The sequence below is a fragment of the Lissotriton vulgaris genome, chromosome 7, assembly GCF_964263255.1.
Source record: "Lissotriton vulgaris chromosome 7, aLisVul1.2, whole genome shotgun sequence".
Classification (NCBI taxonomy): Eukaryota; Metazoa; Chordata; class Amphibia; order Caudata; family Salamandridae; genus Lissotriton; species Lissotriton vulgaris.
In genome coordinates, this window is record NC_141695.1 from 1728525473 (window position 1) to 1728669651 (window position 144179).

Below are 144179 nucleotides of genomic sequence, written 5' to 3' on the forward strand. Positions count from 1 at the left end.
TAGCCACCATTACATTCTGCTGTTCTGCTCTCTAATTACATCTCGGTCACGGTAATGCTTACCGGCCGTCTTGTCTCCTGGGTAAGGAGATCCCAAATGATGACAACAAGGGCGGTACAGTGTGGCTTCTGATGGGAACAATATATTTTTCTCCTGGTACTCTTGAGTCTCGACTTGACCAGTTACTAACTATCATCTCTCACTGACACTGCTCTGTGTGCATTGGGTGTAGTGGCTCTTACTGTCAAACTCTCCTCCTCCTTCTTTAGACCCCCAGGTATTATTTGTTGTGATATATTGAGTAAAGGGGCTTATACCTGGTTGGTCTATAAACTTGCCCTTAGACCCTCCCCACTTATTGTTGAACGTGCGACCCCACACTGAACACCATGTGTAACAGACTCACCTTGGGCCTCATTTATGAGGCCGCGCGTGCCTTTTACGCCGCCGGTGCGTCACTTTTTGTGACGCACCAGCAGCATAAAAAATGCGCCGTGTTGCACCATGTTTACAAAGTGACGCATCTAGGTAGATGCGTCACTTTGTAAAACCCTGCGCTACATAATACCTACGCCAGGTATAATGTATGCAGAAGGGGCATTCTGACGCAAGAAAGGGTCATGGAAGTGACGCAGAAGATTTCACTGCGTCACTTCTAGGACACAAATGCGTCAATTTCTTATGCCTGCCTCACAGCAGGCATAAGACTGAAGCAGGCCCTTTCCACATTGCTGGAGTTGCGTCACTTTTGTGACACACTCCAGCAATGCGTCACTTTTGCGCCATACAGATACGTCAGAAATACTGACGTATCTGTAAGTCCCTGCGCCATGATGCGTCATACTGTAAATATGACGCATCATTGGTGTCCCAAGGAGAGCGCATAAATGAGGCCCACCTTGTTTCTACATTGAAAAAGCCGAACATGAAATTGCGTTTTAGGCCAAATCGGTCCCATTGCATTCCATATTAGATATGCAGAAACACCGGTGCAGGGAGCACCCATGTTTGCATTTGTGCACTCACTCTGGTGCAAAGGGTGTGCAGCCTCAGCTCCCGGGTACCTCGAGCCCCCATTCCGCGCGGAGTCTGGAGGGAAACAAACCCTGCGCCAGGTCAGGAGAAGGGTCAGTGGAACCACAGTGCCACGCGGCCACTCTAGCACCCTGGTGGAGAATGCGCAGAGGAGTGAGACTTTCAGGGGTCAGAGGTCGTCGGGCCTGTGAGAGGCCTTCGGTGACGCAGAACGCATAGGGAAGTCACCGCCAGAGTGAAGGGGAGGGAGAAGGCAGCGAGCTCACCCGGACAGTGAGGAAGAGAGGCGATGGGATGAGGAAGGCAGACAGGAGGGAAGCAAGAGGCCAGGAGGGAAGGGCAGACAGGGAGACGGAGAGCAAGAGAAAACCCAGCGAAGGGAAAGAAAGAGATGGGAGAAAGGGAAATATAGAAAGAAATAAGAGGGGGAAAGTAATAACTCTGGGAGAGGAAGAGATTTAAAGAATCACAGAGTAGGGAAGGTAAGGAAAGAGACATTAAAAGAGAAGGACAGCAAGGAAGAGAAGAAAAAAAGAGAACCAAAGAGAAACAGCGAGTGAAAGAGTCACAAAGAAGGTAAGATCTAGAGAGAGAATCGCACATAGAGGGGAGGAAGGTACATGTAGAGAAGGAAAGGGGGCAGCGACGGCGAGAGGAGGTGAGCCGCCAGACTTGGAGAGAGGAGGACAGAGAGAAGTTAAGGAAAAGAAGGGTGGGGTGCAGAAATTGTGCGCACACTTAAAGAAGAGCAGGGAGAAAGCGGGGGGAGGGAGGCCGCGGGGTGAGAGGAGGACAACACGTATTTGGGAAGCTGCGTCCGAGGAGGGGGCCTGAAAGTGAGCCAAGGCGGACCCCGAGCACCGGCAGGACAGTGGCCTTTCGCTGCGTCTGGAGGCGCCCCCTACGGGCGGGTGGAGGTGAGTCGGACTCCTGTCCCCTTTCTTCTCAAACGTGGCTGGCGGTGCTGGCTGGTGTTTCACCCCATCAACAGGGTCGGATTGGGATCACAATTCGGCCCGGGCACTGACGAAAAAAGTGGCCCACATTCAAGAGGCGTGGCCCATATTTAAGGGGCGTGGCCCACATTCAAGGGGCGTTCCCTTTCATGAAACACCATTTGCACAGACAAGGAATGAAATTGGGAGGATACTGTTCTTGCACATGACACAGGGCCAAGGTGACAATGGCCTACATGCTGAGCAATTTAAAAAAATAGCAAGGCCCCTTTTTGTCACAAAATTATTCCAGCCCTCCAGCACTGGAGCACCTGAAAAGCAGCAAAGCCCCTGCTATTACTAACCTACTCAGCCCTCCCCAAACCTTCAGCTCAGGAGCACATGAACAGAGGTAAGGCCCCTGCAATTAGTAAATTAATCAACCCTCCAGGCCTTGGGAAAATGTCCTGGCAGGGGAGCACAAAACACAGCTTTCTGGGTCATCCAAGGTAGCCAGGGAGCCAGGGGGGAGGCTGAGGTGAAGCTGGTGCATGGGAAGTGCCTTCCCAGTGTGTTCTGGCAGTTTGAGTATTTACCATTTATTGCAGTATTATCCTTGTACCTGTGTATGGTACCCTTTTGTAACTTGCACAAGTCACTTTTCTCTTGTAACACACTGTTTGCTACCTCTCACTTTTGTTTGCTTTAGATACTTGCACAAGTGCCACCATTGCCTACGTAACGTTTGTTCTTGTGCTGGAGTGTCTGCCATTAATTGCAGTATTATACCTCTACTTGTATTTTGTACGTTTTTGTAACCTGCACACATATCTCTTTTTCCTCCTGTAATGTATCGTTTGCTCCTCTTGTATTTTGGTTGCTCACTATTGTCACTTTTGATTCATGTAACTTAACGTTTGCTTTTGTAATTTGTCCACTTATAATTTTCTCCTCATGTATTATTGCTGTTCCTAGTGTGAAGAGCTCTGACACCTTCGGGTAAAGTCCGCGCTATATAAAATCGCATAAATAAATAAATAAAACAAAAAAATTCCAAACATCACCAGGCCCCCACAGCAAGACCCATTCTTCCTCGCCCACTATGCCCTGAATGTGAAGGGCTGTGGGCGAGGTGTTAAGACTAACACCGTTTCTGGGCTGCATGGGCGCCAGGGGGCCGAGGTGCAAATGGCTCAAAGGCCGGAGAAACACCTGTCCCCAGGGAGGCCGATTATTGCAAACATCCCCTGCCCAGCCTCAGCTTGATTGCTTGGCAGGGTAGGGGTGAAGGAGAGCCCACAGCTGACAATCGCTGTCTGGCCGCACAGCGAGGCTGCTTTCATTTTCTCAGTCTCTGTCTCCATGCACTCTGTGGGCCGTTTTTTTTCTCCCCTTTCCTAGTCCACTCTCTGTGGACTGGGACAGGGGAAAAAAAAACGGCCCACAGAGGGCACTGAGGCACCGGCCCTTCGGCCCATTCCCGAATGCCCGCCTTGCCAATCCGCCCCTGCTCATCAGGGTGAGGCGGACTCCATTGCACAAGGAGAGGATTTCTAGTAGCCCCCCAGGGAGTTTGGTGGTCACCTCTGGTGTGGTTTGGTGTTTCGTCCTGGTAAGGGTCATGGTTCTCTCGCAGTGGTGTGCGGTGCTCTTTCCTGATGGTGTTTAATGCTCTCCTCTCTCAGAGTGATGCAAAGTCCACTAAAACAGAAGTAGATTTAAGGTTTTGGTGGTCACTTCTGGTGAAGTTTGCTGTTCTGTCCTGCTGAAGGTCATTGGCCTCTTTGGGTGATGTGTGGTGCTCTCTCTTGTTCGTGTTTGATGCAGCGCAATAACGTAAAATGATGGCCCACTTTCCAGAAATGCAGAGAATCTGATGATTCTCCCATATCTGACAAATATTCATTGGAATAGGGCTGAATAGGGGCCCACTTAAAGGATGAGGGGCCACTGAAGTGTATGGGGCTGCCATCTGGTGTGATGCTCCCCTCTCAAAGTGATGCTGAGTCGATGGCATGCGGAGAGGGTTTCTAGTCACCCTCTGGCGGCAAGGCTGGACTGGCAGTCCTGGGCATCGGGCATTTCCCTCGGAGGCTGGAAAGGTGGGGCCGGTTCTGGTACTGGGTCGTTTTTGGAGAGGTGCAGCAGTTTTGAAAGTAGCCGCTGCTGAGTTCCTTGTATATAGCCAGCAGCTTTCAGGCAACAATAAAAGTGTCAATATAACTCCGGTGACGAATGTACCTGCTGGAGAGAGAGATCACAGTTTTGACTCATCTAGGGTAGATCGGAGGGTTACTATGCCTGCTGCAAAGGACGTGTACCATGCAGATCACAGAACAGTATTTTATGTGCATAGCTTAGTGGGTTACTGCTTTTGTCACAGCGACACTTTTGTTACTGTGCAGTTCATAAATTACAATCACAATCCAGCAAAGTGAGCTGTGAAGTATTTATTTATTTATTATTTATGCGTTTTTATATAGCGCGGGCTTTACCCGAAGGCGTCAGAGCGCTTCACAATAGGAACAGAAAATTACAAGTGAACAAATTACAAAAGCAGACGTTAAGTTACATGAGGTAAAAGTGACAATTGTGAGCAAACAAAATACAAGCGGGAGCAAACAGTGCATTACAGGAGGAAAAAGTGACATGTGTGCAGGTTACAAAGAGCTGCATGACTGGCATGAGGTCCCCGTGTCAATAGAGTTCGACTGGGCGGTAGATCATTCAGTTTTGCCGCATCCCATCTCTGGAATTCTGTGCCAATTGAGCTTAGACAAATGAACATTCTATCACGCTTTAGGAAGGAATTGAAAACTAGACTCTTTCCCAGAGACTAATCCCTAGATGTTTTTCAACTAGTTACACACAGTGTTTTTTGGTAATCCCAGCTCCAGGATACCCGTTGGGTGGCAACCGAGCTATAAAAGTGTCCCTTACATTACATTACGCCCAGGTCAGCTAAGTCATTCCCCTCCGATGCACTACTCTCTGTCAGGCTTCTCTTCTCGGTTCCTTGCATGCTGAATGGTAGGCACAGGTGTCCCCATCGCATCCTCGGCTTGCCCATCTAAGAGACCATAGTGTTTTGCGGCCACATTCCTTCATAATTCTTTTGCGTTGACACGCACTGCTGTGCCCTGGTGAGCACCATTGGCCAGCAAGGAGGGGGAGAAGCTGTCATGAATGAAACGTAGTTTAAGTTGGGTTTGGTGTAGCCCGAAAGGCCCCTGATACCCACCGGCCTATGTGAAACAATTTTGTTTGCCATGTCAGATGAATGACGCTGGTTCAATAAATACTTATTGGAAAACGTCCTCATCGTTTATTCTGTGTATCTCTCAGACACAAAGTGAGCCCGAATGGCTGAGCAACTAGCAGCACTGTTTCCACGATTCTGGGGGATCTGGGTTGTCATGTTCAATAGTTGCCAATAACAATTTTTTGCTTGGTAAGAGGGGCTTCTAGTAAATATTTGGAAAAAGGGGACCCCTATATAATATAGTAGCACTTGCTATACATAGGGAAGAAACAGAGTTAGGAAAGGTCTATAGCAAAGTGACAAACATTGATTAAATAGTACAATTTTGCGTTTTTTTGTAAATAAAAACCTAGACTGAAACAGTATATTAAAGTCCACTTGTGTACAGAAACCAATAAGCAAAATAATTTCTGATAGAGCTTTATTGTTTATTGTTGTTGACTATTTTTCTTTTGTTTTCTACTATTTTTTGTATATATAGTTTTTATAAGTGATTATGTGTTTAAATTTTATATAGTCTTGAATTAAAAAATACAGAAGAGAAAATACAAAATCAATAGACATGAAACATATATACAGTGATGAAGGCAAAGCGGTAGACACCACTACGCGCGTTTCGGCTCTTGAGCCTTCTTCAGGTGACCGTCTGTTGTTAGAGTTTCAAAGAGTCCAGGACTCACAGTTAGGCGTGGCGTGGATATAAAAGGTCAGTCGGTAAAAGCAGCTTCTTAAGATCTTGAGATGTGAAACAATGTAGTCCTTTAACTTGTCATATGATGTTATGACATCAGAGAAAAGGAGGTGGTATAACAGTATAGTGGAGGTAGCTTAGATTCAGATCGTTATTTGTGTTGACATTTGTAGAACCTCCACGAGGATAACTTCCAGTGAATAGATGGTAAAATGATGAGAGCAAAAGTGAAGGAAGCGAGTATTTTATCTCCACAAGATGATAAAATATCCGGAGGCGAGCAATAATGATTTATAATTGTTAGCGCGAATATTTTGTATCCACCTAAAGATAAAGTAGAAAGGATGTCCCAGGAGCGGAAGATACTATGGAGGATGATCTGGTCATAGCATTGCCCGTGAGGTTTGATGAAGATAGTGTCGCTCCTGGTAGAAAAAGACTTGTAGTAGTACTAGATCGCCAAAAGACCGCGGCGATCTAGTACTACTACAAGTCTTTTTCTACCAGGAGCGACACTATCTTCATCAAACCTCACGGGCAATGCTATGACCAGATCATCCTCCATAGTATCTTCCGCTCCTGGGACATCCTTTCTACTTTATCTTTAGGTGGATACAAAATATTTGCGCTAACAATTATAAATCATTATTGCTCGCCTCCGGATATTTTATCATCTTGTGGAGATAAAATACTCGCTTCCTTCACTTTTGCTCTCATCATTTTACCATCTATTCACTGGAAGTTATCCTCGTGGAGGTTCTACAAATGTCAACACAAATAACGATCTGAATCTAAGCTACCTCCACTATACTGTTATACCACCTCCTTTTCTCTGATGTCATAACATCATATGACAAGTTAAAGAACTACATTGTTTCACATCTCAAGATCTTAAGAAGCTGCTTTTACCGACTGACCTTTTATATCCACGCCACGCCTAACTGTGAGTCCTGGACTCTTTGAAACTCTAACAACAGACGGTCACCTGAAGAAGGCTCAAGAGCCGAAACGCGCGTAGTGGTGTCTACCGCTTTGCCTTCATCACTGTATATATGTTTCATGTCTATTGATTTTGTATTTTCTCTTCTGTATTTTTTAATTCAAGACTATATAAAATTTAAACACATAATCACTTATAAAAACTATATATACAAAAAATAGTAGAAAACAAAAGAAAAATAGTCAAGAGGGGCTTCTAGTGGCACTGTGAGCTAGCTGGTAATCAGGCTGACATACTCAGTGGGGGTTTCCGGAATCAGTTTGGACACTAAGCCCGCAGTGTATGTTGTCTAAACGCGCAGATCCCATTTAGCACTATAGGGACTACACAACAGGTCAATATACATAGCGTGCTCTGTTGTACCTATGTTTAACTTCAGTTGACACATTTAATCTACGTAGTTTCCTGCAAGGCCTTAACTTCACGATCCAATGAATTATTCCATTTTGTGCACATGTTCTTCTCAGACTGACGTTCTCCTGGCTTCCTTCTGGAAATATTTCTTCTAATGTGTCTGCTTGATTTATCGTTTGTACACTTTGCAAATCAGCAGTACCGAACCTGGTACTAATTAAGCCCTTGAAAAGCAACTATACAAAATGATTGTTCATTGGTGTTAAAACTGAAGATAGGAGGTTTGCAATCAGACTATGTCAGTGGAAAACATGGATTCAGTTACCTGTTTGGTGTACCGAGCAAATTGTGTAATCTTATGCAAATATTCTTTCACTGCATTTTTTTCCTTAAGAGCCAAATCAGAGGGCACCAGTCCAGTGCTTTAGTCCTAAAAATAATAAATGTAGTTGCCCTAAGTTTTTCTTCGAGGTCCACCTGATTGATTGGCTGCTGCTTCCGAATCTGGAGGTGGTCGAATTCCCAGGCTGCCTAGTAAGCATGGGCGGAAAATCCGTTCCGCTCGCGGATTTTGCGGATTTTCGGGAAATTCGCAATCCGCGAGATTCGCGAATCTCCCGCAAAATCCGCAAATCCGCGAGCAGCGGATTTTGCTCGCACTGCTCGCACTGTTCGCGTGAGTTCGCGCCCCGCGAATAAGTGCAAAATTGCAGAAATACGCTCTTAGCAAAACTGAAAGTAACTACTTACCAGGTTCAAAAGTTCAGGCTCATCATTAGTAGCCATTTCCTGTAGTGCTTCCTGAGGGGCCCCTCCAGAGTTCAGTTGCCAGTTGAAACTATTATGTGACCCTGCTCTGAACCTCAGAATAGTTACACATATGCCACAAAGGTCCTGAATTACAGCTAAGGGAGACAAGCAGGAGCCAGGCTGGAAGTTAAAATCCATTAATCAGCCCCTAATTCATTATTGTCAGTTGGGGCAGGGCAGGTGTTGTAACTAATTTTGCAACAATGAAAGCACTTAGCAAGTGCAAAAGATCACTAATCAGGGCGCACTAAGGAAGCAGGTGCCAGCTAAAAAAATATTCTGTGACACATTAATCAGCCCCAAATTAATTCAGGTCACTTGAGGCAGGGAAGGTGTGCTTTGCTTTGCCGAAAATAATGTACACTGGACAACCAGAGGGTGTGGTGATGAAACAGAGGGTGGCATGGGTGGGCCAGAGGGTGGCATGAGTAGTCAGAGAGTGGCAGTGGTGACAGAGAGTGGCAGTGATGAAGAAGAGTGTCCCAAACAGGCTGGACACGTAGAAACAACAAGTTCGCAAAACTTGCGACCCGACAGGTAAGTTCGCAAATTGCGAAATTGTAAAAACCCTCGCGAACTGGCAGAAACACGGGCGAACACAAAAAAAAAAAATCAGCAAATTCGCGGGAATTCGCGGATTTTGCGGATTGCGAATCCGCAAATCCGCAAAATTCGCGAACGCGAGATCCGCAAAATTCGCCCATGCTTACTGCCTAGTCTTGATTCCATCTTGTGCCTCTTTTTCCACCACACGCGTCCTGTTTTGTTACCTCACTCCTTCAGGTTCTATTCCACCACTGCCTTCTCCCTCTGTCACTGTTTTATTTCCTTCTCTGCTTCCTTTTCTCTCTTTTCTGCCATTCTCCCTTGTTCTAAATCGAGATTTGATGATGAAACATATGTCCGCCTTTGTCCGCCCCCCCTTCCCCAAAAGTACTGGCGCCCACCACCTTTACTTCTGGGCGCACTGGGGAGCAACTTGAGATGCATCAGTACTTAAATGCACTGTGCAGAGCACCTCACTCTCATATTGTTTCATAGCCTATAACCAGGGCCACGGAAATGAAGGGCTCCAGATGTGGAAAAATGAGATTTGCCTCATGTCCCGCATAATCCATCTCAGAACGATTTGTAGATTCTTATAGAATAATTAGTAAAAACACTGCGGGCAGATTTGCAATGAAAGTGCATTCTGCAAGCCATTTGGCTGCGCCGCACTGAGTCACTTTCAAAGCATAGGAATGCGGCATATTTACAACAATACGTTGCATCTCTGTGCTTCCCCCTGTGCTGGCGCACAAACTGCTGCCATGCACCAGCGCAGGCACCCTTGTACCACGGTGCAAGGATGCCTGCGTCGTGGGGAGATTGTTTTTGCGTAGGAAGGGGCACCTTCCTGCACAAAAACAATCACTACAGGTATTTTCCTCTTTCAATGCGCGCTGTAGAATGCAGCACGCATTGAAAGAGGAACAAATGAGGAGAAATGAAAAAATGTCTCCTCCTTGCTCCTCCCTACCCCTCCCCTGGGGAGGCGCAGCATTCACACGCATTTCCAGATTTACGATTCCTCGTAAATTTGGAAATGTGTTTCGTTCCATAGGTGTTGTGTGGGAACATTCACAGCAACATCCATGGAAGGCCCCTTTCATGCAAAGTGCTGCGTGTAAAGGGGCCTTATTTACAAGGACAGGAAAAGCCACGCAGGGAGGCTTTTCCTGTCCTTGTAAATAGGGACCAGTAAGATACGCCACCAGTACGTCACAAAAAGTGACCTACTGGTGGCGCAGGGGGCTTGTAAATCTGCCCCTGCATTTCCAGTGCAACCAGCTCGAGACACGCTGGAAGTGTACAGGTTAACTTCCAGCTGTTGATGACTGCTGTATTCAAATATTTGCCCAGATGCTGCTAAGATCCCACATTGATGGGCATTGGAAAGGCCTTTGTCTACAGCAGCAACAAAAAAACACATTTAAATATAATTCAAACAGGGACAAGGTATGCTTCCTTCCTTTTCATGAAAATGTTTTGCTTCGCTATTTATGGAAATCCATGCTTAAGCTCAGACACTGTTCTCAGGTTCAAGAGGGCACTTAGAGGTTTGAAGAATTACAAACACTCGTTTCAAGGTCTGAATCCTAAAGGGCCTTGTAGTGAGTCATATAGGATACTATGTGATGTGCAACACTCTTGTTGAAGGCTGTTTCTAAATCAAGGAAGTATTTATAGGCGCCCTTATAGAAGGACCACATCATCACCTCACATCAGAAGACAAGGTTGAAACATAACCGAGATTTGAACTTTTTCGGGCTACAAGTGAGTGAATTTTTTTGATAAAACAAAGGAAATGGTAGAAATTTTTAAAGCTATATTTACCTTAAGAGGACATCCCAAAACCATATCATAAAGCCACAAAATGCTTTAAACAAGTTCACTAGTGAACAAAAACGACTTTGTCCTAGAAGTCTATCCGAGAACAATTTAATTCAACTCAAACACCTGTTGCCTTACAATACAGAACCTCTGCAAGCCACTGCTAAATATACATTGAAGTCACCAGAAGACTAATACATTCCATGGTACTTTAAATATGCTAATTTCTAGCATCTCTCTTTTTCATTGGCTGTATCTCCACCAATGCATCTGCGTGTGACGGCTTGGTTAAACCCTCACTCAAACAGTCAGTGGTCTCCCATCTAAACCAAGGAGCATTTGCTCCTCTTTTTGTGGACAGTAAGGTATGGACAAGGTGGTCTTTAGCCACTTCAAGTCATCTTGATTCTCAAAACCCCCTGGATGCAAGCAGGTTTTCGACGGTGGTCTGGAGTGTAGACGACTCTCCTGGATGTAATATTTAATCGCTTCAGACAATGATGGAGGCACTGGGATGGTGGTCCTTCTGGATCTCTCGCCATGTTCCTTAGGGTGGACCATTCTTTACAGATCCCCTAATAGAGCACAGCGGCAGGAGCCTTTGACACTTCCCTTCACTGGATTGTGTTGTTTCTTCAACAACTTAATCAGGATGTCCACTGAGGACAAATTCACTAGAGCAATTCTGAGGCTTCATATGGGGCTCCTTGGGGTCATTCTCTCTGTGGGTGTTTAATTTTTACTTTAAACCCATAGTGGGCTGCTGCAGATGTCATAAGCTATGCTTTGACGCGTGCTTAGGGCCACATATTGGAGGCACTCCCACCTTGCCAAACATGTAGTTGTCCCACCTCATTTAGAGGCTTGGAACTGCCAGGGTTTGATGGTGGAGCGTCAAAAGGCTGCACCGTCAGAAGCTTTCAGCTGGCAGCCCACCTGCAGCAAATCCACACCAAAAGGCCCACCATATTTAGGGACTTCTGATAGTAACATTTCCTACTTATGGCCCATGCCTTAAAGGAAATGGTGGATATTACAAAGGTGTGCAGGAAGAAAACTCAGAGACATCTGCTGTTTGATTCTCAGAAGCAAACCCCTGCTTTAGACTTTCTGCACCACCAACTGGAATGCACATGCTGCTCCTATGCTCGTAAAAAGAGGACTGTGTCTGTGGTGAACTCCAAGCGTCAGTTGGCTGACATCCTGTTACTAATGAAGACAACAGTGGTCCCATGCATAAAGGAATTTAGATCGCAGAATAAATATAGACACATTGGAAGCTATATTAAGTACTGACTTGTCCAGCCGGACAGAGGTCCAATTTTTACTTTAGACAACAAATGTTTTGAAAAGATACCTTCAACAATTCTATAGAGAAGGGCACAAGCCTGTACCCAAACAAGTACAAATTGTCATAGTGAGCAAAGTAGACAGAAAATAGAGCAGAGTTTTTAGGCAAAAGCTGTTGTTTTCTGTAGATATTACAGTAACAGAAATTCCATTAACACCATTACTAGCCATGGGGAACAGCCTGAGGCATCGGCCAGGGAAGCTACTGCAGCCAACTGAAAAGGCTCCTTCCCGACGCAACCAAGCATACTGCTGGCGCGATCTTGGTATTTTCTGCCGAACACGGGGAGATTGATCCCCGTCCAAATCGGAACTTGTTTCCCCATAACAAATTGGAACGTAACACCCGCTGTTCCGAACGTGATCCTAAACTCGCCGTTCTGTACCTGGCCGGCATCAAATGTGCTCAGGCTGTTCCCCATGGCTATCATGGCTTGCAATATTTAGGCATTATTCAGTCCTGATGATGATCCCTGTGATTCTTTAAATGGGATCAAAACGCCTTCGACATTTAAAACACCATATACTGTGAAATGTACAAATTATTATGTTAGGCTAATAATGGTGTTAATGGAATTTCTGTTACTGTAATATCTACAGAAAACAACAGCTTTTGCCTAAAAACTCTGCTCTATTTTCTGTCTACTTTGCTCACTATGACAATTTGTACTTGTTTGGGTACAGGCTTGTGCCCTTCTCTATAGAATTGTTGAAGGTATCTTTTCAAAACATTTGTTGTCTAAAGTAAAAATTGGACCTCTGTCCGGCTGGACAAGTCAGTACTTAATATAGCTTCCAATGTGTCTATATTTATTCTGCGCTCTAAATTCCTTTATGCATGGGACCACTGTCGTCTCCATTAATATGTTCCCCGAGGTCCTGTGCTGACTCGATTGGGTGCCCTTGTTGTTATGTATAATGACATCCTTTTATAGCTCATGAGCCTAAGAGCTGAAGAGGCTCACCGTGCCGAGTCAGTACCACAATCACTGTATTGCCACTGACCGATGATGTGCTCCTTGGGAGACCCAGTCAGTTGAACCCAGGAAAGTCATCAACATGCCTTCACAAAGGGAACTGCTGGAGTTGTTGTGACCAGAAACCAGTAGTCTAGTGGCAACTGGACTTTTGCTGGACCCATCAGGAACTTTGAGGGACATCGACCCCTGTGGCCAAACTTGCGTCACCAATACTATGAACCAAGAAGTACCACCAGGAAGCCCCCGTCAACCGCAACACATCCTCTGCATTCAAAAGCATCTTCAGGATCTTGTATCCTTTGCATCATGACCACTCTATTGATGTCTATGGCGGGTTGGCCATATAGCCTGGAAGTGGACCTGAGACTGCTTTGGTGACAACAAGGCAACTGCTGTACAAATCCTCATTGGACCTTTACTTGCTCCCTGACAGAGTTGGTTGCCTAAAGTGGGCCGGAGTACCCAAACACAATTTTATAAACATTTTACAAAGTTACCAAAGTTCCTTCTAACCGCAGTAGTTACCAATGCTTGTTTACAGTTTGAATGCACTTATATGAAACTATGTTAATTTTTATAGCTAGCACTGGTTAGGCCTCTTTACTACAATTCCTTTTTTCGTATTAACCCACTTACATATCAATTCGCAGAGCCATTGGCCTGGCAGTCAAGATTGACAGCATATAGAATCACTCAAAAAAACAATCTGATTTCCCATTTCATTCACATATAAAATTAAACACAGACAGGAAAACAGAAGGTGTTCTGTCTGTATTTATCTGTGAAAATCAGTAAAACGGAAACAGGGCACCTTATTCATAATAACCAACCTCTCGTGCTTTATTTAGTAAAATGACCCAAGTGGATGGAACTTGGGCTGTCTCCAAGGTGATGGCTTTTTGGTGGTGATGGACACAATCCAACCAAGCTCCATGAATGCACAGATCACTGTTGTATTGTGCTTAGCTTCTTCTGTGTTAGCCTTCTAGATCGTTCATGTGTTCTACCTATGATGCCTTTCTCTGTTCCATGATCTGGCAGTTTGTGCTTTGGCCAGATATGTTGCAGACCTGTTTTCTTCTGTGCTGCAATAAATATACTTATTGCTTACCTCTAACGTGTGAGATTGCTGTCTTCACTTACATCATTTGGCGACTTGGCTGTGGATGCTTCTGGCCATTCTTCAAGTCTTCGAACTTGCAGCGGAAATTGAATTTCACGGAAGTACAGCACTCTGTTTCCTGATAAACCCGGCGTGTCAAGCACTAAAAGAATGTGACGTCTCTTCAGTCCTCTCATCGAGCGGTACGGCGAAAATTTGAAGAAAATTATATTTTTCCATATTTCTTGTAGGAAATGCCGTTGCCCAGATCTCCCGACGTCATTTCTGTGTTGCCGTAGCAACTACTCGCGGTGAGTCAATTGCTTCTTTGTCTCTTAGCAACTGAGTGTCTCCCGCACCCGGCACACAGCATTCTTTGGTATCCTGGCAACCGGTTGGTGTCTCGCGTCTTCAGCGCAAGGGCAAACGTGTGACGTTTGACGCTGACGTGACATCTGACCTTGGCGGCCATCTTTCGGAAAGCGCATCGGCTTTCGATGGTCTGAGAGAGCACTGCGTCTGGATTTCACTTTAAAAGTTGATTTTACTCGGCCATTCATCCGATTAATCTCTCATCGCTCATCCTATTAACAGTAAGCCTGCACTTCTTTAATGTCTCCCACAGGAAAAAAGGGGTGCTGATTCTGGCGAAGTACTTTTAGATGCAGACCAGCTGCAAAATATAATCAAATCAATCGGAGCATTTCATTACTTGTTAGATTCTCCTCAACTGTGACATTTTCATTTATTTTAAATTATTTTACAGAGTACTGTGCTTACATTTGATTGAAAATTTTTGTTGGCATATTTTTTTTTATTGTACCAAATATGGCACAGCCAGTCAATGTTGCTCTTCCTCCTCAATTCCTTAGTGAACCCGGAAACCCATCTACTGCATGGGAAGATTGGATTGCTATGTTCAATAACTATATAGAGGCATTAGATGGGGAGGATTTTTCCCCCAAAAGAAAAAAAGGTCTTCTCATGACAACATTAGGAAAGGAGGGACAGCGCATTTTTAAATATTTGCCACAAGTGTTATCTTCTGATTCATCCTCATCACTAGATTAGTTTAAAGAAGCAGTCACAAGGTTGGAGACAAGATTTGGAAAAGAGGAGAACTTAGTTTTACAGAGATATAAATTCTATAAGAACAAACAACGTGAGGATAAGAGCATCGATGATTTTGTTGCGCGTTTGCGCGAATTATCTGTTAAATGTAACTTTGGGCATATGGCAGATGAACTCATTAGAGATCAGCTTATTGTGCAGGCGAATAATCGCAAAATACAGGAACGTTTATGGGCTGCCAAAAACCCAACTTTGAAAGTGGCGATTGAATTAGCTAAAATAGTCGAGGAAAGTGAAAAGTGCATGAAGGAACTACAGAAAAGTGGGTTAGAGACAAAGGTTGCTGAAATTTCACATAAATTGGCCAATAGTGATGACAGTGACAATGAAGCAGCTGCCATTGCTATTGTAAGAAACAAAGGTTATGTGCTACAAAAGAAAAATGTTCCACACCAACCCTCTAATAAGTCCCACTCCAGAATGTGTTTAAGATGTGGTAGTTATTCACATTCTTCTGAAGCAAAATTTTGCTTTGCGAATAACAAGGAGTGCTTGCGTTGTGGTAAGCTTGGACATTTTGCCAAGATGTGCAAAAACAAGTCTAATTCAAGAGTAACTGTTGTGGATGAGTTTAGTGAGCTAAAGCGTGATGTGAACAAAATTCTTGTTTTGTGTGATTCAGTTTGTTCTTGTCTAGAAAAAAGAGAACGAGTTATAAAGTCTGATTTCATTATTGACGATAAGTCAGTCAGCCTAATGGTAGACACTGGTTCAAAGTGGACCATCATTCCTGTGTCTTTATTAAAGAGTGTGTGGGGTGACAGGCGTCTCCAAGAGTGTGACATCTTTCCCTCTGGGTATCAGGGAGAGAAAATAAATCTCCTTGGTTACTTTGAAGGGAAGATTGTTTTCAAAGACAGATCCTCTTGGGGTAAGGTTTACATTTCTGTCGATGGTCCTGCCATTCTTGGTCGTGCTCATCAGTATGACCTACACATAGTAGTAAATCCAAGGGCTGAAGAACCTGTCATGATTGTAGACAATCTCACTGTTGATGATATTCTTTCCACTTATGTCAATGTTTTCAGAGAACAATTGGGTGAGCTGCAGGGGTACTCGCATCGTATTGTGTTGAAAGAAGGCAGTATTCCTGTTCAACATAAAGCCAGGCGTGTGCCTTTCGCTTTACGTAAGGAAGTAAAATCTGTATTGGAAGAAATGTTACAAGGGGGCATTATAGAACCTGTAGAAGCCTCGCCTTGGATTTCCCCTGTTGTGATTTCTCAGAAACCTGACAAGATTAGGTTCTGTGTGGATTTGCGCTCGTTGAACAAATGTGTAGTGGCTGATGTGTTCCCGTTGCCTAATATTGGGGAATTGATTTCCACTCTCAAAGGTGCCAGATTTTTCAGTAAGTTAGATCTGAAGCATGCTTATCACCAGATTCGTTTAGAGGATGCTTCAAACATCTGACAGCGTTTGTCACTGGAGAGGGGACTTTTCAATTCACTCGTTTACCATTTGGGCTAATTTCAGCTGCAAGTGTTTTCCAGCGTATGGTTACCGAGGTGTTTAAAGGTCTAGACAAGGTAATATACTTTCAGGACGATATCCTGATTTTTGGAGATTCCCTTGAGGAACACAACAATGTCTTACGAAGTGTTTTGTGCAGAGTGGCTGAGGCTGGACTCACTCTGCGTAAAGAGAAATGTGCGTTCTTGGTCAATGAAGTTGAATACTTAGGTTTTTGCTTGTCTGCTGAGGGTATTAAACCAAAGAGAAACTTGTTGGAAGCCATCGAGTTAGCTCCTCCTCCTGCTGACAAGGAGCAGCTAAGATCCTTCATGGGACTGATCGAATTTTATGCTAAGTTTGTTAAGGATTTCTCCACCAAGACGGCTCCTATGAGATGTTTGTTAAAGAAGGGGGCTAGGTTTTTCTGGTCTAGAGAACAATATTCTTGTTTCAAGGCGATCAAACTTGAACTTAAGTCCGCAAATGTTCTTACTACGTTTGATACCTATCGCTCTTCTATATTGATGGTTGATGGAAGTGGAATTGGCCTAGGTGCAGTTCTTCTCCAAAAACACGGTGGGGCGGAGAGAACTATAGCCTTTGCATCCCGGCCTTTGACTGCGTCTGAATTAAATTATTCAGTTATTGAACGCGAAGCCCTTGCGGCAGCTTGGGGTGTAAGCTATTTTAGAACGTATTTGTGGGGTTCTCGATTTGTCCTTCGCACAGATCACAAACCTCTACTCAATGTCTTGGCTCCTGGAGGTACTGGTAAGGGCTCACCTAGGTTGGCCAGATTAGCCTCTCGTCTTCAAGACTATCAATTTGAAGTAGAATTTGTTCATGGCTGGAAGAACGTCCAGGCAGACTGTTTGTCCCGCCTTCCTGTACAGCCTATGGGATCACCAGGTTTCTTAGAAGATGATGCTGCTGTTGCTTGCTTGCAGGACGTTTTATTCTTGGGAGAGGGTTCATTTTCTGCAGAAGAATGGTCTAAGGGCATGGAGGAGGATTCTGTCTTGAAAGCTGTAGTTGATCTTGTTGTCAAAGGGTCAAGAAGAGAGAGTACCGTTGAGCCTTCTGTTAGGCCTTTTCTCAGAATTTTGGATGAGTTATCATTGTCTGGCAAGAATGTTCTAATGAGGGGTGATCGGTTTATTCCTCCTCATTCTTTGAGGAATAAGATTCTTAACTTAGCTCACGAAGGTCATTTAGGGCAGACCCTCACTCAAAGACGTGTGAAGGAAAATTTTTGGTGGCCTCTGATTGACTCTGATGCTGTAGATTGTGTGATTAAGTGTAGTTTTTGTAAAGAAGGGGAGAAACGCCTCAAAATTGTAGGCTCTCGTTCTATTGCGAACATTTCCTTTAAAAATCTACCTTGGCACAGTATTTGCCTTGATTTCATTGGTCCAATGAGTGAATTGCCCACCAATCAGCGTTTTGCTGTTGTGGTAATTGATTGCTTTTCTAAGTGGTTGGCTGTGCATTTCATGAAGGAAATCACTACTGACTCCACTATTGCATTTCTAAAGAGTGTCTTTGTCAATGAAGGCTTTCCCTCAGTGTTGATTACCGACAACGGCACTCAATTGACTTCTGCAAAAATGGCTTCTTTTGTTCGGGAGTGTGGTATAGAACATCATCGTACGTGTCTGTACAATCCCGAAAGTAATGGTTTGTGTGAGAGGGTTAATCGTCTGGTTAAGGGCGTGATTCAAATGTGTGTTGCATCTGGATGTTTCTCGAATGAGCGTGTCCAGGAACTTGTGTGGGCCTATCGCTCTACCCCTCACAAGCATGGAGAAAAATCTCCTTTTGAGCTGATGCGTGGTCGTCCTCCAGTGTCGAGGTTGACTCCCTCTTGGTTGAGACATCCTGACAAATTGTCTTCTTCACCTAACTTGACTTCTTCACCAATTTCAGCTGGTGATCTTGTCAAAGTCAAGCCTGGTCGTTGTTCCAAAGGTCTTACCAAGTTTAGAGGTCCTTTCTCAGTCAAGAAGGCTTTTCCCCATTTTGTGCTACTTGACAACGGTGAGAAATGGAACTACAGGAGGGTGGCTCTTTACCAAAAAGGTGGGAATGTTTCCAGGGGTGGGACTGTTTCTAAAGGGATTTTTGCAAATTTGTGTGATAAGAGCTGCAATGGTTACTTATTATCTTCTCACAATTCTGATGTTTCTTCTCCGTCTCATGTACGGGGGGAGGTGGGTAGTGGTGATGCTTCAACTTCTTTGTGTGGTAATACTTCAACTTCTTCTCCTGACGATGCTCTTGTTGCTGGTTCCTCTGTTCCTGTTCCTGTTCACTTAGCTCCTCTAAGTGTCAATCTGAGGAGTTCTCGCTCCCGTCACCCTCCAGTTTACTTGAATGATTACATTCACTGATGGTTCTTTTGCTCTTTTGTTTCTTCCGTTTCTGTTCTTTTCATTTATTGTCCAAGGGGGGAAGATATGTTGTATTGTGCTTAGCTTCTTCTGTGTTAGCCTTCTAGATCGTTCATGTGGTCTACCTATGATGCCTTTCTCTGTTCCATGATCTGGCAGTTTGTGCTTTGGCCAGATAGGTTGCAGACCTGTATTCTTCTGTGCTGCAATAAATATACTTATTGCTTACCTCTAACGTGGGAGATTGCTGTCTTCACGTACATCAATCACCTTAGTGCAGCACGGTTCTATTGTCAGTATTTTGTTTCTCCAGTTTTAGTCGTACTTGCCTCAAGGGCATTGGAGTGCACTCACATAAGCATCAGATTACATTAGTTCAGATTTTTGTTTTGTTTCAGGCACGTGGAGATTAGGTACTTTGCTCTGAATCAAAGGATGTTGAGGCAGCGCCAGAACTTAAACCTGTTCCTAAGTCTTAAGCCCTGGGCATTACTTCTGCACACAGTTAAAGCGCAGAGAATGCTCTCCGCTTTCAGAAACGCCCATGCATTCGGTGGGTCCACTTAGTTCTCACAGGTATCACTTGATCTTCTGGACTAGAAGGCACGAGCAGCCGTGGAAGAAGTTATTGATGGGCTAGGACAAAAACAGATCGGGTCTGGCCCTTATGTCAGTGTCTGGCGTCATCTAGTGGCGCAAGTCATATTAGCAGCCATGAATAGAAAGCAAAGGATTGATTGAAATTCTGTCAATGGATTTTTCGGCATCACTGAGAAAGCATTTTGCCGCCTGGGAAATGAGGCCCATTTCCTGCCCAACCCCACCCCTCCGCCGATGGCCCTAGGCATGAACCTCACTTAGGAGGTAAGTGAGCACTGCTAATAAGTGGTGCAACTCTGGTAGACAGGTCGAGTCCAACAGGACATACCTATTTCCCTGTCACTCCAACACACGGAAGAAAAACTTTCATTTTAGGTGAATTTGAATTTTGTCACCCCCCCTTTTTTCTCAGTCCCCACTTGACGGATCACACAGACACTTTTCATGCACAATATAGGCAAAAAGGAACTTTTTTGGGGGGAAAGTTTGAGGAGATTCGCCTACGGTGTCAAAGATATTAGCAACAGAAAAAATGAATGTACTATAAAAACGTGGACCTAACTATAATCATCCTGTGGTGACTTATACATTTATATATAATTTCTATAACATCACTTTACCCGTTGGTTCTTTCAGTGAACGTCTTTGTATCTACAGAGCTTTAAGTGGGCCTGTCCGGTACTGAGTACCAGCACTTTTTTATTTTGAGAGGGAGAGTACCTGCACTTCTCAAGAGTGACATAATACTTTTAAATGGAGAGTACCGATACTTTTCAGAAACAAGCAGGTACTCTGGTACAGAGCACCTGCACTTCTATTTTTCCATTTCAAGATCTATCTATCTATCTGTCTGTCTGTCTGTCTGTCTATCTATCTATCTATCTATCTATCTATCTATCTATCTATCTATCATTAATTTATATGTAACATATATAATATATGGTATGCATTATATATATATATAGTTAATATAAAAGTAGCTATATATATATTATATATATTTATATATATATATATATATATTATATATATATATATTTATTTTTTTTTCTCCAAACAATGTGATCCTCAGATCCTGCCCGCTCCACAACTGGTGCTCTGCGTGGGGGCCAAACCATGGCCCAATACCATCAATTTTGAAACCAGGGACGCAGCACTCGAGATTTGGGATTTTAGCTTAATTTAATAAGACTTCTTGCACTCAAACCAGTTTCAGTGCAAGAAGTCTTATTAAATTAAGCTAAAATCCCAAGTCTTGAGTGCCGCGTCCTTGGTTAAAAAAAAAAATATATATATATATATATATATATATACATATATATCCCAACAAAAGAAGTGTCTCCACTCGAAAGAGCCACCACACAAGTGAATTTGGTTTCAGGAGATATATTTTCTGTAGGCTGCTGCGATGACAAGTAAAAACACCTTCCAGCTTAAATTAAAACTAACAAGCCTGACGCGTTTCGTGCAACAGCACTTTGTCAAAGGCAATGTTCCAAAGTTCAGCGCTGCCACAGGTGCAACTCTTTTCTTTAAACGAAATCCCGCCCCAGTGGGCATGGCCGACCGCACGGCCTCCTGGATTCTGTAGTTGCTCTAAGTTTTGCTGCAGTGAGCTGGCGCGCTGTCTCTGCAATAAATCCACAATTCACCCCAAGTGGGTTGCTGCACAGTGTCTCTCTCCTCACCCAGCTCGTAACTGCCATCAGACTCCATCACTTGCCCCTAGTTGTGCATGCAGAGTGGCATACACAGGGACTGCTGCGCAGCAGAGCTCTTTCACGGCCGGAGCAGCCGTAATAATCCCAACAAATATATCTCCTGAAACCAAACTCACTTGTGTGGTGGCTCTTTCGAGTGGAGACACTTCTTTTGTTGGGATATATATATATATATATATCCCATATAAAAACAAAACCCTTTCAGGCATAGAGTGATTCATACTTTATTCAAAAAAGAAGCAGAGAACTCTGGGTACTTCCCAAGTTTAGGTGGAGAGCAGATCCTGTACAGAGCAATCTCAATCAACATCAAAGACACTCGAAATTTGCTCACCTCAAATGTCTGTTTTTCAATCCAAATCTTTAAGTTTAGGATTAGCACAGTGTCATCCATGCCAAGATAGAAAGGTACAACATATTTTGCCGGTCTACAGCAAAGTTTTTAAGCATAGGATTAGCACTGTGTTATCAATGCCGAGCTGTAAAATGATAAAAGCCTTTAATCACTCCAGGCACGGTATTACAGCTTTGAAAAAATACCAACCAAGCCAACTGAAATGAATAAAAGAAACCTCTGACATGTGTTTCGCTATCATTAGAGCGCTTCAGAGAGGTTTAGCTTTGTCCAGACACAAGGGAGCCCCCAGTATAGGTCAAAGCAATACCCTTTCAAGCATAGAGTGACGAATAAATTATGCAAAAAAAGAAGCAGACAACTCTGGGTAGTTCCCAAGTTTAGGTGGAGAGCAGATCCTGTATAGAGCATGCTCAACGCCAGCAACACTCTAGATCTGCTCACCTCAAATGCCTGCTTTTCTAACAAAGTCTTAAGCATAGAATTAGCACAGTGCCATCCTTGGCGAGCTGTAAAATGATGAAAGCCTTTTACTCCACCAAAGCACAGTACTACCGCTTTGAATTGGTAAAATACCAACCAAGCCACATGTGTATATATATATATATATATATATATATATATATATATATATATATATTCACTAAAAAAAACATAGGTTTCAGGCACAATATAGTTAGGAATTAGCATTTAAAAAACCTTAGAAATTCACAGAAAAGACCATAGGTTTCAGGGGCGTTATAGTTAGTTGGACATTTCACTCGTACAAAACCATAGAAATTCCTCCGTTATAGTTAGTTCAGCTAACTATAACTTGCGCGCCCGCAATACACTGCTGATGACGTCACATATTACATCAATCATGACATGGTCAGTGACATCGCCCATGACATCACTGATGACATCTCAAATTACATCACTGATGACATCATCCAGTGAATGTGTGTTTTTCTGAAAATTAAATATGTTTTATATATGTATATCCCAAGGTCGATGGAACAATAAATGGGTATATGTGTTTAAATGGATAATTTGTTTTTGTAAAATTGATTGTATAACGGACTTATTAAGAGTATCTTAGTGAATACATGGGTTAGTGAGTAATGTTTAAATATGTAAATATCTGTATCAGTCTCTCACTTTGTGTATAAGTGACTGCATGGGTTGGTGAGTAGCTACATGAGTGTCTATATAGGTTATTACTTGATTTTTCAAGTATCAGTATGAGTGTCTGAGTGTCTGTATGGTTCAGTGGGGGTTATTAGTTAGTGCATAGATGCATAAATGAGTGTGTCACTGTGTCTATGTGTCGAAGACAGTATGTGTGCAGGACTGTATGGGTGGATGAGTGTGTGTATGGGTGTATTAGTGAGTGAATGACTGTCTCAATAGTGTCTTTATAAGTAACTACATACATTTTAAACTAGTATATGTGAGTATATATATGTGGAGAAGTGTGGCTCAGTGAAGAAGTGTGGCTCACTGGTTAGAAGCGGCAAACCCTGAAGCAGAGGTCGGCCCGGGACCAGGGTTCAATTTTCGACGCGGCAGGGTCTTGGGTCAATGTCCGCGGACTCGATAATTCTTGCCTAGGTGCCTACGCTAACCATGGGTCCCGCTCTGCAACTCTGGGCAATAGCTTGCTTAATCTCCACAATGGCCCTAGCAGCGCCGGGATGCCTGGCTTCACCTTGGGGGTGCCCTCTCTCAGGGAAAGCCAGGACGGGTTCCCCAGCGGTATACAGCACCAGGACGCCACGTAACGAGGTAACAGTGCGCTTTACAAGTATACATACATTACATTACATTACATATTGGTGTATATAAGTGAGTATATGTGAGAGTGAGAGATAGGAAGAGTTCCTGTATGAATAAGTATGTGTTTCTATAAGTGATTGTTTAAAAGACTAAGGGCCCGATGTAGTTTGCCATTTACCGTCCGGATTCGGCCGTTACCAACCGGTAAATGGGTTTTCTTGATGTAGGGGGCCTATTTTACCGATTCAGTAAATTTACCGAATCGGTAAATTTACCGAATCGGTAAAATAGGCCCCCTACATCAAGAAAACCCATTTACCGGTTGGTAACGGCCGATTCGGCCGTTACCAACCGGTAAATGGGTTTTCTTGATGTAGGGGGCCTATTTTACCGAATCTGTAAATTTACCGAATCGGTAAAATACCGAATCGGTATTTTTACCGATTTGGTAATTCTATATATAGGTGGGACTCTTCTGAGTCCCAAAGGCCTGTCAGATTCGGTATTTTACAACCCAATCCAATTGGGTGGTAAAATACAGAATCTAGGTGTGCATGCACATGTGTGCATGCACACCTATGCCATGTGACAGACAGACAAGCCCTTAGGGCATGTCTGTGTGCCACATGGCACACATGCCTGTATTTGGGGTGCTAGAGGGTGTCAAAGTGACACCCCCTACACCCTTGCTGCAATCAGTATTTACCGAATCGGTAAATACCGATTCGGTAATGCCCATTGATTCCTATGGGCTGCAAAGCCCATAGGAATCAATGGGCATTACTGATTCGGTATTTACAGAATCGTTAAATACCGAATCTCAACGATTTGGTATTTACCGAATCTGAAATACCTACATCCCCCCCCCCCTCCATTTTACCACTTCTTAAATACCGAAACGGTATGATTCAGTATTTAAGAAGTGGTAAAATGATTTTACCTACATCAAGCCCTTAGTATGTGTAAGTTTCTGTAGAAGTAAGTGTGGTGGTGTGCGTACATCTGTATATGCAAGTAAATGGATGTTTGATTCTTTATTAGCATGAGTGACTAGGTGTGTGAGTAACTCTATGGATGAGTGACGGTGTGTAACAAGATGTATAGGTGTATGAGTTCATCTGATGAGTGAGTACATGTATGAGTGACTGTATAGGACTGTTGGTGAATGAGTGGATGTGTATGTAGATCTTGGAATTATTGAATAGATTGTTGTAACTGGTATTGGTATGTCCATTGTTTTAAAAATTGTAGTTTCTATTTTTGAATGTGTATATCAAAGGTTATATTAGGGTGAGAGGAGGTCTGCCACTGTATCACAAGGATGATGTCATCAGTGATGTAATTTGAGATGTCATCAGTGATATCATGAGTGATGTCACTGAGGATGTCATGAGTGATGTAATATGTGATGTCATCAGCAGTGCATTGCGGGCGCGCAAGTTATAGTTAGCTGAACTAACTATAACGGGGGAATTTCTATAGTTTTGTACGAGTTAAATGTCCAGCTAACCATAACGCCCCTGAAACTTATGTTTTTTTCAGTGAATTTCTAAGGTTTTTTAAATGCTAATTCCTAACTATATTGTTTCTTAAACCTATGGCTCGTGATCGGGAGGGTGCGCACAGGGTGTGCGGATCCACCCCGGCCATAGATATATATGTGATTTTACTTTTGATTTTCTCAGCAACTACTGAACGGATTTACACCATTTAACAAAAAGGCACAAGTCTGAACCAAGGTCTACCTCTTTGCCAAATTTGGTGTAATTCCGTTCAGCAGTTCGGGCTGTAGCTGCGGCAAAAGGTTCCTATGGGAAATTGCATGGGGAAAACACGTGGCCCGCTTGATGAATCACCCCCAAACATTCAGGATAGGAGCGGACTGGATCGCCCCACAAGTTTTGAACATTTCTCCAAAATTCGTCAACCAGCGCCAAAGTTATTGCAAATAGAATGTGGAAGATTTCCTATTGAAAAAAGGTCCTAACTATAACTACCTACTGGGGTACTCGATGGCTCCATCCTATGCAAATATCTTCATGGGCAAACTAGAGAACAGTATACTTGCTACTTCTAGCATCAAATCACTGGTATGGCTACGATACATTGATGACATATTTATAATATGGAATGCAGGACGTAGAACATTGGAACAATTTACAGCTAATATCAACAATATCCATCCTACCATCAAATTTACCAGCAGCAAAACCAAACAGAAGCATCATCTCCTTTTTCTGGATGTGCTAGTCACCATTCATGAACACAAAATTACAACTGATCTGTACCACAAGCCTACGGATGCTCATTTGTATCTAAACTGGACTTCATGTCACCCACATCACACTAAACTGAGCATCATCTACAGCCAAGCACTCAGAATAAGACGCATCTGCAGCAATGAGGAAACCTGTAAAGACCATCTACAGGAGCTTAGAAGGCGAGGCTATCCTCTGCATATCATACAGCAACAAATTGACAAGTCTTTGCAGTTACCCAGAGAAGCACTTATTTGGAATACCAACACCAGAAACAAAAGTGACAGAACTCCATTTGTAGTTAACTATCATCCATCAGCTCCCAACTACAGAAATAGAATGCAAAAAACATTTCCCTTACTGTCCACTTGTGAAAAATTGCAAAAGGTTTTTCCAAAACCGGCAGTCATTGCTTACCGCCGAGCTCCAAATTTACGATCTCTTATTGGGAGAGCTGAACTCAAGCAAGCTGTAACAAATGCAGGGGTTCATTGCTGTGACTCTAAAAGGTGCATCACGTGTGAATACCCTTTACTAACATCATCAGTTACTAGTTATGTTACCAGAAGGACCTATGCAATAAGGCAGCATCTTACATGTCGCTCAACATGCATTATTTATGTGATTCAGTGCCAACGGCAAAGCTGTAAAAAACAATATGTAGGCCAAACAGTGAATGACCTCCGCACACAATTCAGGAACCACAAATCAGCAATAATTAATAAGAAAATTGACCAGCCTGTAGCCAATCATTTTAACCTTGTGGATCATTCACTATCAGATTTGAAGATTTTCCTCGTGGAACATGTCTCAAAGGAAGAACTGCTGGACTCCAGGGAAAACTTCTGGATGTACTGTTTAAAATCATTGCATCCAGATGGATTGAACATTACTGACAATACAACCTGATCACTGTATATGTCAAGAACTCTCAGGACTGCATTGATTCCACATTCCAAATGGAATCTTCACTCATGGTGCGTTTTGCAAATTCAGCTGTGTCATCTGTGCAGCCACTGAGCTTACCATCTTGAAACTACCTGAGGAAGGCGGAAGATGAAACGTTGTAGTGGAAATATATTTTTGTTCTTTGGTGAATCTATCTGTTTGTGTCACTTCTTTCTTGGATATTTTATTACTTTGTGACTCATTGTATCCTTTTGGATCCAGATTTTTGCCCTGGCTGGCTGTTGTTTTCTTGTGATCCTTCACCTTCAAGTATATATATATATATATATATATATATATATATATATATATATATATATATATATATATATATATATATATATATATACACACACACACACACACACACACACATATATGGCAAATGGTACGGTATAGTTAAGTAGGGTGATAGGGTGATAGTATTTTAGCTTAGACATTATTAGAAATTCTCCCCCAAAAAAACAAAGGTTGAAGTGACTTATAGTGACTTTATAGTTAGGATTTGAAATAGTACAAAAACAAAAGTTTAAAAACCCCATAAAACACTGAAAAATGTCAGTTATCGTTTTCTGAGCTACCTATAATGTGCACCCCTGCCATGCATTGGTGATGACCTCACATATTAGATAATTCATGACATGTCACGTAGCATCATTGATGACACTGATGACATTTCAAAATGACATCACTCATGACATCACTTGTGAGTCATGCCCCTCCTACAGTCAACAATAGTAATAAATACCATACTAACCTTGTGGTAGTGAAAGTGTTGCACCTTCTCTTAGTAGTATTTGTCATTGTCAACATTGTCAAATAGACAAGACCTTGTCATCCATGAAGTGTTATTAACTAGTACTCTTTGAAGTGCCTGGTGATTCTCCTAGTCGTAATTGCAATCTTAGAATAGGTGGCTACTGGTGGTTCCATGAAGCATCATTTACTAGTCTAGTGTATCCTCATAGTGCAGTGTGTTTTTCCTTCTAATACTGCTTGCCATTTTAGTATAGGTGACAGATGGGATATCCATGAAGTGTTATTTCCTAGTGTAATGGTCTTCAAACTTTTTCATGCCGCACCCCCCAGTGGAAAAAAACATCATTGGTTCCCCTTCAGACTTTTTCACCATTGTTCTATTAAATTGGCAGTGTTTAACCCCTTCGCTGCTCATGACGCGCTCAGCTTGTCATGAGGCACGGTTGAGCTGTGCTCATGACGAGCTGAGCTCGTCATGAACAATGGGGAAACTCAAAGCTCAGCATAGGAGGGGAAAACTCAAAGCAGCCAGGGTGTTAAATAGTTCTAGACTTATTTAAACATTGCAGTGGCATCCTCATACCATTTTAAAAATGCAATCAAATACACGATTGCCAAACATACAATTCTGGTCAGGCGGGCCTACTAACATGTAAAAGTATCAACAGTGTGATTATTAGAAATGGGGTGGAGATTTTGAAGAATACTTGGAGTGCCTTCCCTTTTGATACATATTCCCAGCTGGATATAAATGACAAGAGATGCTAGTGATGGCACATTACAAAGCAGCTTACTGTCGCTTGCTTCAAACCAAGCACTGCTATCAGAATGAGGCTTCTTTTAGCCAGAGACTGGCGCCCTTCCCCGCCACACCCCCAGGATCATTTAAGCCCGCCCTAGATGGGCATGCCCCACTGTTTGAAGACGTCTGTCGTAGTAAGGCACGGTGGTTCTTCTTCTGCTAGTTGCAATTGCCATCTTGCAATAGGTGAGACCTGGGCATCTTTTAAGTGTTTTTAGTAGGGTCTCCTTGTAGTGCCTGGTGTTTCTCCTTCTGCTAATAATAATTAGAAATTTTAAATGGCTTCTATGAATTGTCATTAACTAATATTCTTCAGTAGTGCATGGCTGTTCTCCTTCTCCTAGCTGTAAATCACATCATAGAGTAGGTGGGGCTTGAGGTGTTAGGCTTGAGCTTCCATGAAGTGTTATTACATTTTATCTCCTGGTAGTGCATGCTTTATCTCCTAGTAGCGTATGGTAGTGCATGCTGGTCTGTTTCTGAGTGATGGAAGTGTTTTAAAATAAATGAATTCTGTCTCAGAGTGGTGATAATTTTCCTAGAGATTCTTGCAGTTCCTTCTGGTGGTCTCTACCTATGCGTGGTACTACTGAATATTGACGCCAACAAAGGTGAGGTAGAAGAATATGGAGGACAAAACATTGAGGGACAAGATAAGTGCATTCAGGAAAGTGTATGCACTTACCTTTCGATATTTTGTCTCTAGTTATGCTTTGTACTGTTGAATATCGACACCATCAATGTTGAGATATAATAGAAAATTTGAGGACAAAATATTGAGGGACAAAATATCAAAAGGTAAGTGCATATAGGCAAGTACGGATTTTATATTCCTAGCTCCACATCTTCGTACCTTGAAGATATATGAAACGTGTTGGTACATGTATGTGGATGTAGGTATAGGAAATCCAAACTTACTTATCTGTTGATTCTTTTTAAATGATTTTGTCCTCTATGTTCTGTCCCACTGATATTGTGGGATCCATATGCAGGGGCCACACCTTACTTGAGTGGTGTTTGGAGTTCCTTTGTCTCAGGGCAATTCTGGGTTTCATATAACAGAGCGATTTACGATATTTGTGGTGGTTACCATTCCTCGCAGGTCAAGTTCTAGGGTTTGATCCTCTGAATGTTGTAGGGCACAGGGTCAAGACTGATTTGCATATGGCTGGGTCTGAACTGAGGTGGTGGAGTGAGCTAAAGAGCAATGATGGATTCAACCCAGATCTGTGACTAGGGGTGAGTGTTTGAAAAGTTTCAGCGCTCCGCCCATCATATCCTTGTGTTTACAGACACACAAGCACCATATCAATATTTGCACCCAAAGATACAGGCCCGTAAACCCTAGTCATGTATTCACAATACACAGACAGATGTACACACAAAATATTACACATCAACACGTACACACAAAGGTGTTGACACACAACAAGCATTTAATACACAGAAAATACATGCACAGATGTGGTAAATCAAGATATAATGCTATAGATCGCACACAAGTATATATGAAGGAGTTTTATACAGTGGCACTTATGCCTTTTGGTCACTTTGGATCTCCTTTTATGGTTCATGGTACCTCAGACTTTCATCCCTTCTTCGTCCAGTGCTCTCCCTCTGTGGGTCATTCACTTAAACGTTTATTGGTCAATTAGTTGGCAGATGTTTAACATAGGTCTCTGATTTGGACACAATGAGATGTCACTGAGTGCACAAGCCCTTAAGATTAATTCTGTATATCTACTAGAAACCAATGTCGTGCCTTATGGGCAGGTTTGATATGGTATCGTTTACCAAGGTCAAGGCTGCCTGGTTCTGAGGTCCTTGGATTGTGGAAGTGATATTGTTGGCGGAGACCAGAGCAGATGATGTTACTGTGGTCACGGTGTGCCAGGATGAGAACTATGGTCAACTTAATCCTGAGACTGGTGCAGTGAATTGGTTGAATTTGTCTGAGAAAAGAGAGCTGCATGATGACCCCCACCCCTTGGTACGGTGATGGCTTGTGGGGCAAAATTAGGTTAAATATTAAAATATTCCACAGTGGCCTTACCTTTTATAAAATGGAAGGTGGCCCTCAAGGCCAGAGTTTGGTCAATGGGCAGCAATTCAGGTGCAGAGTCTCTGACCTCTTATCCATTACTGAAAGCTGAGAAGGTCCGTTGAGTCTCCTTCTTTTCAGCCAGAGATAAGGGTGTCCCAAACCCAGCAGTGCCGGCCAGCTCAGAACAGCGTACATGAAATGTGTAAAGTGTATCCTTAAGAGGGTTCCAGTCAGGAGGAAAAAACACAAAGGGTAAAAACCCTCCTTGGCGATCGTGTAGCTCTCAAATATCCCTCTGGATCAAGTTTGCGCTATATAAAACTTTGTAAATTAAATCGGAGATGAAGATTAATACTGAAGTGACTAGCCATATATCAAACTCCCCCTTCCCATCAGGGAAAAGGAAAGGGACAGGCATAACACCTAGAACTAGAATCCAAAAGAAATTTGAACTGTTGGAAATAAAAATCAGGGACAAAAATAGTAGCAAATGGAGCAAAGAACAGAGTGAAAAATCAGGGAATAGAAGTGTGGTAGGACATCCAGGATTTGGAAATGTCTCTTTATAGTTGATTTAATCAGGCACATCCAGAAAACAACTCTCCTTCTTCTTCTCTTGGACACATCAGATAACATACTGTGGACAGACCGCCATCTTGGAAAGGGCAGATTGGAATGACATGAATTAGTTTAACAAATGCAGGAGCTCAAGTTTGACAAACTGAAGTGCTGAATGTTGGCATCCTGCCCCTACAGGTGAGAGGGCGAGCACACAGACACAAGAGCAGTACAGAAGGCAAGGACCCCCAGCCATGTTGAGTGTTCTTATTTCGCAACGTTCTGACGGTCAGCATGTGCAGTGCTCCTTTGTCCTCTAATGAATACATTCTCTTCTGTGTGCTGCTCTTGGCGCTGCTAGGAAAAAGAACAGGGGTTATGCCCAAATTACCCTCAGGTACATGAGCACATTACATCAAAAGATGTGTATGAATACAAAGGAGTACAGAGGGATCAATTCAATATTTATTTACATACAGGGATAAACTAAAAACCCTGATGTGTCAAAATAATTTTTTTGAAAATAAATTCACAAATCAATGCACATCCAGAAAATCATATGTTTCAATCATAAAATTATTCTAGTTGCATCCTATGTACAGTTTTGAAGCATGTGTGTGTGTCATCAGTGTACATTTGGAAGTTCATATTGTTGATGCTGTAGGAGCAGCGCCAGGATGTGTCGATAGATGTTGAAAAGAATACCCTTCTTGAGAAACACCACAATGCACCGGTGTGTGAACGATTTGACTAATTCGACCCTGAATTTTCAAATGTGGTTAGTGACAAAACAGACAAACATACACATATACTGATATTCAACAAGAGGATCACAACTTAAACCAGACTATGCAGTACCGCCAAGGTAGATTCTGCACCTTAATCAGAATGTGCCGCACAAACAAAGTTTAAAGTCCACATGATAAAAGTTTGTTATCTTTAACAGAATAGTATGGAAAGCTTCCTAAAGAAGATTTTATGGCCTCTATATGAGGTGGGAAACAGCCTTTACAACGAGGTTTTTACCACAATGTTCCTTTACCATGCATTTTTTACCACACATGTTTTTAGAACGCATATGCTTTTACACCGTATGCCTATACCACGCATTTATGGTAAGTTCGGGGGGTGTGGGTCTCCCTCCATGAATGCATTGTTCATATATATATTTTATATATATATATGTATATATATATATATATATATATATATATATGTATATATATATATATAACCAATGTGTGGTAAAAGCATATGTTGTAAAAGAATTAGCAATCTAAACAAATGCGTGGTAAAAAATGTGTGGTAAAGGCATGCAGAGTATTTCCCTACATTGTTCCTTCAGACAACTGATAAGATCTGTAGTCCTCCTATAAAGCTTAGAATGTTTCCTATTGTAGCTAACTGATAGATGTTGTCATTAACTATACTAGGTGATTTGAATGTATACTATGCAGTGTAGGGGATGATGATGTGTGAGAGACAGACGCGCTGCTTTATGGTTTTCAGCATGTTGGTAATTTTGAGCAGTTCTGCTGGTCCCTTTATGGTATTTCTTGTGATGCATCTGGGTATTGCACTGGGTTGTCCAGTCTGAGATTTTGTGTATATTTGTGGTCCTGAGATGGTATGGTTGTAGGGAGAGAGAAGTGGAGAGAACTATTCAGATGTACTTTATTATTATTACCCGACATATGGGTGTCATTGTGAGATGTAAAGAAGCAATCAGTTTGTATAGATATTTGGGATCTGCAGTGGTGGACTATATTAAAGTCTTCCAAAGTGTCCAGCAATGTGTGACATATATTGTCAGTTATTCCATGCCTGTTCATTTGGTGGTGTTTGTTTTCTTGACTGTAGAGCGCTGGTAATGAACAACCCTCATAGCAGATATGTCTTATGTGAATTTAAGAGGTATAGGTTTGAAGTCATCCTATAAGATCTTGGAATGCTTGCCATAGACGTGTGAGCATGCAGGGCCCTAGAAAATCTGCGTTACAATAGCATGACCAAACATTGAGTGGATCAGGGACGGTGTTAACCTCAAAGTATATGAGGCAATGTTCCCCTAGAGACAATATTAAAAATAGCACTTTAAAAAATACAGTCAATATGAAAAGACTGACTCGGAAAGGGAGATTGAGATTGGAAAGAGTAACTCAATAAATCAATTACATAGAAGTAATTTGCCATGAAGGCCATCAAAATGTAGGAAAATATAATGATGGCCAAAAATCAGGGAAATGATAAGTCTTAAGTGTGCAGCAAAATCCATAAGAGATCAGACAGCATTCCTAGAGGCTCAGGAAAGGTCCCTCAAAAGGTTCCAGCTCGCTCACAAATTCAATGTTTTGTTGCAGTTTTCTTGCATAGAAATTACAGGAACTGCGAAGTCAGCATGGTAGGATCATTGCTCCAACAAATCACATTTTCACAGTTTAAAATGTCACAAACCCCTCTCACTTTAGCACAAACACACCACTTGAATATTGATTTGCCCCTTCTGACCTAATATCGTCCGGATGTGTTGGAAAAAATACTAGTTACATAAACAACAGTGAACCATTGTGAAAGAATGCAATCCAGCGTGGAAGTAGAAAGACCTTGAGTATTGTTGCAAAACGGCTTTCCTCTAGTGGGCTCTTCAAGAACAATGTTATACAGAAATAAACAATCATCATCTTGCTGTATGTAGAATAAGGTGAGAAATATAAACACCTAATGAACATCATGACATGGCATCCTTTTTGAACTAACTTAGGTGTAGGTATCCTAAGCCAGAAAGAAACACTTTATCACATTGTAATGATTTGTTTTCAATTGCAATAGCTCCATGTCAAAATTCATGTGTGAATTGAGGTGGTGAATGACTAATATTAATGCACATTTTACTTTAAGTAAAAAAGCTCTCTCAGAATCTTTGAGGGCTTTTAATAGAATACCTGAAGACCTTCCATGATGTTTTCGAAGAACTACTATAGAACTGGTACAGGCACATCCATAAGTTATACAATGTGTTATATGACAGCCTGTAAGGAATCTAATAGAATATTTTAAGGTTTACAGTACACACTTTGAAATCCCTGTATGGTAATGCTGAGGTCTTCTACCGAAGCCTTGAACACCTCCTTTGAAAGCTTTGACTCTTTTATAATCTCTCTGTTAACTGAGATATTCTGGGCCAGATTCACAGAACTAACTTAAGACAACATCCTAAACTTACTACTTTTGGTATTCACAGAAGGCATTTAGTAGTAGTAAAGTTAGGATTTTTGTCTTAAGTCTGTCTTAAGCCTGTCTTAAGTTTGTCTTAAATTTGTCTTAACTCAAACTTAAGACAAAATCCTAACTTTACTACTACTAATTGCCTTCTGTGAATACCAAAAGTAGTAAGTTTAGGATTTTGTCTTAAGTTAGTTCTGTGAATCGGGCCCATTATACTTATTATAATGCTGTTCTTTTTCTCCTGGTTTTCAATAAACTCAAACTTAAAAAATAAAGTGTTGTATTATTAATATGTTCACTCACAAATGTTTTTATTAATCCAGTGTTCCAATTCCATTGGAACTCTCATTTAGAATGTTAACCACCTTGAGTCAGTTCTCTGGCACTTGGAAGATGGACAGTCTTGTTGCTCTGCTGCTGATTTTTATACATTAAACAATTTTGATTTAAATTGCGTTTACAAGTTCTTTCATAAAGGTTTGAAGGCTTTCTTCTTTCTACCAATCAACGCCTCCTACACAAATTTCATGGACCTCTTTTAGAATGCTTGAACACCCCCTAAAGAATATCTCAAGGCATCTTGTAAGACCATTGAAGGTCTTCTGCACACACTTTGAAATCCTCCCATGAGAGGTTTGAATGTATCCTAAAAATTACCTCCCTAAGATACTTTGAAGTTCTCATCTGCAAGCTTTCATAGTCTCCTATTGAACTTTCAAAGGATTTCTTTAGAAGCTTTGTGCACTTCGATGGATGTTTGCAGACCTCCGACAGAGACTTTGAAGTATGCCTGTAGATACCATGTATGCTTACTACAGGATCTGTGAAAGTTTATTGTTGAATTCTTGAATTCCTACTGCGGAAGGTTGAAGGGCTCCCGGGAGACATGGCTACTAGGCAGTGACATCACAGAGGTAGTGTCATGGTTACCATCTGCAGTCCTCCCTGGGCCTTTGGGCCTGGGAGAGAGATGGAAGAAAGGAGAATCTCTGATTGGATCACTCAGTGCTGTCCATGTTTTCTTCGAAACAGGAAAAAAGTCTATCTGAAAAACGGCAAACCAAGAAGACGTCACAAAACAAAACGTCCAATGTTGGAAGGCAAGGTAAGGACATTTTCCTTAATGTTAGATGAAGAGACGCTAAAGCAAGATGGATACAGATAATTTGAATGTTTCATTTGCTATACAAAGCTTCTAATTTGTTTGGAATATCACCCTTGAGAAAGAGATCTCATATACTGTAATAACGCTATACACGTCAATTTCTTTAACTACTGCGGTTTAAAGGAGTTTACACACATCTCTATGTGTTAAGTTGGGAATTAATCCACACGAAGACTTGAAAAGGATGAAATAGATTTATTCCAATAGTAAAGTAAACTCCATAACAACAACATCACCTTTCCCCTTACAACAACAATGAACAAATAAAAGAAAGAAGAAAAAAAAATAAAAAAAAAATGAAGCAATAATCAATATCTGATAAAATCGTTAAATTTAGCAGGTTCTCTGATAATTCTTCCATGTGATGAAATAACACGTGAAGGAAGGGCACTGTTAGGGATGGAAACAGGAACAGTAACATGGTTGCTGGATTGTTGAACTATATTATCAACGCTGTTATTGACAGTAATAGGGTCGTTCAACCAATGACACCACTCGAATTCCTCATTAGGTTCCCTCTTGAAGTTCTTGATAATACCTGCTTGATGGGGAGAAACCTTGACTAAGTGACGTTTGTTCCACCAACCTTTATTATCCACAAAAGCAGCGCCTTTACTGACTTTGAGGACTCTTAACGGGCGATAGAACTTTGATTCTCCCTTTTTACCTTTAATAGGTTTCTTAATTAAAACCCAGTCATCTGTAGAAATATCCATAGATGAAAAATTGGCTTTAGAATCAAACTTCTTTTTCATACTCAATTGATTTTTAACCACATTTTTGCGAACAGTGTCTAAATCGATACTCTCATCCCCGGATAATTTCTTGAGCCATGAGGGAAACAATTTGGAATGTGAACTCCTGTTTCTCAACAAAACAAAAGGAGAAACTCCTGTAGTGCAGTGGGGGGAAGTATTATAATGCCAAACTTTCTCCTTAATGAAATTAATTACGTTTGCACCACAAGCTATTGCAGTCTGTATACCCTCCTTGATCACTTTGTTTCCTCTTTCGACTAGGCCATTAGAAGATGGGGAATATAATGCAACCTTAAGTTGTTTAATGTCTAAACCACCAAGAAATTCTTTCATTCTATCCGAAATAAAATGTGTACCATTATCGCTAACTAGTACTTTAGGGGATCCTTCAATGTCAAAAACCTTTTTCAAAAATGAAATGGTTGAATCAGAATCAGGGGATTTGACAAATTCGTGGTACATCCACTTAGAATAGTAATCAACCAATAAGATGACATACTTACATTCCTGACCAAGGATAGAGTAGGGTCCTGAAAAATCAATTCCAACCTTTTCCCACACCGTTTGGGGGAATTCCGTTGGACATAATGGCATTTTCATCGTGTGCCAATGCTTATCGGAAACTAGACACTCGGGACAGGAATCAATTAATCTCCTGACCTGAATATCTAAGGAAGGCCACCAGTAGTGTTCCTTAATCCTCATAATGGTCTTGGTGATCCCTAAATGGCCTTTATGAGCTTCCTCAATAATTAAAGGTCGTAGCTTGAAAGGAGGAATAAATTTGTCCCCTCTACGAACAATGTTATTCTCAACTGAAAGTTCGCCCGCTATTTGTGCAAATCTGCGTAATTCGCCTTCTAAACACCTGGGTTCAGGCCAATTATGAGTTGTGTAGTGCATGACTTTTTGCAGAACAGGATCATTAGAGCCGGTTTCTTTCCAATCAACCTCTGACAAGACAGAAGAAAGATTACCTACAGCGTCAACCAAAGCGACACATTCAATATCCTCCGGAGACATGTCATCATCATCATCTTTAATCATAGAAAGTCTTGAAAGGCAGTCAGCTCTAAAATTTTTGCCACCGCTAATGTGTTTTACTTCAAAATTAAATTCTTGTAATTTACTGACTAACCTCATTAATCTGGCAGACATACAGGAAGAATCAACCTTTTCAAAAATGTAAACGAGTGGTTTGTGGTCCGTGACAAGTTCAAACTTCCTCCCCCAAATATATGTTCTAAACTTATGTACGGCCCACACGCAAGCCAAAGCTTCCCTTTCGATTGTGCTATACCTAGTCTCAAATGATTTAAGTGAGCGAGAAGCAAACGCCACTGTTTGTTCATTCCCTCCAACTTTCTGAGTTAATACTGCGCCTAGACCAGACATACTAGCGTCCACAGTTATGGAGGAAAGACAATCATCTCTAAATGCGTGAAGAGCTTTGGCAGACACAATTAGTTTCTTAACATCGTTAAAAACTTTATCTAGATCAGGAGACCAGGTAAAACTGCAGCCCTTTCTTAACAAACTCCTTAGTGGTTCTACCAACTCTGCATAAGCAGGGACAAATCTAGCGTAATACTCTGCTAGCCCAAGGAAAGATCTAAGAGAGTCCTTGTCTGATGGAGGTTTGGCATCTTCTATTGCTCTAACCACAGAGAATTTTGGTCTAATTCCTTCCCTAGATATGGTATGTCCTAAATAATCTAGTTCTTTTACTGCAAATTTGCATTTGTCTCCACGGACAGTCATTTTTTTAGACATCAAGATGGTGAGGACTCGCCTCAAAATCGTGTTATGTTCTTCAAAAGACTTAGCAAATATTAATATATCATCAAGGTAAGCTTGAACCCCGGGAACTTCTTTGAATAGTGAATCCATAAGTTTCTGGAAGACACTCCCAGCTGAAGCTAGACCAAAAGGGAGTCGTAAAAATTTAAATGCACCAAAGGGTGTAATGAAAGTGGTTAACTCTTGTGACTCTTTTGAGAGAGGAACTTGGTGGTAAGCTGACTTTAAGTCAATCAGAGAGAACCACTTAGCTCCGCCCAGATTAGCTAGTAGTTCGTGAATCTTTGGTAGGGGGTGGCAATCAACAATAATATTTTTGTTTAGGCCGCGTAAATCGGCACAGAGCCTAATCTCGCCAGTCTTTTTGCGAGCGACCACGATGGGGGCGACCCACTGAGAGGAATAAACTGGCTTAATAATTCCTTGGACACATAAATCTTTTAAAGACTTATCTAATTCTGCACGTACACTTAAAGGGACAGATCTGACTTTATGAGCTATAGGTTGAGCTCCTGGAATAAGTCTTATTTTATGTTCAAAACCATCAACGCTACCGACATTGTCACTAAATACAGGTTTAAATTCTTCCATTAGGAGTTTCACATCAACAGGTTGTTCAACAGCCATGCAGTCAATTCTAGTAATTGGTAACTCCCCAACCTTAACTGGATTGTCATCACCAGGAACTAGGTATAGGCCCATACGAGCTAGATCTTTCCACCCAACTATGTTCTTCCCTTTTTTAACTACATAGATTTTAGTAAACGTCTCTCTACCTAGACATTGTACTAAACCCTCAAAGTAACCAACCATGTCTACGTCTTTTTCTCCCAACGCTTTAGGGTTAACATCTGACTTACATAACTTCACTTCTCTCTTCCATAAATCGTAGAAAGTAGAATCTCTTAGAATAGTGTAAGGTGAGCCAGAATCAGCCATGACTTGTAAAGTTACGTTGTCGATAATAGCAGAACATAAAGGGCCTTTTATGTCATCCACTAGGCCATTGTCATCTAATGTAACCACAATATTAGAAAAAGCATCAGAGCATTCATCATATACATTGGACTCGATATAATTGACAGAAGGACTTTTCTTCACATTTCTGCATACCCCTTGAAAATGACCTATGTTTTTTACAGGAAGTACAGCGTCTGTTCATAGCAGGGCATCCCTGAAAATTACCTAAATGGTTCTTCGAACCACATCTGTAACAAATGGGGTTTTGTCTTCTTTGAGTAAATTTAGGGTTTCTGTTTCTAACATTTACAGAGCATACATCATTGTCTGTTTTGGGTTCAGAAGGACTAATTACATTAATACTCCCTTTAGATGACTCTGACATAACTTTGCTGGTAATTGTAGAACGTTCAATACTCAAAGACAATTCAATTACTTCATTAAGAGAAGGGTTCTTACAACCTAAGATTCTCTCTTTAATTTTCCTAGAAGAACAATTAAAATCGAATTGGTCTCTGATGTAATTGTCACAAAGGGGACCAAATTCACATGTTGTGGCTAGTACCCTGAGAGCTGAAATATACTCCTCAACCTTTTCACCCTCATTGTGTTTTCTAGAATAAAAATTATGTCTTTCCAACATAATATTTGGTTCTTCAGCAAATTGTTTCTTTAATCTGGCTACAGCTTCAATGTATAAATCCCAATTACGATCACCACTTTGGCCAGTAGGAGGAGGAATAGGGGGAATGCTTTTAAAGATACGTTGAGCGGCTTGGCCTAAACAACCAAACAGAATGGCAAATTTGCGTTCAGGAGAAAAATCAACCGCATCAATAGCAACAATGTGGTTTTCGAATAATGAAAACCACTCTTTCCAAATTATCTCTGGGCTTCCTGGCTTATTTAGGAAATGAGGAGGTTGTGTGATGTGATGAAAATGAAGGTTATCCATACTAAAATAGTTTCACAGTAATACAATTGAATATAAATTAAAATTGATAATTAACAGTCAGTAAAGCGTGCACATCGCTGAAAGATGTGCTGTAAATGTAGAAGTAGGATGAGGTACTAAAATGAATTGTTAATTAAATAACTCTGGAACGTGTGCATCGTTGAAGTAATGACCCAAAATGAATAGATAAACAGTTAAGTAGAAAGCGTGCGTATCGCTGAAGCAATGCGCCAAAATGATAAGTTAAATAAATAACTTTAAAGCGTGCGCATCGCTGAAGAAATGCGTCAACATGCAAGGTTTAAGGATTACTTTCAAAGCGTGCGCATCGCTGAGGAAACGCGCTAAAAAAAATAGTTCAAGAGTTACCTTTAAAGCGTGCGCATCGCTGAAGCAACGCGCTGAAGACTGAATTTGTAAGCCGTCTCACCGTTTCAATCTTGGCTCACCGTGTAAATAATGAAATCGTTGGACGCGATGATTGTATGAAGGAATACAGTGGTTGGCTGGAACGTTAGCGAATCACCGTGGGTGAAACAAACAAAGACGACCTGCAGTTTACCAATTTTGAATAGGCAATCCTTATTGGTGTCTTCTTCATCGACGTCTTTTGGAGGAAACTTGGGACGGCCAATCCTTACGCTTTACGCTTGGTATGAGTCAATCGCGCATAAAGACCTTGAATTAGTAGAAGGCTTCGTTGACAAGACAAGGTGAGTCTAGAAATTTGAAATCTAGACGAAAATGTTGCGTGGTTATGGTGTGGAGTTTAATCCCACCCTCGTCGCCAAATGTTAAGTTGGGAATTAATCCACACGAAGACTTGAAAAGGATGAAATTGATTTATTCCAATTGTAAAGTAAACTCCACCCGATGCGCGATGCTTCCGTTCAGTGAGGGATCCCAACGGAGACTGGACATGCGTTAGGGAAACCGACCGAACGGCCGCATCGCACGAGGATGCCAAATCAAGTAATAACATTACACGCGACCACACACACGTGGTCATACATTCAAAACAATACAACAGTGTAATAGCTATTCACGCGGACCCCCGCGTGAATAGCGCGAGTAATTTAAAGTGACCACTTAAAGTGACCACTACACTATGTGCACTATTTTTTGATACATAAATTTGTGACTTCTTCGTAATTGGCTCTAATCTCAGCTTTGCCAAAAACACTGTGATCCTATTTTTTGTTAACAATTTTGTCAGATCATCCTTTTAGAAGTCAGGTGTATTTGTTTTTCAGAAATGAAAGAGGCAGAGACCACCCCTGTGTTCAACATGAATAGTACAGTTGCCCTCCGTTGTCCCCCTGAACGGCAGAAGTTGCGATTGAGATACACAGGTCACTGGGTGTCACCACTGGACTATCCGCAACCTGCTCCCAGGCATGGACATCAGCCAAGGGCATACTGTGACCAGGCACCAGATGTCCAATGGAGATGAGACATGGCCCACATTGTCCTGCCCTTTACTGACTCCAAAGAGTGTGAAGTAAACTAAGGGCCTGGTTCACAAAGGTAATCTTACACCGTAAGTGTACGATAGTTTGCTAGTCCCAAAGAGATTTACCAGTAGTGGGCCCGATTAACAAAGGTAAACTGAGATGAAAGTCTAACTTTACAACTTTCGGTATTCACTTACGGCATTTAAGAGTAGTAAAGTTAGACTTTTGTCTCAGTTTCTTTCTCAGCTGAACTTAAGACCAAAACTTAAGTTTATCTGAGACAAAAGTCTAACTTTACTACTTGTAAATGCCCTTTGTGAAAACCAAAAGGCGTAAAGCTAGGCTTTCGTCCCAGTTTACCTTTGTGAATCGGGCCCAGTATCTTTACGAGTGCGGCGTCGCCACACATTAAAAGATCTTCCTTTTGTGTGCTGAGACTGCACTCGCAAAGATACTACTCATAAATACCTTTGTGAATGGCAAACAATTGCAAACTTACACAAAAGTCTAAGTTTCCTTTTGGGAATCAGGCCCTAAATGGAGGGAGTCAATTATTTAAATTTAAAATGCCACATTATGATGGTGACAAAGATGTCTATCATGATTTCAAGGTGTTTATTAAATGCCCTATTCACTGCCAGGCCTCATCATTTCCCTGCTCTGACACTACCCATGGCTTTCCATCATACCATGTGACCAGCAGCTTCAGACATGGCTGGCCTTGTTTTTGACCAATGGGAAGTGATGTACAGCGTCAGTCCTGCATTTGAATGCTCTCCTTGCCAGAAACTTGTGCAGAATAATTTCTCTGGGTCCTGCTCCACATCAGATCAACCTCTGTCCCAGCTTCTCAGATCCCATATTCTGTTTAGGTCTGGCTGCAGACAGCTTTATCTGTCTACCACCAGAGCTTTTGTCATCAATACAATTATAAAGAAGTATAGAGAGAGGATGGACTCTGTTCAGCCTTCTTCAGTCATTGGCTTTGATGTGTTTTTCATGGCATAGTTTGCTGTTGCTTGGATGGGCTGTCTGGAAGTGTCAGGGCGTTTTGAGGATGGTTACATTAGGTGGTCCTTCTTATGAAATCTGCAGATGCACCGTGATGTGCAGCCTTAGCCAGGCTGTGTTTGATATATTTACTTTGCTGCCCACTGACATTTCAGTTGCAGACGTGTCTGCACTACTTGCTATTGAGATGCTTACGCCTATCATACAATGACGTCACAGTGCATTCACTACTTGCTTTGATTTATCCACTTGTTTTACTTTTGGTGTCGCAATAACATATTGTATTTAGTGTGCTTTTCACACAGTATCTACAAGCAGACACACAGGCCTTCCTAAAGAGCAGGAAACAAGTTGACCTTTTGGCAGAAGTATTTATAATGCAATATTTCATCCACAGTGGACTTCAGATTATTTAGCGTCTACAGCAGAGAGCCTCGCAAAGTGTATTGTGAATATACTGATTTGTGGCCCTGGGACCCTTGCTAAACGCGTGTTGGGGTTAATTTCTGACTTTAGAAAGACTGTTGACTCATTACTGTTTCATATCTGTTTATCACTCGTTTTTTAGGTCTCGGCTAGCATAGGCTGCGCACATGCGCAGTCTCGCTGGCGAAATTTAATGACTCTGAGTAGCGAGGGTAAACCCCGCTCCTCTTCTCCATTGGCTGGCCTATTAAACAGCGGCCAGCCATAGGAGAAGAGGTCTCAGTTACGTCATTCTCTCGCTCTAAGCCCCGTCTTTTTGGGATTGGGGGGCGTGTTTTTTAGTTTCTTTCTACCCTCTTCTCCCTTGGCTGGAATGGTAAACAACAAGTCAAAAATACGCCCATTGTTTACTTTCCAGCGAATGGAGAAGAGGGAGAAAGAAAAACACTCCCCCCAGTCTGAAAAGGACGGGGCTTAGTTCCTTCGTGTTTACCTCATCCTCGTCGCCTCCTCTCCCCCCACCCCTCTTCTCACCTCTCTCCTCTCCTTTCTCATGGGCTCCCCCCTCCTGTCCTGGCCGGTGCGCTCCCTGGCTGCCGCTGCTGCTGGGCTCTGTGTGTGCCCGCCTTCCGCCAGCTCCTCCTCCCCCCATCCCCGGCCGAGACAGAGAAGGCTTCCCCCACTGCCCTCGGTTGTACCCCCTGCTCCCGCCTCTGGATGTGGGACAGGGCGGAGCCCTCCGGAGCCTCGCGAAAAGTGGCAATGGGAGGCGCGCAGCCCGCCCCGCCGCCGGCAGCAGCAGCAGCAGCATGAGGACCAGCAGCGTCAGCCCAGCCACTGCCGCCAGCCCAGCCCGAGCTGCCTGCACGCCGCCCAGGCTCTGAAGCGCAGTCCCGCGCTCCCACTACGGTGCTTCTTCTCGAGCGGGAGAGCAGCGGGCTGCCTCCATTGCTGGTCGTGTGGTGACCGGGGTGTGGGGTTTTAATGAATTATGGCACAGAGCAATTTGTAGTCGACGGCGGTACCCGTCCCGGGACCCTGGGTTGCCTGGGCCACGGGGGCTTCACCCGCATGGTGTCCGTGGAGTGGGGGTTTACATTGTAGGCAGGCCCTTAGCTAGTTGTATGCGCCGGACGGGGGCCGTGGGTCGCCACGGCAGATGTTCGCGAGGGCTTTTGCCTTAAGGGTGACCGGGGAGTGTGGTTTTCTTTTGTCAGGCCCATAAATAGTTGTAGGACCGACCCGACTCGGAAAGGTCGCCGCTGTTGCTGGCGAGGGGGCTGATGCAGATGGGGACGGGAGTTAATCGCCAGTCTCTTTGCGCCTCCCCCCATGAATCGCCGGACAGTAGCTACCTCCGGCTCCATGTCGGCAGGATGTGGCAATCACCAGTTGGCCACTTTCTGGCTCGGACCCCAACGCCACGCCTAGATTAGCCTTTCTCTCGCAGGGGGAGGTAAAGGCACAGGGTTTCCACAAGTGTGAGTGGATGAGCACGACCGAGGGACCAGCTCTGTACTTTTCTAAGTGCTCCTACCTTGTTGCTGTAACCCTCAGTGGGGCCAACCTCGCAGTTCCGCCCCGTGCAGACCGCAGATGCCGAGGGGAGGAGGACATGCGAGATGCGCTCCAGCCCCTTGACCTACTCGGCTGGTCCTTGGTGTCTGCCCCAGGTGAATGCAGGCTCCGCCCTCTGCTTGCTCCGGAGCATTACGGGATCGGGGGGGCTAACTATCCATGGGTTCTCGCGGCGGTAGAGCCGGACAGCTTGAGGGTGCCCCCGGAGTCATGCTTCACTCTATCTCCCCTGGCTGCATGCTGAAGATCGGTAGCGTGCAGTCTGCTGAGAGGGTGTAGAGCTGCCTCACGAAATCGTTTTCTGTAGAGGCGAAGGCTGTTTTCAGGGCTGCTCAAAATATGTTTACATGAACTGTATTTAGGTCTGGTGTTGGTGGTATATAGCATTGCTGTTGGCAAGATCATTATTAATGGCATTCGGATCCTGCCAAGGAATACGTACCAGCGCAGGCGTGTGTTGGGCTGGGGCGGCAGGGCTGAAGAGGGCAGGCCACGCTCATTGAGCACAAGGGCGCCTGCCCTACTTGGGGCCAGAAGTGAAATTTCCGGTGATTACAGGGGCAACCCGGACACCTTTAGCAGCAGTTGAGACCGCCCGCCAGGTTTGGCCTTCCCTGTGCGGCAGCTGAAAGGGGAATAGGGTGAGAAGGGTCCCAAGTTAGAACAGTGGCCTAGCGAGTGTGCCACCTCTCCCGCATGGCTGTGCAAGGTGTGGTGTGTGTGAGCCAGCCTGCTGTGCTGTATATCTCTGGGCCTCGGCAGACCAGTCTGTTCCCCAATCCAGGCGAGGAATGCGCTCTCCTCCCATATTCTCAGCCAGCCTCCTCCGTCACTCCCTCCCACTCCCTCCTCCTGCAGCCTCTCCCTCCCCAGGGTAGCAGCCCTCTCCTGGCCCATCCCCAGCCCGCCCCACAACATCACCCAGCCTTCCCCGTCACTGTTCCCCACCAATATCAACAGCACTAACTAGAACAATATGGTACAGTGCATTTAATTCTTTGTGTTACTACAATCGATGCTGGCCTGGACTGTGCGCTCTTTATGTTTTTAATGTGAAGATTTTTAATTTCTTTTGTGATTTCATATAGCGCTAACATGGGACATGCTTTATGGTACCCCAGGAATATGTATGATTTCATACTTGTAGAATGCATTGCAGCTGGTCATTTCCGAGTGAGATGTAGCTCCTTCCTAGAAGTCAGTGCCTGTATATCTCTTTGCCAAGCAAAAGAAAACTTTGGCAATGCCATTGCGCCTCACCGACATAGGAGCGATTGGCTTTGTCAATGTGATTGTATTAGCCATGTTGTACAGTGTGGCTCTGTGTGTGTGGTTCTGTGTGGCTCTGTATGTGTGGCTTTGTGTGTATTTGTGTGGCTCTGTGTGTGTGTGTGTGGCTCTGTGTGTGTGTGTGTGGCTGTGTGTGTGGCTCTGTGTGTGGGTATGGCTCTGTGTGTGTATGTGGCTCTGTGTGTGTGTGTGGCTCTGTGCATGTGTGTGGCTCTGTGTGTGGCTGTGTGTGTGGCTCTGTGTGTGTGGCTCTCTGTGTGTGGCTCTGTGTGTGTGGCTCTGTGTGTGTGTGTGGCTCTGTGTGTGTGTGGCTGTGTGTGTGTTGGTCTGTGTGTGTCTGGCTGTGTGTGTGTATGTGTGGCTCTGTGTGTGTGGCTCTGTGTGTGTGTGGTTCTGTGTGTGTGTGTGTGGCTCTGTGTGTGTGCAAATGCAATAGGTCACGCATTTGCGAGAGATTAAGCTATTGGCATTGTAAATGACAATGCCATTGATTTATCTGTTTTCAAAGCCAACACATAAATAAAAATGTTGTAATTTACAATGCCAATAGCTCTAACTTTTGTAAAGGCAAGACCGTTGCATTGTAAATGCTTGTTGGAATTAGGCCTTAAAACTAGTGTCGGTTGGATTTGACAGTTCCTATAAGAATGTGGAACTTAGCAGGAAACCCCATTTCTGTGCCATGCCTCCTAATTTGACTTTACCACACAATTCAGGCTGCCTGTAGTGGCAACTACTATCGAATGAACTTGTCCCAGTGAATGTGGCGGTCACTGCCTGGCACTTTCCCAAATGTGGACGTTGGCTGCTTTTTGCCTGAATTTTTGTGCATTGTTTTCTGTTTCCAGGAAGTGACGTGGACCCTCATGAACTCTGTCTTCTCGTCTGTGCTTGGCTCTCTTCAAATCGGATACCACACCGGGAACATGAACACCCCTCAGATGGTAAGGCAGGCACCGGGGCAGATCACCTATGTGTATCCTTCAGAGTACAGGTGTGTCGACCTTGCAGCATTATGCAGAGGGTATCTGCATATATCTGCATATAGGACAGCTTGTACAGACACACTGATAACATGAGCAGGTGTGGGCATGCTGTCACGTGCTGCAGGTGTAGTTTATGCTTTAGAGCAGGCTTCCCAATGAGTAACTCGTGAGCTACGGATAGCTCTCAAGCTACATATAAGTAGCTATCCTGTGTGCACCCCAGCCTAGTAAATTAAAGCTTTGGCTTGGTTAAAAAATATATGTACACCATATTAAAGATTATTTATTGGAGACAAACATTTGTGTATTTTCAGAACTCATACGGTGATGTTTGGAGCAAAATAGTTGAATTTGTAAAATATTTTAAAACTGATATTAGAGGGGAATAAATCATGCAGCGTTGGGGGGGGGGGGGACTTACTGATATAATTAATTACATTGGTGCCAGGGGAATTGCAGCTCTGGCTATTATGTATTACTCACATAGAGGCATTCCACAGTGTCAAAGCCAGTTCTGTATTATTGCTGGCAACCCTGCCCGATGCACTGAGGCGATCACTGCTGACAATCGTTCATGGCGTGGTCACCAATGTTCTCTAGTCTGATGTGGTCACTATTGGAACACCGATAATATTAGTAGCTCAGTGGGTTTTCACTGACCGTAAGTAGCTCTTATTACAGAAAAGTTTGGAGAACCCTACTTTGAAGCCTCCATGTGGAAAAAAGAATAAGCCATAACAAACAAGCACTGGCACACACAAAAGATAGTAGAATGTTCCTGATGTCCATTGCTTGGATTGTGCTGTATTGTAGTATTTCTATTGCAGTCTATATCCACGAAGAGGCTGTGAAGTGTTCTGATTTAAACGGGATTCCTGGCGCCCTTTCGAAGTGCTCGCTTGGTAGGGAGAGTGTGAGGTTGTGAGAGATTCTCCATATGGTGCAGGAAGCGATGCTGCACATACACCTGAGATGTTACTTCGAGTGTAGGAAACAGAGGCTGCTGTACATGTCTAGCATTTTGAGTAATGCAAAAACAACAATTGATGGACAGAATGCAGAACAATGTCATACATTCACCCCAGTACAGAGATCTGGGCCTAAATCCATCGTTTTTTTGCACTCCCTACCACCCCAGTTCAGACATGGCCATATGCAAATCAGCCTTGACCCTGTGCCTCATGGGAACAGTCCAGGCCGAACTGCCAGGCCAGGTCTCCCCTGGACTGGAAACAAGCATCCAAGGACCGGTTTCTGGCTATCAGCCGTCTTCAGCCAGGACAGCTTGACTCTAGTAGCATGGAGAGCACGGGACTCACGTCTGAGCATACCCATCCCGCTCGGGGTGACAAATGCAAAAATAACAGTTGATGGACAGCATTTTGGGTAGTCAGGCTTCTACAGTTCGGTTAGTCTCAGTGAGGCAGATCGGCAAGACTGAAGGAGGAAAGATAGGGAATTAGAAAACAATTATCTCCCATCTTCATAAAAATGGCATGAGAACCCAAAAAAGGAGATAATGTTCTCGAGGAAGTTGATGCATAGAGGAAAAGGAGATATCCATGTACAGAGCCTTGAGGGATGCCAAAAGTGAGTTGGGTGTGGCAGCTTGATATCGCACAATTTCAGTGTGCGCCTGCAAACATTACTGGTGTTTAAAAGGGTTTTATACTAAAAGAGGCATAACTTGCTACAGCATGTTATTGAAACACATTTCTCTCCTGAAGCTCTTATGAACTGAACTCTTGTAAGCAGAACAGAGGTCGAAGTAATTGGGTACTAATGGGAACTGAGTTCCACTACTTCAATCTCACTATTATTTGCCTCTAAACCTTTTAATAACCAATTTAACAGTTTATCCCTGGTGCCACACACATCTGCACCACACTAGTTACACTTCCACTATATTTTGCTTCACTTTGACCTCTGGTTAACATTAGTTAAGTAACATCGGAGGTGTCAGTGGAAGCTCGACCCTGAGGGTGGTCTTGAGTATCCCACCATGGCGTGGAGGGTGTGGTTGTTGTTGACCAAGACGTGCATACGCATGGGTGGGTTATGTGGGCCCACAGTTTGAATGGGGTTGTCTGCCAGTGCAGCTGACTGCCGCCTTCTAGCACTAGAATGCAGAGGAATTATGCTATGGTTTGATGACTTTCATCGTCGCCCCTTTGCCAGCTACCTCAAAACGTGAAGAAATCAAAAATAAAACGATAAGAAATACGTTTTATTATCCTTTTATTTTTCCTTTCCTGCCAAGTCTTTGGGGGCGGAGCCATAGGGATGACAGGCTGCAGGAGGAGTGGTAAGTGCACTGTGATCAGTGCGTATGATGGGTCCACCGGCCAAACCGTCATGCGCACTGAAGCTGACTCCAACCAGAGCTGCATTGCCCGGTTGGAGACAGCAGATACAGGCTCCCCGTCTTACTGGGAGCGCAAATTCAGATCGCTCTAGCCAATCCTTATGCTGCTTCCAGCAGCATGAGAGCAGCGTCAGGATTGGCCGCAGTGGAGTCCGGGAGCCTGTGCCTGTGGAGGAGAGTAGCAGAAGAGCACTACGCGGCCACTGCAGGCAAGTTATTTATTAACATTTTCCCCCGACCCCTTCCCCCCGCCTCGCAACTCTTTGACAACAACAGCCGCTACTGGAGCAGGGTTCTCCAAAGTCGGCCCTGGCGGGCTGGACTCATGCCAAATGTTTAGCATATCCCAATTTAGATAAATGTAGTTATCCTAAAAGTCTGGCATGAATCCGGCCCTCCAGGACCGACTTTGGAGAACCTTGGATTAGAGGAATAGGGAGCACACTGAGGCTGTATGTTCCAGTATGCTCCAGTTTCTAAAATTATGCCATCCTTCTGACACGGATAGAGTGACATCCCTGCATTAGTTCTTCTTGAAGTGCTTCTTGCTTCCAATCACCAGCTCTTCATTGGGGATGATGCTTCTGTCTTTCCTGAGCTGAAGCTCCCTTACCTTGTTGCAGATCATCTTCTAGCACATATTATCAGATGCAGAGCTCTTGTGCCCAGCTGTATTTACCTAAACGTATATCTTCATTCCTGAAGGACATCGTTACACTCCTCACCAGACTCTGCCGTGGTCTGGGCAGTGCACTATCGACGCCACTAGGACGGCGTCTCACATTCTCCCAGCATGCCGGGCAACGCAACCACAGTTGGAGAAGCATGAGCTAACCATGATGTAGGAGAGCAAACCCACTGGAGTGCAATGAGGTCTAGATCACAATTGAAAGGCAAGTTACCGAAGAGAAAGAATATGCCATCTGTTGTGCACTCTTTCGCTTTACTTTCAGATATGAACACGAATAGCCTGCTCTGTCGCTAGATATGCTTATTTGTTTGGCCTTACAATGAAGGAACTTCTGATTTTCAAACAAAGGTGTCTCAGTGGTGACGGTCACTCCAGATCTTCTCCATATGTTAGGTCAAAGGACAGCTGTTAGATCAGTGACCCAATCTGCCCATCATAAACTCCTCCTTCACCAACCACCTTTGGGCCTGGTAGCAGTGGTCAAGCTTGTGGATGGGGGTGGTAGCTCCCAGACCCAAAGGGAGGTTGGGGGGACACACTGATATGTAATACTCTGTGGGGGAGCCAGACCAGCCTGATGACCCACCTCTCATGGTCAGGGGGCGGCAGTGCCCAGATTGCTTAATTTCCCATTCCACTGAGAGTCAAGATCAAAAGAGAGTAACTTGGTTATCTAGTAAGATTGCACCAGTATTGTGGCCTAGTGACACCAGTAATAAACAACTGTATCCACAAAGGATAGAAATCAGGACCCTAAGGAAAGGCCTCATAGTCACATCCCACAAGGGAGTATGTTGCTTTTTTATCCATGTTCTTTATTGTCCTGCCAGTTAAATATCTCTGTAGTAAGACCCAAAAGGGGCAGAAACTATGGCCAGCTTCAGCCAGACCATGAAGTAGCTTTAGAAAATGCACGTGTCAACAGTACTATTTCTACAGCACTGGGAGATTCCTCCCAATGTGTAAGGGACATTACCAATTTTTCCTGGCCAAGACTTCCATGTTAAAGGGTTTGGGCTTTAGGAAACAACATTGGCAACCTCATCCTAGATGTGACAGAGCTCCTGGTGTCATGGAAAAGGAGCTCCACTGGGGGCCTGCAGGCCTCGCAGGGTTTTTTGACAGAAGAGGCAATTGGGTCCTGAGTCCAAAATAGCCCCCTCTGCTTTCCTCTAAATAACCTCCCCTGCTGCGTGTTGAGGTAAATTATTTACAGTTCTAGTCATTGGTGTGATGACTGAAACATGTTGACTCAGGGATAAAGGGGATACTAATTTCTACCTTTTTTAAACTCCGTCAGGGTGCCCTTTGAAAGTAAAACTAACCCTCAGGACACCCTAAACTATTTTAAATGGAATATTCCACCCAATATCCAAAGACCTCCCTTTGCTACCAAGGTTGAGCCCACCCAGGTCTACTAGGTATCTGGATGATGACTCTATGATGAATCATGCCACTTGGAATCCCTGTGGGTGAGAGTCTTTTTAATACCCTAGGGTGATCCCCTTGGGCTGGAATGGAGAGACCGGCTCGGCACAGCAGGGGTTCTCTGCCTTACTTGGAGCAGAGATGCACCTCGGTGTATGTGCGACATGGGAAAAAGCCAAACAACCTGTGAAGTCATTTCAATGGGGCCAAGGACCTCAGGGAAAACAAATCAATCCTTGTAGCAAATATTGGCTTTTGTGTCTGGATTCGTAGGGGCCGATTCACAGAACTAACTTAAGACAAAATCCTAAACTTACTACTTTTGGTATTCACAGAAGTTAGGATTTTGTCTTAAGTTTGTCTTAAGACAAACTTAAGACAGACTTAAGACAAACTTAAGACAAAATCCTAACTTCTGTGAATACCAAAAGTAGTAAGTTTAGGATTTTGTCTTAAGTTAATTCTGTGAATCAGGCCCATAAATACCAGATCCTGCTTTTTAGGTTTTGACTCTTGAAGCTGCTCCAGAGATCTGGGTGTCCCCTCGGTGATGGCTCATCCAGTAAGGCGGAGGAGCGTTGCCCCACTGCTTTTCAGCATAAAATAATAATAACACCTAGAACAGGGCCGAGCTTGACTGTCATCACAGCCTACAGGGGAAGGAGTATTTGGTGCACTTACGTGCGCATGGCGGTTTGGCCAGCCGTCTTGGACCAGCCGCACAGTCATGCTCACTTAGCATGTTCTCCGCTCGGCTGTATTGGCCAGCTTGGGTGAAGAACATACACAGGCTCCCACTCCGTGACTGAGTACCGAACCAGGCCGCTCAGACCAGTCACGACACTGCTGTCATGCTGGTGATAGCAGCGTCGTGATTGGCTAGGGGAGTCTGGGAGGCTGTGTGTTTTCGGTTGACAGAAGAGGACAGGGGAAGAGTGTCGGCCGGTTAAGGATATTTTCTTTTTTTCAATCCCCCTCCCCCCCACCACTACTGCCCCAGAGCAGCCGCATCTGTGTCACCTATTAGTTTCAAGCTTTCATCATGAAAGGGCAGTAAAAGCCTTTCAACATTCTGAGGATGAAGAAACTGCTGAGCTGGGTAATCAGGTTTATCTCAGTGATGGCCAATAAGTAGAAAAGGGGCCCCCTGGGGACACGAATATAGGGCAGACAAGCAGGGAAAACAACAGCTAATTCAAGGAACAAAACAGTCTGCCCCCTCTGATTTATATTGAAGCTCTAGTTGAGTCCTATATTTACACTTAGCAGGAATAAGCTCACTGAAACCAGAAACAGAACAACTTTAGTCAGAGTGAAAACATTATAGGAAAATATTTATATTTTATTTCTTTTCTGCAGTATAAATATATAATTTTTTCAAAACAACAAGACAAGATTTACAAGACATAAACAATGATAATATACACAGAAATATTTCAGAAACATCCCACACACCCCTACGTATATTCAATGAAACCTCTCCACAAACACACACATTCTTTAAGCATTCAAAAATTCAATAAATTCTAACATACTCATCCATTCTTCAATCATCCCATACACAGCATACTTCAGTAGCCAGATGTTGTACGTGTATTGCGTCCTGGGCAGTCTCCAAGCATAAGATAGGAGACTAGATGACAAAATAACAGGACAAACTCAAAACGCCAACGCGCGTTTCGGTGCGATGCCAGGTCTAGGGCCACACCTTCATCAGGGCACACAGAGGAGGGGAGGGGGACGAAAGAACAGCATACAATTGGAACAAGCGAATTAACTTTCAACGTTTCCTGGCGGGATTTCCCTTGAGATGTTCCACGCGCCTCAAGTCCTTATGGCGGTGTAACGGCAAACCTAAGAAGTTTGAGAGTAAGTATTCAAAATAATCCAACAAAAACTACTCGAGGGCGGTTTTTCAACAAGGAATGCGCACCCACTCTACGATGGTAGCTGCAACCATCCATCTCAGTGATGGTGCATATCTGTGTGTGGCTTAGGGCCATATGTATCAACACATTTCCCCATAGACACAGAATGGGCAAAACCCTTTGATACATCTGGCCCCAAGTTCTCTAAAGCTATGTAGCCCACGGTGTATTCACATTATCAGCTATAACAGCTTCTCTCTATTTTATGTTTTCTTCTGTAATTGTGGCAGCGAGTATGTGATTCCATATCTTAGGCGTGACACACACACACGTCTATAGCATGAAAGTCTTTCTTCATCTTCCACTGTGATATATCACAGAGGCCACTTGCCTTTTGCATATGATGCACCAGTGTAGGTAGTGCTTGCCCGCCCTTTCATTCGTTTATGCATACAATTAACATATCATTATGTCTGTCGTCTTCATTACCAGGTCTGCGTGAAAACCGATGTAGTAAAACTGCACCAGGAATTACCAACACCGCAGGGAGCGGAAAATACCAGTGGCAGTATTAGCACTCTATTATGAGTTAGTAAACTCACAATTACCAGTGTTTGTGCACCGATTTTCCCAGGTGTTTTTTCTGTTCCTTGCATTTTACTTTGCATATATTCCGCTTGACTGTCACGGGCAAAATGTGGCTTCCAACAGCTCCCATGTTTTACTGCAAATCTCGTTCAGGCACAAACTCCAGGTTGTGCCCGAATGAGGATTCTGGGATACTCAAACTGAGGCCTTAAACAGCAGTGTGCAACACTGTGAAAACAATACACAGAGGCCAGGAGTGAGCACAGACCACTGTTTGCAAGTCCTCTATGAGGGTAGTTTCAAGAACGGCTCAAGTCTGCATTATCCAAGGTGACCAGCTAAGAACCCCCTGCCCAAACCTTACACAGAAGAGCAAGACCATTTAATCTGTTACAAGGGGAATCCGACTTATACATTTTGGAATTAGGTCGGGATCACTGAAACAAATGGAGGAGGTGTGTGTCCTCATTAGGCCGATGTCCTACCTTTATAAACGTTGAGCATTCCAGAAACAGACACTTTCCTAAAACTGCAGAACTTTTATGACGTCATAGCATCTCAGATTGCCTCCAAGATTACATCCAATTCAGAAATTAATTTATGGATCAGGCATTTAAATCATCTGGTATGAATGTGTGGTTTAAATATATAATGAAATCATTTTTTTGAAATCTGTTGTGTCAGCATGCCAACATTTTAGGATTGAATTTAAAAAAATCATTTAAAAAAACACCATATGTTTGTGTTTGACCACCCTAGAAGGGCTCCTGCAGAGAGCAGGTCTGCACCCCTGTCCATCAGTAACTCTAAATGCTTCTTCCGCCTCCTGCACAGATCATCGAAGAGTTCTTCAACGACACTTGGAATCTTCGCCATGAACAGCCAATGTCCGTGGAGACCCTCACCATGCTCTGGTCCCTCACCGTCAGCATCCTGGCCCTGGGGGCCACCGCCTCCGCCCTCTGTGTTGGACTGCTGGCCAACAACTATGGAAGGTGAGTGCAGGGGGGCCAGTGAGAATGGGCTTTGGCTCAGGGCCACTAGGTTATGTGGCAGGGAGGTCAACAGTATACATCAGGGTTGACCCAGATATGCAGTGTGAAGTGGCATATTTTGAAAAAGGCTTCTAGTTTTACATTTTTACTGATTTTTACAGATAAATACAGACAGAAAACAATCTATTTCCTGTCTGTATTTTTTTTTTTTAAAGTGGAAAAATGCAGAAAATTGTGCTCATTGTTACTATTATCCTGGTTGGCCTTCAAATTATTTTTTTTATAGAGTTTTATATAGCTCGACTTGACCCGAATCGGGTATCAGAGCGCTTTACATAGCACCACTTGCATTACATGAGGGCACATTCATTTTTTTCAGGCACAGGGAGATTAAGTGATTTGCCCAGAATCACAGGATGTTCAGCGCCATTGCCGAGACTCGAACTCAGTTCCCCAGATTCGAGGTTGACCGCCCTAGCCGTTTGGCCAACTCCTCTGATTCCTAATTCTAATTCCATAAATTCCAGATCAGCTGCTATGCAGTTGGACACCCAGGGGATTTAAAACCAGAATGAGAGTCCCTTACATACAGGCATACGTTAACATTTATTTGTGTATAATGCCAATATTTACCTGTCGTAGTTTTGTTTTGTTTTATTTACCTGCTTAATTTGTCAAACGCGACAGGCACCAAAGTAGGAGCATGTTGATCAGTTAAATATATGTACCATCTTACATCTCAATGTACTCTAAACATAAAATAAAATAAATGTGGATAAATACCAATGAAATGGCAATAAAATAAATATGGATAAATACAGATGAAAATGCATTCTCAGTGCTTTATTTGAGCCAGTAGCTGCAGAGGGCACTCATTTTTGGGGACTGGCACTTAATTTTCCTCTTCAGAGTTTTACTCAACACAAGAGAGAGAAAACGTTGAAGGGGGGGGGAGAGGAAGAGAAAGACGAAAAAACTGTGACAAACTGAAAAAGCAGGGATGGAAAATGCCCTCTAAGAGTGAAATAAAGTGGCGGGGTATCTGGTGGTGGATGGAAGAGGCATGAGGTGGAATTAAAACTATGCCGCCGTGGTATTCGGCACCCCCAATGTTTCTAGCAAAACCTTTGGAACCTAGTAATTATTGTATTACAAATTAAACACTGACTATTCCGGTACTGAGTACCAACACTTTCTTATGTTGAGGAGGATAGTGCCGGCATTTCTCAAGAGATATTGAATACTATTAATTGGAGAGTACCGACACTTCTCATAAACAAGCAGGCACTCTGGTAGAGAGTACCTGCACTTCCATTTTTCCATTTTAAGCACTGATTATTATCTGTTTAACATCTAAAAACATCCGTCAGCAACTGAACGGTGACCTGCTTGTGCATGGTAAAGCGTGTGCCACTGCACAGCAACTCGCGGGTTAGCATTTTCAGTAACTTTTGATCCGTTTGAACTTAAAAAAATTATTTTTGTTAACATTTGTAAAGTATGCAGAACATGATGGATTGTGTGGCAAGTGCAGGTAGTCCATAGTTATACAGAAAACGCTGTGACTACAGAATCGCATAATTCTAAGGACCCGGGGCCTCATTTATGAGGCCGTGCGTCACTTTTACGCCGCCGGTGCGTCACTTTTTGTGACGCATCGGCGGCGTAGAACATGCCTCCAGTTGAGCACTATTTACAAAGTGACGCATCTGAGCAGATGCGTCATATTGTAAACCCCTGCGCCACATTATACCTGCGTCAGGTATAATGTATGCAGAGGGGGCGTTCCCCCGCAAAAAGCCTTGTAATAGTGACGCAGTGAAATCTATGAGATTTCACTGCGTCACTTTTAGGACGCTGTTGCATCAAAATCTTGCGCCTGCCTCACAGCAGGCGTAAGTCTGACGCAAGCCCTTTCACGTGGGGCTTTCCCCATGTGAAAGGACGCATTGCTGGAGTTGTGTCACTTTTGTGACACACTCCAGCAATGCGTCACTTTTGCGCTTACAGATACGTCAGAAATATTGACGTATCTGTGATTCCTTGCGCAATGATGCGTCATATTGTAAATATGACGCATCATTGGGGTCGCAAGGAGGTCGCAATGAAAAGTGACGCATCGCTGTTTTCTCGCAGTGATGCGTCACTTTTCATAAATGAGGCCCCTGGCTTCGGCTCACAGTGAATGTCTTGGAGGCAAATCCATCAAAATGTATCTTTTCGAAATTCAGCAAAGTTGGATGCTGTCTCTGGGCTTTGAAGTCTGTGGGTCAGTAACATCAATCACCTATCAGCGTATGCCATTGGGGGCATGCAAAATCAAGGTATGGTATTGGTTTACATTTTGAAATGCGGCGGCTAACACACCCCATGGCTGCACCGCATGACTGAAATCTCTTCAAAAGCGAGGGGTCCAGCATTCATTCGCCACCAAGTGTCTTTCTCCTCTTCCTTCAGAATATTTTGGGAAGATACCCAATGTTCCTGTCTTGCCCTATTTGAGGTGCTAATACAGAAGCTTAATTATAAAAAAAACAAATATGATCTGAACTTTATTACATTTCAGATATATGTTTACATATAAATGTTCTGTAGGGTATGGTTCACACTTTCACTTGTTGGATCAGTCATGTCTCAGTGCATTGTGGTAGATGCAGTACAGCTCTTTTTCATTGCCAGTGTTTTTTCTGTTAAATACTCCAGACAAATTTCATGTTTTTGCTATTTTTAGGGGAGAGTATGCCTTACATTGGAGGGCCTTTACAGTCTGCTTGTCGCTTATTACAAAGCTTGGTGTTTGCCATTTCCTCATAACAATTATGTAGGACTTCCATCTTAGATTCATGGCTTTTGAATTTCTTTAAAAGAGAATAGTATTTTTCATTTGGAAAGCTTACATGCTGCTTGCATACCTCTGAGGTGAAATAACAAAGGAAATGGGTGGGCGTGCCTTGTGCTCAGATAACCAATGGAAGACTTCCTTTTTGTTTCATTTCCTGTGCATTTCTTGAGAGAGAGAATCCCTTCCATGCTGCTTACCTGTCACTAGCACGAAATACCAAACAACTGATGCACTACAGCTTCCAGCTTTGTTTCCTGGGTCTTGCTTTTCTTCACAACATTCCTTTAATTTTGAAAGTGTGCTTACATATGACTGTGGTGAAGTTACAAGAAAGAGTGGGCTAGGCATCAGCTCTGGCAGCCGACTCCGGATTTCCCTCTTGCTCAGAACCAGCCCTTTCCAACATCTGAGAGTGTGTGGGTTGTGGGCATCACTCTCACGTGCTGCACCAGTCCCCCTGTGGGATGTAGTTCAGTTTACTCACAATTCAGTTGTTTTTGAAGGTTTTTCATGGTTTGTGCCTTTCTTCAGAGGAGAGTTTTCTTCCAGCTTTGAGTGCTTGGATGCTGCTTTGATTTCACTGCTGTAAAACACCAACAGAAGCATGGCCACCATACCACCAAGTAAGACAGCCACTCTGGGCTTACTTCCTGCTTGGATAGAGCCATTTTAACCTATCATAGGATGTGTTTCATTCTGTTGTGTGTTAACACCATTCCTACCACCATATACTAGGGTGAATGCAGTTTATTCAAATACTTTGGGCCTGATTCACAGAACTAACTTAAGAGAAAATCCTAAACTTACTACTTTTGGTATTCACAGAAGTTAGGATTTTGTCTTAAGACAAACTTAAGACAGACTTAAGACAGACTTAAGTTAGGATTTTGTCTTAAGTCTGTCTTAAGTCTGTCTTAAGACAAACTTAAGACAAAATCCTAACTTCTGTGAATACCAAAAGTAGTAAATTTAGGATTTTGTCTTAAATTTCTTCTGTGAATCGGCCCCTTTCTTTTTAAGTTTACTCAATTTCACATCTGCACCTAAGACTAATGATCAATCCTCTATCCAATTCTAATGTTTTGATGAGGGCTTTCTGCTTTGCCGGGTCACATTAGTAGGGATCGCAGCGGACATGCCTTTGTATAGGCATCAATAATGGTAATCTAGAACCATATTGGCTTTTATGTGGACTATATGTATCCTGTATGTGTCTGTTACTTAGGGCCTCATTGCGAATGCCCCAGGGTCTGACACCGAGATGTTTGGATTTTATCATGTGCCATAATTATCACCAATGGGGCATAACATGGATTTTGTTATTGACTGCACCTAAGTCTACATGTCCTGGTATTTTACTAACATATTTTCCACATTCAATTTAGTAAGGTTTGGTCTGCTGAAATGTATCTGCGAGATGCAATATTTACTGACTAGCAGCCAGTCCCGACCTTGTCCGGGAGCAATCGGGCTTCCCCGACCCCCGCCCGCCCCGACATTGTGCAGCAGCCCAGCCCCCGCCCGCCCCGACATTGTCAAGCAGCCCGGGCCCCCGCCTGTCCCGTCCCCCGCCTGCCCCGACCCCCGCCTGCCCCGACCCCCGTCTGCCCGGAGCCTTACCTCAGCTGCTGCTCCTCCCCCGCGCTCCTCATTTCACCTCTCCGCCGCTCCTCACCGCTTACCGCTCCTCCCGCCTGTCCGCCGGTCCTCACCACCATTCCGCTGTTCGTCACCGCTCCTCCCCCGCACCATGTCCGCCGCTCCTCCTCGCGTTCCTGGACGCCGCTCTTCCCCGCGCTCCTGATGTCAGCACGCAGGTCGCAGCAGGCGCTACTTCGAAGGGACTACTTTTTTTTTTAATGTTAATTTTTTAAATAAAGCATATTTTTATACTTTATATAGCCTATGTCCATGTGCACACCCTGACGATTACAATGATGTATCGGGTGTGTGGATTGGCGCTGTGGTTCCCGAGTTTACCCGCCTCAAAGGTGCAAAGTTCTTCTTTTATAATAGTAGTATAGATAGATTTTGACATTTTTAAACTTGATAGCACTGTCTGTGCATTAGTTGTACCTCATTGCTACCAGTTTAACACCCAAATATAGCAATAAGTTATAGAAAGGTGACCAGTCAATCTTTGCGAAGGTCTTTCCACCGCGCGGCAACATGTCGCTGTGTTTTTTCTAACTTTTCAACTGAGCTAGAAACTTTGTTTGTTAAACTCTGCAGATTATGAGGCAGATGATGGATGGATTATGTGGCAAATGCGGCAAATGTACAATTATGCGAAAAGCCCTGCAACCCCATAGTCGCATAACTCCAGTGGGCCTTCCTATAGTTCATGAAAGGCAAAGGGGTGTAAGAAGGTGACTGCTCAGTGACCAAGATTCCCAGAGAGCGAGGCCACCTTGAGAAAAGCCCTGCAGCCCCACAGTCACATAACTCCAGTGGGCCTTCTTATAATTCATGAAAGGCAAAGGGGTGTAAGAAGGGGACTGCTCAGTGACCAAGATTCCCAGAGAGCGAGACCACCTTGAATCTCCACACTGCTTTGCAGATTGCAACTACCTGCACTGTAGCATGCTTCTGATAAATGTGCGCACACTACTGTGGGTGCCTGGAGATTAATGTTAACACCATACACAGGGTCTGGGCTTACTGGCAATAAGGACAAGCCTCACCAGAACAATAATAAACCAAGAAAAATACCAATATTGCCACGTTATTTGAAAACTGGATCTCGGGTGATCTCTCGAATGACTGAATGAAGCAGTAATTCTCAATGAACCATATTTCAGAATGAGTCAGTTTTTATTCTGAACTTAGATGCATGTATCAATTCAGTATGCAATTTTTGTTTTTTGATTCATGGAACATTTCTTTAGTTCCACAATGAGCACAGATATTGAAACAATTAACAATAAGTACAAAACATAATTAGACCACAAAATCACAACTCACACTCATCATTCATACCACACAAAACAGTCAAGATATAATACACTTATTTACAATCTATACAATATCACAGTTGAAATACAAACACAGCATTGGAAATGAGTAAGTACACAACGTTATTAGTTTTTGAAATAATCAAAGGTTCCTAATGCCGGATGGAAGAGGTCTACGCGTTTCGATAACCCCTGGTTATGGGGAAATCTCATCAGGACCGTGTGCCTGTGAATGGAGAACGAGAATCGATCAGAGGGGGGGACAAAACCAGCTACCTCACAACGCTACATTGGGAGAAAAGAGAACTAATCCTACCTCTCAGTGGTAGACTTTGCTTTTGTAGGTCTCACTGTTGGATAAAAAATGAGGTGGATTTAAAAACCTCTAAAGAGAGAATGCCAGGGAGGCAATTAGTCAATCTCAACATGAACATTCACTCGTGTCTACTTACATCGTGTGGCGCCTACTGTGGCCGTTTGTTGAACTGGAAAGGTCAGGTTGGTGCGGGAAGCTGGGGGATAAGGAAATGGCTTATGAGCTTAATTTGAGGTGGGGCGAGCCACTCTGTTTCTATATGGTGTTGATTTTTAAGGAACAAGGGAACTTACTTTTGTTTGTTGAGCGCAGGGATTTCAATTGTGTCTCAGTTTCCGTGGAGTGAGTCAGTAGCGTGCTCCTGTTTTCCTGTGAGTGAAATGGAGCAGGTATCACATATCTGAATTGCGTGAAAAGATCGCCGAATTTGCGGTGGTTTACTTGCTTGTGTTAACGTTTTACCTGTGAGCGTCGTGTCCGCTGTCTTCATGGGGGGGTCTGCACTCGTCGATCTCTGTTCAATAAGTCCAGTGACCGGCACCATCCAGTCGGTAACTTCGCTCTCGTGTTCAGTTGGTTTTAAAATCACTTCCTGGTTGCCCGGGGGATTTTGGGAATTGTAGTTCTTTCGCCCGTTGTCATGGAGACGGGCCGCTTTTGATGTCAGGAGTGTGTGGGGCCGTAGGTCACGGTCTCTCAGGGGAACAGCAGTCTGAATCTCGGTCTTTGCATTATCATTAGCCTATTAGAGGCGATAGAGTTCGGAAAGTTCATTAAGTCCGTTTATGGCAGAGTTGAATTTAACAATTAACATTGCTTCCGTGCGTGACAGTTTCTCTTCCATGTCTCCACCTCTGGGATCTTTCTCAATTTTTGCAATTACTGTCCATGTTAGATCGTCAACGGTATGTTTGTGATTGATCCAATGATTAACCAATGGGGCCGTTAGCACATTCTTTTTGATGCGTGATTTGTGCTGGGTTATGCGACATCTCACCTCTTGGCTTGTTTTGCCTATGTAAATTTTGTCACAAGGGCATTTGATTCCATACACGACGAACTTAGATTTACAATTTGTAAATTTGTCATGTTTCCACGATATCTGTTTATGCTGGAATAGATTCCCTTCTTCAGTACTGGCGCAGCAGATACAGGAGCCACATCTATGGTGTCCTTGGATCGGTGGTAATCCAAGCATGGTGCTGATTGTTGGTATGTTCGGTTTGACTGCTGCTCGAACTAGGTGATTGGCTACGCTTTGGTCCTTTTTGAAGGCAAATAATGGTTTATCTTTAAGTGTCTCATCGATGTTTTCCACTAAATGCCAATTTTGCAAGATTGTTTTTTTGAAATCATTGGAATTTGGGCAGAATGTGGAGACACAGACCATCCTATTTTGGGGTGGTTTGACCTTACTCGTTAAAAGTGTATCTCGGGGAATCCACCATACTCTTTTCATCGTTCTTCTGAGGAGTTTTAAAGGGTAGCCTCTTTGGGAAAGTTTTTCTGTCAAGTTTGCAGCATGTAGCATATATGCGTCCTTGTAATAGCAATTTCGCTTGATCCGCAAATATTGTGAGAAAGGGAGATTCTCTTTTAGATTCCGTGGGTGGCTGCTGTTAAAGTGCAGTGCCTTGTTTCTGTCCGTCAGTTTTTTGTAAAAAGTTGTTACCAGACCATCATCAGTCGGATACACTTCAACATCGAGGAATGCCATTTTAATTCTGGAATAGTTAATGGTGAATTTGATTTCCTCCGTTCTCGCATTTAACCTTTGGTGAAATTCCTTTAGTTCGTCTTCCGTCCCCTTCCATGTCATAAAAACATCGTCGATATATCGACTCCAACTTGTGATATTTTCTATGAATGGGTTCGACTGGTACACAAACTTTTCTTCAAACAATGCCATAAAAAGTATGGCTAACTCCGGTGCAAAAAGGGGACGGAAGACGAACTAAAGGAATTTCACCAATGGTTAAATGCGAGAACGGAGGAAATCAAATTCACCATTAACTATTCCAGAATTAAAATGGCATTCCTCGATGTTGAAGTGTATCCGACTGATGATGGTCTGGTAACAACTTTGTACAAAAAACTGACGGACAGAAACAAGGCACTGCACTTTAACAGCAGCCACCCACGGAATCTAAAAGAGAATCTCCCTTTCTCACAATATTTGCGGATCAAGCGAAATTGCTATTACAAGGACGCATATATGCTACATGCTGCAAACTTGACAGAAAAACTTTCCCAAAGAGGCTACCCTTTAAAACTCCTCAGAAGAACGATGAAAAGAGTATGGTGGATTCCCCGAGATACACTTTTAACGAGTAAGGTCAAACCACCCCAAAATAGGATGGTCTGTGTCTCCACATTCTGCCCAAATTCCAATGATTTCAAAAAAACAATCTTGCAAAATTGGCATTTAGTGGAAAACATCGATGAGACACTTAAAGATAAACCATTATTTGCCTTCAAAAAGGACCAAAGCGTAGCCAATCACCTAGTTCGAGCAGCAGTCAAACCGAACATACCAACAATCAGCACCATGCTTGGATTACCACCGATCCAAGGACACCATAGATGTGGCTCCTGTATCTGCTGCGCCAGTACTGAAGAAGGGAATCTATTCCAGCATAAACAGATATCGTGGAAACATGACAAATTTACAAATTGTAAATCTAAGTTCGTCGTGTATGGAATCAAATGCCCTTGTGACAAAATTTACATAGGCAAAACAAGCCAAGAGGTGAGATGTCGCATAACCCAGCACAAATCACGCATCAAAAAGAATGTGCTAACGGCCCCATTGGTTAATCATTGGATCAATCACAAACATACCGTTGACGATCTAACATGGACAGTAATTGCAAAAATTGAGAAAGATCCCAGAGGTGGAGACATGGAAGAGAAACTGTCACGCACGGAAGCAATGTTAATTGTTAAATTCAACTCTGCCATAAACGGACTTAATGAACTTTCCGAACTCTATCGCCTCTAATAGGCTAATGATAATGCAAAGACCGAGATTCAGACTGCTGTTCCCCTGAGAGACCGTGACCTACGGCCCCACACACTCCTGACATCAAAAGCGGCCCGTCTCCATGACAACGGGCGAAAGAACTACAATTCCCAAAATCCCACGGGCAACCAGGAAGTGATTTTAAAACCAACTGAACACGAGAGCGAAGTTACCGACTGGATGGTGCCGGTCACTGGACTTATTGAACAGAGATCGACGAGTGCAGACCCCCCCATGAAGACAGCGGACACGACGCTCACAGGTAAAACGTTAACACAAGCAAGTAAACCACCGCAAATTCGGCGATCTTTTCACGCAATTCAGATATGTGATACCTGCTCCATTTCACTCACAGGAAAACAGGAGCACGCTACTGACTCACTCCACGGAAACTGAGACACAATTGAAATCCCTGCGCTCAACAAACAAAAGTAAGTTCCCTTGTTCCTTAAAAATCAACACCATATAGAAACAGAGTGGCTCGCCCCACCTCAAATTAAGCTCATAAGCCATTTCCTTATCCCCCAGCTTCCCGCACCAACCTGACCTTTCCAGTTCAACAAACGGCCACAGTAGGCGCCACACGATGTAAGTAGACACGAGTGAATGTTCATGTTGAGATTGACTAATTGCCTCCCTGGCATTCTCTCTTTAGAGGTTTTTAAATCCACCTCATTTTTTATCCAACAGTGAGACCTACAAAAGCAAAGTCTACCACTGAGAGGTAGGATTAGTTCTCTTTTCTCCCAATGTAGCGTTGTGAGGTAGCTGGTTTTGTCCCCCCCTCTGATCGATTCTCGTTCTCCATTCACAGGCACACGGTCCTGATGAGATTTCCCCATAACCAGAGGTTATCGAAACGCGTAGACCTCTTCCATCCGGCATTAGGAACCTTTGATTATTTCAAAAACTAATAACGTTGTGTACTTACTCATTTCCAATGCTGTGTTTGTATTTCAACTGTGATATTGTATAGATTGTAAATAAGTGTATTATATCTTGACTGTTTTGTGTGGTATGAATGATGAGTGTGAGTTGTGATTTTGTGGTCTAATTATGTTTTGTACTTATTGTTAATTGTTTCAATATCTGTGCTCATTGTGGAACTAAAGAAATGTTCCATGAATCAAAAAACAAAAATTGCATACTGAATTGATACATGCATCTAAGTTCAGAATAAAAACTGATTCATTCTGAAATATGGTTCATTGAGAATTACTGCTTCATTCAGTCATTCGAGAGATCACCCGAGATCCAGTTTTCAAATAACGTGGCAATATTGGTATTTTTCTTGGTTTATTATTGGAGATTAATGTTGTCATTTGTGTGAGAGAAAACAATTGCATGCTTCCAGTGACGCATCCCTTTTACGGGTAAAAAACAATTCACAGCGGTATCCAGCTGGCATGTCCTTGACCCTCCCTGTACATCCCAGCAGAGCCACAGAGGGATTATCTTTCTGCCACCTTTGGAGGGGGTGGGAAACTTGCGCCTTAAAAGGCAGATGTGGGCAGAGAGCGAGGAACGGGAGACCTTTCTTTTAGCTTTTACTTTATTTCACTTCTGAATTTAGACCCGGGCTCCGGACCGTGTGTCATCACATTCGCGCACAAATTCTCCTTTAATAATGCTAATGCAGAGATTTCTCCAATCAAAGCTCGGCCGCTCTGATACCTGACGCCAGCTTGCCTGCTAATGTAGCAAATCCAGAGAGATTGAGTCGGACGCTGAGAGTAGCCCTGTCGATCTTGCTCGTCTCCCCTCTCTTCCTCTCTCCCGGTCTCTCTCTAGAGGGAAGTAATATCAGGGATCATTAGCTGCGAGCATCCCAGAAGGGATCAGGGCTGAGAGCAATGTGTGGGGAAGGGGAGGCGGCACTCGGGGATGGAGCGCGCGGCGAGGAGATGGACGCGCTCGCAGTTCAGGCAGACTACCAGGTTAATGAAAGCATGAGGTGGCTTTTAGGCAGTAGCTGGTGGAAATGTGGACATGCTGGCAGGGGCACGAACGAGTGGTTAACCAGCGAGCCGGGCCTGCCGCTTCTGGAAACCCAACTGCAGGTCACTCACGTTCCTGGACGCCGCTCCTCCCCGCGCTCCTGACGTCAGCACGCAGGTTGCTGCGGGCGCTACTTTCAAGGGACTACTTTTTTTATGTTAATTTTTTAGATAACACATATTTTTATACTTTATATAGCCTATGTCCATCTGCACACCCTGACGATTACAATGATGTATCGGGTGTGTGGATTGGCGCTGTGGTTCCCGAGTTTACCCGCCTCAAGGTGCAAAGTTCTTCCTTTATAATAGTAGTATAGATTGCTATAAAAACTTCACAATTGTACCTGCCACTCACGATGAAGCCCTATACATCTGTCAAGTACCCTTAAACAAGACAAAGTCGGAATTTTGATTTTCTGTATATATATATATATATATATATATATATATATATATATATATATATATATATATATATATATATATATATATATATATATATATATATATATATATATATATATATATATATATATATATATATATTTCTATTATTCACCTTTTTGGATTGGTGAAGTTGAAGTGGGGTATTATTGTCCATACTGTATATATAAATTTAGTTTTCGCTATTAGGGAGGACATTATAGATGCATACATTATTTCAAAGACCATTATATATTTTTGTTTTTGGGGGTGTATAAATGTGGACAATTCGATTCTTGGACTGTGTGGGAAAAAGTCCACTTTATTGATATGAACTGTGACTGCGCTACCAATAGGCCCAAACAATGTGACCCACAAACTTATCCTAATTCTTTTGAGGAAACCCCGATGGTGACAATGCCTAGTCCCACATCACCTTGACTCCACACTGACCAATCTATGGAAAATTAAGTGTGTGAGAATCATTCTGAGTACTTTGTCTATTGAGCTATTTGCATTTGGAGGTTGTTTTTGTCCCTAAATTTTTTTTGTAGGATGTGTCTGTGAGAGTCGATAGTCTGTTACTAAAGAGCAATACGAACTGAGCTTACGCTAACATTAGATTGTGTGTACACTGTCCTTCATCTTGCTCGACGTCGCAATATACCACGTGATGACTTCTGCTGCTTTCAAATCTCCTTGGGGCTTAGATTCTGTTTACAGTATGTAATATTAATGTTTAGCATGATTTACTGTGGGCTTGACAGATGCATACAGACAAAATGCATAGACACAAATACTGCTGTTGACACCAAACACAGCTTTTTGCTAAATGGATGCCTACTAGAATGTATACATTTTCTGTATATTAAAAAAAGCTTGAGTTGGTCTTGTTTCCTACAGACGGAGTGCCATCCTTATCGCCAACTCTCTCTCCTTGTTGGCCGTGGGATTTATGGGCGTATCAAAGCTAGCCTCGTGCCCTGAGCTGCTGATCATTGGACGCTTAGTGATGGGTTTTTTCTGTGGCCTCACCATGACGCTCGTACCGTTGTACATCCAGGAAGTTGCCCCCACACACCTGCGTGGGGCCTTCTCCACCATAAACCAGCTATCCTACACCGTTGGGATCTTAGTTGGGCAGGTAAGTTTGCTGTCTTCTTGCCAGCGCGGGCGCTCTGTATTGGGTGAACAGCGCCTGTATACCCTCACGGGTGACAAACAGAGCCCTACAAATCTACTGATTGATTGAACTGTGAAGTTTTTCTTAGTTTTTTATATCATAATAAGCAAATCATACAACTATATGAGAGTCTTGTCGACCGGTTGGACTGCATGAGGAGTTAGTGAGAATTGAGTGATGTGTATGTGGCCAGCAATGGAGTTAATGAGTTAAACTTGATGCATGTGATACCACCAACATGGGTATGAATGACACACCGGTGATGTTGAGTGTAGATTTATTGTACCATAAAGAGACACAGACACACAAGTGAAGGTGAGAGCAGACTTATTAATGCCCCTCAACCACATTCCTCGGTCCAGCTGACTCTTGACAGAATCCTATAATTCAACATTGTTCTGAGAGAAAAAGAACCAACTAGAATGTAGGTAAAAAGGAATGTACCACAATATCATTTGCGTGCATGTGGCCAGTATAGATGGAATGAGTTGGACTGTATGGATTCATTCATTGGGTATCTTCTCATCCTGATTTTGAGTATTCCAACAAGAGACCGGGATATGGTGCGGTTAATCAGCTCTGGTGTGTGATTCTGTTGGTGTTTTTGTTGTTTATAGGTTCAAGGAAAATCGACTGCTGTAATGAGTACGGTAATATGTATCTAAATTCTGTGAGAACTGCCTGACCTGAAATCAAGTCTTGAGGACTTTAATTACATAATAGTGTAGGAAAAGGTGCATGTTGAGTTTGGGAAACAGAATATAGTAAAACGTCCTTTTCAATAATATTTGAGGACTCCCCTTTTGGGATCATGAAGAATCTTTATGCAGTTGCTTTGGAGCAGCTCCAATGTTGTCCTCGGAAAATTTGACCGGGCCTGGTACTCATAAAGGGAAAGATCTAACACTTTTCGACATGGCGTGGGTAACAGGACACCAATTTATACATAACAAACACCAATCACTGCTCATGGTTACAGCTACTGCTGGAGGACCAGCCCCATAATTTGAAATCCAAAATAGCCCATGGAAGCAGACATCTTGTAACACCCAGGTAAATTCCTTCTCCCCAGCCTTACCAGCCTCTGACCACTCTCAGGGTGAGTGAGGTTTTCTACCCTAGCCTTACCAGCCTGTTTACCACCCTCAGGGTGAGCGAGGTTTTCTACCCCAGCCTTACCAGCCTCTGACCACTCTCAGGGTGAGTGAGGTTTTCTACCCCAGCCTTACCAGCCTGATTACCACCCTCAGGGTGAGCGAGGTTTTCTACCCCAGCCTTACCAGCCTCTGACCACTCTCAGGGTGAGTGAGGTTTTCTACCCCAGCCTTACCAGCCTGTTTACCACCCTCAGGGTGAGCGAGGTTTTCTACCCCAACCTTACCAGACTCCGACCACTCTCAAGGTGAGTTAGGTTTTCTACCACTTACCAGCCTGTTTACCACCCTCAGGGTGAGCGAGGTTTTCTACCCCAGCCTTACCAGCCTCTGACCACTCTCAGGGTGAGTGAGGTTTTCTACCCCTTACCAGCCTCTGACCACCCTTAGGGTGAGCGAGGTTTTCTACCCCAGCTTTACCAGCCTCTGACCACCTTCAGGGGGAGGTGAGAGTGGTTTTCTACCCAGCCTTACTAGCCTCTGACCACCCTCAGGGTGAGCAAGGTTTGTACCCCAGCCGTACCAGCCTCTATGAGCATGTGTCAGTGATGGGAGAATGAGTGAGGCTCCATTAAAGCTTATCATAAATGTCATGAAGAATAAGCGTGAATTTAATATTATCCATAGAATCATTGGGGCCAATTCACAGAACCCGCTGGGTGACAGACACGCGCTATAAAAGATTACCAATACATACATACATACATACAGAACTAACTTAAGACAAAATCCTAAACTTACTACTTTTGGTATTCACAGAAGGCATTTAGTAGTAGTAAAGTTAGGTTTTGACTTAAGACAGACTTAAGACAGATTAAGACAAACTTAAGACAAACTTAAGACAAAATCTTAACTTAAGTCTGGCTTAAGTCTGTCTTAAGTTTGTCTTACGTCTGTCTTAAGTCAAACTTAAGACTAAATCCTAACTTTACTACTACTAAGTGCCTTCTGTGAATACCAAAAGTAGTAAGTTTAGGATTTTGTCTTAAGTTAGTTCTGTGAATCGGGCCCACAGAGACTCACCATTCTTAATTGGTTAGTGAGGATTTGGGATGTTTCCCGAATTCAGTGTTTTTAAAGGCGGTTTATATTTGTTGCAGATCATGAGTCTGGAGAACGTCCTGGGCACTCAACAATGGTGGCCGGTCATGTTGACATTGTCCATGATACCGGCTGTCCTCCAGTTTTTTATTCTCCCCTTCTGTCCAGAGAGCCCCCGCTACTTGCTCATCAACTGCAAGAAGGAGGTCAATGCTGAGAGAGGTGAGAGCACTGCTGTCTGGGTACGTGTCCACCCTGGGGGAGGAGGCATGCCACGTCACCTTTCATGCTTGGCCCTTGTGTGGAGAGATCTCCTGTAGGGACCGAGCATCCTCTCACTCTGGGCGATCGTTCCATCTTTGGCCTCTCTACAGGTGTGCCATTATCATAGACTATCATCCTCCCAGTCACAAACCCATGTTTGTTCCTTTTGCAGTGCTACAAAAGCTGAGGGGCACCCAGGATGTCATTAACGAGATGAAGGAGATGCAAGAGGAAGCTTGCCGTCTCAAGGACCTACCCAAAGTCACTATGTGTCAGCTCTTCCGAGTGCCAAGCTACAGGATACCGATGATCATCTCCCTCATCATCAATGCCAGCTCACAGCTCTCAGGCTACAATGCGGTGAGTGGGGCACCCACAACTATCACAGTCAGATGTTAGGGTAATCCAGGACATTGGAAGGGCTCTCTTCTTCATCAAATACATCAAAAAATTTACCAAAATCATACACACCATTCAAATATAACCAAAAAATCTAGCACCTTATCTCAATCCTGTTTGTCCATTCGTGCTGGGGATGGGATTTCTCTCATGCTTGTAAATTCTGCAATGCCTTGGGATGTTTTGCTTCAAACTCTTGTTAAAGTTGGTCAATTCTGCTCAAAGTCCTACTCCACAAAAGTGGAGAATTCAGTGGGATGAGGGCTTCTAAATGAGGCATTTTGCTCATAAAAGCTTCCTTCAATTCCAGTCCCTACTAGTAGAAGGGGCACAGACACGTCATAGGCAAACCACAATCTTAGGTCACTTTGCTGCCGCTCCTTTGACTTTTGTTGTAATTTAAGTTGGTGGGGTGTCCTGTGTACGTTAACGGAAGGAGATTCAGCATCTTTATTTCACCAGACTTATAAATGGATTCACTTCTTCATAGGGCTTTACATCAGCAATTTCCTGATAGGAGAATTGCTTCTTTGTAATTGATTGCCAGCTCCAATCACTTTAATGTTTTCGGAAAGTTGAGATTTTTTCTCTACCATATTCCCTATAAATATATTTTATTATTTTGTGTAAACTTCCTCTTTATTTTGTATTTCTTGTTTGATTTCTTTTTAATTTAACATTTTGAAGTATTTCCTATGTTTTTAAAATTCTTTGTATGTTTCAGTGCTTAGTGAGTGGCTCCTGGCCTCTCTAGGGCCTTGAGAAAAAGGTCCACCAGGGGAGGTGAGACAATGATTGGACTGCATGTTGTCTATATTCCTCAAACAAATGTACAGTTTAGGTTGGTTCTGAAACTAACAAGCCCAACAGGTTCTCATTCAGAATCATTAAAAATGGAGACTCTCTGAAGAATTGCACCACGGATAGTGCTGGAGGAATTATTTCCATCATCGATTCTCCTGGATGCACATGCCCATGTACCAGTCCGAAGGCCCAATGGTAATTTGTGTCATTGGCAGGGCTTCCTTTCAGATTCACATCAGCCGCATAGGCCCTTACAAAGATAGTGGCTCCTGTGTCAACACATCTTTGTGAGGAGGAGATCCCAGATCTTTCTTTCCTGCATCGGTGACTTGTAAATGCAGCCCCTGTATGTGTAAGTCAGTGCTTAATTTGTAAAACAAAATAAGTTCCAAGGCCCTCGTCAGGAGGCCACTGCAGCTTGCACCAACCATTACCCCTGACAGTGCTGCCAATGACAGTACCAACACAACTACTAACCATAACACTCCTCCCGGTGTGACAATTCAGACTATTCCAGGCCCCAAAGCTATAAGAATGGCTTGGGTGGCAGGTATTTGTTATTTTTAACGTATATTGAATTAATAAACAATTGTTGTTCTGCTCAACTCTAAATAAAGGAAGCAGCAACACCATGTGGCAGACTGTCATAAGTGCTGGTGTTAGCAATTTAAGGCTGGTGCAGAGCACCAGAAAACACTGACTCAAATTACGCACCGGTATCAGCTCTCAAAGAAATGCAGGCTATGGAGGTAGTAAGAGCGGAGATAATGTGTGTCTCCATTTGAGAAGAGGAGCTCTAGAGCCCTGAATGGGCAGGAAAGTAGGGATTCTAGGCTTTAGTATGAGAAGGAAAGTGGAGGTCAACGTGAGCTTTTTAACAGAAATGACGCACAGTGGGGTGGAATACAAAAGAGGTGGCTGAACAGTGAAGTTCAGCAGGATAGAACTCTGAAGGTTAGCACAAGAGACTAGTTAGTTTGCAGAATGGGCGGCTTAAATGAGGCAGAGATTTGTTTTATGGCATGAAGAATGGAGGTGAAGTCAGCGAGACAGAGGAGAAAGAGACATGTTGAGGGAGCTTTTGGAACTAGGATGATTTTGCAAAATCAATTTCCATCCTGAGATCTGCAAGTACAGATGTTTATAGCTCAGTGGTTTTAGTTTTATAATCATCTGCTGAGGAATGAGATATTTCACATCTTCAGTGAGTGAAAGCTGGGAGCAGCTCTTTATTTGTATATGCTGGGGCCCAAAGTGTTGCTCAGAAGTTTGATTTATAAAATTGGGTGTCAGCACAAAACCCAATCTGTTCTGCAATCCTTTCTCCAATATCAATCAATCAATCATTACATTTGTAAAGTGTGCTACATACCCGCGAGGGTCTCAAGGCGCTGGGGGGACGACTACTACTGATCGAAAAGCCAGGTCTTGGGAAGTCTTCTGAAGGCCAGCAGGTCCTGGGTCTGTCGTAGGCTGGTAGGGAGAGTGTTCCAGGTCTTGGCGGAGAGGTAGGAGAAGAATTTGCCGCCGGCGGTGGTTTTCCAGAAGCGTGGAACTGTGGCGAGGGCGAGGTTGGCAGAGCTGAGGCTGCGGGTGGGGGTGTAGAAGCTGAGTCGGTCGTTGAGGTATGCTGGTCCGACGTTGTGTAGGGCTTTGTGTGCGTGGATGTGGAGTTTGAAGGGGATCCTGTTGTTGAAGGGGAGCCAATGCAGGCCTCTCAGGTGGGGTGTGATGTGGCTGCGTCGGGGGACGTCTAGGATCAGTCGCGCCGAGGCGTTCTGGATGCGTTGTTGTTCCTGCATAAAGGGCGTTCCCGTAGTCTAGCCTGCTGGTGACGAGGGCCTGGGTGACGTTTTTTCTCGTGTCGGAGGGGATCCATTTGAAGATCCTGCGAATTATTCGAAGGGTGTTGAAGCAGGAAGCGGAGATGGCGTTGACCTGCTCAGTCATGGAGAGGGCGGAGTCGAGGATGACCCCCAGGTTGCAAGCTTGGTCGGTGGGTTCTGGGGCTGTTCCTAGCGATGTTGGCAACCAGGAGTCATCCCAGGCAGAGGGGGTAAGGCCGAGGATGAGGACCTCCGTTTTGTCTGAATTCAGCTTCAGCCTGCTGTCCTTCATCCATTCGGCGACGGCCTTCATTCCTCTGTGGAGGTTGGCTTTGGCGATGTGGGGGTCTTCGGTGAGGGATATGATCAGCTGGGTGTCGTCGGCATAGGATATGATGTTGAGGTTGTGTTGTCGTGCGACGTGGGCGAGTGGTGTTATGTAGATATTGAACAGCGTTGGGCTGAGGGATGATCCCTGTGGAACGCCGCAGATGATCTCGTGGTCTTGGAGCGGAAGAGTGGGAGGCGGACACTCTGGGTTCTGCCGGAGAGGAAGGATGTGGTCCAGGCCAGGGCCTTCTCTTGGATTCCGGCGTCATGGAGTCGTGCTGTTAGGGTGCGGTGGCAGACCGCGTCGAAGGCTGCAGATAGGTCCAGCAGGATAAGGGCGACCGTTTCTGTTTTGTCCATAAGTATCCTGAGGTCGTCGGTGGCGGCGATGAGGGCGGTCTCGGTGCTGTGGTTGCTGCAGAAGCCGGACTGGGATGGGTCTAGGATGTTGTTGTCTTTGAGGTAGTGGGTCAGCTGTCTGTTGACGATCTTCTCTGTGACTTTCGCCGGGAAAGGGAGCAGGGAGATGGGCCGGAGGTTCTTGAGGTCGTTGGGATCCGCTTTGGGTTTTTTCAGTAGGGCGCTGATCTCGGCGTGTATCCAGCTCTCTTGGAAGGTTGCTGTCTCGAAAGAGATGTTGATTGTTTTCCGGAGATGGGGTGTGATGGATGTGCTGGCTTTGTTGAAAACGTGGTGAGGGCATGGGTCAGATGGGGATCCGGAGTAGATAAAGTTCATGGTCTTGATGGTGTCTTCGTCGCTGACTTTAGACCAGGCGGTAAGGCGACTGGTGCGGGTGGTGGTCATGGGGGTGGTGGTCTCGGTGGTGGATGTGGGGGTGGCGGTGTTGAAGCTGTTGTGGATGGCGTGATCTTGCGATGAAAGAAGGTGACCAGTGAGTTACACAGGTCTTGTGATGGTGGAATGTCGTTGGTGATGGAGCTGGGGTTGGAGAGTTCTTTCACGATGTTGAAGAGCTTTTTGCTGTTGTGTGCGTTGTTGTCTAGGCGGTCCTCTTGGCGGTCCTGATGAGTTGGTGGTGTCTGCGGGTGGCGATCGTGTGGGCTGTGTAGCGGTCTGGTGTTCGGTAGCGGAGCCAGCTCTTCTCCAGCTTACAACAGGTGCGCTTGGAGTTCCGGAGGTCTTCGGTGAACCATGCGGCTTTCTTGTTGATGTGATTGGTGGCGGAGGTCTTGAGTGGGGCGAGGGTGTCGGCGCAGTCGTTGATCCACTGTTTGAGGTTGATGGTGGCGGTGTCGGGGTCGGTGGGGTCGGCGGGTGGTCCCAGGGCGAGGGTGGTGGTCAGTTGATCCTCGGTGACCTTGCCCCAGCAGCGGTGTGGCCTCTGTTGGGTGCAGTGGTGTGTGGTGGGTTTCCTGAAGGTGAAGTGGACGCATCTGTGGTCTTTCCATTGGGGTTCGGTGGTGTGGTTGAAGGAGACGTGGGGACTTGCGGAGAAGATGGGGTCCAGTGTGTGACCGGCAGCGTGGGTGGGTGTCGTCACGAGCTGTTTGAGTCCGAGGTTGGCGAGGTTGTCGATCAGGGCGGTGGAGTTGGCGTTGTTGTTGTCCTCGAGGTGGAAGTTCAAGTCCCCGAGGAGGATGTAGTCCGTGGAGGCGAAGGCGTGGGTGCTGATGAGGTCAGCGACAGAGTCCGGGTGGTCTGTAGATGAGTGTTCCCCTAAGGGTGGTGTTGGGGTCGGTGTGGATCTGGAAGTGCATGTGCTCGGCGGTGGTGAGGGTGTCGTCGGTGTTGGTCGAGACTCTGAGGGTGTGCTTGTGGATGATGGCAATTCCCCCTCCCACTCCGTTGGTGCGATCTCAGTGGGAGATCTTGTAGCCTTCTAGGATGGCTATGGCGATGTATGGTGCTGAGGAGGCATTCAGCCAGGTTTCTTTCAGGAAGGCGACTTCGGGGGTGGTTGAGTCTAGGCGGTCCCAGAGTTCGATGGCGTGCTTGAGAGTGGAGCGGGTGTTGAGGAGGGTGCAGCGGAGGTGGTTGGGTTCTCTGGTTGATGGTTTGGCGGGCCGGATGCTGATGAAGCCGCAGTTCCGGCAGGTGAAGGGCCCTTGGGTTCGCTTTGGGGTGGCCCGATAGCAGGAGTGATCTCGTCCGGGGTTGAGTGCGTGGAGGGTGCTGGAGTCGTAGTGCAGTCTGGTGTTGTGGCGGCTACTGGGTCCAGGTGTTCTGGCGCTAAGTGTGGTCCAGGTGCGGACGGGTGCAGACGGGCTTTGCTTTGGCGCACCTTCGGCGCGCCAGCGCCGCACCTGCTGCGCGGCCTCCATATGAGGGGTTATGGGAGGGAGGAGCAGCTGGGAGGCGGGAGCGGGGTGGCGAATGGTGCACCAGGAGGTGGGGCCGCAGGGAGGCAGCAGCTGGAAGCGCGATGGGAGGGGAGCGGGTGGGGGGTAGGGGGGAGGGCACAGGCAACAGGAAAGAAGTACAGTAGTGGGCAGAATCAGTGGCAGTGGCAAAAAGAAAGAAAAATAGTTGGCACAAAAAAGGAAGGAGAAAGCAGTCAGAGGCCGAAGAGAGAAGGATGGCAGCAATCAGGGGCAGCCAGGCGAGGACACAGCGGGCAGCGGGACAGCGGCACAGGGGGACCGTGTGGCAGCTGAGGGGGCCAACCTACCAGGTGACAGGGTCAAAGGTCGCTCCCTTCACCACCGTGCGGCCTCCATATGAGGGGTTATGGGAGGGTGGAGCAGCTAGGAGGCGGGGTGGCAAATGGGGCACCAGGGGGCGGAGCCGCAGGGAAGCAGTGGCGGGAAGCGCAATGGGAGGGGAGGGGGTGGGGGGCAGGGGGGGAGGGCACAGGCGACAGGAAAGAAGTGCAGTAGTGGGCAGAACCAGTGGCAGTAGCAAAAAGAAAGAAAAATAGTTGGCACAAAAAAGGAAGGAGAAAGCAGTCAGAGGCCGAGGAGAGAAGGATGGCAGCAATCGGGGGCAGCCAGGCGAGGACGCAGCGGGACAGTGGCACAGGGGGACCGTGTGGCTGCTGAGGGGGGGCGACCTACCTGGTGACAGGGTCAAAGGTCGCTCTCAAGAGGTGTGGTGACCCTGGTGAAGAGGTTAACCACTAACTTTGTGGGTTTATCTTGCTCCGGAGTTGCATCTGTGGTTCGGCTTGTGGTTCTTGCCACTGAACACGTTTGTTGGCCCCTCTTCTTTTTCCTCCGCACCTGCCACAGCCTCTGCTTAAAGGAGGGTGAGGGAAATTATGAGGGAAGAGTGAGTGTGGTGTGTGTGGTGGCATTTGAATCAGAGGTTTGCACAGTGGCTGGTGTCCTGGGTATGGCCCTTTAGGGTATCCATTAATGGGTGGAGGTGGTATACCACTGCTGCTATTATGACCTTCCCAGCTATATCCACTGAAGGAACCGCTGAAGGAATTCTGTTTGCGTCTATGAGATGTAGACCAATCATCTAAAGAGGTTTCCCCACTTGCGGCCGGATAATCTTATTTGATGTAAGGGCATGCTTTTTCCTTTTCAGATTTTGTTTTTCGCTGTCGAATGTTGTGGTTTCCAAATACCATGGCTGCTCAGTCTGAATTTCACCTATGACTCTTTAATCAGCTGCCAGACTTTCCCTCTTCCAAGTTCCCGCTTTCTCCCTTTGCCCGTTTTTCTCTTCTTCCTTCTTTCCTTTTTTGCTTTTTTCTCTCTTTTGCCCTGGATCAAAGTCTGATGAAGAAAAATAAGTGCCAGTCCCCAAAAATGAGTGACGATGGCCACCACTGGCAATTTCCGGCTCAAACTAAGTACTGGCTGGTAGTGCGGTAAACATCCTATACGACGAATGCGGTGCAGCGCATGCCATTACCGCACACCTTTTACTACGCAAAATCTTTTACAATGCAGGGCTTTACACTACAAACCATTACAACACATTCCCCAAAGCAATGCCCCGCTGAGTTAGATTAGTAAATTGCGTTGTAATGGGGAATGCATTGTAATGGATTGCGCTGTAAAGCTCTGCGTTGTAAAAGATTTTGCGGAGTAAAAAATGTGGAATGTTGTAAACACGTGTGGAATAAAGTGTCCTATTCGGTTGTGCTGTGAGGCTAAGGCGCATCTTTCCAAGGGTGAACATGCAAGGTGAGGGAAAGTGTGAGTCAAATGCTGAGTACAAGTTGTCATAAAACTGAAGGGGTTTATGGGGCCCTCTGGAAATGATGTCATAATACATCTCAAAATACCAGCTAACATCATCAAATAAGGCGACACTCTGGAAGGCTTGTTATTGGTGTTTGCTAGAGAGATGGGGCTGCGCAACGAGAACTGTTCTCTTCTATGAAGTGGATGGCCCCTTTAAGATCTAGGTAGATATAATCCAGATTTGTAGTAAGTGGGTCAGGTGAGTGCTTGTGAACGGTAATAGTGGCCTTAAAACGTATGTTGGGAATGTAAATTGATACTTGTATAGCGCACTACTCACCCGCAAGGGTCTCAAGGCGCTTGTACGAATACCGCTGTGGAACCCATCCTGGCTTTCCCTGTGAGGCGTCCACTCCTGGGCACCCCCAAGGTGGAGACCAGGCATCCTTAGCGTTGTGGGGGCCGTTGTGGAGATTAAGCAAGCTATTGCCCAGAGTTGCAGAGTGGGACTCCATGATTGGAATAGGCACTGAGGCGAGAATTATCAGGTCCGTGGAATTTTGAGCCCAAGACCCGCCGAGGCGGGGAATCGAACCCTGGTCCCGGGCCAGACCTCTGCATCAGGGTCTGCCGCTCTAACCATTGAGCCACACTTCTCCACAGTGGAAGTGTCAATTCTGAAATGTATCAAGGGATGCTCAGATGAGGAGGATTCAGTGGTAGAGGGGAGTAAGAAAGAGTGTTGTGCAAGAGGAGGGTGTCAAGGGGGTTGCGTGAGCTTGGAGTATTTTGATGGTTGTTGGTCAGCCAGAGTTGTCCTAGTGACAGCTGTTTGTGATTGCTCAGGTGCAGGTTCAAGTCATGAAGGAAGATGAAGGACAAAGAGGGCAGTGTACAGAATAGCATTAGGGTCCACATAGAAGGATCCTACAGTGTTAAGGAGAAGAAGGGCATCCTGATTTGTTGATGGAATAGGGTAACCATAGTGACCAAGATGTGTTTAGGAGAGGAACAAGAGAAGTCACGTGGTGTCGGTGATAGTGTCATGTGTAGGACCAGGTGAAAATGTATTTCTGTTTGGGAAATTTACGAAATTTGTGAATTTTGCATCACACAAACTTTGTTAAATGTGCTAGTTCTGCTGTGTATAAAATTTGCAAAATTCTGACATCAGCAAAATTTCACATTCCATATCGCTTTACTTGTGTGACTGGATCGGGCAGAAAATGTTCCTCGAGACATTCTGCGAGTATCTCACATGACTCTTTGATGCAAGGTGTCCCATTGCATGAAAGTTGCATGGTAGATACCAGCACATTTCACAACATTGTGTAACAGCACATCATTTTTGAGAATTTTTTTGAAAAACGGTTGCATGATTTCTAACAAATATGTTTGAGAGGAAGCCAATTCCTATCACTATATTGGAGTTGTGGCGGGATAGGAAAATGTGGCTTCCTTGACTGGGAGACCAGCTAGTGTGGCATCGAGATTACTTAATATGTCCTTGCTTGTTTTGAAGAAGAGAGTTGTAAAGTGGTAGACTGTCTTTGGTGGTTCGGTAGACTAAAGCCTCCACTGCAGGGATCTGTACATCACATAATTGCCAATGGTTGCAATACCAATGGCTCCACTCAGCCTTTCAACCTACTGAGGTGAAAAGAAATTAGTGCTATTTAGTTGAATAACAATCAACATCTGTTAACTGGCAATAGCACCAAGGTCAACCTGGGTTCTACAGAAATACCTGCTATGTTCTATAGTAGGAGTCAGAGTGAACAGTTATGACTTGTTATAGGTGGATCATGGATATCATGGGAGAGGTTTAAGACCAGCATCTTTAACCCATTTACTGCGGCGCACATTCCGCCGCGGTGCGGGCATTCTACTGAGTGGGTGGGGCTTCATCGGCCAACGGTCTTGCGCAGCACCCAGCAGGTAGTGCTCGTGTCTGCTGTTTGCCGACGCGAGCACGGAAGGGGTTAAAATTGAGTACTCTGTTTTTAGTCAAAGAGGAAAGGCAACAAATCCTAGGTAACACCGTTTTAGGGTGCCGGTGAAAGGATCAATAGTAAGAGAACGCCGATGGCATGGTGCGCTGGTGGGCAGTGTGAGTCTGCACTCATGGACTTAACACAAAAGAGTGACAACAGGAGACAGTTGAGGGAGGCTCCCTTCCACCAATTAAATGTATAGGTTGGATGCCAATCTCTGGGACAAAAGCGCCAGCCATCAAGCGTTCAGTAGGACATATGTCTAAAGGTTAATGCAAGTGAACTCATCAACGGCAACAGTAGGCAAAAGAATGGCCCATACATTAGGCTGAAGCGGTACCAGCCACTCAAGTTTACAGTAGGTAGTGCTTTCAGGGTGCAGCAACACCAGCCATTCAAGAGAAGTTAGACATGAGAGCAACAAACACTAAACAGTACTAGAAGGCAATCGCAGGGTGCTATCGTTACAGAGAAGGAGTATTCAGAATACTGTCAGGCACTAGTCTCCAGGTACAGAATGACAACCACTCAACAGTATGTGAGGCACTATTGTTAGGGTGTTGGGGCACCAATAACCTAGGGTGCAACAATGTTCAGATCTTATGATGTGAGACTCCAAACATTCAAGAGTATAGTAAGGAACCTTTTTCAAGTATGAGACCACTACAACTAACAAGTACTGTAATTACTAATTTAAGGCTTAAAGACAACCAACTACTCTAGAGTATTAATCTCAGGACACAGGTTCACAAGTCATTCAACTGTACAGTAAGGTACAGGTCACAGGAAGTGTCAGGGCCCGATCGAGGGGAGGCAAAGGACAGACAGGGGCCACTAGCCACAACCTTGGTGGATGAGGTTGATTGCCACTGGTGTGCATGGGTCTGTCTGGCTATGGTTTTGCAAATTAGGCCAAGTACACCAATTCCTCAAGTGACCCTCGGTGTAGTGAGGGCAAGCAGTCAAAGACTTCTCAGGGAGGTAGGGTGGCAAGCAAGAGTCCAAAAATCAACAGTCGACCAACACACACTAGAACGTTAATGCCAAACCCAGCACTTGTCCATCTAGAAATTATTTTAAATATCACAGCGATATGAAATTCTACACAGTTAGATAGGTATCAGATTCAAGGCCCTCACCCTTGGGATTATACTGAAATGGTATACCCACACCAGTGCCCTCTTTTTCACTTAGGGGAACTACTATTGCGAGAAGACAGCCAGTACCTGTACGACATTGTGGCCAATCTGCCGCTTGGCTTCGAAATTTACAATTCCTTCCAGCCACCTCATTATGTGTGGTTACGCCTTTTAAAACCCGTACCCAACTTATACGTTCTGCATTAAACAGTGCACCTACTCGCAATTTTCTCCAGGTAACTTGCAGCAGGTCAAACCTGCCAAAATCTACTCAACGAAAACTGCTTGGTAAATACCAGGACATGCTGATTTAACTGCAGCAATCACCAAAATCTACATGTTACACCTTATTTTCAAGGCAAGACTCCAATGGGCGATAATCATCACGCCCATAAACAGCTCGGTGTCAGATTTTATTGGTGTGATACAGCGGTGGTTCCTCCGTATGAGCAGAAGAGTGCCCCCCCCCCCCCCCCACACTGCGGTCCAGAAAGCTGGAAAAATAACATGGTAATAAAAGGATTTTACCATTTTATTTTTCTAGCTGTCTGCCGAATGGAGAGGGCAGGGCAGGACCAGTGCATCATTGCTTCTGATTGGGAGCAGTGACCAGTGGCCCCCTCAGTATGAATTGCACATGTCCGTTTGGCCGGCTACCTTGCTAGGGACGTGCGCAATTCAAGCTCGCCAACCCAGCTGTCTTAGACAGCTGGGTAGGAGACCAGGCACATGGCTCCAGCGCCTTTCAGAGTGCTGAGGTAGCCTACTCCAGACAATCCAGATGTGTCACTCATGCTGTATGAGAGCATTATCTGGATTGGGTAAGGTAGTTAGTTGTAGTGTTGTCCCCTACTCACTGTGCTTCAGTCACATGTGTTGCTCTTCTCTTCCTGTTTCCACAGTATTCTGATGTGCCATGTTCTTGAATGTAAACAAAGTAGTTATATAACAAATGTACAGCTGATCAAATAAGATGGAATGCATATATTTATATATATATTATTTACTGGCGGTTGCCAGTAGATAGTTATAGTTAGGACCGATTTTCTATAGGAAAATCGCAACATTCTATTCCCATTAACTTTAGCACCGATTGACGAATCGTCGCGAAATTTACAAAACTCGTGAGGCGCTCCGGTCCGCTCCTATCTGGAAAGTTTTGGGGTGATTCGTCAAGCGGGGGCGAGAAAAAAGGGGGGTTCCAAAACGTGTTTTCCCCATGCAATTTCTTTAGACACCGCTACAACCCGAACTGCTGAACGGAATTACACCAAATTTGGCAAAAAGGTAGCCCTTGGTTCAGAAAGATCCCTTTTTTTGTTAAATGGTGTAAATCCGTTCAGTAGTTGCTGAGAAAATCAAAATTAAAAAAGTTTTGATAACCATGGCCGCGCAGGATCCGCGGACCCTCCCGATCACGAGCTTTATGCTATTTGGCTGTAAAGACTTCAAACCAGGAAGTGTTGGCAGCCATCTTGTACCTCGGTAGAACCGAGGCACAAGAAATCTGTAAAACTAAGACGCAAAACACAAAAAGGGGGCAGGGTAGAATCACCCTGACCCCCTAGGCCTGCTTAGGGGGTCCCGAAAGACACCCAGTGCCAAAAACATTTACTTTTTTTTTTTAAATCAGCGAAATGCGCGACGGATCCGTGGATCTGGCCGCGAGAAAAAAAAAAACGAGGCGCGGACTCCCACGCTTCGTTATCCTTTAGCCCCCGGGTGGGCCAGGTCCCGGGGGCAGAGCAATAAAAAGTTTGTGGGGGGGCCCCAATCCCCCCCACACTGCTCCGGGGACCGCCACCTCCCCGAGGCTTGGTTAATGAGTTGCTCCATAAAATGTCTAAAGAGTTAGTTGGTGTTTTGAAGTTGGCCGAGTCGCGAATAAAGCGAATATTTAGTAGTTCATTTAAAGATATGTGTTGCATTTTGCAAGTAACCGACGACATGCCGCTATTGGTAAAACGAGGTGGAGTAACCTAAATTAGTGGGTGTTTGGCTTCAGCGCGTGCGCAAACTGTGCATTAAACGCTGCTTAGTCTTCAGCACCCCAGTCTGGCCACTGGGAGTGGCTGTCGAAATCGGTAAAAGGTACTGGTTACCATACGGCACAACTTTTCTTTTTTAATTCAATTTTAATTTGCGCACTTTATATCCCCCTACTTCAACCCAAGAGCGTCTTTGTTCTCATCTATTTTGAAATGCTTTATGTGGAGGGGAAATAATTCCTGATCGTTTAGTCTCCAGTTTGCGACATTTTGAGGGTTAAAATACATCAGACACGGGATGAAGCACCGACGGTTCGACCAAGAAAGGAACTGCGGTAAATCCATCCTGGATATGCGGTGTGTTCACAAGCTGCCGCTGCACCGGTGACGCGCAGGGCCGGGCTGCATTCAGCTGAAGGCCCCGTGCCACATAGACCAGCTGTGAGGCTGAGTGCTTTGGGGTCCGCGCCCCACCTACGGGGCGCGGACCCGCCAGCGCAGAGCCCCCGCCGGGGCGCGGACCTGCCAGGCAGAGCCCCCGCACCCCACAGGCCTGCCCGGGAAGGCACCTGCATCTCAGAGAGCTGCTCGTGGGCAGAACCCGTGCCCTGGGGAGCTGTTTTCGGGTGGTGGGCACCGCCCTGCAGTCATTTGTGGGGACCGTAGTTTATTCAGTCTTTGTGCCCCGCACTTCAAGTAACTGTAGTCGTAACAAATGAAGTGCTGGCCATGCTGTGCAGAGCTGGGAAAGGAAACAAGGGAACCCTACTCACTTGGAGCCCGGGTGTAATTTATTAAAGGAAACAATGGCTCCTGTGGATAGATAAGAACTTATTGTAATATATATCCTGCCCAATGGCAATGTGGGTGATTTACAAAGGATGTCAAACAGGGAGGCTCAACAAATTACACAGATCATCAGCAATATTATGTACAAACATATAATCACACAGGTAATAGTGTGTCCCAAGTGAATATGATCAAAAAAGAACCTAAACTACTAAAGTGTCACATAATATTGTATGGAAAACAAGGTTTCAGGTTTGTATTCCATTTGTAAGAGACGACCCAGTAATGTACAGGCAATCAAGAATGCAACAGTTGAACAGTATAAACCACTGCTGTACAAAGTCTGTCTCCTTTAGTGCTGATGATCTGTGTAATTTGTTGATACATACTTATATAAACTTTATGAATTCTAACTGTATATGCGTAGCCTCCCTGTTTTACATCCTTTGTAATTCACCCACATTGCCAGTGTTGCAGGATATATATCACAATAAGTTCCATGCTGTGCAGAGCGGCCCACGGTAAAGCCGAGGCCCCGGCCCTCGCCGAGCAGCCCTCATGCAAACCAATAAAGGCGCAGAATCGGTGCTGGGCAGAGCCCCCAAGAGGTGGAGAGCTGTCCCCTACAGAACCCAAAGACCTGCCCTGGACAGAGTCTCCTGGCATCACAGAACTGCCCCGTAAAGGTACCAGCAGGCACAGAGCTGGCCAAAGAGAGACCTCGGGCATCACAGAACTGCCCAACGCAGATCCATGCAGAACCAGAATAGCCCCCTGCAGGTCCCTGCAGCCACAGAGTTCTTCCCCACAGGGCCCCTAGGCCTTACACATCTGCCCCATGCAGACCCCTAGAGGCGCAGAGCTACCCCTGGAAGTCTGCACTGCAGATGCCTGCATGCACAGAGCTGTCCACGGGGCGGCGCCCCGTGGCTCCCAGTGCTGCCCCAGGCAGGAGGTCTGGGGTGGAAAATCCAGCTCAGCGGCCTTCAGTCCGGTGGACGTTACTCCTCGGCTGACGCTGCCAGCGCCCGCCAGCCCCTCGCTGGAGCCGGGAAGGAAGGATTAGCGCTCCACGCACACGGAGGCTAACAGGCCCGCACGACCCACGCGCATTCCAGTGCGGTTAGCACGGACTCGCGCACGCTCGTTTCATGGCCGTGCTGTGGAGTGAAAAGGAAAAGTGGACAATTATAGAGAAAAAAATCAACTTTACTCCACGAATCTGCACGTACGCACCAACCAATGACATGTCACGAAAACTCATATTTTTTGGGCAATGCATTCAATAAATGTTTGATATTATTATTAAAGACGCATTATATAAAACACATAACGGGTAACTTGTTCTGTAAAAACATTTTTGGGTTATTTGGTGTAATAAACCAGCAGCCTGAGGGGCAGTGGAGAAAAAAATCACCAGGGCAGTGAGATGGCACTATAAAATCATACTACTTTTATAAATATTACGGGGCAGATTTACAACCCTCTTGCACCACGTTTGCGTAATTTTTAACATGGAAAAAATGACGCAAAAATGGCGCAAGTTGCTTGTAAATCTGCCCCGTCATAAGGGCCTTTTGGAACCGAAAATATATATTGAGAAACAGTGACGTGCAATGCAGCAGCTTATAGTAATAATTGTCTAATGCAATGAATAGGTGTGTTGTAACTGGTATTAGTATCTCCATTGTTTTGAAAATGTTAGTTTCTATTTTTGAGTGAGTGTATCAAATGTTACATTAGGTCAAGAGGAATTTGAATTTGAATTTAAAGGTATTTGTATAGCGCGCGTTTACCGGGCGGTTTCATGGCGCTGTGGGGTAGCTCAATTCAAATTAAAGACTCCAGACTGGCTCAGGTTGAGAATGCTTGTGAGAATAAGAAAGTTTTAAGTTTCCCTCGGAATTCCATGTAGGATACTGAAGTACGGATAGAGAGGGGTAGGGAGTTCCAAAAGGACGGGGCGAGGACAGCAAACTTGCATCCTCCCGACCTCTTCCTCCTAAAGCGAGGAACCACCAGAAGAGAGAGGGCGGAGGATCGCAATTGTCTGCTTGGAGTGTAAGGGTGAATATGAGAAATCATAAAAGCTGGGGCTGTCCCAGCCAAGGCCTGAAAGGCGAGGCAGCCAAGTTTAAACAAAGCTCTCTCTTTGATTGGGAGCCAGTGGAGAGAGCGAAGAACGGGGGTGATGTTATGAGATCTAGGTAAACTGAAGACCAGGCGAGCAGCTTGGTTTTGCACCAGTTGGAGTCGGCGCAAAGCGTAGTTGGGAATGCCATTATATAATGCATTGCCATAATCTAATCGTGAAAGGACCATCGCCATTAGGATAAGTTTGAGGGCAGATACTGAAAAGAAACGTGAGATTTTACAAATGGTGCGCAAAACAAAAAAACAGGCCGAAACCACCGTGCTCACGTGTGAGTGAAGAGTAAGATGTTGATTCAAATTAATCCCCAAAGTTTTAACAGAGAAAGAAGGGAGAGAGGGGGAACCAAGCAGAGAAGGCCAGAAGGCAGAAGACCAAGGGTTGAGTTTACCACCAGTCAGGACAAGCTCGGTCTTGTCAGGGTTAAGTTTTAGATGATTGGTGTTCATCCAATCCCTGATGAATACCATCACTGACTGGAAGTTGGAAATAGAAAGAGAGGAATCAGATAAATAAAAAATAAGCTGGAGGTCATCAGCGTAATTAAACACTGTGACCTCCATCTGCTGTAACGCAAAAATAAGAGGAAAGATGTAAAGATTAAAAAGAAGGGGGGAGAGAGAAGAGCCCTGAGGGACACCACATTGTACCTTGTGAGCAGTAGAAGAAAAATCCGCCAGGTGAACAGCTTGGGTACGGTCGTTGAGAAACGATCTGACCCAAGACAGGGCGGAGCCCCCGACGCCTGCCGCCTCGACACGGGAAAGAAGGATGGTGTGATCAACCGTGTCGAAGGCGGCAGAAAGATCGAGGAGAACCAGCGCCTGTGGGAGATTGGAGTCCAGACCCTCTCTAAGTGTATCCATAACGGATACCACCACCTTCTCGGTAGAATGCAGGGGGCGGAAACCAGCTTGAGAGGGGGCTAGGAACTTGCTAGTCTCAACAAAGGCACTGAAGATTTTAGTGACGTGCTGCTCGAGAACCTTCGCCAAGTAAGGGAGGAGGGAAATAGGGCGATAATTAGATAATACTGTGGAATCTGCCCCAGGCTTTTTCAAAATAGGGACGATCGTAGCTGACTTGTGCAAAGTGGGAACGATTCCCCTTCTTAAGGAGTCATTAAGAAAGGTCAGGGGGGGAAGGGGGCAAGTTTGAAAAATCTTACACATGATGTGGGCAGGGCAGACGTCCATCGGGGATCCAGATTTTACAGTGGGGAGAATAGAGAGGAGGGTCTCTTCAGATAGCAGTGTGAATTGATCAAGGTGACAAGTATTGGGCGGTGGAATGATGTCAACAAAAGCAGGGGAAGGAGGTGAAATATTGGATTTGATATCTGCAATTTTACTTATAAAGAAATCATTAAGGGAATCGCATAAAGGTTGAGAAGGGACTGGTTTAGCTGAAGTCCTGTCTGAGGTTGCCAGTTCAAACACGGTAGCGAAGATTTCCCTCGATTGGTTCTCTGCCTGAAGGATCTTATCGGAGAAGTAGGAGGTCTTGGCCTTGAGGATAGCCCTCTTGTACTCCGCCTGGATGCTATTGTACAGGAGTTTGGAGGGCTCGCTGTAGTTACGCCTCCAAGTGCGCTCTGCCTGACGGGCCGCCAACTTTTTCTCCTTAAGTTCAGGACCGAACCATTTATTCGCGTCGTGGGAGCGCTTCACTTTGACGCGCCTGAGGGGGGCCACCTCATCGCATGTTGAGGACAGCCAACTGTTTATGGCCACTGCTTGAGATGGAGTGGACAAGTTCTTAATGGCAGGGCTTGATGTTAGAAGAGAGGAACACAAAGATGGAATATCCACTTTACCCCAGTTGCGTGCCCAGGTGTTCTTGGGGAGAGACGGCTTCTTCGCTAGGCCCAGATCCAGAAGGAAGGAAATCAAAAAATGATCAGACCAGGGACAAGGAGAAACAATGGGAGCAGGGATGGAAATATCAAGGGACCAAATTTGGTCCAAAATGTGACCTTGAACATGGGTGGGAATATGGATATGAGGAGTGAAATTCAAACTGCTGAGTAGATCGGTAAAGTCTTTGGAAGATGCATCCTCCGCTGGATCAGAGGGGAGGCCTGCCACTCTATCACAAGGATGATATCATCAGTGATGTCATTTGAGATGTCATGAGCGATGTCATGAGGGATGTCACTGACCATGTCATGAGTGATGTAATATGTGACGTCATCAGCAGTGCATTGCAGGCGCGCGAGTTATAGTTAGCTGAACTAACTATAACTGGGTAATTTCTATGGTTTTGTACAAGTGAAATGACCAGCTAACTATAACGCCCCTGAAACCTATGTTTTTTTCAGTGAATTTCTAAGGTTTTTTAAATGCTAATTCCTAACTATAACGTGCCTGAAACCTATGATTTTTTCAGTGAATATATATATACATATATTATATATGTGTGTATATTCCGTGCTAAACCTACACTTAACCCACTTGCTTAGCCATTTTTCAGCCTGGCTACGTTGTAAATAAACATGATGATGATTAATTGACTACTATTCATTTTTTGGCTGTTTATACTGGTTTTCTGTAGTTCATGCAAGGTGCATGCCTGAAGTGTTTGAAAACAATATAATGTAAATTAATTACAGAGGATCTCTCGATCTGTGCTCTCCCCCTCCATCCCTCTTACATCTTCTCCTTTCTCTCCCGACCACAACCCGGCAGCTCATCAACTACTCCACAAAGCTGTTCACGCTGGCGAGAGTCGGGAGCCCCATGTATACCACTATGGGGGTTGGAGTCATCAATATCATCTTCACCATCATTGCTGTAAGTATGTTGGACTACCTTGCAAGGGGGAAGGTCTTTCAATACAGCTGCACAAGGGTTCAGTGTTGATGGAAACGTGAATCATTCCCAGGGTTGTAGCGATCATTAATGTAGCGGATGCAGTGGCACCGAGTCCAAAGGGTTGAGGGACCCACTGCACACCAATTATAACAGTTTTTAACTACCTATTTTCCTTCCTTACATTGTGGAATATGTCATCCTGTCTACACCCTTGGTCTAATGCTCAACTGATCAATGGTATGGATGCTGGAGTTTGTCCAGTCACTAGTGATCACTTTATACCACACCTCAGAGAGCTCTGCTGGTTCCCAATAAACAAAAGCGCTCATTTTAAACTACCCACACACATATCCTGGGCCCTAGACAACTTAGGCCCCACCTACCTGTATAACAACAACTCCTTCCACCAACCACCCGCAGGACTCCTACTTGCACATGTCCCACCCATACACAGACCAGATCAGGAGGATGGACAGCCTCATACAATGCTCCCAAAGTGTTGAATGTCCTCCCACTCCACATCAGAGTCTCTACGTTGTTCTTGAATTCCGCCAGAAGCTGAAGACTTGGCTTTTCAATTAAGCAGCCTATCCAAGGCAAGACTAGGCACTCACACCTGCTCAGTTCCAAGATACCCTCAAAGGTGGCAGTGCTCTTTGCAAATACACATAACAAATACACACAACATCACTTGGGGCTGCATACCAGTCCATCTCTTTTTACCTACAGTGCCACGCCAAACATTGATCAGGAATAAGCAGACCAGCTTTGGACCTATTCCCCGGCCCCTTGCTCTGCAGGGCTTTTGATGCCTGATTTCCAGCAGGGGTGTAGGAAGTGGGGTGTGGTGGGCGTGGGTTGCCCCGGGTGTCATCACTGAGGGGGTGGGGGTGACAAAATGGCAAAATTATGTATTTTAAACTCATTTTTTTTGCCATTTTGTCACTCCCCTCAGTGATGACACTTGTCAAGCCGGAGGTGACCAGAAATATTCCACACCGGGTACCACCTGACCTTGCTACGCCACTGATTTCCAGCTCATGGACGTCAAGTTACCAACATGCAACAGGTAGCAGAAGTGAATTAACACACCCAATGACATCTCATGACTGATACTTTGTGTCCCCCCTCAAATCCTCAGGAGTAAATTCTGCAGGGAGAGTAACTTTACTTTTTTGTTCCTGCCACTGGGTCCAGGATGAGCAGTCCCACTGTAAGGGATACGAGTAGCTGCTCCTATTTTCAGGGGAAGCTTCCTCTCAGAGGAGGAATTATGTGTGAAATTAGAAAATAATAAAAACTAGTCCTGGGAGAAATGTTAATTACCCTCACAAATAGCACGTAATCTCAGAATTTCATGTAATGGACATTTCTGAAATTAATTGAAAGTTCGCATTACGGAATTGCCCATAATGCTTGCTTGCATGAGACTCATTTGCACAGAAAGTATCTTGCCAGGTCTCCTGGCAGTATCTCGTGAGACTTTTTTACCCGAAGTGCGTGCTTGTGTTAAAAACTGATGCGAGATATTGGCAAACCATATTTCGCATTAAAAGCATAATTTCACCAAATGTTTATGGTATTTGTGATACTTTGCTGGAAAATATTTAGCAGTTTTATCCTCTCTCAATACAAAGACTGACAACTATCTTTGTTTTGCCCTGCAGGTCTTTCTGGTGGAGCAGGCAGGTCGAAGAACCCTCCTCTTGATTGGCCAATTGGTCATGGCCCTGAGTGATGTCCTATTGACTATTACCATTGGCACCTTGGTGAGTACACATTCTGTTCTAGGGGTTTCCTTATGCGATAGAATTGATCATACTGTTTTGGCCACCCTAACATATTCTCTTGTATTCTTCTGGGTCTTACTGTGGAGCAGCAGAATGAGGTTCACTTTACACAGTCACAGTCTTAGAAAGTCCACTCAAAACTTAGCATAGTATAACCCATTTTAACAACAAATAATGTAGAAAGATATTTAATGAATTGTAAACATGACCATGACAGTACCATGCACTCCAGCTTCTTGATATTTAGATCTTCAAAAAACGTATTGCTTGACATTGCAATAGCTGGAATCAAAGAAGATATCTCTTGGAATTGTCTAGATATTTTATGATTCTGATATTCCCACTCCTTTGCCCTCTTGACAGTTTAATGTTTGTCACAGAATATCACTGATATTACACAGAGGTATCCTCAGAGGCAAACTAAGATACAATTCAAAGAGAGAAGAGGAGTATTTAATTGGGGCTCTTGTCCTTTAGAACCTCATGTCTTCTATATCATGATACATATCATATGGCGACCAGAGAGGTGCAATAGAGCATCAGGGTGCTACCATTCAAAATTGATGAGAGAACATAAGATGGACCACAATGGTGCTAGAACAAAAGCTGTAAATTCACATTATTTCCTGGGGAGGTGCAAGAGAAAATAAGCCAAATCTGGGTCTGTACTGAGCATTAGTTTGTCAATCCATTGTTGAAACCAGTTTTTGGAACACGAAATAAAAAGTCAGTTTTAAGTCACTTATGGTATGGCTACACAAAGGTCTAAAAGGGCTGTTCAGTGCAGAGGAAAAAACGGTTCTTACGCAGTGCGGCATCTCTAATAATCACCAATAACAGACGTTCTAAAATGTTTGTTTCTGATGTTGTCAGCTGCGGTTTTAAGATCTATTGTGACTTCTTTAAATGGCTGAAATAAATGATGAGAGATCCTCATATGTAACAACTGCCCATTTCCATAACTTTGTTCACACACAATCCACACTCTGCCACTTTATGTAATACATGAACATATTACTTTTTTAAATGCAGATCTACTACTGCCTCACTCCCTTGTTCATTACCAAGGGTGTTTTAGGCAGTAAGTAGACCTCTATAAATACCATCTATTAGGAGTGCATCTTTCTGCAACGTTTGTGTGTGTGTGTGTGGGGGGAACAGCGACGACGTGTAGGGCGTTCCACCGGGCAGTGACGAGGGGCGGGGGGGGGGGGGGTGTAAAATACGGTACACAGTCAAAATATCGAGTATGAAATATTGATGTACCAAAATATTGTGTCAGTAATTTCGAAGGTGCAGAATATCGATGACAAGAATATCGTTGGACAGAATATCGACCCTAAGGTAAGTAATATCGAAATACTTAATATCGATGTAAGTAATATCGAAATTAGTAATATCGATCGCATATATATCGATGTTACTAATTTCGATTACACTAATATCGATATTTGTATTATTTCTTTTGTTTTTATTATGTATGTGTTATATGTTTTACTTAAGTAATTAAAATAATTAATATTATATGTGTATTACATTTATATATTAATACATTTATTTATAAGTAAATTATATGTTTTAGTACCGGAGCGGGTTGTGGGTTTATAGGGGAATAGGGTGGGAAGTAATTTAATTATGTTAAATTGATTATTGATTAGTAGGATTTATTAATAAATTGTAATTAATTGGTAATTATTTTTAAATAATTGGAAAATAATTTTAATTAATTGATTAATTGATAAATATGTTCTGTAGCGGGTTATGGGTTTATAGGGAAATAGGGTGGGAAGTAATATAAATAGGTTAAATTAATTAATAATTAGTAGTTAATATTAATTAATTTGGTAATTAATTTTAATTGATTGGTAAATAATTTTACTTAATTCATAAATAGATAAATGTGTTATGTTGTTGGTAGTGGGTTTATAGGGGAATATGGTGGGAAGTAATGTAAATGTAATTAAGTCATAATTTTTTTTAAAGGATTGTTTTGTAAATAATATAATTGTTAAATAATTATTAATTGGTAATTAAATATTTTAAAATTGTGTTTTTTAATATTTATATTTGGTTAAATATATTTAGCTAATCATGTTTTTTATAATTATGTATAGGTATTGTATATGGTTTACATTTTTTTTATTGTTTATATCATTTTTTAAATAAAAAGCTTTTATTTATAAGCATGTTATTTTAACCCCTACGCTATCCAACATTTTCCCAACTATTGCATTCTCTGGAGTTGGAATAGTAATTGTTACCCCTACGCTATCCAACACTTTCCCTACTGTTGTACTCTCTGGAGTGGGAATAGTATTTTTTACCCCTACGCTATCCAACACTTTCCCTACTGTTGCACTCTCTGGAGTGGGAATAGTAATTGTTAGCCCTACGCTATCCAAAGCTTTCCCTACTGTTGTACTCTCTGGAGTGGGAATAGTATTTTTTACCCCTACGCTATCCAACACTTTCCCTACTGTTGCACTCTCTGGAGTGGGATTAGTAATTGTTAGCCCTACGCTATCCAACGCTTTCCCTACTGTTGCACTCGCTGGAGTGGGAATAGTAATTGTTACCCCTACGCTATCCAATGCTTTCCCTACTGTTGCACTCTTTTGGGTGGGAATAGTAATTTTTATCCCTACGCTATCCAAAGCTTTCCCTACTGTTGCACTCTCTGGAGTGGGAATAGTAATTTTTACCCCTACGCTATCCAACACTTTCCCTACTGTTGCACTCTCTGGAGTGGGAATAGTAATTTTTACTCCTACGCTATCCAACGCTTTCCCTACTGATGCACTCTCTGGAGTGGGAATAGTAATTTTTACCCCTATGCTATCCAATGCTTTCCCTACTGTTGCACTCTCTGGAGTGGGAATAGTAATTTTTACTCCTACACTATCCAACGCTTTCCCTACTGGTGCACTCTGTGGAGTGGGAATAGTATTTTTTACCCCTACGCTATCCAACACTTTCCCTACTGTTGCACTCTCTGGAGTGGGAATAGTAATTGTTAGCCCTACGCTATCCAATGCTTTCCCTACTGTTGCACTCTCTGGAGTGGGAATAGTAATTGTTACCCCTACGCTATCCAACGCTTTCCCTACTGTTGCACTCTTTTGAATGGGAATAGTAATTTTTATCCCTACGCTATCCAAAGCTTACCCTACTGTTGCACTCTCTGGAGTGGGAATAGTAATTTTTACCCCTACGCTATCCAACACTTTCCCTACTGTTGCACTCTCTGGAGTGGGAATAGTAATTTTTACTCCTACGCTATCCAACGCTTTCCCTACTGATGCACTCTCTGGAGTGGGAATAGTAATTTTTACTCCTACGCTATCCAACGCTTTCCCTACTGTTGCACTCTCTGGAGTGGGAATAGTAATTTTTACCCCTATGCTATCCAACACTTTCCTTACTGTTGCACTCTCTGGAGTGGGAATAGTAATTTTTACTCCTACACTATCCAACGCTTTCCCTACTGGTGCACTCTGTGGAGTGGGAATAGTAATTTATACTCGTACGCTATCCAATGCTTTCCCTACTGTTGCACTCTCTGGAGTGGGAATAGTAATTTTTACCCCTATGCTATCCAAAGCTTTCCCTACTGTTGCACTCTCTGGAGTGGGAATAGTAATTTTTACCCCTACGCTATCCAACGCTTTCCCTACAGTTGCACTCTTTAGAGTGGGAATAGTAATTTTTACTCCTACGCTATCCAACGCTTTCCCTACTGTTGCACTCTGTGGAGTGGGAATAGTAATTTATACTCCCACGCTATCCAATGCTTTCCCTACTGTTGCACTCTCTGGAGTGGAAATAGTAATTTTTACCCCTACGCTATCCAATGCTTTCCCTACTGTTGCACTCTCTGGAGTGGGAATAGTAATTTTTACCCCTACGCTATCCATCGCTTTCCCTACTGTTGCACTCTATGGAGTGGGAATAGTAATTTTTACTCCTACGCTATCAAACGCTTTCCCTACTGATGCACTCGCTGGAGTGGGAATAGTAAGTTTTACTCCTACGCTATCCAACGCTTTCCCTACTGTTGCACTCTCTGGAGTGGGAATAGTAATTTTTACCCCTACGCTATCCAATGCTTTCCCTACTGTTGCACGCTCTGGAGTGGGAATAGTAATTTTTACTCCTACGCTAACTAACGCTTTCCCTACTGTTGCACTCTGTGGAGTGGGAATAGTAATTTATACTCCTACGCTATCCAACGCTTTCCCTACTGTTGCACTCTCTGTAGTGGGAATAGTAATTTTTACCTCTACGCTATCCAAAGCTTTCCCTACTGTTGCACTCTCTGGAGTGGGAATAGTAATTTTTACCCCTACGCTATCCAACATTTTATATAAGTAATTGTAAAAATATTAAAAGTATATTTAATTTTTTATGTTTTGTACATTTTATTTATGTTATTGTTTTATGTTTGTAAATGTATTTATAAATTGGAATATATTTTAATAATTTATAAGTTTGTAAAATAATTATTACAACATATTGTTCAGAACATATATATTATATATTTGCAGTATATATTTAATTAATGTATTATTATTATATATGTATTATTTATTAATTTTAAACATTAGTAGATACTTTTAACTATGTATATTATATTTATTAGTGTTATTTAATTTATTTGACATTTATATTTTAAAACAAAAAAAACAATATTTTTAACATCGATATTTTTAACATCTATAATATTTTTTCGATATTTTTGTACTTACCATGTTGTAGATAGGATGTCCATATTCTTGCCCTCGATATTTTAGACTCGATATTACTGTAGGTCGATATTTTGGAGGTCGATATTTTGTCAGTGATCCGTAAAATATGGGAAATGGACGATTACAGGCAAGTAACGTAAAAAAATTAATAAAACAAATTTTGTTGCGCGCTGCAACGCCAAATGCGCAACAAAATTTGTTTTATTGATTCTTTACGTTACTTACCTGTAATCGTCTGTTTCCCGTCACACGTCACCGCCCGGTGGAACGCCCTACACGGGCCGTCGCTGGTGAGGAGGGTCTCTCTTCATTGGTTTGCCAAATTTAAGACACTTTTTACGACAGAGAATAATTTGTATTGTGAAAGAGTATAGCTTAATAGCCACTGCTGAGGGCTATACTGGTTGTTAAAGGCTCTGAAGCCAAGTTATAGGCCTGAGCTCTGTGGCGACAGAAAAATTCTCATATATTTTATTAATTTTTTCTTTAAAATGATCAGCAATGTTATCACATAATGCTTGCAAGGGGAAAATAGTGTTGGCACTGGCGGAGGGACTAGTGAAGGATTTAAGGACTTTTTAAAGTTCTTTGGTTGAGTTCCCTGCCTGGCTTAATTGAACGGCAATATGAGCTTTCCGGCCTCTTGTCATATTCTTGAGGTTGAGAACTAATGCATTTTTGAAGGATTCCTCAGTAAATCTCCATTTTGGGCTAAAACTTGTAACTTTTGTATATTTGGTTCAGGCAGGAAATGACACCACAGTAAATGGAAAAATATCTATCTTGGGCTTGTGAATTTTAGAATAGCGCAATGGAATGGTAGCCATCTTAAGCTGGGAAGGTTAGAGGTTGGCCACACCCATTCCATGCCAGGGTAGACAATATGGCGGCAATTCAGGTAACCAACCCAGATCGCCGGCTCCAGTCGGTATCTCTGGCTGTTGCGCTACATCCTCTCCCCTCTCTCGGCGCATTAGAGGTCACATAATTAGACCTTCCTGCACCTACAGTATACATGCCACCGGACCCGATTCTGGTAGGAGACTCCTGATTTATGAAACAAAAAAGGGCTTTTATTTAAGGTGCCTCCACCAAGTATTGCCAGTCTCAATACAAATCAATGAAGAAAACACATTTCCCAGATTTTCTTTTTGAAAATCTCCCACTACCCAGTTTGAAAATAGTTGCACTATGCTGCACTCTCCCTTTGCCCCCTTTACCGAATCGGCCTGAGTCCCTCCCTCCCTCTCTCCTTCGGACAGCTGACTTTGCTTCTTAACCTCTTCCACTAGTGGCATCCAGCTCGCGCATCCAGGTATAGAGTAGGGAGCTTAAGAGAATCTTCCTATTGTGATCCCTTCTTCTCCACTTTGGAGAGGATGAAGGTGTCCAACCCGATCCAGGTTGGCTGGACCGACCACCTACTGGTGGAAATCTTCTGTCCTATCGAGAATTCGCTATTCAAACCTGTGGATAGGCTGATCCTTAAAAGACACTGGCACAAGCTCAAACTTGAGGAGTTTTATAAGATACTGGAGCAGAAACCCTTAAGCCCTTCTTTGGATGTGGAGCAAGGATACGACCTGTTCTGCAAATGGATTTCGGCTGCCCTTGATTCCCTTATACCTATGCGCTGGTCAAAATGTCATTCCAAGGTACCCAGCCCGTGGTATAATGATTCTCTTGCTGAGCTTAAAAAAATCTGCCGGAAAGCTGAGAGGGAATGGAGGAAGTCTTATGACCTCAGTCTGAAATCCTCTTATTTTGCCAAATTGAAGACCTACCACAGGGCTATCTGCAGAACTCGGGCCGCATTCTATGCCCAGGAATTCCAAACGAGCACCAACCCCTCTAAATTAATTTTCAAGGTCCTTAAAGACCTTATGAATAAAAGAGCCACTTCGGCAGAAATCTGCACCGACTCTCATTGTGAGAGTCTAGCCTCCTTTTTTTTGGAGAAAGTGCAGGCTATCTACCGAGGATTTTACCTGTCTCTGCCTGATCCTGAGCCAGCTGGCCCGAATCTCTCGGGCTATGAGACTCTGACCTCCTTGCCTGACCTGTCTATGGTGGCCTTTGACAAATTGAGTCTCAGGATTAAATCAGGCTCCCCTCTGGATCCGCTGAAGCCAGCTCAAATTAAGCTGCTCTCCCCCTTGTGTCGGGTCCCAATTCTTACTCTGATCAACCTGTCGTTGTCTACAGGAATGGTCCCCTCCGCATGGAAGCAGGCGGTAGTCACCCCAGTTTTAAAGAAGGCAAATGCAGACCCGCTCTTGCCTGAGAACGATCGCCCCATATCTCTTCTTCCCTGGACGGCCAAAGTCACCAAGGCTCATGTCAATTCCATCTTGACTGACCATCTTGCTCATAACCATATATTAGATCTGAGTCAGAATGGCTTTCGACCGGGACACAGCACCGAGACCGCTTTGCTCTACATGACCGAGCATCTGCGTCTGGTGCTCGACTCTGGGCAGACGGCGCTCTTTTTAATAGACCTGAGCGCCGAATTCGATACGGTGTCCCACCGTATTCTGATTCAGCGCCTAGAGGAAGCTGGAGTAGCAGGGACTGCTCTTCAGTGGTTCCGCTCGTTCCTTACTGATCGTTTCTTTAAGGCGGCTATACCACTCTGCCAGTCCACCTTCCATCCATTGAACCTGGGGGTCCCACAGGGCTCCTCGTTAAGTCCAACTTTGTTTAACCTCTACGTGAAACCACTAGCTGCGATCGTCAAACAGTGGGGTTTGACGATGACCTCATATGCAGACGACACGCAGCTGGCGGTGACACTGAGTGGAGTCCCTGAAGTGGATGCCCCCAGATTCCGAGCAGGACTTGTGGCAGTGGCAAATTGGTTAAAAACCAATTGTTTACAACTAAATGCCAAAAAAAACGAAGTTATGGTTTTGGGGAAACATGTGGAGCTTTGGGGAGATCAGTGGTGGCCTCCAGAATTGGGCGTCACCCCCATCCCTACTTCTGAAGTAAAGAACTTAGGGGTATGGTTGGATCCGGCTCTTACCTTCACGGGTCACACGAAACAGGTTGCTGCCACCTGCTACGGAATCCTGCGAGGATTAAGGCCAATCCTCAAATTTTTTGACCCGGCAGCTCGTGGTCCAAGCCTCAGTCCTGTCTCGGCTGGACTACGGTAGCGCACTGATGCTGGGGGTAAACCAGGCTGAGGCATCTAGGCTACAAAGGGTACAGAATGCTGCGGCGCGGGCCATTGTTGGTCTTCCTAGGCATTGCTCGGTCTCCAGCACTATTTCTGCCCTTCATTGGCTGCCGGTTAGGCAAAGAATTGAGTTCAAAGCGCTCTGTTTGGCCTTTAAAATTTTGAAGCTTTCCTCGCCGCCTGCACTGGCTAACTTGCTTACCCCCTATGTTCCTTCGAGGTCTTTGAGATCGGAGGCCCTTCATCTCGCGGTCTGCCCCCGGTTTAAACTCAGCAGGATGGGTGGCCGCTCTTACCGAGTGCTTGCCGCTGGGTTATGGAATTCTCTCCCGGTGCACATTCGAGCTCTAAACAATCTGTCCGTCTTCAGGCGTGCTATCAAAACTTTCCTGTTTTCTGTACTTGCTTAGCCGTCTGTCTCCTTCCTTTTGCGTGTTATGTTTTGGTACTTGTTCAAGCGCCAGGACGCCCCTTTGCTGGGGCAGCTGCGCGTTGTATAAATAATATTAACATAACATAACATATTACATCTTTGAGCTTGGAAAGGGCCAAAGATGAGAACTCCAGCTCTTTTAACTTCCACTCACCCCTTTTTTCATCTAACATATTTATTTTTCCCACAGCCTTACCATACTGCCATTTCCTTTAATTCTGGATGGGCCAAATATCCACTATGTTGTTGTCACTAGGTCGTTCACAATTTGACTCCTTAGAGTACCCATGCTGACCACCAGTAACTAGTGCACCTTTGTCACCCCTGTATGGGCTATCCATAGCATTGTCTATACAGCATTAGTGGGGATGCCTGCATCAAGTGCATGCCTGCGATTGCACCTCTGTCACTCCTGGGAGGGCTCTGTGGATCATTCTCTATACAGCATGAGTGTCGAAGCCTGCATCAAGTGCATGCCTGTGGATTGTACCTCTGCCACTCCTGGGTGGACTCTGTGGATCATTCTCTATACAGCCTGAGTGTCGAAGCCTGCAACGCCTCGGTGCCTATTCCAATCATGGAGTCCCACTCTGCAACTCTGGGCAATAGCTTGCTTAATCTCCACAACGGCCCTCACAACGCTAAGGATGCCTCGCCTCCACCTTGGGGGTGCCCAGGAGTGGACGTCTCACAGGGAAAGCCAGGATGGGTTCCACAGCGGTATTCGTACAAGCGCCTTGAGACCCTTGCGGGTGAGTAGTGCGCTATACAAGTATCGATTTACAATTTACATTCAAGTGCATGCCTGTGGATTGCACCTCTGTCACTCCTGGGCGGGCTCTATGGAGCATTGTCTATACAGCATTAGTGGGGATGCCTGCATGAGTGCATGCCTGCCGATTGCACCTCTGACACTCTTGGGTGGGCTCTGTGGATCATTGTCTATACAGCATGAGTGTTGTAGCCTGCTGCGAGTGCATGCCTGTGGATTGCACCTCTCTCTCTCCTGGGTGGGTGCTGTGGATCATTGTCTAACACAGCATTAGTGTGGATGCCTGCATCGAGTGCATGCCTGTGGATTGCACCTCTGTTTCTCCTAGGTGGGCTCTATGGAGCATTGTCTATACAGCATGAGTAGCGAAGCCTGCATCAAGTGCCTGCCTGTGGATTGCACCTGTGTCACTCCTGGGTGGGCTCTGTGTATCATTGTCTATACAGCATGAGTGTCGAAGCCTGCATCAAGAGCATGCCTGTGGATTGCACCCCTGTCACTCCTGGGTGGGCTCTGTGTATCATTGTCTATACAGCATGAGTGTCGAAGCCTGCATCAATGCACCTCGTCACTCCTGGGTGGGCTCTGTGGATCATTGTCTGTGCAGCATGAGTGCTGTAGCCTGCATCGAGTGCATGCCTGTGGATTGCACCTCTGTCACTGCTGGGTGGGCTCTGTGTATAATTGTCTATGCAGCATGAGTGGCGAAGCCTGCATCAAGTGCATGCCTGTGGATTGCACCTGTGTCACTCCTGGGTGAGCTCTGTGGATCATTATCCATACAGCATGAGTAGCAAAGCCTGCATTGAGTGCATGCCTGTGGATTGCACCTCTCTCTCCTGGGTGGGTTCTGTGGTTCATTGTCTATACAGCATTAGTGGGGATGCCTGCATCAAGTGCATGCCTGCGGTTGCACCTCTGTCACTCCTGGGTGGGCTCTGTGGATCATTGTCTATACAGCATAAGTGCTGTAGCCTGCATCAAGTGCATGCCTGTGGATTACACCTCTGTCACTCGTGGGTGGGCTCTGTGTATCATTGTCTATACAGCATGAGTAGCGAAGAAGTGCATGCCTGTGGGTAGCACCTCGTCACTCCTGGGTGGGCTCTGTGGATCATTGTCTATGCAGCATGAGTGCTGTAGCCTGCATCGAGTGCATGCCTGTGGATTGCACCTCTGTCACTCCTGGGTGGGCTCTGTGTATCATTGTCTATACAGAATTAGTGGGGATGCCTGCATCGAGTGTATGCCTGTGGTTTGCACCTCTGTCACTCCTGGGTGGGCTCTGTGTATCATTGTCTATACAGCATGAGTAGCGAAGCCTGCATTGAGTGCATGCCTGTGGATTGCACCTATGTCACTCCTGGGTGGGCTCTGTGGATCATTGTCTATACAGCATGAGCGTCGAAGCCTGCATCGTGTGCATGCCTGTGGATTGCACCTCTGTCACTCCTGGGTGGGCTCTGTGGATCATTATCTATACAGCATGAGTGTCGTAGCCTGCTGCGAGTGCATGCCTGTGGATTGCACCTCTCTCTCTCCTGGGTGGGTTCTGTGGATCATTGTCTAACACAGCATTAGTGTGGATGCCTGCATCAAGTGCATGCCTGCGATTGCACCTCTGTCACTCCTGGGAGGGCTCTGTGGATCCTTCTCTATACAGCATGAGTGTCGAAGCCTGCATCAAGTGCATGCCTGTGGATTGCACCTTTGTCACTCCTGGGTGGGCTCTGTGGATCATTGTCTATACAGCATGAGCGTCGAAGCCTGCATCGAGTGCATGCCTGCCGATTGCACCTCCTGTCACTCCTGGGTGGGCTCTGTGGATCATTATCTATACAGCATGAGTGTCGTAGCCTGCTGCGAGTGCATGACTGTGGATTGCACCTCTCTCTCTCTCCTGGGTGGGTTCTGTGGATCATTGTCTAACACAGCATTAGTGTGGATGCCTGCATCAAGTGCATGCCTGTGGATTGCACTTCTGTCACTCCTGGGTGGCTCTATGGAGCATTGTCTATACAGCATTAGTGGGGATGCCTTCATCAAGTGCATGCCTGCGGTTGCACCTCTGTCACTCCTGGGTGGGCTCTGTGGATCATTATCCATACAGCATGAGTAGCAAAGCCTGCATTGAGTGCATGCCTGTGGATTGCACCTCTCTCTCCTGGGTGGGTTCTGTGGTTCATTGTCTATACAGCATTAGTGGGGATGCCTGCATCAAGTGCATGCCTGCGGTTGCACCTCTGTCACTCCTGGGTGGGCTCTGTGGATCATTGTCTATACAGCATAAGTGCTGTAGCCTGCATCAAGTGCATGCCTGTGGATTACACCTCTGTCACTCGTGGGTGGGCTCTGTGTATCATTGTCTATACAGCATGAGTAGCGAAGAAGTGCATGCCTGTGGGTAGCACCTCGTCACTCCTGGGTGGGCTCTGTGGATCATTGTCTATGCAGCATGAGTGCTGTAGCCTGCATCGAGTGCATGCCTGTGGATTGCACCTCTGTCACTCCTGGGTGGGCTCTGTGTATCATTGTCTATACAGAATTAGTGGGGATGCCTGCATCGAGTGTATGCCTGTGGTTTGCACCTCTGTCACTCCTGGGTGGGCTCTGTGTATCATTGTCTATACAGCATGAGTAGCGAAGCCTGCATTGAGTGCATGCCTGTGGATTGCACCTATGTCACTCCTGGGTGGGCTCTGTGGATCATTGTCTATACAGCATGAGCGTCGAAGCCTGCATCGTGTGCATGCCTGTGGATTGCACCTCTGTCACTCCTGGGTGGGCTCTGTGGATCATTATCTATACAGCATGAGTGTCGTAGCCTGCTGCGAGTGCATGCCTGTGGATTGCACCTCTCTCTCTCCTGGGTGGGTTCTGTGGATCATTGTCTAACACAGCATTAGTGTGGATGCCTGCATCAAGTGCATGCCTGCGATTGCACCTCTGTCACTCCTGGGAGGGCTCTGTGGATCATTATCTATACAGCATGAGTGTCGTAGCCTGCTGCGAGTGCATGCCTGTGGATTGCACCTCTCTCTCTCTCCTGGGTGGGTTCTGTGGATCATTGTCTAACACAGCATTAGTGTGGATGCCTGCATCAAGTGCATGCCTGTGGATTGCACTTCTGTCACTCCTGGGTGGCTCTATGGAGCATTGTCTATACAGCATTAGTGGGGATGCCTTCATCAAGTGCATGCCTGCGGTTGCACCTCTGTCACTCCTGGGTGGGCTCTGTGGATCATTGTCTATACAGCATAAGTGCTGTAGCCTGCATCGAGTGCATGCCTGTGGATTGCACCTCTGTCACTCCTGGGTGGGCTCTGTGTATCATTGTCTATACAGCATGAGTGCTGTAGCCTGCATTGAGTGCATGCCTGTGGATTGCACCTCTGTCACTGCTGGGTGGGCTCTGTGGATAATTGTCTATACAGCATGAGTGCTATAGCCTGCATCGAGTGCATGCCTGTGGATTGCACCCCTGTCACTCCTGGGTGGGCTCTGTGTATCATTGTCTATACAGCATGAGTGCTGTAGCCTGCATCAAGTGCATGTCTGCGATTGCACCTCTGTCACTCCTGGGTGGGCTCTGAGGATCATTCTCTAAACAGCATAAGTGTTGAAGCCTGCATCGCGTGCATGCCTGTGGATTGCACCTGTCACTCCTGGGTGGGCTCTATGGAGCATTGTCTATACGGCATTAGTGTGATGCCTGCATCGAGTGCATGCCTGTGGATAGCACCTCTGTCACTCCTGGGTGGGCTCTGTGGATCATTGTCTATACAGCATGAGTGCTGTAGCCTGCATCGAGTGCATGCCTGTGGATTGCATCTCTGTCACTCCTGGGTGGGCTCTATGTATCATTGTCTATACAGCATGAGTGTCAAAGCCTGAATCAAGTGCATGCTTGTGGATTGCACCTCTGCCCCTCCTGGGTGGGCTTTTTGGAGCATTGTCTTTACAGCATTAGTGGGGATGCCTGCATCAAGTGCATGCCTGCCGATTGCACCTCCGTCACTCCTGGGAGGGCTCTCTGGATCATTCCCCATCCAGCATGAGTGTCAAAGCCTGAATCAAGTGCATGCCTGTGGATTGCACCTCTGTGACTCCTGGGTGGGCTCTATGGAGCATTGTCTATACCGCATTAGTGTAGATGCCTGCATCAAGTGCATGCCTGTGGATTGCACCTCTGTCACTCCTGGGTGGGCTCTGTGTATCATTGTCTATACAGCATGAGTGTCAAAGCCTGCATCAAGTGCATGCCTGTGGATTGCACCTCTGTCACTCCTGGGTGGGCTCTGTGTATCATTGTCTATACAGCATGAGTAGCGAAGCCTGCATTGAGTGCATGCCTTTGGATTGCACCTCGTCACTCCTGGGTGGGCTCTGTGGATCATTCTCTATACAGCATGAGTGTCGTAGCCTGCTGCGAGTGCATGCCTGTGGATTGCACGTCTCTCACTCCTGGGTGGGCTCTATGAAGCATTGTCTATACAGCATTAGTGTGGATGCCTCCATCAAGGGCATGCCTGTGGATTGCACCTCTGTCACTCCTGGGTGGGCTCTGTGGATCATTCTCTATACAACATGAGTGTCAAAGCTGAATCAAGTGCATGCCTGTGGATTGCACCTCTGCCCGTCCTGGGTGGACTCTATGGAGCATTGTCTATACAGTATGAGTGTCGAAGCCTGCATCACGTGCATGCCTGCCGATTGCACCTCCGTCAATCCTGGGAGGGCTCTATGGAGCATTGTCTATACAGCATTAGTGGGGATGCCTGCATCTAGTGCATGCCTGCCAATTGCACCTCCGTCACTCCTGGGTGGGCTCTGTGGATCATTGTCTATACAGCATGAGTGCTGTAGCCTGCATCGAGTGTATGCCTGTGGATTGCACTTCTGTCACTCCTTGGTAAGCTCTGTGTATCATTGTCTATACAGCATGAGTGTTGAAGCCTTCATCGAGTGTATGCCTGTGGATTGCACTTCTGTCACTCCTTGGTGGGCTCTGTGTATCATTGTCTATACAGCATGAGTGTTGAAGCCTGCATCGAGTGCATGCCTGCCGATTGCACCTCTCTCACTCCTGGGTGGGCTCTATGGATCATTGTCTATACAGCATGAGTGTTGAAGCCTGCATCGAGTGCATGCCTGCCGATTGCACCTCCTGTCCCTCCTGGGTGGGCTCTGTGGATCATTATCTATACAGCATGAGTGTGGTAGCCTGCTGCGAGTGCAGGCCTGTGGATTGCACCTCTCTCTCTCCTGGGTGGATTCTGTGGATCATTGTCTAACACAGCATTAGTGTGGATGCCTGCATCGAGTGCATGACTGTGGATTGCACCTCTGTGACTCCTGGGTGGGCTCTATGGAGCATTGTCTATACAGCATTAGTGTGGATGCCTGCATCAAGTGCATGCCTGTGGATTGCACTTCTGTCACTCCTGGGTGGCTCTATGGAGCATTGTCTATACAGCATTAGTGGGGATGCCTGCATCAAGTGCATGCCTGCGATTGCACCTCTGTCACTCCTGGGAGGGCTCTGTGGATCCTTCTCTATACAGCATGAGTGTCGAAGCCTGCATCGAGTGCATGCCTGCCGATTGCACCTCTGTCACTCCTGGGCGGGCTCTATGGAGCATTGTCTATACAGCATTAGTGGGGATGCCTGCATCGAGTGCATGCCTGCCGATTGCACCTCCTGTCCCTCCTGGGTGGGCTCTGTGGATCATTATCTATACAGCATGAGTGTTGTAGCCTGCTGCGAGTGCAGGCCTGTGGATTGCACCTCTCTCTCTCCTGGGTGGATTCTGTGGATCATTGTCTAATACAGCATTAGTGTGGATGCCTGCATCGAGTGCATGACTGTGGATTGCACCTCTGTGACTCCTGGGTGGGCTCTATGGAGCATTGTCTATACAGCATTAGTGTGGATGCCTGCATCAAGTGCATGCCTGTGGATTGCACTTCTGTCACTCCTGGGTGGCTCTATGGAGCATTGTCTATACAGCATTAGTGGGGATGCCTGCATCAAGTGCATGCCTGCGATTGCACCTCTGTCACTCCTGGGAGGGCTCTGTGGATCCTTCTCTATACAGCATGAGTGTCGAAGCCTGCATCGAGTGCATGCCTGCCGATTGCACCTCTGTCACTCCTGGGCGGGCTCTATGGAGCATTGTCTATACAGCATTAGTGGGGATGCCTGCATCGAGTGCATGCCTGTGGATTGCACCTCTGTCACTCCTGGGTGGGCTCTGTGGATCATTGTCTATGCAGCATGAGTGCTGTAGCCTGCATCGAGTGCATGCCTTTGGATTGCACCTCTGTCATTCCTGGGTGGGCTCTAGGGAGCATTGTCTACGCAGCATGAGTTTGAATGGCTGCATCAAGAGCATGCCTTTGGATTGCACCTTTGCCACTCAACTCCAGGGTGGGCTCTATGGAGCATTGTCTATACAGCATGGTTGTGGATGCCTGCATCAAGTGTAATTGCTAATGATGAAGGGCAATGGTCTCCTTGATTTGTGACGTGTGACGTGTTGCACTTTTTTATCTCCTTCTTCAGGATTATTTTCATTCGGGGGTCCAGCTTGACTGTTTCCACACTCGAGTCCTTGCTGCCTGCTACTCTGTCATCCCTTGAAAGTCCCTAAAGAGCAACCATCATGGCTATGTTTTCTCCTGTGCATGTCTCTGGGTCATCCTTGTCCTTCCTGGGTGGACACTTCAGATAATTTACGAAGGGTCCCAATATGATGTGCACACCGGCAATGCCTATATTTCTCCTGTGCATTATGTTGGTTTACTCCTAGATTCTCCCTGGCTGGACAATGTGCATAGTTGCCTGTATGCTGTGCACACCTGCAATGCCTATATTTTTCCTGTGCATGATGTTGGTTTACTCCTAGATTCTCCCTGGGTGGACAATGTGCATAGTTGCCTGTATGCTGTGCACACCTGCAATGCCTATATTTCTCCTGTGCATGCTATTGGTTTACTCCTAGATACTAGTTACCTGTATGCTGTGCATGCTTGTGAGTATCTTCTCTTTCACTCCTGACAGGACCCTTCAGATTGGATGCCTTTCTCTGATGCATGCGTAAGGTTCCACTTTGCTGCTTCTGGCTGGGTGTTAAAGATGAATTTCCATGCCTGTCTGTAACCCATTACATTTTAAGGGTTGTTTCTCTGCTGCTCAACCTTAACTACAAACCATAAACTCTTCCTGTCTAGGTTAGTAGACAAGTCCACCTTAGCAGCTATCTCTCACATTACTGCATTCTACTTCATGCACATGTGCAGCTACAGGGTCTTAGACACACAGGGATGGCAGGCCACTATCCATTATGCATGGCAACCAAACAATTCCCAAATAGGTGACCCTATCAACCCACACCTTTTGAACCAGACACATCTATAAACGAATGACTGCTTTCTATCCCTCACTTCTCTTCCCTCTACTACACCTTCAGTTAACATGAGTTATCTCATAAGAATAAGACCACCAGTCTGGTCAGTCCAACACTATGTCCAACTGCTTGTACATCCACAATGTCTGATGTGCTGTGCATTTGCCAACATACTTCTATGCTTCTTTGAGTGCAGCAAGCACTTTATTTGTGCAAATCCAATGTAAGCTAAATTTCATGTGCAGGTTGTTTCCATAGGAAATTTCCCTTGTGTAGATAATGTCCACATAAAATCTACTCCCATAACTCTTTCTTTACCTTCGCCACTCTATAACTCAGTTCCAAAGCTTTTAATCAAGCTATGACGCCACCACGCACTACTACCAAACTCTCTAAAGCTGGGATGCTACTTTCCTCTGCCACGTTCCATGTAGAATAAGTGTTTGGACCGAGCTTGCAGGGCCTTCAGCTCAAGTTTTTTATACTTGCTGCATGAACCATTTCTATCGACACCACATCTCTTATGCTCTTCAACACACAAAGTCCATGTGCCGCAGGAAGATAGCTACAGTGTTCTTCACGGGCCTGTTTCTGAACCTCTGGGGCAAATCTGTCTTCTCTTTTCAGTGCCTTCTACTGAAATTCATGACTTTAATAATTAGTTTCCAAAACTGCAATTGTATTTACATGTATTCTATTACCGTTAGAAGTGGATCCGATTCTTGATTTCACTTTCAAAATCAAATACATATTATCTAACTCAAAAGGTCTTCTTGGGTAAGGATGGTAGCAGAGGCCACCCTGATTGCTAGTGAGGGCACTTTGGAGGAGTTGGGATGATGAACTTCATCACCATACAACTTGGTGCTTGACATCCTGAACGTTTATGAGTCATATTCTATATTTTTTTGTCTATAAATGTTTACTTGAAGTCAGTCTGAGCCATCTCTTGGAGTGTTCTGGATACTATATAAAGTTTGCATCTGTGACATCCCAGATTGTTACAGACAGTGCATTATATTGGAAATCCTTCAAACATCTCTTTGGATGTTCTAGATCATGCACAATAATTCTGTTTTTTGCACTCAAAGATATCTCTCCCAGTGTTCTATATAGTACTCAAAGGTTCAAATATTTTTTCGTAAAGAGTTGCGTCTCGAAGTGGTAGATAATCTTTGACATTTCTGTCTTTAAGAGTTAATGGTGTCTCTTTAGATTTTTTTTACCATTGGATACACATTTTCCCATTGAAACTCAAAGTATCTCTGTGAATGTTATACTTAATGAATCTGTGTTTGGTATCTCTGAATGTTCTGCAAAATACAAGAGGCCTTCTTATCTACAACCAGATACGTCTTTCAGAATGTTCTAAAAATACAAGATGATTTTATTCCATGAGTTGCTTCCCTCCACACTGATACTCCAACAGGTATTCCAGAAGTCGCTCAAATAGATTTCCTTTAAGAGAACCTGTTTCTTCTACAGAGCGAGATCCCATGGATGAGTTACCCAATGGTCCTGGCTGTCTTCACCTTTGTGGCTTTCTACGAGGTGGGTCCGGGTCCCATTTCCTGGTACATCACCGCAGAGCTCTTCAGTCAGTCAGCCCGGCCCGTGGCCATGGGGGTGGCCAGCAGCTGGAACTGGCTTAACAAGTTCTTCGTGGGAATGTTCTACCAGCCACTCCGGGTAGGTGAAGATGTTAGGCAATGGCTCTTTATTTATCACACTTCTTTTTGTAATTTCTCCTGCTCCTCTAACTTTCTTCTCTCTACTATTGGTGGCCCCCTTTCTAACTACCTTCTCTCTATCTCCCTACCTCTCTTTTTTCTGTATTGCATTCCTTAATTATACTTCGTTCTTTTTTATAGCGCATAATTCTTTCTTTTTTCTCTGCATTCTCTGTCCAAGGTTTTCCTTTTCATGTACTTCTCTTATATATTCGCTTCTTTGTGACATATTTTTTCCATGTTCCTTGTTTCAATTATTGTTAATTGTTTCTTCTTTAACTTTGCTGTCAGTCCTAATTTTTTTCTGTCCAATATTTGTAATGCTTTTCCATTTCCCTCATTCTACTTTGGGTTTCTTCATGTATATTCTTTCTTTTCATTATATATATATATCTTCTTTTCTTTCTTTGTCTTCTTTTTCCTACCTCCTTCCTTCTCTTTCACTATCTTTTTTCTTCCTTTGTTTTGGTATTTTTTTCATTTTCATATATTTTGTTTTCCTCTCTTTTCCTGGGTATTTCGTTCCCTCTCTGTAGCTATTCATCTTTGCTTATTCTAACTTTGCCTTCATTCTTTTTTCTCAGTATCTATATTCTTCGCCTCTTTTTATTATTCTTCTTTGCTTTCTTTTGTTTTATTTCTATTTTCTTTGTCCTATAAATTCTTTCTTCCTTATTTTTAATGTATACTCACTTCTTTGTTCACTCCGTTTCTTTTATTCATGTATCATCCTTCAGTCATTCTTTTTTCTTTATTTCTTTGTATACCTTTCTTTCTTCCTTATTTTTCCTTGTATTAGTCATAAACCTAGTGAAAGTATTGACCTGTAGAAGAGGGGAAAATGCACACCTAAGAACATATAGGGTTTTGTGGCGACTCAAGGAATGTATTTTACTTTCTATTTGATTTTTTTTTTCTTGTTCAGAGTACACAGAGTGACATGCTTTTGTGTTGTGGGAGTCATTTTTGGAGGTGGATGATTTTTGCTTGATACTTATATGATGTGTTTTCTCAGCAGTTGCTTAGTGGTGGTATGATCAGCTTCGATGAGAGAAAGTCTTATGAATGTGTGTCAGGATTTAAGGGCTAACAAATAGAAGATTAAGTTAGAGCCTGATTTACAATTGAGCAGTACATCGGAAGAAACAGCACACATTGATCATTATGTTATCACATTCTGGATCACTTGTTATTACATCAGTTTTCTGCATATTTGCACACTCATTTCAGTAATAACTTTTAAAACGTTTTCTGAATTTATGAGCACACTCTTTGCAACCAGCCTTTTGCTCCTGGTACAGGTTATGGTTATTCCACATAATATGATTTTTCATTAATGATATTTCCCAGGTAATGTGATATTTCATTTGTTCGTAATACTACTATTCTTATTTAGAACTGTCAGAATTTGTTCAATGGGACGTAATCGAATTACATCACATTTAGCAGATTTCCATAGGAGTGTAAAAGAGGCTCTTAGTATTGAAATATCTAGAGCTCTTTACTGTAGGATCAATAGTTCTACTGAAGGGCGCATTTAGTTTATGAGAAGCCCGCCACTAACTCCTACTCCAAAATTTCTTCTTAGTAATACACAGTCACTGACACAACTTTCCCCATTCCCTGGAAGTTTCCACCGTGGTAGTGGAAAGCTCCCTGTGACAATGCATGTAATGCAATACTTTCTTTTATTTAGTATTATATTATTGTAGTGGGGGTGATTATAGAATGTGGACCTAGCCACAGGGTAGAAGAGCTCTTTGCGCAGAGAATAGATTTGTGATGAAGTGTGTACGTTACGTAAGCAATGATGAACGTTTATAGGCGCAAGTAAGTATATGTAAACAAAGGGCCCAATTCACAAAGGCAATCTGGGACAAAAGTCAAACTTTACGACTTTTGGTATTCACAGAAGACATTTACGAGTCTTATCTTTACGTCCGCAGTCAGGCTTAATTCTCCAGCTCAAGCCGTCCTAAATGGCTCGGGCCGGATGAAGTGTAGTCAATGGGCCCAAATGCACTTTTTACAAAAAGGAACATTAGGAAAGTGAGATAAATGGTAGAGGAAGTCATGAAAATGTGTTTGGGCAGGGAAAAAGGTGTGGCCAGACACTGCATCACATCCTAGAAAACTTTTCTCCTTTGCATCATGGTACACAATTTGCGCTCTCCTGAGTGTTGACTGTAGTGTTACATCAAACTTTTTATCGAACATTCCTAATGTTCCTTTTTATAAAAATTACTTTCTGGTGTATTTATTACACTTCATTCGGCCGGAGCTGGAGAGTAAGGCTTGAACCGGAAAGTACAGTTTGAGCCGGAGATTCTGGCCTGACTGCGGATGTAAAGTTGTGACTCGTAAATGACATCTGTCAATGCCAAAAGTTGTAAAGTTAGCCTTTTGTCTCAGATTGCCTGTGTGAATCGGGTCCATTATATTTTAAATAGTTAAGTGCAGGTAGGGGTAAATAGGGAAGATATTTTTATGAGGGTGTGTGCTAAGGATTCTTTCTAAGAGAGTTTGTCTATGTCAGGGGTTCTTTGTATTAGGGTAACCGTGGCACTGTGTGTGTTTGTGGTGTTTGTTTTTGTGTGTGAGTGTGTGTTGGAGAGTTTTTTCTAAGAGGGATAGGTCTGATCCTGGGGTTCTTTATAAAAGAGTGTTTTGCTAGGGGATTTGTCTGTCATGGGTTATTTACAAGAAGGTGTGTTTGTCTGGGGTTCCTTGCACCAAGGTGTTTTGGTGTCCATGGTTCTTTATACCAGAGTGGTCTGTTTCTGTGTTTCTTTGTAAGGGTGTGTGTCTAAATCAGGGGTTTTCTATATCATGTTTAAAAAAAAGAACTGTAATTATTAATACCACTTTCTCTCCATCTGACTTCCTCTTTTAGCATATCATCGGCCCCTATGTCTTCCTCTGCTTTGCCATTATCCTACTGGGGTCGTTCGTCTATACCTTTTTCCGTGTTCCAGAGACGCGTGGGCGCACCTTCGAGGAGATTGCTGCAGACTTCCGCCAAGCCGACTCCATCCTTATGAGTAAACTGTAATGAAAGTGAAGGGGGCACTTTCTAAATCCACAGTCTTCTCTCTGAGTGACACTGCAACCTTCTTCCCTACTGGAATGTTGTGCACCTCGAACATTCCCATCTTCTCGCCTTGAAGGGTAAAGGTGGGGAAACTTTTTCAGTGAATCATGCAACCTGATAAAGTGTCATAGCTTTCTAGAGGGAAATAATCACGTACCACTTACATTTGATCAAAATGTGTTCCTCTCTATCCAAAGGTGAACGTAACCGACTGACTATCAAGAAGTTTTGGAACTCAATTGGCTGGAAAGGGAAGATTTATCAATATATATTCTTAGTATGGTTCAGGAATCAATTCAAGTGGTACTCGTACCTTTTTTTCTCTCAAATCTAGAGATGTGCCTTGGTGGAGGGATTTACAAAATCTCAGAAGTTTTTTTTCTCCTTAATATTTCTTATTGGATTAGCGACATGAAAGAGCGATACAGATCCCTGAGTTATCAGGGGCACAGCCCTTGTCCAAAGGCTACTGTGGAGCTCACTGGTGCAGCTTCAGGAACTACCTGCTTGGCTCCATGTCCCAGCATGTTTTCCAAAACTTCGATAATCCCGGCTACGCTGGCCTCTGCCCATCCAGGAATCTTGATCAAAGCGTTAACCTTTGTGTTGGGGTTCTTCCTTCTTCAAAATTAGGCCACCTTCAGAATTTCACCCTGTCCCTTTATTTCCAAATGCAAAGTCTTTACCCACAGAGAATCATGGTAACGTTCAAAGTTTGATCCCCAAGCCACTGACAGTCTGAAAATGTGAACAAATTGAGAAAAAAATTTAGCACTTCATGCGATGTCTGGAGTCCCATCACAGCCTATATGCTCGACAGCTGAAGCACCGCTTCCATCCTATCCATGAAACAAGGGTGTGTGCTGTTCTGATGACAAAAGACATTTTTTTGTCCCAAATGAATGTTGAAGGATTGAACAGTTTATCCCCATTGAAACTTTTGGCTCAAACTCCCTTGCACTACCCTTATTTTTATAATGAATGTCCAATAACGTCAGTACTGCAAAACATTTTTCACTTGAAATGCTCAATAAATGAATATACAAGCAGTGTGAGCTTGTGCTTCAGCTGTCTACTGTTGTTTGTCTCTCCATAGAACTTGTCCTCTGTGCTTCTGGTATACAAGCCACCAACAGTTAAGAACAGATGAGAGGGAGATTTAGAAAAATAAATTAGGAGATTTCATGTCATCATTAATTTAATAGAAATTGAGAAGGTTTTAAGCAGGAGAAACTTAAAGCTATGTTTTGCTTTAACAATTTGGGAGCCTTCTGCCTAACTTGTGTTGTTATTTATACTCCAGATTCATAGTTTCTTGTTGACTCCATGCTGTGTCGACGTATGCAGCCAGTTCTGTCTTTTTCAGCCCATGCAATGGAATGCATTGACCTATAATGTTATAAATCATACCACATGTCCCAGATTGCAACCTGCATTTGGTTTGAAGGTCTTGAAAGCCTGAAGGTGTGACACGTGACATAGGGCCATTTGGCAACTAAGCAGAGCTAGATCCTTTTCTTAGGATTTGCTGGGCTATATACCATCAGAGTGATGGTTTGCTGTTCCACCTACAAATTATGAGGTGAGGCAACAGTAACATGAGCCACACAGACACCGTTTTAATGCTGCATTTTTACTTTCTAACACCATGCACACTTGGATACTAGGGTGTGCTGCTCAGAGGAAAAAGTAAATATTTTCCAATAACATGAGATTACATAACACCAGCTCTCAATTGACTAGGAGAATGAAGCTCCCCTTCATCTGAGACAATTCACAGCACCAAGCAGCTGGCCTCCCTATAGTATCTGGTAATGTATGACTGCTCAAGGATAGAAAGGTCACCAAAGTGACCTGAAAGATTGCATCACTGTCAAGTGATAGCACTCTGATATGCAACTTCCACTCTTCTCACTGTCACTGTGTTCTTTTGCAAAAACAACAGTTGGACAGAATGCAGAACAATGTCATACATTCACCCCAGTATAGCGATCTAGGCCTAAATCCATCGTTTTTTTGCACTCCACACCACCCCATTCAGACATGGCCATATGCAAATCAGCCTTGACCCTGTGCCTCATGGGAACAGTCCAGCCCGAACTGCCAAGCCATATCTTTCCTGGACCGGAATCAAGCATCCTAGGACCAGTTTCTGGCTATCAGTCGTCATCAGCTAGGATAGCTTGACTCCAGTGGTGTGGAGAGCACTGTGTACTTTTGACATTTATGCTTTTCAGTGTGAGTTGAAGAGGCCAAAATGCCTCTATTTTGTGCAATATTATCAATAGAAAAACAAAACATAGTTATTCATAAAAGCAGCCACAGTATCTGAAGAGGCATTGGAGCTCATCCATCTAGCTGTGCCCCTTTGCTAGCTGCCAATCAGCATGGTTGTTGGGCCCGTCCCCTTTAGGGTGGTCTTCCTCAAAAATTTGCCATACTCCTCAATATTTTTCAGATCTCATTTTTGTTGACCTTAGAACTCTGTGCACTATATGTACCCTCGGCTTGTAGATGAAATGCTACTACTGGGCCTGCAGCACTAATTGTGTCACCTACTTAAGTAGCCCCTTAAACATGTCTCAGGCCTGCCATTGCAGCCTGAGTGTGCAGTTTTAAACTACCATTTCGACCTGGCCAAATACACCTTTTGCCAGGCCCTACCCTTCCTTTTTAATATATATATATATATATATATATATATATAACCACGAGTGTGGACCGTAAACAGCATATAGGGCAGTGTGCAATGTATGTAAAATGTCGGACATGCACCTTTAAGTTTTACGTGTACTGATAGTAGAAAACTCTTAAATTTGTTTTTCACTATTGCAAGGCCTGCGTCTCCCATAGGATAACATTGGAGTTACCATATTACATTTAATAGGGGTGTTTTCCATATGACAGCAGGTAAACAGTTCCTGTTTGATGTCTTTGGAATTGTAACAAAAAAGCCTCTTTTATGATACAGTCAGATTTTGAGCTAGAGTTTTGAAAATACCACTTTTTAAAAAGTTGTGGGCAGATTTATAAGCCCCTTACGCCACTTTTGCGTCCCTTTTAACATGGGAAAAGTGACGCAAAAGTGGCGCAAGGGGCTTGAAAAATCATGGGGGTTGAATTACTTGGTAAATGCTTTCACAATATTAGGAGGGCAACCTAATTTCCTTGTTCACTTTGAACTTTCCAATTCGAATTGCATGTATTGTTTTCAATTACTTTCCATGTCTCGTTTTTCAATTAATTTCCAGACGTTGGTGTATTTTTCCATACATTTCTTTTTATTAAGTATCCAATTCCATCACATTTCAAACAGACACAGCCAACACGTTTCATCCCTTATAGGGACTTTATCAGGACCTAAACAAAAATGTTTTTAAAAACATGTAATCAATACTTTTCACTTATTAAAAATCAACAACTCTGGTTCTTATTTTCACATAAAATTTTCTTTTTTTGTGCTGACTGACTTGGACCTCTTGTTCCTAGACTTTATAGATCTTTCCACTGTTTTTGCACTACGATGAACTATTAAGTTTTGATTACTTTAATACAGAAGTGACTTACCTAGACCAGAACCTGACAATATTTTATTTAGTGCAAACAAAAAGAAAAGACTCCTTGAGGAAGCCCTAAACTTACAGGCCACAGGGGGTGAAACATGTGCTGGCTGTGCCTCACAAAAGTATTTTCCTTACCATCCATGGCCCTGAATAAAGTCTGAGAATTGAAAAGTTTCTGTCCATATTTCTGATTGTCTAAAACTAGCAGTGGATGCATTACACACAGTCGCTGCCGGCATAAATCGTGGGTGGGTGTGGGTGCGGGTGCACGCGGGGGTGGTAAAATATTAACTTTTTTTAACGTTCCTGTCCGCCGGCTGGGTCCCGCGTTTTCACGGCTACTGCTTCTGTTCTCCTGCCACCGGCAGGAACAGAAAGCAGGCAGCCTCCCTTCACTCCCCTAAGCCAAACACAACGCTGCAATGGTGGCGTTGTGATTTGCCAGGCGCCAATGGGGAGGCCATTTTCTCCATGCAGGCCACATTGCAGCCTGCATGGAGAAAGGGCAGAGTGCGCATGACTGGTTTAGGGAGCCACAGAGGGCTGACCAAACCAGTCATGCTCACTCAGGAGTGGGCACACCACTCCTCTCCTGCCCAGCCCAGCTCGAAGAGCAGCCCCGCCCACCAGCATCCAAACACTTCTGCTTTCTCGCAGTGCGAGCAGCAGAAACATAAAATGGTAATTTTACCATTTCATGTTTCTGCTTCGTGCACTGCGAGAAAGCAGTGGGCAAGGCTCCTCCGCTCTAGTGGAGGAGCCGCCCATAATTACATGAACTATCCTGCATCATTATGAATACCCGTCTTGTCCTGATAGACTCATCTGCAACTGAACTAATGGATATGGGGTTTCCCATTTCCAAGGACAAGTTCCATCAGAATCATCCTCATTAGCACCCAGGTTGGATAAAAATATTAGGCAGACTGTTCACCATGGTGCCCATCACCTGGCTGGCTGTAAAGAATATAAAAGTGTAGTCTTGCCCTTAGCCAGAGCCTGCTCCATGACCAGCCCTGAGCTGTGCAGGGCTCCAAGGAAGATGAAGGGCAAGATGGGCAGCAAGTAGAAGCCCATCTGGATGAGGTGAACCAAGAGAACCCTACGAGCTTGCAGGCTGGAGGGAAAGATGATGCTTGAGAGCAGACCTTGCCATAGAACTAGCGCATAGAAGAGACTGATGGCTGCCAAGCGGGGCAGAAAGATAGCAAGGTTCGTGGTGAACCTGGAGTAAGCCAATAATGTGCTGGTGTCCATACTGTCCATGTGGCAGAAAATAGAGCTTCGTCTGACGCTTCCCCTAGAAGATTTGCTGGAGAGCCAAGACCACTGGAGCATCAGAGGGTGCAGAAAGAACAGGAGCAGGGCCTTGTGGACATTCTCCTCGGAGAAGACCGACTCCTAGCTAAGGGGCCTGGATATGGCTAAGTAGTGGTCCAGGCACACAGCATTTAAGGCAACCAACAGCACGGGCTGGAACACAGTGGTCTTGGCAAGCAGAAGCAAGTTGCGGAGCAGAAAGACACTGAAGTATACAACATGACTCAGAGTGGTGCAAGCTAGAAGCAGAAATCGGACTTTTCTGGACAACTGGTGGTGCTGCCAAAGGAGGGAAAGTCAGCCTGCACCAGTCAGAAGGCAGATGGCCAAGCTGGGAGCCAGCACAGCAACAGCCAGGGTGCTGTCAATCTAGCTAATTTCCTCTTGGATGGCAGCTTCAGGCACAGAGGTCCTGTTGACGGTGTCCAACTTAAGAAGCTGTGGCGATGTCATGACCACCCTGGAGACGAAGAGAAGGGAAAAGAAACCACACAGGTATCAGGAGGCAATTAAGTTACTTAGGAATTGAGAGAATATTAAATTATCATCATTACTGGCCAGGAGGTTAGGAGAGAAAAGGTCATCATCTGGCCACAAACCATGGGGGATGTCAGAGCACCAATTAAAGACTGAATCAAGAGAAGAAGCACTGAACTGGTGAACACTTTCCTCCTGACCGCCACCAGCTTCACTGATAACACCCAGATCACCTTAATACTCAACTCTTACAGGTCAAAACTTAAAGATTCAATGAATGCCATTCTAACAATGATTGTTAACGAATTACAAAAAACTCAGCTCTTCAAAAACAGAAGTACTCACCTGTGGGTCGTGGAAAAACTATAACTGCACATCTAGTTGACCCCTTGGAGTTGGGGCAGCCTCCTGCTACTTTGATTGAAGTGTAGAACCTTGGAGTAATCATAGACTGTTGCAGGGGTAGGGAATTCATATCTCCCGACGCCCGAGACATCTAGATTTTTTACAAGGGCAAGAGGTTTTAATTTCTGTTTTGTCGACGGACAAGTAGAAAGTCCGAAAGTAATCCGATACACGGCTACTGAACATCCAGTTAATAAGTAGCTCGGAGTTTATTGGCACTGAAAGGACGAATGCAAAAGCTAGGGGCTGCACTTTCACTTTCCCCAGAGCAGAAGAACATGATGGAGCGAAGCTCAAAGTTGCAACTACCTCCGACCCCAGCATGTACATCCACAGCACTATCAGGCTCTTGTGTGGCTTGTGGGCCCCCTCCTGGTCCTTCCATTTACTTTGAACATGAGGCAAACATCGAGCTTCTGCATCTCCAGAACACCCGCAGCACTGTCATGTAAGAGACTGCCTTTACTGCCTCTTGGCCCCCGCTCTGACTTGAACTTGTGATCCCTGCCTTTTATTCTGTGCTTCACCTTGGGCCTCTTAGGCCTCAAGATTCCTCCAAATCCTCTCCTCCAGGAACTACTGTAAAGCACCTTGTTTTCCCTTTTTTCATGAAGCTCCTGTACACCCCGTCCCCCTTTGCCTTTCCTATACACCTTATGTTTTACCCAGTGCCTATACCTGCTAACCCCCTACGCCGCCATCTCTGACCGCCCTGACCCTCTTCTCTTGGCCTCTCATATCTTACATCATCCAGGGCGAACATTACAACTCCTTACTTTCCCCATGGGGTTTCATGCAGGCCTCACACCCATACCCATTTCTGTATGCGCACTTCGTCTCACTTTGTGCCTTCTGCAGGGGGCACCGTAAACACGCAGTTGTAGCAGCTACTGCAGCTGTGGAGTTCTCGATAGGCGTTTTTCATCTGCAGGTTCACAAAGGCTAATTAATGTGAAAGGGTGGGTGAGTGAGTTAAAGGGTGGACGGATAGATGCATGGATTAAAGATTGGTGAAAGAATGGGTGAGTGAAAGTATAGAAGGATTAATGCAAGGGTAAATGAATGGATGAGGTGAAGGAGGATGGATGAGTGAAAGGATGGATGGCTGAATGAAATGGTGGATTGATGGCTGAGAGAAAAAGTAGATGGATGGGTGGGTGGGTGAATGGAGGTTAGGTGGATGGGTGGGTGGATGGAGGATAGGTGGATAGGTGAGTGGATGGATGGATGGATAAGTGGGTGGCTCAGTGGAAAGGTTGCTGGATGGATAAATGGATGGGTGGATAGATAGATTGATGGGTGGATAGTGGAGTGAAAAGGCTGATGAGTGAAAGGGTAGATAGATGGAGGGGGTTGAAAGGGCGGATGGATAAGCTAAAGGACAGATTGATGGTGGGATGGCTAAGGGAGGCTGGATATATTAGTAGAAAGGAGGATGGATGGGGTGAAAGGAGGAATGGATGGAAGGGTGAAAGGAGGAATGGATGGAAGAGTGAAAGGATGGATGGAAGATGAGTGCAAATATGGATGAATATCCGAGTGAAAAGGAGGATGGGTGAGTGAAAGGATGGAGGGAGGGACGAATGAAAGGAAGGAGGAATGGATGAGTTTGATGGATAGATTTGGAGATGGAAGGATAGGGTTGGAGAAGAGTGTCACGAACCCCCATTGTAGCAGCTACAGTGGGGGTGCAGCCCTTAATGGGCCTCTTCTGTCTACAACTCAGCAGACAAAGGCTGATAACTAATGTGAAAGAGCAGGTGAGTGAAAGGATGGATGGATGTGTGGGTGAAAGGATGGGTGTGTGGGTGAAAGGATGGATGTATGAGTGAGTAAGTGTGTCTGGCTAGATGGATGAATGAAAGGATGGGCGCAAAGATGGATGAGTGACAGGGATGGTGGATGGACGACGGATGTGATGAAGGAACGAGTGGATGGATGGGTTATAGGGTGGATGGATTAGTGAGAGAAAAGAAGGATGAGTGGATGGATGGGTGGGCGGAAGGATGGATAAATGGATGGATGAGTAAAAAGGGAGGGTGGATGGAAGGAGTGGGTGAATGGGTGAGAAAAAGGATGGGTGGGTGGCTGCAATAGATGGATGTATAGGTTTGGAGATCGTTGGGTAGGTTTTAATATGGGTAGGCGGACAGTTGGATGGAAAAACAGAATGGTGAAAGGCTGTTGGATGAAAGAATGAATGGATGGATGACAATGTAAAGGTGAAATGGTAGATATCAGTGGGCGAATGAAAAGATGAATGGGTAGATGCTTGGATGGGAAAGACGAGAGCTTTTCTAGAGAGGCTTACAATGGCTTTCTTCACTTGCTTGGTAGCATAGGAACTTTGGTTCAAAGTGGGGTGTATTTTAATTTTCTGCTTACGCAATTGGCCTGCACTATGATCCTTACTCTACCTCGGCTTATCAGGTGAGCGTGGTGCTGTTTGCCAGCACATTCTTCCTAGACAGCCTGCTGTTTTGGTTCTCAAAAAGCCCACATTGCCACAGTAGTTCCTGGCACTGAACAAAACTACTTTTTGTGCAGATATGGTCCTTGTAAAAGAGCAGAATGCTGTTACACACAGTGAAGTCAGTCGATAGAGATAGCATTTTAATTAGAACAAAAGTTCTTGGTTAAAGCTCAATTATTAAAGAAAGTCACAAAAGTGCACAATGATGTATGTCCTTGCATTAATGCAGATTTACGTCTTTCATGAATTCACATGAATTTCCTTAAGTAGGCCAGGAAATCGTACTCCTAGAAAATATTTGTAAATTGCACTTTCACATGAGCAAATATGAATGTGTAGTTTTGCCACTGTGAAAATCTGTTGAGTGTTTACAAGTTCACTTTTCCTCGAACCACATTTTTCTCAGCCCTCAAAGAAATGTTACTACTGTCAGGAGTACATTTCCAACCTTTCTCAGTATTGGAAAAGATTAAAGAGAGCTGATGAAAGCCCTCAAAACATGCAAGTTAGCAGGTTTGCATAGACTCGAACGAGCATTCTAACCCTGTAAATATTGCTTACTGCTACCGCCAACCCCAGCATGTAGACCTGCAGAAAGGATGCAAAATTAGGAATTTTCTAGTATTCAAATCCGTCTATACTATGAGCTTGACATAACCAGAGTGACTATTGTCAGAGCTCTTTTATAATGAGACTGCTGCCATTATTTGATGGTGCACTATATGGCACCAAAGAGACAAGTGGATTTTGTTACAGGACAAGCAGATTTATGAAGCTACCTGTCCCATGGACAACTAGATATTTTATGAAATTCCACACCTAAGACTTCAACTTCTCACATTAATCCCAAGTCAACTAAGTGAAAAAAGACTCATTCTACAAAATGAGACCTCTGTTAGAGATTTATCTCTATGGCGGGTTCTCACATACGATACGGGCATCACTGTTGCAGGTGATATCAAGATCAAATAATACAAAAGGACACCACGTTGGACTCACCAGAATATCTACTACCAAACTCTAAACAATATTGAACATGGCAGCTAGACAGGTCTTCCACCAAGGAGAATGGAATCGTAGTAAACCTGCACTCTGAGCAATTCACTGGTAACTAGTGGCCTGAAGAGTATCATTTCCCTCTGAATTGTTCAAAGTGTGATCCTTACAATTGATACTCATACTATACAAGAAAGAGAGAAACGTCAGCTCCCCCCTGCTAGTATTTCATACTTAACACAGCACCTGCACAGGAGGGAGATGCTTCTCAATGAAGACATACTAATTGTGAAAAAACCTCCAAATTATAAAAAAAATATCAGATCTACCAATAATCATTTGCAGTTCAGAAGACGATCAAAGTCCTAGCCACTTAGTCAAGTTTGGAGCACTCTCTCGGGGCATCATTCATAACACCAATACTCCACACCAATAGTGGACTAAAAAGTTCCTTGTTACTCTTTTCTCATTCATGCACCTCAGACTCACAACCACAGTCTTCTGAACTGCAATGCATTTGAGACCTCAACAAAAGGTAGAAAAGGGCTGTAAGAATGATCCAATACAACATGATACACTTTAATGTGGTTAATAGTAACACTGTTTCAGAAGGTGGGACTCAATCTAGTGGGTTTTAAAGCGTCCTCCATCCCCCACTCCATTAAAAAAAACAGAACAAGCTTTGTCAAAGCCAACAGGTTTGATTTTGCCCATAGCATGTATGCTGACAAACATTACCCACATACATTCTGTCGGCTCTCTCTGTCATTGTCTTCCTCTGCCTCTATTTACCTCTACATATAGTGATACATATAGTGCACATATTTTTGTAGATTTTATTTATACATAGATTACAAATTTTTATACATTTACGTACATTTTATTTGAAGATGCAGGTGCACAAAACTACTTTTTTTGCGAATAAGCGCTTTTATTATTTTGTGACTTTGAAAATTTGCTGTGCATTCAGGGCCCCACTCCCACAAAGGTTATGCTACGAAAGAAGCACATTTCACATCCCGTGGACTAGATTGTGTCCCAATTTCTATAGAGTGCTAAAGAAAGTTGGGTTTTTTATAAGCTCGCTCTGAACAGAACCCCACCCATTTCCAAGTTTAATTGGTTCTCAGATGATGAGATGACAAAAGGGTCTCAACATTTGTTAGACAAGATGTCCTAGACTGGCTTGGACTTTCAGCAAAGGTTCACCGGGAAACATATGTGAGAATAGTACATAATTGTGAATACATTTCCTTTAAAAGATTGAAACAGTGACCGGAAAGTCTGTCAGTCCTGAAATATAACTGAGTATCACCTGAGAACTGGTGGAAGCACCGACTGTACAAATGAGTGACATAGCTATAGTTTGCTGTCAAACAAGAGAAAGAGACAAGTGCAACGTTGTACTCTCCTATAAATAGTTTGAAACCGCTTGATGATCAGGTTTATCAAATGCTGCACAGATGCCAAAGAGCACCTTTGTGGTGACTTCCACTCGGATTTAGAATATGCAGATGGTGTTAACTAATTATTATTTGGGTGGGTTGACTGTACTAAGAGAAAAAACTATAGGTGAATCAGGATGTGAACAGTTAGAACATATTAGATTTGCTTCTGTAAACACAAATGTTCTGTGACAAATGTGGGTTTAGGGTAAATCTTGGGGTGAAAGACCTTATCTAAGGAAAGAGCCAGGTTCCTGTGACAGAAGAGGGGTGAGAGTAAGGTACAACATTGTAGCACAGCAAAAGGTAAAATAGGGCAAATTGTGTAAATGCACTTGTCTTGGCCACACATTGACACATGAAGAACTTCAAAGGAATCAATGAGTATGTCAAAAATCACACTTAGTAATTTATAAGGGTGGAGTTTAAAGCAGAATGTGGTGGCAGATTTGCCTGCAGTTGCAAGACTTTGAGGGGGTAAGCCAGGTTAGACTTGAGTACAATGTGCACGAGACCACACAGAATATCATAGACAGAGCTGTGCTTGGAGAGAGACACCCTGTGAAGAAGGAAATTGTGAGATCAAAACAGAGAGAGAGGCAAAGATAGGAGATATTAAGGCAGATGTAGATTAGAAGACTGGTCCGAGGTAGTAGGAGAGGTAGGATTAGACGGCAGCACATAGAGGTCGAATTACTTGTTTACACTCACCAAGAGAATGGCTGCACTGTGATTTGACTAAGGAACGGTGTTTGAGGGAACATCCTCAGGTCATTCAGACAGCCAGTGACTGAGCCTGTGTTAAAATAAGGGATATTTCGGACATTTCTTAACTGGTAGAGAGCTAAATCTGCGGCCTGTGAAAGTGTTGTGGTATTTGTCCGAGGTCACAGTATCAGTGATATACATATGGGTAAGAGGATAGGGATCTAAAATAGCTCCATACGGTCGTAATAAGAGCCAGTGGCAGAAGAGGGGTCTGTGTGAGCTACCAAGGGACTTGCCTGAGCTCATACACAGTACAGTACAAAGGCCATTGAAATGTGAGCGAATAGAATCCATCTTGCACAATTAGATCAGATGCTTTCAACTTCACTTCCTTAGGTCACACCTAAAAGTGTAAGTATAAAGAACTCCCCATTCTCTACCCTTTGAACTTTTTTCTCGTCTAAGGTAAACCAAAGCACTACCAAGGGGAAATTAATCCCTCTGCTCTGCCTCTTCTGCCCCTAACAGTACCCACCTGTACACTGTTGCATTCATCAGCACATATCATACCCCCATTGGTATAACTGGACCCATAATGGTACCACCCCCAATATCTCTGCCCCAAACCTAACCCATCCTACAAACTCACCCGTGCCCATATGCCCGACACTGCCTTAGCTTTATCAGTAACACCATCTGTGCCCTCATCCTATCGGCACTGAAGATTGCAAAAAAGTGATGGATGGAATGCTTGAATTCATCTCAGCCACTAGTAATTACTATGGGAACATCCCGGTCCATCTTTATTTTGCACATCATGCCACCTCAGATTGGGCCCAGCCATATGCAAATCAGCCTTGATCCTGCTCCAATAGGAACAATCCAGCCCAGACTTTCAAGCCAGGTCCTCCCTGAACCAGGATGTCAATCACTCTCACCTTCTTTGTTTTCCTCCTTCACATTGGCACTCGGTGATTATCCACATCCCATCACTAGCCCCCTATCACCCCATCAGTACACCCTCAATGGGATCAGATTGTCAGAGGTACCACCACCCCACTTTCCCACCCAAGGTGGCGCATTACACAGCTGTGGATCTCCTTCGAACGTAGTCCGTGCACAATGGGCCCCATCACCTGGCCGATTGTGAAAAAGATGAAGAGGGTGGTCTTGGCCGTGGAGACCACTAAGTCTCCAACTAGCCCTACACTGTGCAGGGGCGCCAGGAGGATGAAGGGCAAGATTGGGAGTAGATAGAAGCACATCTGGGCGAGGTGAGCCAGCAGGATCCTCCGTGCGTGCAGGCTGGAGGAGACGACAGCGCCTTGCTGCCGTAGCACTAGAGCATAGAAGAGGCTGATGGCTGCCACGCTTGGCAAAAAGATGGCAAGTGTCACGGCAAACCTTGAGAAGGTCAGGAATGTACTGGTGTCCAGACTTTCCATGTGGCAGAGGATGGAGGTCCGTTGGTCGCTGGCCTGGAAGATCTGCAGGAGAGCCAGGGCCACCGGAGGCATCAGAGGGACCAGAAAGACCAGGAGCAGGGCCCTGTGGACATTCTCCTCAGAGAAGACGGACTCATAGCTCAGGGGCCTGCATATGGCCAGGTAGCGGTCCAGGCACATGGCATCCAAGGCGGCCAGCTCCACGAAGAGGCCGTAGTTCTGGAGGAGAAGCATAACCGCGCACAGCGGCCGGGACAATGCAGTCTCGGCGTGGAGAAGCGAAAAGCGCAGCAAGATGGCGCTGAAGTATATCACATGGCTGAGCGTGGTGCAGGCCAGAAGAAGGAAGCGGGCCTTTCTGGCAAAGTGGGGGTGCCGGTGGAGGAGGAAGAGCCAGCCGGCGCCGGTCAGGAGGCAGAGGGCCAAGCTCGGGGCCAGCACGGCCACAGCCATGGTGCTGGAGATGGCGTGAAGGTCCTCGTGGTCGGCGGCTGTGTTCCCGCCAGCTGTAGGCGCAGGGTCCATTCTTGACGGTGTCCAAGTGAAGAGGCCGGGGCGATGTACAGGAGGGCACGCATTTCACTCAGGAAGTGAGCGGATGCTAAATTATCCTCATTACTCGCCCGGAGGGAAGGGCTGCGTGCGCAGAGGGCATTATCTGCCCCTAACCAGCAGGTGTCAGGTGTCCAATTAGACGTTGCGTCCAGAGAAGCACTGGTATTGCGCTTAGAGGCCCGGAAGAAAAATAAATAACCCACATCTGCCCCTTCTCCAGACTTCTAGTGGGGTGCACGGTTCTCTCGTGCCTTCTAACCAATCTCAGAAACTGAAATGCAAAAGACTGCCAAGTGGTCATCACTGTACATAGAGCAGATAAAAATGGCAGGAAGTTGGAGCTCCGCCGGGTGTTTCATCGCTGACGACAGCACCTCCTTGAAAAGAATGCAAGGTTGGCAACTGCCTGCCCCAGTGCCCCTCATTTTATATCCGTGAATGGGGGGGGGGGGGGGGGGGACATTAGTATATTTGTTCTGGAGGAGACGACTAAGGAAAATTAATTGCTCCTTCTTTTATCTGGGTCGATTAAGGTAAAATTTGGAATGAAATACCAGTGCAGACAATTCTCGTTTTCTCTTAATAAAGGTCATATTCGAAGTGAAAGAACAATTCAAATAACAGGTCTTCACTTTTTTCAAATTTATAACACAAATTTGTTCTCAGAAGGAGTGAATCGCGGTTGCTCCCCATTTTAACTGTTCACAACAGTGGATATTCCTCAGCGCATTAAACACAAAAGATGGACTGACGAGAGTGGAGGGCAGAAAGAGTGAGATGTTTCAGATCTGGGAGGTGCAGCAAAAGATCACACCTGCCTGGTGTCAATAGCCGTGGCGGGTGCGCTCGGGCTCAGAAATCCCGAATGCCGAGCACCTTCGACTTCACTTTGAGGTCTGAAACCCTAACGTGTGTTATTCAGAGTGTTTAGAAATAGACACGTCACGCATCTCGTTTACTTTGTGTTGGATCGATGGTTTTACTCGTTCTCATGAAGACGGTGCTACATACACTTTCAGGGCAACATACGTGTTGGGGTCGCTATCTAGCAGCAGCATAAAATGTTTCTAAAGGAAACACATTCTGTGCTCATCCATAAAACACTAAGACAGAAATTCGCTTTCTGTTAAAGCTTATCATTTTGGGATAAAAAGTGAATTGTTGATCAATATTCCCAACTTTTTGGTTGTCAGAATGCATTTCGCGCCCACTCACTGCAGTTTGTTATTAAAGTTTAATTTGCTCCAATTTATAAAATCATTTGTGGACAACGTGCAGTTGGTGGTCGGTATTTTCAGCAGTTTGCAGACGAAATGCATGCTATGAACAGCCCTGGTGCTATTTCGTGTGTAAAGCACATTTCTCTCAATATCAAAAAATGAGTTTACTCTCAAGGGCGTAGCTTCCATTGGTGCAGCAGGTGCAGTGGCACCAAGGCCCAGAAACCTAAACCCCACCGAACCCTCACAAATTGCTTTCTTTTATCATTGAAACTTTGGCCAGGGGCTCATTTCTTCCTTGCACTAGGGCCCATGGCACACTGGCTGCGCTACTGAGTTCTTTCTGTGACTCGTAGGGTTTGGCCTACAAAAATCGAATATCTCCTCAGCTCTCTTTTGCCAAAAGATGACTTTTTAAACACCCCATACAGTCTTCTATATAAAACCAAATAGGTTATTACCTATTTAATGTTGCTCACAATCTGCCATTGTAAATTTGGCTTCAAGGCACCGTGTCCCCTGTAATTCCCATTGCCCAGGTGCCTCAGTGGGTACAGAACTAATTTACACCAGCCCAGCTCGTCAGAAGAGACCATGACAAGTCCTCGTCTTTGTGGAAATATGACTTTTCTATCAGTGGTGGCAGCCATAAGATAGTCTATCCTACCCTTACCGACCTCCACCCAGGGCCCATCCTAACTTACCACTGAATGGCCACCCTGGGCAGCCCCCACGCGCCTGGGCTTGCCCAAGGAGCCGAGCAGCAAACCCCGGATCTCCTCCGACCGCAAGCCATGGATGATGGGGTTAATGACTTGTCCGGCTGTGAAGCAGATGATGGCCACCATGCGTCCCAGCGTCAGCACGTCTTCGCGGATGGCGCCGCGGCTCTGCAGGGGGCTCAGGCAGACGTGGTTGACTATGGGCAGGAGGAAGAGCATCATCTGCAGCAGGTGATAGGCCAGCGTGCTCTGCGCGCGCCGATTTGTGGGGCTGATGGCGCCGGAGCGCAGGCCCTCGCGCACCACCAGTACGTAGGACGCCGTGATGACGGCCATGCTGGGCAGGAGCTGTCCAACAACCAGCCCCACTCGGGTGTACGTCAGCCAGGCCGCGCCGTCCAGGCACTCGTTGGTGCAGAGCAGAGGGGCAGTGATGTCACTTCCTGCCGCAAAAACCTGCAGAAGGGCCAGCATGACGCGCGGGGCCAGCGGAAGTAGAAGCATTATGGCCAGCACCTTCCAGATGTTCTGCAGCAAGAAGAAAGACTCGTAGGTGAGCGGATGGCAGATGGCCGCATAGCGGTCCAGACACATGAAGACGAGGGCTGAGGTTCCGTGACAATTGTAAGTGGTGTTTTTAACTCGCACGAATATGGTCGAGTCTAGTATCTATGAACCGCAAATGACGAGTTTTGTAAGTGTGCGCAGTTTCGCTGTGCTAACTTAAACCGTTCGTTTGTTATGTGGGTTTGTCATCTGTACCCACGGGTTCCATCTTAGATACGGCATCCATTTTGTCTCTTGCCCTCAAGTAGCCAGCGAACGGACGCTGTCCGCTTCGCGACCCTGGGACTCCCAAGATATGGCGGAAGACGCATGTTCTTTGTAAGTGTCTTTATGACGAGGGGGATGCTACTGTAAGGCAGATGGCGCCGCTCGAGGCTCATCTTGCCGCACGGGCTTATTGTCTCAGTCATGCATCTCATTAGGCACGTCCCTTTGATGCCTGTATCTCGTGCTTCTCGACACTCCCCTTTTACACCCTTTCCGATCTCCCTACTGTCTCCGTCTTCCTCTGCACCTGTCTTCGTTCCTATTTCGATCTACTTTACTGCTGATTGGAATTTGCTAATGGTGGGAAGATGGGTTTTTACAGTTGGGAATCGCCAAATGTTTCCGCACTTATGTTCCGGATCTTGTGTGTTTCAAAGTGATCTAAGCGACCCCTCTGAGAGCGACTTGTGGGAACCAGGTTGTAAACTATTGTGTATCATGTTATCCTATGGGTAAAAACTGTATAAAAGGAGCGATCCACAAATACAATTTGAAGCAGTCTCCCCGAACTACACTCGATGTACTTCCTGTGACTTCTGTGTTCCCTGCAGTAAATAAACCTTGACTCTTTGACGCCGAAGGAAGTGTCCCGTGTCTCTGTGACTTGTACGCCGGAGCAGGTTACCCACGAAGGTTTCAGGTGTTGTGCCCTGGCACCGCTGGGTCCAAAGAACCCAGTCCTTCAGTTGGCGCCCAACGTGGGGCTGCATCAGTGGTACCGGTCCAAGCCCGACGATCGTGAGGAACTTCGTGTGAAATCTCCGAGGGAAGGTGCACCCCGCTTCATCGATCCTGTTGTCGAAATAAGTGGCCCGAAGACTTTTCCCGCGAAGATTCCCGCCTCCTAACGGCTGCGACGGACTGCTGCCCTGACTGTAGACCTGTTTTGGCGCCTGGCGTAGACCTTGGTATAGCGAGACGATTGACGGGCCTTCCTGAGGACGCCATTGATCTTTGAGTTAAGTATTTGTGGGTCGCTCCCAGAGTTCTTGGTTGTAGACACTTTAGCGAGTGTCTTTGTTGTAAACACTTTAGCGAGTGTTTTTGTTGTAGACACTTTAGCGGGTGTCTTTGTTGTACACGCTGTGTGAGTGTTTTTGTCGGTGACACTTTGCTAGCGTACTTTGTTGTTGTTGTATTTGTTTGACGACTGCAGCCGCCAAAGACCGAGGGTTTAGTTCTTTGCTGGGACTTGGTAAATCCCGAAATCCCGTAACCCTTGAAGTTTGTGAAACTCGGCTAGTGTGCAAGATGCCTGGTCGCAGTACTTTGTTCAGTTGCTTTAGACCTTGTGGTGCGGATTCCCTGCTGGAGGACTCGTGTCCGATACCTCCGGTTGGAACTCCTACATATGACTTATATAGCAAACATGGGCTAGGCCCGATTGCTTTTAACGATTATTGGATCAAATATACAAAGAAAGACGGCGATCTTCGTTGGCCACCTCACGGTAGCTTCGAAGCGTCGATCTTAGATAATTTGGAAATAAAGTTGTTCGAACGTAAATCAAGGCCGGCCATGTTTGATGCCTTTCGGTTCTGGCGCAAAGAAGCCCGACAGAAAGAGATCAGACAAAATAAACGTAGTCAGCGAGATACTGTTGCTACTATAGTGAAGAAAGCTGAGCAGTTTCAGCGTGATAAGGAGGATAAGGATAAGGAAGTGTTTGAGAGATTACAGCGTATGTCCATAGACAAATGCTATCCTGTTTTGCCTACGGAGTCGGATAAGAAGGAAGAGGCAGTTGAGGATTCTTTAATGTCCTATCTTATGAAGTCGCCACCTCCGTACGTACAGGGTACCGCAGCTCCTGTGGTCCCTGCCGTACCTGTTCTTCCACCTGTAATTCCTCCACCAGTTCCTCAACCTGCACCTGCTCTTCCGACTGTTCCTGCTCCTTTGCCTATTTCTATTCCTACTGCTCCTCCGCTTCCACATACTCCTGTTCCCGCTACTGCTCACGCTACTGCTCCTGTGTTGTTAACCCCTGTTGCTGCTAACGTCTCTACTCCTTCTCTTGTTAGTCCTGTGTCTTACTCTTCTCCCTCTACTCGTAATCGTGATTCTCCCCTTGCGACAAACTTCTTTCAGTCGCTCGGACCTGTTTTTGGGTCTGCAGGTTCTGATGGTCCACAGAGACGTAGCCAGCTTCCTGGTAATAGAGAACGTGTTGCGCTATACAATATGGCGATGGGTTGGATGATAAAAACTGTTAGAAATACACCTCGTGTTGTCCTCGAAACGTTTGATCAATTCAACATACCTACTCAGAGATATGTGTTTGATGAAATGTGCAAGTTCTTACATGATCAGATAGCGGCCAATGCGCCTGACGAGGTGCTGACCGCCCTGTCTGAACTCCGGCTTCAGTTCGCAACTGGACTGATAGTCGACACTAATGTCCGACGTGCTATTGAGCGGTTGCTATCTCTTCGTCCCGCTCCTATTCCTCATGCATTGTTCGTTGAGGACATTGAACAACGAGATGGGTCTGGCCAATATCCTATGCGTGAAGTTCCGCCAGTTTGGGTACCCGCTGATAATACTAATGCTAATGCTCCAATACCAGCACATTTCCAGAGAGTGTGGATACACCTCCCTTGGAAACGATCGGAAGTGCTTCAGGTGAAACAAACTTTGCCTGATCCTCGCAAAAATCCTGCGGGGTATTACAAAGAATTATCGCAGCTCGTAGACGCTACGATAATGAATCTGGCCGATATCGACATGTTGTTTGGCAATGTCGTACCGCAACCGGTATGGGCCAAGATTCGTCACCAAGATCACGCGAATGAATTAGGTGGTGATTGGGCTGCCATTACAGCGGCAGACGCTGGACAAGTGGCTGCTACTAAACCCGATCAGTTGATTGAACTTCTTCCCCAGCGAATCATTACATTAATGAAAACGCTTATGCCAGCTATGAGGGTAAATTGGGACAAGTTGTCAGCCTGTAAGCAGAAGAAAGATGAGAGTGTTTCAGACTTCTTTACGAGGTTCGAGGAAACATTCGTCGATCATAGTGGGCAGGATATGGGTACTGAGGGTGGACAGAGGTTGTTTGTGGATAAATTCGTATCGAACTTATTGCCCGACTTGAGCCATAAATTGAAAAATTCAGAAAGTTCATGGGCCGTTTCTACCTCAGCTCAGATATTGGCTACGGCACAATATTACGAAAATAGAGAAAAAGAGGAAAATGACCGTGCCGATAAAAAGACGAAAGAGCTGAAAACTAAAGTGTTGTTACAACAAGCATATCCGCCGCGTTCTAATCAGAATGCGCCTCAGCAGAATAGATCGCAGTCGCAATCGAATCGATCGCAGCCGCGTAATGATTCATCTTTTCAGAGATCTTCATTAGGGTACAATCAATGTGCTTATTGTAGACAGGAGGGACACATTAAATTCAATTGTCCTGCTTTAAATGACCGTAGTGGTGGTAATTCGTCTAGAGGAGGTCGTGGTGGTGCACAGCACGCATCACGTGGTAGAGGTCGTGGTGCTCAGAATGATCGCTCTGACCATTCATCAAATTCTAATAACTGTTTCGATCAACGTGGATCATCGCAAGGACGATCTGCGCAGTACAATGTAGACGATTATTACGTCGATCAGGGACCTGACGATAGTAATTACTAGGACAGCCAAAGACAAGGAGAGGGAGTGGTATCAGTTCCGGTTGATCAGAGAGGGCCTTACGTCGCAGTTGCTACATCGGGCGTCGTTGAGCCTTTTCTGTTGGACACTGGTGCAGCGAAAAGTTCTATCATGCATTCGAAACTCCCTGGCGCACCTTTGTCTGGCTTAACAAATGTTTCCGTTGGATTCTCTGGCGCCCCCGTTAGCAATCCAGTTTCGCGCCCTTTGCCCCTTAAAATTGGGCCACGTGAGCTCGAAGCTCCATTGATTTTGTCTACTGGTTGTGGCGAAAATCTTTTGGGTCTGGATTTGCTTAAACGCTTGTATGCGACTTTGTATTGTTCTCCTGCGGGTGTAAAGCTTACGTTAGGAGAGAGGGTAGTCTCTCCCATGTACTTGTCCCTCGATAAGCTTCCACCGGAATTGAGTTCTCTTCCTGCATCTTTGTGGGCGACGGGTCCAAATGACGTGGGCCTACTTGATATCTCCCCTTATGTTGTTCAGTTGAAATCGAATGTGCGATTGCCACGTATTCCCCAATATCGTATCTCCCTTGATGGTGAACGAGCTTTGTTAGCGATCATCTATGATTTGATCGAGAAAGATGTCATTGAAGAAACTCGGGGAAACGTGTGCAATAGTCCTGTACTGCCCATTCTTAAACGTACTGATCCTACCAAACCGCCTGTTTATCGTTTTGTTATCGATTTACGGGAGGTGAATAAAATTGTGGTTCCTCAATTCCCTGTTGTGCCTGACATTACGGCGCTACTGACTCTGATTCCAGCTACAGCTTCATGGTTTTCGGTGATTGATTTGAAAAATGCGTTTTTCAGCATCCCGATTGCCGAAGAGAGCAGGGACCTTTTCGGTTTCTCTCTTGGTGGACGTAGCTTCCGGTTCAAACGCGCTCCTCAGGGCTACTGTGAAAGTCCATCGATTTACAGTCAAGCTTTGAAGGGTCAACTAGATGCGTTTAGGTTGCCGGTTGGTGCGGCTTTAATCCAATACGTCGACGACTTATTGGTGGCTGCTGATACTCAGGACATTTGCAAAATTGCTACAGTGTCGTTGCTGCAACATCTCTGTGAGTTAAATCACAAGGTGTCACCTTCTAAACTCCAATATTGTTGTCAAGAAGTAACCTACCTAGGTCACTTATTGTCAAAGGAGGGAAGGAGATTGACCCCAGAGAGAATTGCAGCGATTGCGCGCATGGCTGTGCCACAAACCCAAAGAGATGTGCGTGCCTTTCTAGGTATCACATCGTACTGCAGGCAGTGGATTCCTAATTTTTCATTGCTGGCGAAACCATTGGTGGCTCTTACGTGCAAGGATGTTTCGACTCCTTTACCATGGACGGAAGAATGTCAGAAAAGTTTTTCTGAATTACGTGATTCATTGTGTTCGGCTCCTGTGTTAGGTACCCCTGATTACAGTAAACCGTTCACGTTATATGTTCACGAGAGGGAAGGTTGTGCTTTAAGCGTCTTAACGCAACCTTTTGGTGGTAAGCAACGTCCATGTGCATATTTTTCCTCGACCTTAGACCCAGTAGCTAGAGCATTGCCGAGTTGTTTGAGAGCAACTGCGGCAGCTGCGGTCTCCATCCGACAATCAGCAGGATTGGTCATGGATAATATGCTTACGGTGATGGTTCCGCATGCAGTCGATACTCTTTTGAACCGTACGAAAACTCAGCACTTGACGAGTGCGAGGTTATCTGGGTACGAATTGACGCTCTTGGCAAGCCACATTCAGATAAAACGTTGTAATGTCCTAAATCCGGCAACTTTGTTACCAATTAGTGCAGAGTCAGATGCAGTAACAGAACATGACTGTTACTTGCGGACAGAGGAGGAAACAAAAGGTCGTGTGGACCTTAAAAACACCCCATTGGAAGACCCGGATGGCATCCTGTATGTGGATGGGTCATGTTTTAAATTGCCGAATGGTGATGTGACTACTGCTTATGCTGTGGTGACATTGAATACTGTTGTTGAGACTGCGAGATTGAGTCAGAATTCTGCCCAAGCTGCAGAGCTGATCGCTCTTACTAGAGCATGTGTATTAGCAAAAGGTAAACGTGTGAATGTGTACACCGATAGTCAGTATGCTTTCGGTGTAGCGCATAGTTTCGGACGATTGTGGCGAGAACGTGGTTTCTTGACGTCACATGGCACGAAAATACAGCATGGCCAGCTTGTGAACGATCTTTTGGATGCATTGACTTTGCCTGCTCAAGTTGCAATTGTTAAATGTAGTGCGCATCGTAAAGTGACGGATGATGTTGGTCGTGGTAATGCGTTTGCAGATGAGATTGCTAAGGAGACTGCCCGGAACCTTAGCACTCGAATGTATGTGACGAATTCGGTTAGGTGGCCTACAGAATCAAGTATGTGTGAGAATACTATAGAGAGTGTGAAAGCAATTCAGAATGAGGCCACCGACACTGAAAAGATGAAGTGGAAAGAAAGTACGGGAAGGTTGGATGTGAATGGTTGCTGGATTGATTTGTCAGATCAGAAAAGATGGATGTTGCCTGATGCGTATGTACTGGCCGTTGTGCAAATGGCACATGGGTTAGCACATATTAGCGCGAAAGGTATTTGCAAGTTGTTGGCTGATGTGTGGAAGAATGATGGAATTACTAAGTGTGCTGAACGTTTGGTGAAGAATTGTATGGTGTGTATAATGTACAATCCTGGCAAAGGAACCCCAACTCCCCCTGGCAGTTTTGCTCCTCCTTTGTATCCCTTTGAGGTGATCCAATTGGACTTCATCCATATGGAGCGATGCAATAACCTGAAATACATTTTGGTTGTGGTTTGCGCATTCTCCCGATGGATCGAGGCCTATCCCCTCAAAGACAATACTGCTTTGTCTACTGCGAAAATCCTACTGAAGGAATACTTTCCTCGGTATGGAATGCCTAGAGTCGTGTGGTCAGATAACGGAAGTGAGTTTGTTGGAAGTGTGATGAAGAGTGTGTGTAAGGGCCTTGGAATAAATCAGAAATTCCATAGCGCCAATCATCCCCAGTCAGCTGGATTGGTTGAAGGGTACAATGGCACCCTTAAACTAAAATTAGCGAAGATTCAAGCTACGACTGGACTTTCGTGGCCTGATGCTTTGCCTCTAGCATTACTGTCAACTAGGGCGACTGTACACTCCCGAATAGGGCTCAGTCCCTATGAAATAGTGTTCGGCCGTCCTGCGAATGTGTGGGGGGTTCCTAGGCCAGGAATATTCTCTGATCTTGAGTTTCCGATGTTGATTGATTACTTACATGACTTGACTGCTAAACTGAGGTTAATTCATCAACAGGTTTACGACGCCTTGCCGACGCAGACGGAGGGTCCAGGCCACCAGCTCCAGCCCGGAGATTGGGTGGTTACCCGAAATTTTTCACGAAAAAACAATCTGGACCCTCGCTTCACCGGACCTTACCAGGTGCTCCTGGCCACGAGGACTGCCGTTCGTCTTGAGGGGCGGAAAAATTGGGTACATGCTACCCATTGTAAGCGAGTCCCTATTCCTTTGTCGGCAGACCCGTGGGTAAGGAAAGGCATTGCGTCAACAGAAACAGAAACATTGCCGGCGTTTGTACCTTTTAGCGACGCACAGCTTGTTGGAGAACCCTCAGCGCAGCAGAAAGCCACTGTTGAACATTTGTCAGCAAGAGACTCAAGACCAGACCAACGAACTGATCAGCAGGACGCTGTCTCTTCGACAGATCCTTTGTTCGACGTGCAGACACGTCCCGGGAAACATCGATATTCTTTGCGATCTCACACTAAGGACAAATAAAAATTTGCTTGCTTTGCTGAAATTGATAACTGCAATATCTTCGTTTCCCATGATCAACTTTGAACATTCGTATCATTGAAAATTGTTTTGTATATATATATATATCAAGCTTCTTCCTTGTATCTTTTTCTTCCACAGCTGAGAAATATTGTGCTAATATATACATATTGTGTATTGAGGGCCGTAGGGCCGCGCGCGTACTTCCTTCTGGACAGTAGGTCTTGACACTAGGTTAAAGACCGTCGGTTCCTAGGAACTCCTGGGGATTGACTATTGCTGCACAGAACGAAGTGCGTCAAGAAACGTTGCGGACGGTCGTAGGGAAATGGCATTTTCGAAGCTGAATGATTTGGAAGGAGCTCAGGCATATAGAGTCAAGCTGCAGAAACTTAGTCGTACGAAATGTTTTGTATCCCAGTTGTTTGTTTTGTTTTTAACTGCTTCTGCATTTTTGGCGGGTGGGGTGTATTACACTATCTCTTACTTCTTACTTCCTACCCCTACTCCTACTCCTTACCCTAACATTACTTCTACTGCTTCTCCTCATTCCTTTCATATGTTACCAGAACACGAACAGGCTAGACGTGTAGAATTCCGCAACAATTCCTTTATCCAGCTCCTCCATCAGCATCAGTTAGTGGTTAACACTACTAATTGTTGGGTGTGTGGGTTGATGCCACATACTACGGGTAAGGGAATTCCATATCTGGTGTTACCGTATAGTTCCCAAGGGTCAGCTCGAGCATTCCAAACAATGCTTCGAAGCGCACTAGGTTTCCACCCCTCTCCAGAACGTTCCCCCAAACCGGGTCCTACCTCGTGGCAGTGGGTGGTATCGATGATAATACAGGATTTGGAAGATGAGATCTATGATGCTTTTCTCATCCCTAAGGCAGAGGTACAAGCCTATAGGGCACCGGATAGAGGGGAATATAGTACGTTCACTAATGAAAAGCAGCTTAAAAGCTCGCCTCCGATATGGGTCGTACCCCACACTGGTAATTTTTGTATCGTGGGTCGTGGCTCGCAAGCCTCACTTGGAGTAAGTGCTTGCACTGAAAGTTACGTTCTGTCAATGTCCCCGATCCCTGTGCTTCTGGCTGCCAAGGGTACGTACTTTATCTGTCATGATCGTGCATATACATGGTTGCCCGCAGACTTCATGGGCTCATGTTTTGTTGCAAATCTGTTGCCTCCGACGTTTACTGTAGATGCCGATTATCATAAGACTAGAGTTGTACGAGGCGTAATTAGCGAAGAGGATACTGCCGGTCAAGAGGCAGGAGACTTTTTCAAGGGTTTCCTCCCGTTTTGGGGACCTATGGTTAATAGTAGGAACCTGAGACATTTGACTCGAGTGGTAGAATCGACAGCTAACATTACTGCCAGTGCCCTTGGTAATATCACCACAGAACTTCAGGCGGAGAGACTTATGACATTACAAAACCGTATGGTTTTAGATGTTGTCTTAGCAGATCGCGGTGGGGTATGTAAAGTGATCCATTCGAGCTGTTGCATTTTCATTCCAGATAATGCTCCTACTGTCTATCAAGCCATCTCGAAGTTGCACAAGATCTCCGAATCCATACACGTGGATGTAGGGGATTGGACGCTACTCGGTTGGTTTTGGGGCCTGATGTCGACTTGGGGTTGGAAGATTCTGACGATCATCGGGGTTGTGGTAGTGTTCCTGTTCACGTGTTGCCTTTGTGTGCAGTGTGGTCCTGCCTTATGTGGCCTCTGTGCTACAACGTGTATGAGACAACCATCTGTTACCAAGGGGACTCGGTTGGACAGAGCTATGCTACAACGACATCTTGATGGTCTGATGAATATCAAGTATGATTCCGACTAGTGCTTGCCTACATGAGGGCAAAAGGAGCGTCTGAGGTTCCGTGACAATTGTAAGTGGTGTTTTTAACTCGCACGAATATGGTCGAGTCTAGTATCTATGAACCGCAAATGACGAGTTTTGTAAGTGTGCGCAGTTTCGCTGTGCTAACTTAAACCGTTCGTTTGTTATGTGGGTTTGTCATCTGTACCCACGGGTTCCATCTTAGATACGGCATCCATTTTGTCTCTTGCCCTCAAGTAGCCAGCGAACGGACGCTGTCCGCTTCGCGACCCTGGGACTCCCAAGATATGGCGGAAGACGCATGTTCTTTGTAAGTGTCTTTATGACGAGGGGGATGCTACTGTAAGGCAGATGGCGCCGCTCGAGGCTCATCTTGCCGCACGGGCTTATTGTCTCAGTCATGCATCTCATTAGGCACGTCCCTTTGATGCCTGTATCTCGTGCTTCTCGACACTCCCCTTTTACACCCTTTCCGATCTCCCTACTGTCTCCGTCTTCCTCTGCACCTGTCTTCGTTCCTATTTCGATCTACTTTACTGCTGATTGGAATTTGCTAATGGTGGGAAGATGGGTTTTTACAGTTGGGAATCGCCAAATGTTTCCGCACTTATGTTCCGGATCTTGTGTGTTTCAAAGTGATCTAAGCGACCCCTCTGAGAGCGACTTGTGGGAACCAGGTTGTAAACTATTGTGTATCATGTTATCCTATGGGTAAAAACTGTATAAAAGGAGCGATCCACAAATACAATTTGAAGCAGTCTCCCCGAACTACACTCGATGTACTTCCTGTGACTTCTGTGTTCCCTGCAGTAAATAAACCTTGACTCTTTGACGCCGAAGGAAGTGTCCCGTGTCTCTGTGACTTGTACGCCGGAGCAGGTTACCCACGAAGGTTTCAGGTGTTGTGCCCTGGCACCGCTGGGTCCAAAGAACCCAGTCCTTCAGGGCCCCCAGCTCTATGGCGATGCTGTAGTTCACCAGAAGCAGGAGCAGTGCACAGAGGCTGCGGGGGATGGGATGGTTGACGTACTGCAGCGAAAATCGCACGATAGACACCGGGAAGTAGACCAGCTGGCTCAGCGAGGTGATGAGCAGCAGCAGAAAACGGGCCTTGGAAGCCAAACGGCGGTGCCGGTGAAGCAGGTAGAGCCAGGCCGAGGCAGTTAGGAGGGCCATGGGTAATGCCAAAGTCAGCACAGCTATGGCCAACCGGTCGTACATCACCTTCCAGGAGAGGTATGAAGGGCCGAGTGTCTGGTTGTCTCTGGCTTGCGGCAGCATTGTTTCTGACGGAGACGAGGCCCAGGTCTGTTCTGGGAGTATTTTTCTGAATAGTGGATGAAAGTTATGTTTTCTCAAGTCACAACTAACTTGGGTCCAGAGGCCAGGAGGTCCATCTCTAACCGACTACTGGAGTAGGGTTGTGTAGTTTGGAACACGGTCCAGTTCTCACTGACCAGTACCAGTAGGGCTCACGGGGTTGGGGTGAGGTCAGGCTCTTTCCATCAATAAGTCGTAAGATTCTGAGGTTTGGTTGAAGTCCAGAACTTTTAGGTGGCTGGCACTAGTGTCTCTTAGGTGGTGGTGAGATGTTTCTCTCTCAGGTGATGGTCTTCTTCACGGTAGGAGAGGTCAAAGCTGGATCCAAACATGGTTCCCTTGGACTAATGAAGGTCTGTCTCCTGCATCAGGAGTATGTTTCTGGAACTGCGGATGAGATTTGCTTCTCTTGCCCTGCCGACAAGGTGGCTCTGGAGAGGGGACGAGATCTCTCTCTCTTCAAGGCTGGTGTTGGCAGCGGTGAAACCTCCGTGATCGAATTTCCGAAGTCAACATGAAGCATCAAGGGGAGATACTACGCTAATTGGTAGCAATTTTTGTCTCAAGTAAATGCCACCATTAACAGGCTGCTTTCATTATCCTGGCAGGAGGGAGAGGGGGCTTGACAGGTGTGAGGTAAGAGTCGGTTAACGAGCTGTTCACCCTTAACAAGCTATCCTAGTCACCCAAGATCTGATGGCTTGCTGGCACACCATACCTTCTTGGTTTCTCAACATGGACGCCATGCTTTCCCCTTAGCAGTTCATGTTTTATCTGCTTTTCCACAGTCCTCCACTAAGCAGTCCATTCTCCTCCACTTTTTTAAATTCCTCCATCTTTCCTCAGCAATTTCTGTCTTTCATTTATATTCCCTTCATCTGTTCCTGCTTTTTCTCTTTTCCACCCTCGATTATGATCCCAGTTTCTGCTTTCTGCTTTTATCCTTCTCTCATCCAGCATGTCCTGATGTCAGAGCACTCTGTTCTACAATCTTTCGGACGTGGCTAAGCAAACCAGTAACCACAACATTTGTAAGTGTGAAAAAATGCCATTTTAATGTAGGAAACCCTGGCTATAGCGTTAAAGAAAATATCACTTAACATTGAGATATTACTAATAGTGCCCTCCCCACTACCCTTAAACTAATCAACACCTTTCTCGTAACTCTTCCCAAAATGCAACTCTGAAAACCCTACCCAACAGGCCTACCTAAATCACCTGCCAGCCCAATCCTCTAAGTTCTGATCAATTCCATCTCAACAGCTTCAAAGACATTATCCCTCTCATGAGCTGCTCTTCCGGACCAGTGGCGAGACCTAGTATAACAAACACGTAGCACCTGCTGTGTGCATTGATAGCATTTTGCTGACAGTGTACATGGATGGCGCTTGGTTGACTGTGTGTGTGGATGGCGCTCAGCTGGTGGTGTGTGTGGATGGTTGTGTGCGTGAACTGACTCATGGTTAATGGTGTGGCTTGCATGGATCCCCATCATTTTCTGACCCAGAATCCCCCACAAACCTCAAATTTACTTACTAAGTCACATTTTCCTACATTTCTGTGTGGGTAAGTTGTAGGATCACTAAGCAGGTACAAATTTCCTCTTTCCAGCATTCCCCATGGTCTCATGAGAAACATAATATCTCACTTGTGTGGATGCCCAAAGTAGCGTCAGCCTAAAAACGTATAAACAAACTGCACTTTAAGACCAGTTTGGCGCCCTCCTCAATTTCTACACGTTTTTGGCGCTTCCATGTCATAGGCACTTGGCCCACCCACACAAGTATGGTATAATTTTTATCCGGAGACCAAGGGGAAGGCTGAGTGGTAGGAAATCTGTGCTGTGAACCCACAACTTTCCCACAGAGATATTTGAGAAAATTTGACCTTTTAGCTAAATATGAGGTTTGCAGCAAATTTTTGGAAGGAAAATGTTGGCGGAATCAGCACAAGCCACACCTCCCTGGAGCCCCACAGGTGTCTAGTTTTCAGAAATGTCGTTTTTTTTTTAGGATCCCCTAGATGTATGCAAACCTGGGACCAAAAACACACGTGCCCACCTAACTTTCATAAAACAACCTGTTTTTTCAAGGGTGTCACCTGCGTTTTTAGTCCCGGCTCAGCGGCCATATAAGGAAACCTACCAAACCCACACATTTCTGAAAACTAGACACCTTGGGGAGTTCAGGAAGGTATGGGTTGTATGGACCCCCCAAAGATTCCCTACCCAGAAACCCCTGCAAATCTCAAATTTAGCTGAAAAAAAACAAATTTTTCTCACATTTCTGTGTGGGAAAGTTGTAGAATCACTGGGCGGACATAAATTTCCTACCAACCAGCATTCCCCCTGGTGTCCCGATGAAAATGGTATCCCACTCGTGTGGGTGGGTCAAGTACCCGCTACAGGCAAGGGCCCAAAACGTACTGAGGAGGCATCAAAATTACCTAGCACAAAATGACCTGGTTTTGCAAAGGGCGTCACCTGGGTTTTTGGCCCAAGGCTCAGCGGCCATCTAGGTAAACCTACCAAACCCACACATTTCTGAAAACAAGACACCCGGGGGAGTCCAGGGATATATGGCTTGCGTGGATCCACTATATGTACTATAATTCACATGATAGTATGGATACCCACAATTTCAGAGATGTTCAAATAGCTACTGTTTCTGAACTCTAGATTTTGTTCCCATTTCAGAAATCATAGGTGACTTTGATACCTATTTTTCACTTTTAATATTTTACCAAATGAATTGCCATATACCCGGTACACAAAGAAAAACCATTGCAAGACGCTGCTCAGTTATTGGCTCTGGTTTCCTCTGGTTCTTGGTGAAGCTACAAGTCCTATATAGCCCCACAACAAAAAGGGTCCAGCTGATGTAACTGTATATTGCTTTAAAAGATCTGTCATACTTAGAAGAAGTTACAGGGGAAAACATTGCCACAAATGGCTGTTTTTTCATCTAATTTTCAATTTTTCTTATTTTCAACTGTTGGTTTCTATGAAAAAACCTTGAAGGATCTACACAAATGGCCTCTTGCTGAATTCAGAATTTGTTTACTTTTCAGAAATGTATGGCTTTCTGGGATCCATTATTGCTTTCACACCCCTTTTTACCAAGAACTGGAAGGAGGTTTAAAGCACAAGAAGTAGCAAAAATAGGCTGTGGCACAGTAGAATGCCAAAAATGTGTAAAAAATGTTGGGGTTCTGATAAAAGTCTGCTTGTCACTGAAAGAAGGGAAGATGATGATCTCAGCACCACAAAGCCTTTGTTGAAATATTTGCAGAGAAATAAACAGATGCTTTCTTCTGAGAGACTTTCCCCCCATTTTTCCATAAAAAACAAAATGTAGCTGTACGTTGGCTAATTTCTGGGTCCTTCCTGGGGGATCCATAAACCCTGGATACCTTTAAAATCCCCATGATGTTGGAAAAAAGGGCGCAAATCTGTCGTGGATAACTTAAGTGAACAAAATGTTACAGGGGCCTAAGCGTGAACTACCCCAAATAGCAAATAAAAAAGGCTTAGCACGGGGAGTAGGGTGAGGGTTAAGGGTTAGACCTAGCAGCGAAAGGGTTAATCACTGCTGCAAGACCCATCTCTGAGTCAATTTGGTCTATACCACTGATGTACCTGCTTGCAAACTCGTCTGCTCAGTAAAATAAATCTTCGTAGTCCTCCATAAAGCCAACCCCTTCAACTGCACCATGTCATTCACCCCTAAGTAAATGATCAGAATATATAGTCCTGGGAGTCATTTTTGCTACACTAATGTAATCAAGGAATTTCACTTAGTCTAAAAGACATGTAATGTCCACGAATGCACGATTACGTCATGTTGCTTAAATAAGACGTCTGTTAGTTGCACATTGCAGAATGAAAATCCATTTGCTGGTTCACCTGCTTCAATAAGAATAAAAATAGCCTTGTTTTCCTTGTGACATCTTCTCTGAGTTGGCCAGTCGGGCCACCACCATTAAAGCCCTTTGACAAAATCCATATATGTATAATTAAGGGAGGTATCAGACAACACAGTTTCTACCCAGGTGAGAGCTTCTAAGAACTGGAAGGAGGGAGTGGTTGGGTTCCAGGTTGATGTGACATCTTTGTTCGATGAGTTGCAACTTAAATATTCCCATGGGGTGACTGCAGAAGTTAGGGAAGCATACAGCAATCAGTGATGGGAGGGTGGACGCTGCTCGAGTATCACCAAGACACTAATGGGGCAGCTAGGCATGATTCGTATTCAATACTGATTGCATGAGTGTAGGCTGGTGGAGGTAGTCTGGTTCGGGACCTGGGACTTTAGGAAGAGAGAGAGAGACATGAGACATGACCATTGTGATGGCATTTGGACAATTTCTTTGTAATGGGAGAGGTCTGGGGCCTAGCCTATGCCTGTAGGTACTAGGCAGATGGGGTTTCTGTTTTAATTAACAGAGATGCACATTAAGCAGTAATACAAATGCCTAGTAATAAAAATGTACCTCAAAACGTACAACTCACATGTTCTAGCAAAACCTGCTTATTCTATACCAAAAATAAACCCACTCACTCCACCCACAACAGACCCATGCCTTTCCCTAAGCCCAAGGCAAAAAAACATTTTAAAAAAGGATCCCCTTACCCAACTCCCCACCTAAAGCACTGACAAAAATCACCCCATTTCTAAAAATGTCTCCTCTAAATCAACTCGTTTACATTTCCCCTCTGTCTGTCCTTTATTTTCTTCAGGCCTTTCAACATCTTACGGAGGAGGACAGACTGCCCTTGGGAGCACCAGTCTCAGTCGCCAGTGATCGCCCTGCCTGGGGCCTGATGGCGGGGCACTGGAGGCTGCAGACACCCTTGCTTCCTCCACGAGGGCCTCCATCCCATGGAGATGCAGCCGAGCTGCTATCTCACAACAGTGGTTGTCTGACTCTTACTCTTTACCCCAAGACCCCATGGCCAGACCTACGCTAAGGCTAGCTGGATAGTCTACACAGAAGGTAGCTGCTTCTCAATGAAGACATACAAATAATGGAATAAACTTTCATAGTATGGAAGAATATCAGATCTTTCATTAATCATTTGCATTTCAGTAGGTGATCAAAGTCGTAGCCACGGAGTGAAGTTTGGAGCACTCTCTTGGGGCATCATACATAACTCCAATACTCCACACCAATAGAGGACACCGCTCCTCATCACTGTTCACTCATTCATGCACCTCAGAATCAAAACCACTGTCCTCTGGACTGCAGTGCATTTGAGACCTCAACAAAAGGTAGGAAAGAGCTGTAAGACTGATCCAATACAACATGATACACTTTAATGTGGTTAATAGTAACACCGTTTCAGGATTTGGGACTCATAAAGTGTCTTCCATCCTCCACTCAGAAAAACGGAGCAAGCATTGTCAAAGCCAACAGGTTTCATTTTGCACATGGGATGTATGCTGACATACAGTACCCGCATACATTCGGCGGACTGTCTCTGTCATTTGCTTTTTCTGCCTCTATTTATCTCTGCATCTATTGATACATCTAGTACACATATTTTCTTAGATTTACATAGATTTTATTAATACATAGAGTGCACATATTTTAAAACATTTATATACATTTTAGGTAAAGATGCAGGTGCACAAAACTACATTTTTTGCAAGTAAGCATTTTTATTATTTTGAGACTTCGAACATTTGCTGTGCATTCAGGGCCCCACCTTCCACAAAGGCTATACTACGTCAGCAGCAGATAACATGATGAAACTATGATAGAAAACTAGCCTATCCATATCCCCTCCACCTTTCCTTGGACATACTGATTGCAACATGAAAAGTGACAAGTAAATAAGTGCTCTAGCCTAACTGCTCTTTCAGGCAGGGGTCCACAGTGTTTTGTATCATGCCCATAATGATTACAATTATCCAGCCTCAACCCATGGACTAGGTTATGTCCTAATTTCTGTGGGGTGATAAAGAAAGTTGGGTTTTTTATAATCTCTGGCAGAACAGAACCCTATCCATTTCAAAGTTTGATTGGTTCACAGATGATGAAATGACAAATGGGCCTCAAAATCTGTCAGACAAGAGGTCCTAGACTGGCTTGACCTTTCAGAACAGATTCATCTGCAAACATATGTGAGAATAGTCAATAATTTGGAATATATTTCCCTTCAAAGATCGAAACAGTGACCAGAAAGTCTATCAGTCTGGAAAATATAACTGGGTATCACTTAAGAACTAGTGGAAGCACCGACTGAACAAATGAGGGACATACCTGTAGTTTGCTGACAAGCAAGAGAAAGAGACAAGTACAATGTTGTACTCTCCTATAAATAGTTTTAAATCCCTTGATGATCAGGTTTATCAAATCCTGCACAGATGTCAAAGGGTACCTTTGCACGGATTTCCACTCTGATTTAAAATATGCAGGTGGTGTTTACTAATATTTATTTGGGTGGGTTGAATGTACTAAAACACTATAGGCAAATCAGGATGCTT

General features: G+C 44.7%; 1 protein-coding gene across 1 annotated transcript; it reads left to right on the forward strand.

The window, feature by feature from the left end:
• Positions 1 to 1816: 1816 nt before the first annotated feature.
• Positions 1817 to 111949, forward strand: LOC147706472 (solute carrier family 2, facilitated glucose transporter member 1-like). Its single transcript, XM_086929086.1, has 11 exons — positions 1817 to 1952; positions 34929 to 35001; positions 46142 to 46237; positions 54054 to 54214; positions 66675 to 66915; positions 69209 to 69371; positions 69586 to 69773; positions 87622 to 87726; positions 89415 to 89516; positions 107566 to 107769; positions 110704 to 111949. The coding sequence occupies exons 2-11, from the start codon at positions 34987 to 34989 to the stop codon at positions 110860 to 110862; spliced, it is 1434 nt and encodes a 477-aa protein (XP_086785212.1). The 5' UTR covers positions 1817 to 1952; positions 34929 to 34986; the 3' UTR covers positions 110863 to 111949.
• The last annotated feature ends 32230 nt before the right edge of the window (positions 111950 to 144179 follow it).

What these genes read in the sequence shown, in the direction of transcription:
- LOC147706472 (XM_086929086.1), top strand. An exon ending in TTGGGATCTTAGTTGGGCAG is followed by an intron (nt 66,916 to 69,208) that starts GTAAGTTTGCTG and finishes TATTTGTTGCAG; the next exon opens with ATCATGAGTCTGGAGAACGT. An exon ending in TCATCTTCACCATCATTGCT is followed by an intron (nt 87,727 to 89,414) that starts GTAAGTATGTTG and finishes TTTGCCCTGCAG; the next exon opens with GTCTTTCTGGTGGAGCAGGC.